General features: G+C 36.4%; 5 protein-coding genes across 14 annotated transcripts; 1 reads left to right on the top strand and 4 right to left on the bottom strand.

Moving 5' to 3' along the window:
- The first annotated feature begins 7,681 nt into the window (after positions 1 to 7,681).
- On the top strand, positions 7,682 to 9,380 carry LOC127165615 (uncharacterized). Its single transcript, XM_051110411.1, has 3 exons — positions 7,682 to 7,933; positions 8,109 to 8,184; positions 8,405 to 9,380. The coding sequence occupies exons 1-3, from the start codon at positions 7,754 to 7,756 to the stop codon at positions 8,842 to 8,844; spliced, it is 696 nt and encodes a 231-aa protein (XP_050966368.1). The 5' UTR covers positions 7,682 to 7,753; the 3' UTR covers positions 8,845 to 9,380.
- A 9,676-nt stretch (positions 9,381 to 19,056) lies between these two features.
- Positions 19,057 to 44,425, bottom strand: sh3glb2b (SH3-domain GRB2-like endophilin B2b). 7 transcript variants are annotated; one of them, XM_051110394.1, is made up of 13 exons: positions 44,247 to 44,424; positions 39,860 to 40,001; positions 37,986 to 38,114; positions 35,895 to 36,028; positions 34,902 to 34,994; positions 32,165 to 32,227; positions 31,775 to 31,819; positions 29,214 to 29,237; positions 26,588 to 26,677; positions 26,118 to 26,218; positions 25,835 to 25,849; positions 25,419 to 25,665; positions 19,057 to 19,918 (listed from the first exon to the last, which is right to left on the bottom strand). In XM_051110394.1, exons 1-13 carry the CDS (start codon positions 44,307 to 44,309, stop codon positions 19,811 to 19,813), a joined length of 1,254 nt encoding a protein of 417 aa, XP_050966351.1. In that variant the 5' UTR covers positions 44,310 to 44,424; the 3' UTR covers positions 19,057 to 19,810. The 7 variants fall into 7 exon arrangements, with proteins under 7 accessions (XP_050966351.1, XP_050966352.1, XP_050966353.1 ...); XM_051110395.1 differs by lacking the exon at positions 25,835 to 25,849 and having other exon boundaries at positions 44,247 to 44,425; XM_051110396.1 differs by lacking the exon at positions 31,775 to 31,819 and having other exon boundaries at positions 44,247 to 44,423.
- Positions 44,426 to 45,965: 1,540 nt separating this feature from the next.
- On the bottom strand, positions 45,966 to 60,304 carry pip5kl1 (phosphatidylinositol-4-phosphate 5-kinase-like 1). Of its 2 annotated transcripts, XM_051110390.1 has the most exons (11): positions 59,299 to 60,304; positions 58,245 to 58,439; positions 55,007 to 55,057; positions 54,668 to 54,822; positions 52,580 to 52,704; positions 52,402 to 52,436; positions 52,253 to 52,308; positions 51,833 to 51,945; positions 51,585 to 51,747; positions 48,104 to 48,142; positions 45,966 to 46,999 (listed from the first exon to the last, which is right to left on the bottom strand). In XM_051110390.1, exons 1-11 carry the CDS (start codon positions 59,311 to 59,313, stop codon positions 46,534 to 46,536), a joined length of 1,413 nt encoding a protein of 470 aa, XP_050966347.1. In that variant the 5' UTR covers positions 59,314 to 60,304; the 3' UTR covers positions 45,966 to 46,533. The 2 variants fall into 2 exon arrangements, with proteins under 2 accessions (XP_050966347.1, XP_050966348.1); XM_051110391.1 differs by lacking the exon at positions 48,104 to 48,142.
- Positions 60,305 to 61,130: 826 nt separating this feature from the next.
- On the bottom strand, positions 61,131 to 62,627 carry dpm2 (dolichyl-phosphate mannosyltransferase subunit 2, regulatory). Its single transcript, XM_051110424.1, has 4 exons — positions 62,566 to 62,627; positions 61,966 to 62,055; positions 61,658 to 61,760; positions 61,131 to 61,246 (listed from the first exon to the last, which is right to left on the bottom strand). The coding sequence occupies exons 1-4, from the start codon at positions 62,566 to 62,568 to the stop codon at positions 61,191 to 61,193; spliced, it is 252 nt and encodes an 83-aa protein (XP_050966381.1). The 5' UTR covers positions 62,569 to 62,627; the 3' UTR covers positions 61,131 to 61,190.
- Positions 62,628 to 63,756: 1,129 nt separating this feature from the next.
- eeig1b (estrogen-induced osteoclastogenesis regulator 1b) lies at positions 63,757 to 106,611 on the bottom strand. Of its 3 annotated transcripts, none has more exons than XM_051110403.1 (13): positions 106,152 to 106,611; positions 105,870 to 105,916; positions 105,469 to 105,772; positions 77,994 to 78,114; positions 76,365 to 76,394; positions 71,789 to 71,905; positions 71,254 to 71,300; positions 70,661 to 70,815; positions 70,097 to 70,237; positions 69,303 to 69,504; positions 69,062 to 69,183; positions 67,556 to 67,625; positions 63,757 to 67,091 (listed from the first exon to the last, which is right to left on the bottom strand). In XM_051110403.1, the coding sequence occupies exons 3-13, from the start codon at positions 105,612 to 105,614 to the stop codon at positions 67,046 to 67,048; spliced, it is 1,197 nt and encodes a 398-aa protein (XP_050966360.1). In that variant the 5' UTR covers positions 105,615 to 105,772; positions 105,870 to 105,916; positions 106,152 to 106,611; the 3' UTR covers positions 63,757 to 67,045. The 3 variants fall into 3 exon arrangements, with proteins under 3 accessions (XP_050966360.1, XP_050966361.1, XP_050966362.1); XM_051110404.1 differs by having other exon boundaries at positions 105,469 to 105,748; XM_051110405.1 differs by having other exon boundaries at positions 70,130 to 70,237; positions 106,152 to 106,610.
- Positions 106,612 to 106,961: the final 350 nt, after the last annotated feature.

Here is a 106,961-nt window from a genome sequence, read left to right as displayed (position 1 = left end):
CATTCCTAGAGTGTTCTGAGAACGAAAAACGTGTAGTTGGGTAATTGTTAATGTAACATCTGGATTCTGAACAGAAAGGCGTATAAATAGCTCCTGAAGTACAGCGTTTGGGAAGGGCTGGTTCAGTTAATATAGGCCTGTATGTACCGGTACGTACTGCCCCCTTGTGGCAGAGATTTAAAATCTGACGAAAAAAACTGAGTCAAGTCTGAAGTTACAGGGTTTCAGTTGAGTCATGTTGTGAATTCAAGCTTCAAAGTGTTGCTAATGAAAAAAATTGTGAATGAATAAATCACGTTTTTCATAAATGCCATACATAACGCGCGGGCCTACCGGGCACTAGATCAGAGGGGGGGCAAGCCGGAATACCGCCGCCTCAGAACGCCTTACACAAAGGCACTTCGGTTCGCTGCCGCGAAATTTAAAACAATAACCTACATTAATTTCCACACATGGTTTCAAATTACAAAGAAAAAAGTACCAAATAATAATAATAAAATACATTTTTAAATAGTTTCTCTATTAAAAGTATATGCATACAAATTTCATCCAGATAACTGGTCATTTATGGTGTGCACAAAGTATGTGTCTTTTTATCAACAGGTACTTCAAGACCAGATTGGTAAGCAAAGTTTTTGTTCACTAATATAAGAGTTGAGGGGCATTCATGACCTGATGGTTAGAGTATCAGATGCGTAACTTGCAAGTCATGGGTTCGAATGTACAGCACTCTCTTCCACCTTCATTACCTCAACTGACATGCCCTCGAGCAAGGTACCGAACCCCCAGCTGGCTGCCCACTGCTCTGGGTGTGTGTGAGCCAAGGTTATTATAGTTTTGGATTTTTAAATTCGTTTTATTTTAATATCGTTTTCAAATTTGCAATAAAATTTAGTTTCGTTTAATTAGTTTCATTAATAATTTTCTTCGTTTTAGTTTATTTATTTATTTATTTATTTTTTTGTGAACACATTTCTATTTAGTTTTTATAGTTTAGTTTCAGTTTTAGTTTTAGTAATCACTTCCAGAGCGCAGACCTAAGAAAGTTTTCTTAGTGATACAAATGTCTAGTGACAAATTTAAAGCATGCTGAGATTGATTAGATGGCAAAAGAATACAAATAAAAACACAAATGAAGCATGCCTTTTTACTCCATAAATCTACACAAGTTGTGCTTACATTATATTTAAAAGCACTAGACTGAATAATAAATGTGTTGTGATATTTCATTTGAAAATAAATATCGTTTGTTTATATTAGGCCTGGATGTATTTTATCTTATTTAACCACAATCATGATACTATAACTGTCGTGTTAACTTTCCCGCGAACATAAGCACATAAATCATAACTCGAGCTAAAGAAATTCAGTAATAATGGCGGAGCCTCAACACTCGATTAGCTGCCGCTGAAATGAATGAGCGCTTAGGGAGTGCGTCTTGCTCGCTTTCTGTAGCCTAGCCTAGCTATATATTTTAGAAGTTCCGCTTTTATTGCTTCTATAAAGGACCAACGTCCACGTGTCAGAGCTCAAGAAGAGACAATGGCATTTAACAGTAAATGGAATGTTTTAAAATGTTCTGCGCGTTCTCTTTTTGTCTATTGCGCTGCTTGTCAAAGCTCCAACTTAGATGGCCTATTTTGATTTGATTGCTTGTGTTACGTGAGAAAATAAACCAAACTGATGCAGTAGCCTAGTTTTAATGCGGGTGCAGTTGTCAAACGGATCAGATGCAGAATTAGTGCTGCGGTCGGATAGCGGGTCGGGTGTTCTGTTAACCAGGCTATTGCGGCTGCTGGTTTACCAAACGGGAACCGTGGAGGTCTGTGCTTTCCGTCTCTCGGTCAGATAACCTTACGTGCATGATGCGCCATTTACAGGTATTTCCCTAAACCGGCCGCCATCCAGCTGATATATTTTTCCGCCACAGGTTGAGCATAATTACAGAAACAATTATTTATTTTTGATAATTATTATTTTATTTTTTTATGGGTTACCATACTTGACAACTCATCACAGCAATGGCAGAACACTTGTAACGTGTTGGTTATTCTTTTTAAATGGAGATCTTGGTACTTGGTAATGGCAAACAATGCAAATGCAGGAAAGACGTGTATTATTCAAGAGTACAACAGACTCCTCTCAAAGACTGAAGAACAAACGCAGTTCATTATGCAGATTGTAAGAAAGTAACAAAATCTCTTTCCAGTTTCTGCAGCTGAAGCACACATCGGATTGTGCTTCTAGATCAGACTGCAATTTTTCTAAGATCGGTTCTTATCAGAACCATTGTAATTGAACTTTTTTTAAGATTTTATTTTTGGTGTTCTACGCCTTTATTTCGATAGGACAGAACATGAAGTGTGAAAGGAAGAGGGTGGGATCGGGAGAGGTCCTTGAGCCAGGACTCGAATTCAGGACAACTGAAACAGCGCTTTATGTCAGTGCGCTGTCCATAAGGCTATCAGCGCCAACGTTGTTTCACATTTTAAGACTAACAACACTGTTTGTACTCTCACTTTTAACCTAATTCACAGTTTACTAATGGCTTTGTATAATTATCAATTATACACTGTTATGGTCATTAAGACAGAATTAAAACTTTATTGAGCACACCCTAAACATAGTCCATTCTCAGTGAAAATTGCTTTGTTTCCATTTCTCATAAAGGAGGGAAGACTGGGAGGGTGAGAGCAGAAGATTTGAAAAGTCCAAAAAAAGGGCCACCCTAATACAGATACACAAACAAACAAATACAATTAATAAATAGATACATAAAGAAGGAGATTGCCAGCAGAGGTCCTCAGACTTCCACCCAACGCAAGTCAAAATTGTTTAGCACAGCACTCCATGTGGACGCAGCAGTACATGATGACTACAGCCCAGCTCTCCCACTATATAAATTTAGCTGATACACACGAAATATACGAAACACACACACAAACAAAACAAAAACAAGCTTAAACTTCAGTGAGTATCATTCATTTTTTTATTCATGTTTTAATATCAAACATACAGTTTGGCTTCACAAAAAGTGCAATGTTTTGTTATATTTGATTGCATTTTAAAAGATAAATGAAAGTAACATTTTGATGTATAATTTCATTAGACCTGATTTTTTAAATTCTAAAATTGTATTAAATCATCAAATACCAAATAAATATAATAAATTGAAAATAATTTAGGGGAAATTAAAATGGGTTTCATGGGGCCCTAAATTAAATGGTGGCTTAAAGGAGTTTATGAAAAATCCAATTATGTTATCATTCGTTCTCAAAAAAAAAAAAAAAAAAACGCATGGAAAACATTTCCTTTCATATTAATGGTAAATATTGTGCTAAATATAAAAAAATGCTGTTGTAATATTTCTGGCCATATCTCCCAGCCCTAATTTTACATTTTATCATGAAAAGTGCTCAAAATGTAAGAAAAGCGGAATAGAAGAAAATAAAATAAAATACAGATTAAATAATTAAATATGCACACAGTACATATAAACAAATCTCTCTCAAATTCAAAACATAGAATGAAAAAAATCAAGATGCATTAATGGAATAAAGCTGCTGTCAAATGTGATTGGTTGGGGGCAAAAACTGAGCTAGTTTTCATTCCTCTTGGGTGGGTTTTGAGTAAGTTTTGGGCTGGAAATTTTTCTGGGACCTGGCAACCCAACTTTGGTGTCAATATGCAGACGGAAAAGGCATTGAGAATTTTATTGTCATGATTAAAATAATATTTTGGGTAATAATATTGCCATTATTACATATACCTGGTGTGATTTTTCAATGTAATAAACATTTTATTTACATTTACTATTTATAAATTTATGAGCATTACCCAACCCCTGCCCTTAAAGGGGTCATCGGATGCCCATTTTCCACAAGTTGATATGATTCTTTAGGGTATTAATTAAAACTCTATAACATACTTTGGTTAAAATTTCTCAGTGGTAGTGTAAAACAACACCCTATTTACCTTGTCAAAAACAGCTCTGCTTACAGTGAGCTGTGTGGTGCATGTCTCTTTAAATGCTAATGAGCTCTGCTCACTGACCCCTCTCTCCCTCTGAGACTGTAAACTTTAGCAAATTTAGCTGCAGAACTTGCTAACTAGCACATTATTAGGAAAGACGATTTGCACAGATTTATTAAAAAAAATAAAAATAAAAACACCTTTTACTCACTTCTTCTGTAGGTGAAGCTGGATCACCAATGGTTCACATGGACACATTTAGGGGTGCATTCCCTTCAAAAACAAAAGTAATCCTCTGCACCTTTAGCGGCTCAGATGTCAGGAGTAAATGATATTTATTCCAAAAATATTAATACTCCAAGTCTTCCGAGGCAAAAGATTGATTTGTGAGAGGAGTAGATGTAATCGCTGTTCCCATCTGCTGTAAAGCTCATCCCCAGGCAGCACAAATTCAAAAATTGCCAGGAAAAGCCTTGCATCAATTTTGGTTTGTGAAATGCCTATGGCTCTTGTGTGTCTTGTGGCTGATTGTGTCATGCTAATGTTCGGGAGTATCTTTTTGAATGAGATGTGAGCGCTCAAGGGATCAGGAACAATTTCAGCAATTAAAACCTTATGATTTACTCTGTTCTTCACATTAAAACGTATGGCCTCGGAATAACTGGTATGCAACACAACTTGCTTGTAGGGCTGTCAACGATTAATCGCGATTAATCGCATACAAAATAAAAGTTGAAGTTTGCCTAATATATGTGTGTGTACTGTGTGTAATTATTATGTATATATAAATACAAACACATTCATGTATATATTTAAGAAATATTTACAAGCATATGTATTTATTATAATTTTTATATAATTTATATTATATATAAATAAATATATATATGCAAACCATTAAATTAAGGCAAACAACTGGAAGCAGTGGAGTACCCTGCAAGTTGAAAAGTGATGCTAAAATGCCCTGTGCTTCAAAAAGAGGCACCAAGGGGTCCTGAACAACTGTCAGTTTGTTACGAGTTGGGAGTGAGAACAAGTTGCCGTCACAGTGGTGGATGTACAGTACATTCCATCCCAAAATAAATCACAGTAACTCTTGGGATCAGTTCTCTATGGAAGCCAGTTTCCGCTACTGAATAAAAAAAAAAAAAAAAAAAAAGATTATTGTGACTTTTTATCTCACAATTCTTTTTTTCTCAGAATTGTGAGATATAAACTTGCAATTGCGAAATATGAAGTCAGAATTGCGAGATATAAACTAACTAAACAAGTTATAAAGTCAGTCACAGCTGTGAGTTTATGTCTCACCTGGTTGTGGCTAGAGGGGATACAGCTCAACCCGGAAACTAACAATGAAATTATTTGTTCTACATATTATATTGTGTTTTATTGTCTACACCTACCCAACCCTAAACTTAGCCCTTACTTTAATACAAAAGCAGTATTATTGTTGTACAGTGTGACAAAAATAATGTTAGATTGATGTATGCATGCCCAGTAGCCAGAACTGTATCCCTTCTAGCTTAAACCAATAAAAAGTCACAATAAACTTTTTAATTTTTTATTCACTGAATAAAAAAAAAAGGTAATTGCAACTTTTTATCTCACAGTTCTGACTTTTTTTTTCTCGGAATTGTAAATTTTAACGCAACTGAGACTTTTTTCTCAGAATTGTGTCATGTAAACTCGCAAATCTGCTTTTTTACCCTCAGAATTGCATGATAAAAACTGATATAAACTGCGAGTTATAAAGTAAGAATTTCAAGATGTAACCTCACAGTTCTGACATTTTTCTCAGAATTGCTACTTTATATCTCTCAATTGTGACTTTATAACACGCAATTGTTAGTTAAGAATTGTGAGATACAAACTTGCAACTGCGAGAAAAAAAGTAAGAATTGTGAGTTATCTCGCAATTCTGACTTTTTTCTTGCAATCACATTTTCTTATATCACATTCTTGAGAAACAAAGTCAGAAATGCAAGTTTATATCTCACAGTTGTGGATTTATAATAAGCAGTTGCGAGTTTATATCTCAAAATGTCAGAATTGCAAGTTTGTATCATGCAATTCTGAGAAAATTTTACTTACCTATTACCTTTTTTTTATTCAGTGGCGGAAACAGGCTTCCAAGTGCTACTATTTATGACTATATATGAACATAGATTACAAACAACAAAATGTCATGTCATGATGATTACAGTAAATTTCTTATTAGCTCATTTTTCCCCCATACCCTCTTGCGAGCACATTTTGTCACCTCTGAGTGACTTTTTTAATGCATCTTCGCATAGTTTCTTTTCCCCATATACAGTGCTGGCCTGTAGGTTTGCTGGGCCCTAGGCAAGATAATGAAAACAGGCCCCCTAGTGTAAAAAAACTGTCACCGAAATTTGACTAGTGAAGATATATATATTTAAGCAAATTAAAAAAAAAAATAGTAGTCCAAGTGAGACTGAGTAAAGTATACACAAAAACTAAACAGAATAAACAGCATAAACAAAATAAACATAAGCCTTAATATTCATAAATGAGAAGAAATGCAGGCTATTCTGCTAGTTTTTAAGGATCGATTGATGATCACATGAGCAAAAAAAAAAAAAAACTTTATTGAATTACATTGGATCCAGGTCTGTAATTATTTAATGTAACATGCTAAATGTGGCTCAATTTTTCCTTATATGACTTACATTATATTTCCTTATAAGTATGTCTGTGATCATGGGCATCATTGCATGTATAAAACAAAACAAAAACAAATACTACAGCAATAAATATTATGTATATAGCAGTCAAAAAATCATTTTTCCAGCCCCGGAAAGATATTGTTTGGATTCCATTTCTACCACAACTTCACTTTAATCTCTCTGTCATTCTTTCATGTCAGATAATTCCAAAAACAGCATTAATGTGCAACAAGACTTCATTTCGAGAGACTATTCTGAGAGGCAATATTAAGTGATTTCCGACATTATTTACCAAAAAATTATGAAGAACACTGAGTTTGTTTTACCTGTGTGTAGGACTGCTAAATTTGGCCAAAACGTTGTTTTTATCAATATGACTAATTCTGGTTATTCTTATTATTAAATAAAAACATTAAACAAAATAATAATGATTATCAATACATTTTACAGAAAACTGCAGCATGACCTGTTAACATACAGGAGGTCAAACTATAAATGTTTAGAAAAGTATAAGAATTTATTATAAAAATTAATTAGGATTTAAAATCTTTGACCAAAAAGTAACTTTTTGTTTCTTACAGAGAAGTATTATTATTCCTATTTTTACCCAAAATAAGGTGTTAATTAATATATGTAATACACGTAATAAAATGTTTAATTCATACAGGAAATTCCTAATATGGACAAAGGTATACGCATCCAAAAATCCAACTGACAACCTCGCGGCCGCGGGGCCCTCCCCTTAAGGCGGGGCCCTAGGCGACCATCTGTATACAAGTGACCCTGCCTCTAAATGGGCATATTTTTCCAAAAAAAAAAAGTTGAAACAAATGACAAAATAACAAAATAAACAGACTCGCTGTGTTGAAGTGTGAGAAGAGCAACCCCTGAGCAATAGCGTTTTCCTCTGGGTGGATGCGTTGGCTCAGTTTTAAGCTGCAGCGCGTCTGGTCGCGCGGACGAGCGATGACGTTGTCCACAAGACGTCACGACAGAGGGCGGTCTGTGCTCAACGTCACATGAAGAGCTTAACTATAAATGTAGGAGCGCCACTGACAGCCTGGCAAAGTAACGTGCTTGCATTATTCGTTAACATGGCTCAAGCTGAGATGTTCGAGTTTGGTGTGGAGCAGGGACAGATGCTGCAGGTCCTGTTGCGGCACTGTCAAACCATGAAGCGTCAGGAAACACGACTGCGCCTGGCCACCGCGATGCTGCTTGCAATGTTCGTCGCGACTTTGGTGTGGCTGCAATTTCACCAACAAAATACTACGGTAAAACACAAGTCAGAATTCCTTGATTTTGATTTTAAACGTACAGACTGATTCATTACTTGTTAACAGCCACACTGTCAAACACTATAATAAGATGAATTAAATATAATAATTAAATACATGGAATTATTAGTCAAATAAAGTTGAAGACTGTCTGTTTTTCTTTACATCTCAGGAGGCATTCTCAGGTGCTCATCCAGGGGCTTTGACAACTGACGAATCAACAATAGGACACACTGTTAATCTTGAACGTATGTGTAATTAATGATAAAATAGTCAAAAAGAACTTAATATATTTATTAAAAGAGTAAGACCCCCTGCATTTTGTTTAAGAGACCTGTCAGAACAATGCTGTTCTGTAATTAGTAGCATTATCAAAGCTCTATGACTTTAGATGTACTGTATGAACATTTTCATTTTTGTGACCTATAGGGATTTGTCTTTTGACTTATTGTCTCTCTCCTAAAACAGCTTTCGGACAGATTGATGCTTGTTCAGAACAACAGCCCATCAAGTGGTTCAACAAGAATCATGGCTCTGACTCCCAACATTTCAAGCTGGAAAACCAAACAGTCCTCTACATTGTCACAAAGGGACTGTACTTGATCAATCTGAGGATCTCTTACCGTATAGCCCATGGTCAGTGTGAGGCTATTACAGATCATTTGACTTTAGTGGTCAATGTCACACAGCAGCATAGAAACTATAAAGGAGAAAGAGAGATCATAAGTGCTAAAGAGTCTATGATTTGTACAGAGTACTGGCTGCAGTCAATCACTTTGAATAAAGCAATCATGCTAGAAGCTGGCACTAGTCTCAGGGTGAGAATTAACCAGAAAAGCTGCAAGTTTGTCAACTGGTTTAGTAATAGTCATTTGGATGTCACGTCTTTAGCGTTGGCTGCTTTTTAACATGAGTTTTACGCCCTGAAGGCAATAATACACAGTTGAGATTTGTTAGAAACCGCATTAAGTGTATTTAATTTTTTTTATAACCTATTATTTAAGTGCTTAAAGATATGAGAATGTTTAACCACTTTAACTGGTTAATATTATCAGGTTTATTGAGAGGTTTACTCTCATTCGTTATGCTGAAATTGTTATTAAATAACATTACTATCCACAAAAAAAGCAGATTTTGAATATAGTTAATCATTAAATGTTGTGACAGCCAAATTGCAACAAAATGTTGGTATATCAGCTGAAATGATGTGCATGTTTTATGTTAAAACTTTTTAAATGTGCATTTACGGACTGATTCATTAGTTTGTCATTTGATTTTAAAAATCAGATTGAGAAATGTTAAGTTAGGAACCCATCTTGTTTATTACATTAACTCTAGGTGGCAATCGTATATGTCTGCGTTTCAAAATGTAATGTTTTAGTGGTTCACTCATAAAACTGAAATTCAAACATATGTTTTTACAATATTTGTTTCAAAGCTTCAATTTATGGTCACTGTCATATACAACGATTTAAAGGTATGCCTAAAACCAGTGCAGAATGCAAGAAACACCTTGTATTTAGTTCAGGTCACTGTAGTTTGTTGATGACTGGATCAGGAAACATGCTGCATTTTCTCTGTACTGCATGAATAAAGAACTTGTGGTATGAGAATCAGTCTTTGTGTCTGCTTTCATTTATTCAAGATCTTCTGACAGACTATTTAGCATTAAAAAGAGGCAGTAAGTAGTCTATATGACAGGCCAAAACCTGTTTGGAATAGTGATTTTGCTGAAGAAAGATCTCATGGAAACCAGGATACAGGGTAAAACCAGATTGGACCGGATGCTTCTGATGGCAATGAAATCCTGACAAGTGAAAGTCTTAAATCGACCACCTGTGCCAGAAAAAACTGCCAGAGGCAGTGTGTGCTAACCACATACGACTGAGAAAAGTAAACATGAATAACTAAGATGATGATGCTCAATAAAAGATAAAAAGTTCATCTGGCACACAGCCCAGGGAAAGAACCCATTCTTACAGCAGGGGAATGTTGATCTTCCCCTGCAGAGTTCAGCTCCAACCATAATTAAACACACCTGAACAAGCTAATCAAGGTCTTGAGGATACAGGTTGGTATTATTTTTTCAGGGTTGGATTAAGGTTTCCCACCCCTTGTTTTAAACAATGTGGTATCTGTGTCTATCACATACCTTTTAACCTTCCAGTGTTTAACGCTCAGCGGTCTTGGGTTTGTGGAATATATTCCTAACGTGCGTGAGCAAACCCACCTGCAAATTATACACTGCATGCAGACTGATAAATGTCAACATTAAGTCCATGATGACTGGACGCCAAAACAAAGAAATTAATTAACTTATTGCGCTTTTCAATTCTTATCGGTCCACTGCAGTTTCAGTGTACTTCTGGATCACTGGCTTTAGGGCTTTCCAAATCTAATATTTCATTGTGTTAGACACAGAGAATGAGCCATTTAATGTATTTGTGATCTACTAACAGTAAGTCCATTAAGCTATTTTCCAGGAGGTGGAAGTTGTTACAGTGAATGAACCACTATCAGTCGGCAATAAAGAGGATGTTGTGTTCTCGTGTTGAGTATGAAGTTGACTTAGTGATGTATAATTGGTGACAGTGATTGTTGACTGAAGGGAAGTAGTATGTTTGCCATTCATTTTCCAATATGAGTAAAACAGAAATGATTGAAAGGTTATTCCTAGAGTTAGGGTACCTGAACTTAGACTTTGACTGCATATTTACTCACACTCCAGGTATCCTAGATGTATGACTTCCTTCTTTTAGATAAATCCAATCGGAGTTTTTACTATGTAAAACAACTGTACAATAATAAAATTTTATTTATTCCTGTGATCACAGCTAAATTTTCAGCATCATTACTCCAGCCTTCAGGGTCACATAATCCTTCAGAAATCATTCTAATATGCTGATTTGCTGTTCAAGAAACATTTATTATTATTAATAATCAATATTTAAAACAGGTACATTTTTTAAGCTTTTGTAACATTATACACTATACCATTCAAAATAATTTTTGTAAGGCTGCTTTAAATTGATCAAAAGTGATGATAAAGACATGTAAAATGTTACAAAAAAATTCTATTTCATATAAATGCTGTTCTTCTGAACTTTCTATTCATCAAAGAAACCGGAAAAAAAAATTTTTTTTAATAAAATCAGAATATTAGAATGATTTCTGAAGGCCCATGTGACTGGAGTAATGATGCTAAAAATGTTCAGCTTTGTCATCACATGAATAAATTACATTTTAAAGTATTTTCAAATAGAAAACAGATATTTTAAAAAGTAAGAAAATTTCAATGTTTTTCTGTACTTTGAACTTGGTGAGCAGACGAGACTTCTTAAAAAAACATGACAAACTTCAAAAACTTTTGACTAGTAGTGTGCACTCGAACTTGACATTTTGGAATTTTTCAGTCAAATCCACATAAAATAACAAGACATTAATAAACAATTAGGAACTTGGGAGTCGACTAGAACTGGACAAAGTGGACTTGAACCTTATTTTAGTTGCCAACAAAGACAAAAGAACAGTGCTGCAAAAGGGACTTCAAAGGTACTCATTTTCCTATATTTATTTTCGTATTCATCTCATATCAAAATTAAAATACAGGTGCAGATTCCTGTTAAAAATCCTCTGCCCTTTCTACACTCTTTGTGGTATTTGTTATCTAACTTTTCCCCGTTTCCGAGGTTTCCTGGTGGTCTTTGTTCTTCTGAGCTTGTTAATTCTCCTTTGGTTTTAATAGGTTTTGAGAGTATGCATTCACATTTACAAAAAATTTGGCATTTATCATCAAAAAAGCCAAAGCTTCAAGAGTCCCAGGCCCAAGTGGTATACCGCACAAGGTATACAAGAAATGCCCAAAATTTCTGGAAGGTTGTGGAAGCTTTTGAGGAAGATCTGGGCCAAAGGATCAATTCCAGCAAGCTGGAAGCTGGCAGAGGGATGTTTTATCCCAAAAAAAGAGGGTTCCTCCACAATTGCTCCGTTTAGGTCAATTTCCCTCCTGAGCATGAAATGCAAAGTTTTCTTCTCTGTGCTAATGAGAAGGTTGACCACTTACATGATGGAGAATAATTATATCAATACGTCCATTCAGAAAGGAGGTATCCCAGGCTTTTCAGGCTGTCTGGAACACACATCAATGATCAGCCAGTTGATGCGAGAGGCTAAACCGAAGAAAGGTAACTTAACAGTGGTCTGGTTAGATCTAGCGAATGCTTACGGATCTATTCCACATGACCTCATCCAGCTTGGACTCGACCATCCTAGCTGCTATTCGCGAACTGATCACCAGCTATATAGGGGGGAACAAACTGAGGTTTACATCAGCCCAGTGGACAACCAATTGGCAAGATCTCCAGAAGGGATGTATAATCTCCCCTATCCTCTTTATCATGGGCATGAACCTACTGATAACAGCAGCAGAAGGCATAACCTGTGGCCCTACTCTGGAGTCTGTCGTTACTCAGCCAGTGCTGCGGGGGTTTATGGATGGTTTAACAATAACAACTATGACACATGTTCAAGCAAGATGAGTACTGGAAACACTGGACAATGTAGCCACTTGGACAAGGTTGTCATTTAAGGCCAGGAAGTCCAGAAGGGCAGAGAGTTTGGCCTCCAAATTCAAGGCGAGGCCATTCCATCCATTGAGGACAGCCCTATATAGTGCTTGGGGAAGTGGTTTAATGCATCACTGAAAGATGATGGCAATGTTGCAGACGCTGCAAGGCAAACAGAAGAGTGGTTGAAGAAGATTGATAGGTCGGGACTCCCTGGAAAGTTTAAATTCTGGCTGTACCAGCATGGCCTTTTGACCAGGCTCATCTGGCTCCTTACAGTCCATGAGTTCTCTCTGACAGCTGCACCTGCAAAGGTGGTTGGGGATTCCCCCAAGCTTCTCTTCAGTGGGCCTCTACATTCGAACAGGACAGCTGTAGCTCCCTCTGTCATCTGTTGTTGAGGAGTTTAAGGTGCCAAAATGCAGAGTCTGAGAGATTTTAAAGACGCCTGGGTAAAGCAAGCAAGTATTACAACAAGATCAGGCCGTAAGTGGGCAGTCAGTGTAGCCACTGAACAGGCAGAAAGCTCATCGAAGGCAGGCAACATTATTGGCAACACCTACACAGGTCGTCAAGGCCTTGGGTCGACACATTTTCAACAGTTTGGGAAAGCAAGTACTACGATCAGGCAAGGCATGGTTCAGGCAGAAATCCAAGCACAAGAGGAGCAGAGGTGTACATCTGCCCAAGCGTAAGATCACATAGGCAGAGCTATGGAGACTGGAGCCCTACCGTTTTTCGTTCCTGTTGCGCTCTGTGTATGACACCCTTCCTTCACCATCTCATCTGCACATGTGGGGGTTGAGGGATGACCCGTACTGCAAGCTTTGTGGTCAAAAAGGAACACTGGCACACATATTGTCAGGGTGCAAATCATCTTTAACCCAAGGTCAACATAGGTGGTGCCACGACAAGGTGCACGTCCCTTGCCGATACACTTGAGCGAGAGAGGTGCAAAAGGAGGTTAGGAGGCACATTTAAGGAAACTTTTACTTTCATCAAGGAGGGAGCCAGGCCTTTCACAGTTGGAGCATTAGCAAAATCAAACTTGCTGCAGGCCTCGGGCTCTTGGAAAATGAGTCAACGTCGGAAGGAAACTGCAGTTCCTGGAAGTGGTTCACACAGCTGTTCGTTCAGACATTGTTTGTGGTCAGCCAAAGACCATAAAATCATTTTTATCGAGCTGATGGTGTCAAGGGAAGGAAGGCTGTGAGGAGGCTCACAAGAGGAAGGCCAACCTTTAATCCAGGAGTGTAAAGAGAATAAAACAGCCTTGACAGCCTAGTAACTTACACATAACTACTTGGAGTCAGACTCTTGTGTGTATCGGTAAAAGGGGAAAGCAGGCAGTGGACCAAACCACTGTGAGGTAAGGAAGGGGGAAATCAAAACATTTAACTTAAAACGATTTTTTGCATTTATATTGTTCTTCAAGTTACACGGTTATTTTAAATATATGTACATTATATTATTTACAATACACAAAGTTGCTTGTAATTATATTTTTAGCGATGATTTACGCCTATGATCAAGGCATTTGGCAGGAAAATAACAGTACAGCAGTTCATGATTCAAAGCACACAAGTAAATCAAGAATTTACTAATTAAGATGCTGTGCAAGCCATAACCTTAAAAAGAGTTATGCTGTCAAGACATCCCAGAAATACTGATAAACTCATTAACCAGTTTGGTCAAAAGTGACCAAATACAAAGCAGATGCCAACCTGCTTCAGTAATGAACTGTAGAAATTCAAGATGCAGAAAGTATTGTGGAGCACCAAATAATCATTTTCAATTTGTCAACAGGGAAACCGATGGATAAGGTTTATCTTAGCATTATATCCGCCAGAGAAATTAGTGGGGAAATGAAAACCAATGTAAAGCAACGTTATCTGTACAAATATTTGAATGAATGACAAAATGGGCTTCCAGTAGATTAGATGGCAAGTGGAAAATGGTGTTTGATCAGTTTATTTTTAAACACTTTATGATGGTTCGTTTTTGGAATCTTAACATTGACATCCCTTATTACCCTGTGTAATTACCTTTATTATCCCTTATTACCCTACACCAGATGCGAGTAGCATGGCGCAATGCAATAAAATACGCTGTCTACACTGGATGCGGTGCGGCGTGACATGACATAAATCCTCAACAGTAAACTGACACCTCATTCTATTTATGACATATTGACACCAAGTTCAAAGGCGACTGTCACATCCAGTATAAACACGGTGTATAATATATGGCTTGTGTTAAAGCCATTGCCAAATCTTATCTTTTTTTCTAGTCATTTTCTCACTTACACCTTTATCTTTAGCACTGCATACAGTGAAGTCCTTCACAACTTCAAAAATTTTTAATTAGTTCACTTCCAGAATAAAAATTTCCTGATAATTTACTCCCCATGTCATCCAAGATGTTCTGAAGTTTTTGAGGAAAACATTGCAGGATTTTTCTTCATATATTGGACTTCAACGAGGGCCAGCGGGTTGAAGGTAGTCACATGTTACCTTTGCAAAATGTATATATAAAAAGTATATATATGTTTGTTTTTTTAAGAAAAAGACTGATTGTGTATAATTGCTCTTGGAAGCTGCACTGAAACTGCAATTTGGACCTTCAACCTGTTGGTCCCCAGTGAAATCGACTGTATGGAGAAAAAGCCTGAAATGTTTTCCTCAAAAACCTTAATTTCTTTTCAACTAAAGAAAGAAAGACTTGAACATCTTGGATGACAATGAGTGTCACGTATCCTTATTGTCATCGTGTGTTTTTGTTGTGATTTCACCATGTGCTCCCTGGACTCAGCCCTCTCGTCACCCTAGTCACGCCCTCCTTGTTTCTTCCTGAGTGTTTCATTGTCCTCACCTGTGTATGTTCTGATTAGTTTGTGTATTTAAGTTCCTCCTTGTGTTTAGTTCCCGGTCGGTCTTTATTGTTGAATATTGTTGATTTGTGTTTCTACGTGTGTGGATTATCGCTCTGTGTTCCTGCCAGTTCCTCTTGGAAGTGATTAAAATAAGATTTGTGTCGTACGTTGTATCCTGTCTTCCATCCAGCACCAGCAACTACGTAACAGAAAAGACCGACCATAAACAGAGGATGACCTGGGCTGATGACCTCCTCCTGGACCTGCAACAAGGTGAGCGTTCGCTGGAGGAATATGTGGAGGAGTTTTTGAGCGTTTACCATCTGGTGAGATGGAGTGACAAGATGGTTAACGCATGTTTCCAGATGGGACTCAAAGATGATAGTTTGTTTCAACTGATTAGTCCTGATGATTGCTACCGTCCTGTAGCAGATTTTATAAATTTTGTTCTTGATTTATGTGGTTCCTCGTTCCAAGTCATGGTGGAGGATGGTAATCCTCCTCCCATCTGGAAACATGCCGTCGCCCCATCTCACCAACAGCCAAAGCCCTCCGCATATCACTCCAGCGACCTCACACCCTCCTTGTCTCCTGCGTGTCCCCAAGTCTACCTTAGTTCCCCAATGGTCCTCAGCCCAGCACCTCAGGCCGCCGCCACACCAGAGCCTGCACGCAAGATGGCCGCCACGCCAGCGTCTGCAGGCAAGATGGCCGCCACGCCAGCGTCTGCAGGCAAGATGGCCGCCACGCCAGCGTCTGCAGGCAAGATGGCCGCCACGCCAGCGCCTGCACGCAAGATGGCCTCCGTTCCTGAGCCCCCGGCCAAGATGGCCTCCGTTCCTGAGCCCCCGGCCAAGATGGCCTCCGTTCCTGAGCCCCCGACCAAGATGGCCTCCGTTCCTGAGCCCCCGGCCAAGATGGCCTCCGTTCCTGAGCCCCCGGCCAAGATGGCCTCCGTTCCTGAGCCCCCGGCCAAGATGGCCTCCGCTCCTGAGCCCCCGGCCAAGATGGCCGCCAAGCCTGAGCCCCCGGCCAAGATGGCCGCCAAGCCTGAGCCCCCAGTCATGATAGCTGGAATGAACATTATGGACCGGGCAATCCCACTGGAGTTCACTGCTCCTATTATCTCCCCTGATTCTCCTGAGCCTCCGCTGGTTCCGCCCAGCCTTCCTGAGCCTCCGCTGGTTCCGCCCAGCCTTCCTGAGCCTCCGCTGGTTCCGCCCAGCCTTCCTGAGCCTCCGCTGGTTCCACCCAGCCTTCCTGAGCCAAGTCAAGCCACGGCTATAGTTCCTGAGTCAAGTCAAGTTGTAGCTGTGTTCCCCGAGTCAAGTCAAGTTGCAGCTACTGAATCAAGTCAAATTGCAGCTGCGTTTCCCGAGGCAAGTCAAGTTTCTGAGTCACGTCAAGTTGCAGCTGCAGCTGCAGCTACTGAGTCAACTCAAGTGGCTGAATCAAGTCAAGCCAAAGCTGTCGTTCCTGAATCAAGTAAAGTCACAGCGGTTCCCCATGAGTCAAGCCAAGTTGTTGCTGGCATTCCTGAGTCAAGTCTCATAACCGTTGTGGTTCCTGAGTCAAGTCACGTCACGGCTGAGTCAAGTCACGTCACGGCTACATCTCCTGAGTCAAGTCAAGTTCCTGGTGCTTCTCATGAGCCAAGACAAAGTCCAGCTCGCCCTCCAGAGCCGGAGCTCTGCCCAGCTCGCCCTCCAGAGCCGGAGCTCTGCCCAGCTCGCCCTCCAGAGCCGGAGCTCTGCCCAGCTCGCCCTCCAGAGCCGGAGCTCTGCCCAGCTAGCCCTCCTGAGTCGGCTCCTCCTTCAGCGCGCCCTCCTGAGCCGGCGCTTCATCCAGCGCTCTCTAGGGCTGGCAGTACTGTAAATTCCCCCAAGAAAATTTTGGGGGGGGGCTACTCCCCTGTTCAGCCATGGCCTCCTGGACTATCTGCCCGGCCATGGCCTCCTGAGCCCCCAGACCCGCCATGGCCACCTGAACTGTTTACCCGGCCATGGCCTCCTGAGCCCCCAGATCCGCCATGGCCTCCTGAACTGTTTGTCCGGCCATGGCCTCCTGAACTCCCAGATCCACCATGGCCACCTGAACTGTTTACCCGGCCATGGCCTCCTGAGCCCCCAGATCCACCATGGCCACCTGAACTGTTTACCCGGCCATGGCCTCCTGAGCCCCCAGATCCACCATGGCCACCTGAACTGTTTACCCGGCCATGGCCTCCTGAGCCCCCAGACCCGCCATGGCCACCTGAACTGTCTGTCCGGCCATGGCCTCCTGAACTCCCTGATCCGCCCTGGAGGTACGCCCCTAAGTACCCGGTGTCTGTCCAGCACGGACCTCCAGGGCGCCCACCCCCCCACCCCAGTGTATGTGTTACGGCGCGAGTCGCGCCTTGTGAGAGGGGGGGGTAATGTCACGTATCCTTATTGTCATCGTGTGTTTTTGTTGTGATTTCACCATGTGCTCCCTGGACTCAGCCCTCTCATCACCCTAGTCACGCACTCCTTGTTTCTTCCTGAGTGTTTCATTGTCCTCACCTGTGTATGTTCTGATTAGTTTGTGTATTTAAGTTCCTCCTTGTGTTTAGTTCCCGGTCGGTCTTTATTGTTGAATATTGTTGATTTGTGTTTCTACGTGTGTGGATTATCGCTCTGTGTTCCTGCCAGTTCCTCTTGGAAGTGATTAAAATAAGATTTGTGTCGTACGTTGTATCCTGTCTTCCATCCAGCACCAGCAACTACGTAACAATGAGGTGATGACAAACCAGATAATAAAAGCCTGTTCAACTTCTCAATCGCCGTGCTAATAATTCAACTGCAAAGTTTTATATTACATGAGAAATCTGCAATACAGAAGCAGTTTCACTTTTGGTCTGAGATTAATTTTCTGCACTTACATGCATTCAATGTAATGATATGAAGACAAAGTTAAGTGATAATACTGCACCAGTATCTGTCACAAAAAAAAGAAAAGAAAAAAAATGCTGAAGTGTCTTGTTCACAAAAATACATAGATGAGTCTGGGAAATCTGTGACGCAATTTACCAGTCTTTGACTGACATTTTGACATTTTGACATCGATTGCAAAATGTGGATCACAACGCTGGCAGCTGAGCTACACAATCCCACGGAAATAGCATTTACGTCAACATGGCTGCAGGAACAAATGTACAAATTGTATATTGTGCAGAACTACAACAACTATTTTTGTGAAGCAATCACTGACTAGAATGACAGCTAACACGCTCCATCTCTAAGACGTGTTTGAATGTAACCAATATAGTTGAGGTCATATATATATATATATATGTTTTGTAAAATTAAGTTTGAAGAAAATTATGGTACAATTGGAATTATGCACAGAGTTAAAATTTTCATCAAGAGCTTTTTTATACAATGCTGTATGCTAAAATCATGTTAGGAATTGTGTAGAGAAGATTCCAAAATTCCTTCTGAGTGACGGTGAGGAAAAATCTTGCACAATCACTGAGTTGTTTTTCCACAACAACCAGTCAGTACATTTGTGTTGTAAAGTTACCTGCGTGACCTTTACAGTGCAATCATAAATCACAACAGTTACCAAACTTACCACAGTCAGACTAAAAACGTGTCACTAATAACACTGCACCACTACTTTAGATGACAGTCCTCATTAGAAAGACAAGATCTAGATCAAGATCAAGTAGATCTCTCTTTATTACATATTTAAACTGTATTCATTCAATATGCATCGCTTTTTGGAACAAGCACAGAACACAAAGACGAAAGGTGCTGACTGAGCAGATGTGAATGTGAATAAGCATCACTGGAGGCAAAGAAAAAAAGGTAAAAGTCTTTTGAATATGAACAGATCACAGATACACAGATACAGATCACATACTGTATATCATAATCACACCTAATTTCATCACAGTCTTGCCAACCACTGACAAAACACACAGATTCCTCATTTGGAATTTACACGCTGATATGAAACCAAGACCACATAAGCATACAAGCATGGTAAGCGGGACAGCACGCAAAGAAGCAAAGCCTAAATGTTTAGGGTCTTCATGATCACACACGTGCGCGCGCACACACACACACACAGAAAAACTCCACCACAAAAGCTTTTCGGTTTACTTTCTTCACTTGGAGGGTAAGAAAGGCTTCAGAAAAATCTAGCAGTCACAGGATCATAAAGAAATGCCTTCTGCAGGATAGTGTTCAAATGAAACAACATACATATCGAACATAACTAGAAAAAAAACAATAATACATATGCACAGTAACACAGACAGACCCAGATGTGAATCCAGGCATTACGGAAAAAAAATAAAACAGAAACAAAACAAAAAGAAACTGGATAAATTCACTGAGTGTTCAGGAGTGCTTGAGTATTTGTTCATGCATAATTGAGTGGGACTCTGTATTTGTGACAAGGACGAGGTGTCTAGCTTAGGAGCTCCAGGTATGTGACAGGCACTTTGCCTTTCTGGTTGCCTCGCTCTCCAATAAGCCAATCCGGGTCCATGCCGGGCACCGTGTACACAGTAATAAGCTACAGGATAACAGAAAGAAACAGAGAGAAAGAAAACATGAAGACATTTTGAGGTAGGCTGACTGTGTTGCAATGGGCCTTTAGAAGCATTCACAATTTTCAGGTTTACTGTAACAGAAGGCATGTATAAACAATAGTTAACAGACGTGTATTAACAAATACATGTTTGCAGACGTCCCTTTGACGTCTTTGGAGGATTAAGTTCTATAGACAACGTGCTTATCAGAGACGGGTCTGTGAGACTGAATCATATGTTACTGTCTGGCACACGTGCATATCGGGACAATAGCGATAGTAATAAATCATTCTGAAACAGGGTTCTGGTTTCCGCAGGTATCATCAAAACTAACTGAATGTATTTTTAAATGTCTTTTTAATGCTATACAAAAACTATATATATATATATATATATTCAATAAAGTGTGTTTTAGATCATTGTCCCGCTGGAAGACCCATGACCTCTGGTGGAGACGCAGCTTTCTGACACTGGCCACTACATTGTACCCCAAAATTGTATTCCCAAAATACAATGACCCCTTTTGGGTCTCCTACCATAGCGTCCCTTTTCATTCAGATGGTGACGGATAGTGCGAGCTGACACTGTTGTACCCGGTGTCTGCAGATCAGCTTGAATTTGTTTGGCAGTTAATCAGGGTTCTTTATCCACCATTCAAACAATACATTGTTGTAATTTTTCATTAATTTTGCTCTTCCGTCCACATACAGGGAGGATAGCTACAGTGCCATGGGCTGTAAACCTCTTGATGATATTGTGCACACAGGAACATTAATATCTCTGGAGATGGACTTGTAGCCTTGAGACTGTCAATTTTTTTCCAAAAATTTTTCTCTCAAATCCACGCTTTACACTTCTTTCTCCATGCTCATTGTGACACACAACACAAAGTTGAGTCAACTTTTCTCCATTTTAACTGGTTGCAAGTGTGAAGGCCTGTCTAAACACAAATTACAGGAGCATCACATGCTTGAAAAGCAATTATTTCTTACAATTTTGGCCATGACTGTAACTTTTAACTGGCCATGACTGTTTTAGACCCTACTCTGAAGTAAGAGCTAATTTAGTTCTCTCAAATGGAGTTCCTAGAACTAAATACGATCCTAGTTCCTGCGGTGTGAATATGCCAAAAAGCGGGAACTTAGTTCTAGGAACTATAAAAAAGGTTCTTACGGTGCGAAAACACCTATTGACTCTTGTGCATTAGGTCAAGTGATTCATTCAGACGGGTGATTCATTCAATAATGAAACAAGTGCCGGATTTTATAAATGGGTTACGGAATCATTATCTCAAATGATTCATTTAAAAACTCTGAATCATTCAGTAACAAAACTCAGCTGCGTGACTGTTGTGCTGTGATCATTTTTGGAGCTATTTTTATATACATTCTATTTTAATGTTAACTACTCATTTATTGAATGAATAAAATCAATGTCAAATCTGTAATCGTGCTTATATTCAGGAAAAAGCACTCTCTTGGTCATCTCATGCTGCTTAATAAATCATGGAAGTATAAAAATTCAATTTTTACTGCCATGTTATTGTTCTGTGAGTTTCTACTGTTGTCATTTGTTTTGATTCCTCCATGAGAGTCTATCTCTCACACACAGACAGCCAGCGTGAGCCTCAACTGGTGCGACGTCATTACTGTCACTAAATTATTTATTATTGAATGTAATAAAAGCAGAATTATTCTCGCTGCAGTTACTCAATAGGACTTTCCCATTTCTTTCCGAATTTACGAAATGTACATTCACTCCTCCATGTCCCAGCCCGCCACTGTCCAAGCATTGCCTGGAGGCAATTACCAAACTGGTTCCACATGTGTGCCGCACCAGTGTGCATATTTTGTGACAGCAAATGAAAGTTATTTTATTATTTTTTTTCTTCAAATCTTCAAAACCATATAGAAATTTTTAAAGCCTGTAGGAATAAAACTTAATGACTTTTAATGTCATCAATGTCAAGAGAAGGGTTAAAAAATGAAATATCTATTTTTTATAGTTATTTTTATGCATTTTTGTCGATAGGACAATTCAGAGATGACAGGAAAGCACTGGGAGGAGAGAGGGGAGCAGGATCCACAAAGGACCTCGAGACAGGATTCGAACTCGGGTCGCGATAAGCGCAGTTGCGCTGTATGTCGACGCACTAACCACAAGGCTATTGCCGCTAACAAATATCTATTTGTTTATAACCATTTCATTATACAGTTGCAATCGAAATTATTCAACCCCCTTGACCTGCAAGACATTTTGCTGCAGAGAACAAAATTTTGTGAAAACAATTCAACAAAGCCATCAGTACACTAGTAGAGAAAGTTTATTCATACACATTTGAGTAATTTTGAGAACGTAAGTTGATGACTAATGAAAGAAAATTAAATTGGCTCTAAACATTCATGTTCAAAATTATTCAACCCTCAAAAGTAAAATCTGGTGCAGAATCTTTTATTCCTTAAAACCACCAATAAACGCTGTTTGGAAGTGCTTAGAAGCTTCTGTCACCTTTCTACTGCAATCTTGGTCCATTCCTCGCCTGAAAAAGCTTTCAGATCACTGATAATCTTTGATTTTCACATTGCCACTGCTTTTTTCAAATTCAACCAAATATTTTCAATGAGAATTAAATCTGGAGACTGAACAGGCCACTTAAGAACATTCTATGACTGATCCCTGAACCAAGCGTAAGTAGATTTGGATGTATACTTTGGGATGGCTGTCCTGCAAGAAAGTCCACTGATCATCAGCTTCAGTCTTTGCATCAAAGGCATCACAATTCTTGCCAAAATGGCCTGATACTTCAAAGAATCCAGGATGTCCTTCATACAGTCATGTTTTCCACTTCCTGCTAAAGTAAAACAACCCCATAACATGACTGATCCACCTTAGTGTTTGACAGTGGAGATGGTGTTCTTCTGCTTATAAGTTTTGCCTTTTTTGCACCAGACATACTGCTGATCCACAGGTCTAAAACGTTCCAGATTGGTTACATCACTCCATAAATCATTCTTCCAGAACTCCACAGGTCTGTCCAGATGAATTTTAGGATGTTCAAGTCTGTCTTTTTGTTCTTCTTGGGCAAGAGTGGTATTCGGCAAGATGCCTCAACATGAAGGCCATACTTGTCTTGTGTTTATCTTATACTCTGCATTGAAATGTTTTTCCTCCTTTTGTTGGGTCATCTTGCAAGTATTTGGCTGTACACTGCAGGTTTTTCTCAGTTACTCTGATCAAACATTTTATGACACTGTGCTTTTTTGTTCAACACCACCAGGTTTTCTGGTACAACACACTTCAAACTAAGGAATAAGGCTGCCAGCTGCGTCTCAAGGAACTTTTAATGTCTTGGAAATCTTAATGTAGCCTTAGACTTTCTAATAAAATAAGACAATTTCTTCTCTATAGTTTTTGTGAGAGCTCTGTTGACTGTCATATTAGCGACTCAACTTCAGCACATGCATGGGCTAACTGTGTGTATGTGTCACACCCCAAGCTAATTCTGTTTTTTAATAAAGTTTATAAAGGCTTAATTGTGTTTTAAGACAATTTTGTTCCCTAACATAAAAAAATAAGTGACTTAAAACAGCAATGTTGAACAGGGGTTGAATAATTATGACATAGCTGTGATATTAAAAAATCCTATAACTCAAAAAACATTACATTCTATACTGACATTATAACTTTTAATACGCCATTAAACTGTTGTAGATGCAATTTTTATAAGGTCCTGGATCTTTAGAAAAGCTTGTATTTGTAAAGTACCATCGTCTCTGGGGGGTTGAATAATTTTGATTGCAACTGTAGTTATAATAAAAACATTTTATTATAATAAAATTAAAATACAGTGCCTTGCGAAAGTATTCACACCCCTTCATTTTTTTTTTTACGTTTTATGTTGCAGACTTATGTTAAATTGCTTTAAATTAATTTTTTTCCACATCAGTCTACACTCCATACACCATAATGACAAAGCAAAAACGGATTTGTAACAACTGCAAATTTATTAGAAATACATAAATAATATGGGACACTTGAAATCTAGCTTTTAGATGTTACTACACTTCGAGTGGAGTCAAACTGTGGCAAATTAATTTGAATGAGTATGATTTGGAAAGGCGCTCACTACTCAGAAAAGGTCTAACAGCTGAAAATGCAAGGCACAGATCTGGGGAAGAGTTCAGAAAAAAATTCTGCTGCACTGAAGGTTCACAGAAGCAAGTAGCCTTTATTATCCATAATGGAAGACACTTGGAACAACTAGGATTCTTCCTAGAGCTGGCCTCCTGGCCAAACTGAGCAACTGATGGAGAAGGGCCTTGGTTAGACTGGTGATCTAGATGCTGATGGTCACTCTAGTTGAGCTCCATGATCATATATGCAGATGGAAGAAACTTACAGAAGGACAAACATTACTGCACTCCACCAATCCCCTCTTTATGGTGGTGTGTCCACACTCAATCCTCTCAACAGTGAAGACACATGAAAACCCACTCCTGAATTTGCAAAAAAGCACCTAAAGGACTCTCAGACTGTGAGAAACAAGATTCTGGTTTGATTCTGGTTCAATTCCAAGCATCATGTTTGGATGAGCACCGCTCATCACCTGCAGACAGAGTACCATCCAGACAGTAAAATGTGCTGGTAGCAGCCTCATGCTGTGGGGCTATTTTTTTAGTGGTAGTGACTGAGGAACTCGTCAAAGTAGAAGAAAAGCTCAATGCACCAAAATATAGAGATAGCCTTAATGAAAACCCAGTCCAGAGCATTCAGAACCTCAGACGGGGCAGAAGAAACACCTTCCAACAGAGCAATGACCCACATACAACAAGAGTGGCTTACAGACAACTCTGTAAATATCCCTCTGAGTGACCCAGCCAGAGCCTTGGCTTGAATCCCAATCAAATATTTCTGGAGAAACCTGAAAATGTCTGCCAGCCCCCATCCAAGCTAACAGAGCTTGAGAGGTGAAGAGGTGAGAAGAATGGCAGATAACTGCCAAATGCAGGATGTGCTAAGCTTGTCGCATCATACCCAAAAAGACTTGTAAAGGCTGTAAAAGGTGCTTCAACTAAGTACCGAGTTAAGAGTATGAATACTTATCCAATGTACTTATTTCAGCGTTTTATTTTTAGTGAATTTGCCAAGTTGTCACAAATCTGTTTTTTGCTTTGTCATTATGGTGTATGGAGTGTAAACTGATGTGGGACAACGAGTAATTTACAGCAGTTTAACATAAGGCTGCAATATAACAAAACATGAAAAAAATTAAGGGGTATGAATACTTTCGCAAAGGCATTGTAGCTACACAGATTCCTTTACTTGTAGTTTACACTACAAGTAAACATTTCCCAATAAAGTAGTTTTTAATAAATGAAATACATTCTGATTACAGTACATACTAAGCTTGCTAAAATCACTAATACCATTATAATGAATTTTGCTGACTGTTAAAGAGGGAAAACAGACTTCCTCATTTCCTACCTCATCAGCGAGAAGTGAAAGTTCACTTGTATCTGCAGCATCATAGTCATACAGCACTTTGGCCTTGCGAGTGCCAGTGGCGGGAGGCTTCACCTCCTCAATCTTCAGCGTGCTAGACTCAAGGGCATTGGAGGGGTTTGGGGGACGACTAGGTGGAGAAGCCCCAGGTAGGGTGGCAGTGGAAAGGGGAGAAGGGCCTGCCGACACCCCTGACGTGGAGGCGTTCACAGCAAAAGCATTAGGAAACCTGAAATACAGATTCAAAACAGTCCAAATATAAATATCTCGCTGTTGCTTAAACCTGACACACATATTACATGAAAAGTGGAAAATCCCTAGTCACATGAATGTAATCACTTAAATTTGGTAGGCAAACTTTCTTCCTTTTTTTAGTGTGATGGACAAAAACTACTCACGTATCTCCGTTTGCACTGAGAAGAGGAAAGAAAAAGCAGAAAAAGAAAATAGTAGCTTAACGCTGATCTCAAGAAGTCTTGTGATTTTACTAGAAAGTCAGCTGCCATAAAGGGGAATTCTTACTCACAACTGATTTTACCACATCTCTCTATATCAAAAACAGATTAAAGTTACTAAACTGTCATGCTTCTATTGAACATAGTTTTATTTGACTACAATCACTCTAGGACAGATAAATTGCTGCTTATGTTGAAATTTGCAGCACCTCACTTAAGTTCTCACCTGCTCAGTTCTTTCTGAAGATCTTGCATGTGCTTGTGACACTGTGTGTAATAAGCAGCCTGGGCCTCCACAAACTCATGCAGACAGCGCAAGTGGTTTACCTGCCATGGAATTGCAGAATTTTAAAGTGTCTTTCCCTATTTCCATAGTTGGACAGAGATATATTCTACTGTTCAATTTGGTGCTGATTTGGTGCTCAAGAAACATTTTTCATTATTATCAATGTTAAGCACTGCTCAATATTTCTGTGATGAGTAGACAGAACAGCATTTGTTTAAAACCAAAATCTTTTGTGACATTATAAATGTCACTTCCGATCAATTGAATGTATAATAAGCAGTATTAATTATTAACTTCTTTACAAAATCATATAGACCCCAAACTTTTGAACGGTTGGGATTGCAACTCATTTTGTTCACGTAATATCCAAAATGAAGGGCAGTGCGAGTGTGAGAGGCACAGGTACTCACGTGTGTGCTGCTGATCCCCTCCAGCAGGAGGCGTGTGACCTCCGCCTGTCTGTCAAACTCGGTCTGAGCCACACGCAGCTCGTGCTCTGCCTGGTTGAGCCACAAAAAAAAATAAAAAATAAACAAAAATACATAAATAAAAAACTTATTCAGTCCCACAGGACACATTATCCACATAGCTCAACTATTTTGTGCATCCAACTTGGATTTATTAACAGTCTCTTTTAACCAAAAAAGACATTCTTGTCAAAGTAAAAGAATACTTTCTTGTTTTATAGGAGAAGAGGTCACTACATTTCACTACACACTACATTTTTCATTTCTCATCATTTCATCTTTATTATGAATCTTATGAATTTTGAATCACATATTACAGGCAGGACTCCTTAACCACAAACCACGTCTTATGACCACGTAGCTCAACATGAGCTCATCACAGGCTCTAACCGCTCACCACTCTCCCACTGAATCACTTTACTATAACTAGTCACTGAAACAGAACTGTTTATAGCAGGGTTGCCCAAACTTGGTCCTGGAGGGCCAGTGTCCTGCAGAGTTTAGATCTAACACACCTGCTGCAAAGTTTCTAATATGCCTAGTAAAAGCTTGATTAGCTGGTTCAGGTGTATTTATTTGGGATTGGAGCTAAACTCTGCAGGACACCAGTTTGGGCACCCCTGATTAATAGCAAATTAGCGGATCTAAAGGTATACACTCATAACATAAATGCCTCAACCTTGTTATTCTTTTCATACCTTTCTTAACATTGTTTTTTTTTACTGCTACTTTATTTCTATGTCTGGACAGACAGATATTATTGATTTGATTCAAAGTACAGCAAAAACAGTAACATCATGAAATATTTTTACTATTTAAAACAAATGCTTTCTATTTGAATATATTTTAAAATGTAATTTATTCCTGTGATCAAAACTAAATTTTCAGCATCATTACTCCAGTCTTCAGTGTCACATGATCCTTCACAAATCATTCTAATATGCTGATTTGCTGTTCAAGAAACATTATTATTATTATTATCAATATTTAAAACAGTTAAGTACATTTTTTCAGGATTCTTTGATGAATAGAAATATCCAAAATCATTATTATCTGAAATTATCTGAAATAAAAAGCTTTTGTAACATTATACACTATTCAAAAGTCAGTATAATTGCAGCAAATCAGAATATTAGAATGTTAAATCACAGGAATAAATTACATTTTTTTTTAAATATACTCAAATAGAAACAGTTATTTTAAAAAGTAAAAATATTTCGAAAATGTTACTGTTTTTTGCTGTACTTTGGATCAAATAAATGTTTTGAATCAAATAAATCTGATTTTCTTCTTAAAGCCTGACAGATGTTTATAGATGAAATTCACATGAATTACATATGTTATTATTAGGGGTGTAACGAGACAGCTCACAAGATGAGACGAGACATGAGATTGGGTTCATGAGAACGAGATTTTTACATAGAAATCATCACTGACAAAATAAACCGGTTAGTCTCCAGGTGCATTTTGAAATGTTTTAACTACAGTGCATGCATAATTATAATGCAAGTTGATATTCTGATCATAAATTTTTCCGAGCACATTTTACTAATTCCAAACCACACCAATCTTAATAACTACAATTAATTTTGTATTTAATCATTTAAAAGTGATATACAATTGTCCATGAAGTGCAATTATTAAGCAGGTTTTCTTTTACAGGTAAAATGAAGCAAAAAAAAAAAAAGAGATCGACCTCAGACTGTAAAGCTAAAAAAAAATTAAGAATTAATGTGAAGAATTAGGTGTGAAACTATCAGGAACCCTTTAGTCTCCAGCACCACCATTTTTGAACCGCAATCTACCTGGAATCTCCAGAAGTGCAAAGTGTCTGGTTCTCAGAGACTTTGCTTGGTTAAAAAAAAAAAAAAAAAAAAAACCACTCTAAATACGCTGAAGTGTTGTAAAATAAATGAAAACTGATTTTTTTTTATAGTCTTTATAGACAGATAAGTTGAGAGTGACCAGCATCACATTCTGTTGCACCACTGTTTGAAGAATTTATCTTCTAGAATCTGGCAGTGAGTTTTAGGTGTTCATTTTCAGTTTGTCTCCTGTCCTGAAAAGTCTATCTTGCAGAGATGTAGTAAAAATGAACTCCCAAAACCTACCTCAAGATTCTGGAAGATAAATTCTTCAAACAGTGGTACAAGAGGATGTGGTGCTGGTTCCTGCTGCCTTGTGTGCAACTGTGGCGCTCATAGTGGATTAGAATTATTTGCGTTTAGAATTGAAGCGACTGTAATCCAACGGAATGCAATGTGTTTTTTGTAATATTAAAAAAGCAAAACGACAGTTGAGGAAATGCTGTGGTGGCACCGTAATGTAATGCAAACGTAGCCGTAGCAACTGCTATGCTAATTTCACCCTCAAACTCCGTCATGGCGATATCACGAGACAGCTTTTCATCTCGACAAGGAAACGCGTCATAACATAGCAAGATATTGATGCAATAGACCTTGTCACCCCCCTAGTTATGCAAACATTTACTGCAAACAAATGTATGTCTAAATTTTTAGATGTGCTCATACAGCAGCAAAGGAAGAAGTGGATCTTTGCCGATACTCACTTTATCCACTTCCTCACTCCACAACTGGAACACGCAGCATAAAGACAAGAGAGGAACAGTGATGACAACGTAACACAAACATCCAACTCCAAATTTCACATGTAAATTTACAGAAGTAACGTTATCAAAATAAATCAATAAAATGTAAGAAAACATGTTGTACTGTTACATTACTCAGGACCTTAAGATTGAAAGAAACATTGTAATGTAATCAGACACAAGCAGCACAGGTTCCTGAAACCTCTAAATGTCAAGACTTGATTAAAACGAACAATGACAAAACAACTACAATGGAAAATAAGGGAGTACACACATCAAAGAATAAAAGCAGTTTTCCACCCCCTGCATTCCACTGCTAATGTTCACCACAGGGGTTTTCATGTTTTGACATATGCAATAACATGATGTCAATTTGATTTCAAAGCACCAAATGCAATTTACATTACTGGACCAGTCAAAAGTTTGGACATGCTTAAACCAATTTGTTTCAGCAGATTAGAATGCTTTCGTGTGACACTGGAGTTACCGCTGCTGAAAATTCAGCTTTGCCATTACAAGAATAAATTACAGTTTAAGATCTGTTCAAATAGAAACAGCTTTTTGAATTGTAATGATTCACAATATTACTGTTTGATGTATCTCACTTTATCTGACAACAATTGATAACTTAAAGGAGAAGTCCACTTCCAGAACAACAATTTACAAATAATTTACTCACCCCCTTGTTATCCAAGATGTTCATGTCTTTCTGTCTTCAGTCATAAAAAATTATGGCTCCTGAGGAAAGCATTTCAGAATTTTTCCTCCATATAATTGACTTCACTGGTGCCCTGATTTTGAACTTCCAAAATGTAGTTTAAATGCAGCTTTAAAGGGCTCTAAATGATCCCAGCTGAGGAAGAAGGGTCTTATCTAGTGAAACAATCTTTTTTTGAAAAATAAAAATTTGTATACTTTTTAAGCACAAAAGCTCGTGTAGCACTAGCTCTGGGATGCGTGTCCACAATGCTACGAATTAGTAATGGGTCGTTTTTGAATGATTCCTTCATTTTGAACAAATCTTTAATGTGACTCAGGAAGAACGAGTCATCTCGGGGAGTGATTCGTTCAGTCGCATATGCGCAACATCCTATTAGGTTCTGTACTGGAATTAGTTCACCTGTTTCGAGCCTTCGGGTTTTTTCGAGTCGTTCGTTCATCTTATGTGGCTGTCACGTGATAAATGAACGAACGACTCAAACCCGAAAACTTGTCAGATAAGGTGTTGAGGTGAGCTAATCATGGACTAAAGACCCAGGTAAACAATGAATTAATCTTTTCTGTTTCTTATAGCATTATAGTTTTGTCTTGTTTGTAGTGTGATCAACATTTGTGTAAGCAGTAGATGTGTTTGGGAAGTAACACGTAACATTTTAATTATATTTTGCTAAAATGAATGAAATGGTGAAAAAAGATTTGTTAATTTTCACTACTACGAATCACGTGTAAGTTTATCGTCTGTGTACAGAGTATGGCGAAAAACTATATCTTATTTTCTCCTACAACTTAAGAGGAGGACATCATTGTACCTTTTTGTTTGTAAACAGCGTTTACAGACTTAATTGCACTTTCTTAGTCTTTTTGTGTTCGCTTTGTAAACACTGGGTCTGTAGTTCCATCTACGTTCTGCGTGACCTTTCGACGTGATTCAACAATACGTACTGTCCTGAACGCGCATCCCAGAGCCTGTGGTACACGAGCTTTTGTGCTTAAAAAGTATAAAAAAAAAATTATTTTCCAAAAAAATGACCGATCATTCCGCTAGATAAGACTAGTTCGGCTGGGATCGTTTAGAGCCCTTTGAAGCTGCATTTAAACTACATTTTGGAAGTTCAAAATCGGGGCACCAATGAAGTCCATTATATGGCGAAAAATCCTGAAATGTTTTCCTCAAAAATCATAATTTTTTCACGACTGAAGACAGAAAGACATGAACATCTTGGATGAGAAGGGGGTGAGTAAATTATTTGTGAATTGTTGTTCTGGAAGTGGAGTTCTCCTTTAAGACGGTGAGAGTTGTGTTTATATGAAACAAGAGTTGCCATGAACGGCGAGAAAAATAATTGGTTAGAGCAAATAACCAATCAGAATCGAGCATTCCTGAGCATTTAAGAATACAGAAGGAGTAGCTGTGTCCAAACTTTTGAGCTTTACTGTATATAACATATCTGTATGAACAAACACAAACAACAAACCATCATTATGTACTACTGGGACTAATCAACTATGCACAGTACATGTTTTGCATCAGCAGTCGCCAAAACATTAATCAAACACACAGGGAAAGGCGCACAGGCACACAACACTGCAAGAAGGGAGACGGAAATAAGACGGTAATAATTGTTACTGTGGTAAACTCACAACACTGACAGAGAGACTAGTTTAAAACAACGGGTCAACAACAAAGGAAATTCTACTGTCCATCACTGAGCTGTGCTGACAAGATGCACATAATAAATACTGCATGTCTATAAGGACACTACTCTATGAGGGGTTTATATTAGGGCTTCACTTCATACAACCTTTTCTCTGTCACTCAGAGATGAATCACCAACTTCACTATCCCACTGCGTGGAATGAAAAAGTAAGAGGGTGGGACGATGGAAAAGTTTTACTATTTCCTGCACATTTCAGCCATCTGAAATTCCAGGTAATGGCAAAGGGTAGAAGATGATACTATGCGCGAAGCTCTTTGGTGTAATAATTGCAACTCATTTATTCATTAAATTGTAACAGTATACTGCTATATCACCCCCATAGAGAACGGACTGTCAGAGGACATCCTGCTTGTCTAAATTTACGAGGGTCGGTGCAAATATTGGTGTGGAAACGTCATGTAGAAAGAGAGAGAGAGAAAAAGAGAGAGTGTGTGGGGCAAGACTTCTAACGCTAAGGGTCTGCAGCCTTCTTACCGCAGATGCACTGGCCGACAGAACATAATTGCGTGGCCTAGTCTCCTGAAAGTCAGGCGCAGCCTACAGGTGGAGGGGGGGAAAACAGAGTTTTACAAAAAAATCACATGTCCACATGACCTGACCCAGCAGACAGCACTATTTTCAGATAAAACAGAAACAGAAACACTTGACAAACCAGCCTATAACCTCTCCCACACACAAAAAACTAATTAGGACAGCAGCTGCAGTTTTATGTATCATTTCATTGCACTCCAAACCAAAATAAATAAATAATTAAATAAATAATAATAATAAAATGATTAAATAAAGTAAAATTAAAAAATAAAATAATATAAAGCATGATCATTAATTGATAATGTTGTTACTCTTAGTCATTTTGCAGTAGTTTTTAGCTACTAATGATCTTGTTTTGGTGCTTAAGGGTTAAAGTGAGATACACATTACATGCCATAAAAAGTCACAATTTAATTGTAATTTGTCACTGTTTTGCAGGAGTATTTTTAAACAGTATTTTTTTTAAATCTTAGTACAGTTGTACTGTATGACACAAAACAAGAACAGTTTGTTTCTTTGTACTATCATGAAGAGCACAATACAATTGTGTCCACACTCTTAAAAAAATGCTGAATTAAATACAACCCAGCAACTGGGTTGTTTTGACCCAGCAGTTAGGTTAAATGTTTAACCCAGCCTTCTGGGTAGTTTTATTTAACTAAAGCATTGCGTAAAAAGTTAGTATACGGCTGTCTTAAAATGTACCCTAAATAGGTTGTAAATTAGAAATCAGATACATAATTACTAGAGGCATCAGCAATAATCAAAAGGTGAACATTTATTTATAAACAATTTAAAAAATGTTTATTACATATTTATCCAACTTACTGAGAAGTGTTCATTTATTTAACATATTATACTATTCTGTGTTCAGTTTAAGCAACAAATATAGTCATTTTTAAGCAATAGTTGAGCTAAATAAAACTAACCAGAAGACTGGGTTAAACATTTAACCAATTCGCTGGGTTTGTCCATATTTCACCCAGCATATTTTGTGAGTGATGCGCTCTATTCTTGTAATATTAAATGCTGTTGAAATCAGCCAAAGTAAACAAGATTCTTGTATAATAGATAACAGAAATACAAAAATTAGTCATTAATATTACATATACACAAACATACATACATTCAATATATAAGCTGGGTAAAATATGGACAAACCCAGCGACTGGGTTGTTTTGACCCAGCGGTTGGGTTAAATGTTTAACCCAGCCTTCTGGGTAGTTTTATTTAACTTAACTATTGCTTAGCAAAATGGTATAGTTCTTGCTTAAAATGAACCCAAAATAGGTTGGAAATGAACATTTATTAATACGTTCAATAAATGAACATTTATCAATAAGCTGAATGAATAATAAAAAATATCAAGTAATAAACATTTTTTAATTGCTTATTAATGAATGTTCACCTTTGTATTATTGCTTTACGCATAGTTATGTGTCTGATTTTTAATTTACAACCTATTTTGGGTTCATTTTAACCAAGCTATACAGTAATTTTTGAAACAATAGTTGAGTTAAATAAAATTACCCAGAAGGCTGGGTCAAAACATCCCAGTCAATGGGTTTGTCGCTATTTCACCCAGTGCTGGATGTGTATGTGTGTGCACTAAAACCATATACACTATTCAATACTATTATGTGTTTTTATCTTTGGCTTTTATATTAGTTTTTCACAAAATCCCTCCACTTTCATCATGGGTTTCTTTAATGGACATTCAGTTGGGAAATTCTGCTCTATAATACACAGTACATCATTATTCTTCTTATTATTATATTATTTTTTTTATTTTTACAAATTACATGCAGCCATTTAATGTGACTGATTTCAAAAAGGACCGCTTTTGAAAGTTTGTTTTTTTAATCAAGGCACTGCAGAAGTGGCTGATACAGATGGTCAGCTATTAAGCCTGTACAAGTAACTGCTTGCAGGAAGCAGCCAAGGACGAAAGGCAGCTGAAAAAAATAAACAATAAAAATTCACACACACACAGATACTCACATCTCCCTCACACTGTGCAAAAGACAACAGAGAGACATGTTAATGAATACATGGAAAGGAAAAGATCCCACACGCGCACACACACACAAATAAAGAATGAGGTTCCTTTCGGAGATTAAAAAAAAAATAGTTTGTTGCGATAGCCTGATTATGCTTTAATGACCTTAGATAACTTTAGGAGGGAAAGCACATTTAAAGTGATATACTGGCAAACAATCTTAACTATGCAGGAAAGGAAAGAAATGAAAACATGATAAAACAGCATGTGACTCAGCCTTCTCCGTAAAACTACAAATTCTTCAATCACTGAATCACTGAAAGGCATAAAATGAAGAAGAAAGAAGCAAGCATGTAAGTGAAAGGAGAAGTCATGTGCAGGGTAATTTGTGAAAGATGTCTGGTTATGTCCCCTGCCCTGACTCACAGCTTCCCAGACAGAACTCTAAGCCTGCTTCACCAATATCTTCCTCATAACAAATAGTTCCTGAAAAACGTCATCTTTTTTTTTTTCAATGATTTGAGCTGCGAGCTAGACAATGTGTATCCGTGCTTATAGGGCATTTGGATTTGAATCCTGGTTAACAGCTCATAAGCGGTTTGTGTTGAGAGGGTGTTGGAGGAGATGAAAGAACATGAGTGTGGTGATGATGATGATGAAATAAGTAAAAATAAGACTCACAGCAGCCTTGGCCTCTGCTAACTTTGCCTTCTTGAGCCGAGCTTTGCAAACATCCAGGTCAAGGCGCCGGTTCTCAAGTAGCCTTCTCTCTTTCTGAAAACAGAACATACAGGAAAAAGGAAGTGTGCTTAATTGTACTTAAATGTGTACTTGTGGCTTACTTCACACATTAAGAGTATGTTTTTAAAAAGATAACGTAATATTATTGAAACAAAAGGCCACTTAAGTGTACGTAAAGAGAGTTCACATTCATGATGATGTTTAAAACATTGACAAATTAATAAGCTGAATAAATGACATTCAAATAAATTCAAATAGAAAGCAATTATTTTAAATAGTAAAAATATTACACAGTATTACTGCTTTTGCTGCGGTTTGGACCAAACAAACGCAGGCTTGGCGAGCAGAAGAGACTTCTTTACGAAACATTAAAAAAAATCGTACTGTTCAAAAACTTTTGATCGGTAGTTTGTGTAAAAAAGAAACCACCAGGAGGTTTTTAGACCCAGAACAAAAAACAGAAAGTTTTTTAAAATATGGGTCTGTTTACCATACAGACCACAGAGAAAAAACAACAACTTTTGACTGGTAAGTGTAAGAGGCAAAAAAACAACAAAAAACTCTAAAGTTCAGCTAAATGCATTTAGGACAAATGTATACTATGTAAATGTGCAAGGCCTCCACTTCCAGCTATTTTAGCTGTACAAAAACAGTCCATTACGCTGCTTATGATTTGTTATAATATTATTTTAATTTATCAGTCATAAACACACTGGTTTGTAGTGCAAATACAGTAGTTTTACCATTTACTGCACTTACTCTTTAAATTAGAGGCTAATGAATTGGAAGTCTCACATATTCACGAACGATAGCTTGCATTCGCATTGAAAAAAAAGGTGGATAATATGTGCAGGAGCTGGCCAATCATTTTATCAGCCATTGTATGTTGGTTTATATATCAGATAAAAGACAACTACAATCAGTTTCACTCACAGATATGGTTTTCCAGTCACCCTCCAGAAAGTTCCTAAGAGGTGTGAGGAAGTTGATGGCTGATGTCTGTAGGAATTCCCGCTCTGCTCCACCCAACCTCCTCTGATACTCACCAACAGTGATTAAAGTACTACCTAAAACCACAGACAAAACATTCACAAAACACAACTTTATATACAACTCAGCACTGCAATGACATTTTCAATCTTTTCCTGTCAAATTCTTTTTTGAACGTATTTAACCAAGATTTACTGACTGCTTAATTAACCATGATTTACTGGCTGCTTCAAGTAATTCGGTTTGTGTACTTTTAACTCACTGAAATGGAATTGGAACATTGTGTGACAGTGAGATTACCAGATCATAGACAAAACACTGAATCATCTCACCTAGTTACTCATGTACTCAATCACAGACCGAAACTCACAAAACTAAACACTCTGCCTTCAAGGCATCTTTAGACAGAGTCTTTGCTTAGGCAACGGTCATGATTTTTGTGTGTGTGTTTATGGGGGTGGGCGTGGGTGGGTGACATGATTATCATATAAATCTATTTTGATTATAATATATAAAGGTCAAATATAAAAAAAACAAGCTAATGTTATGACCTCATAATAATTGAGAAAAAAAATATCACATGATCTAATACTCTTTCCCTCAGTAAATTCCAACCTAAAAGCATTCTTGAACACCTTTTTGTCAACAAACTTTATGCTTCACCAGTTTAAAAAGGGAAAGTGCGCCACCTAGTGACACATGGCATACAGCTAAACATTAACTTGACTTAGAGCAGGGGGTCACCAGAGCTCCAACCCTAGTCAAACACACCTGAACCAGCTAATCAAGGTCTTACTAAGTGTACTTGAAACTTCCAGGCAGGTGTGTTGAGGAAAGTTGGAGATAAACTCTGCAGGACACAGGCCCTCCAGGAACAAGTTTGGTGACCCCTGATTTAGAGACTTATCACACTGCTATAGGAGGAAAAAAAAGGGGGGGAAAGAACATGGACAGCAGCAGTTCTGTCTCATATGTTGCATTAAGTAAATAAATAAACAATAAAAAAAAAAGATATAAATTTGTTGAATTTGTGAATTCAATAAATTGATAGGCACTGGCTTCCAGCATACACTGCCATTCAAAATGTAAGATCAGTAAGAATTATAATGTTTTAATGAAGTTTCAATTTAAAATAAAAGTTTTCTATTTTAATACACTTGAAAATATAATTTATGCCTGTGAAGCAAAGCTTAATTTTCAGCATCATTACTCTAATCTTCAGCGTCACATGATCCTTCAGAAATCATTCAAATGCTGATTTATTATCAATCTTGGAAACTTTTGTCAGGATTCTTTGATAAACAAAAAATTAAAAAGAACAGTGTTTATTCAAAATAGACATTTTGTGTTATAATTTACACTACTATTTAAAAGTTTGGGTCAGTCATCTTTTTTTTAGATTATAGATTATACTTATATTCAGCAAGGATGTGTTAAATGGATAAAAAGTGATAGTAAAGACTTTAAAAAAATAAAGAAATAATATATATATTGAATAAATGCTGTTCTTTTAAACTTTTTATTCATCAAAGAAAAGAAGAAAGAAAAAAAACATCACAGGTTCCAAAAAAAAATATCAAGCAGCACAACAGTTTTAACACTGATAATATAAATCAGCATATTAGAATGATTTCTGAAGGATCATGTGACACTGAAGACTGGAGTAATGGCTGATAAAAAAAAATCCAGAGCTGCGTCACAGGAAACCAATATTAGAAAATTCAATAATATTTCACAGTATCATAGTTTTTTTCTGTATTTCTTAAATCAAATAAATACAGCCTTGATGAGCATAAGAGACTCTATTAAAAAAAATATTACAAATCTTACTGTTCCCAGACTTTTAAACCGCAGTGTAGGTAAAGATATTTTTTGATGTGCAAAGTGCTTATTATTATTCATTATTTATGATTATTTATTTATTTATTATTATTTCTTAGTTAGGAAATACATTGCCACTTTATCTTAGTTTTTTCCCCCCAAAAGCACAAAAGTTGCATCATATTAATTTTGTTTTGTTTTGATTGTACGAACCATATGGAGTTCCTGGCCCAAATTCCTTTGCAGCATCCTGCATATACTGTCCCAGCAGCTCTGCATTGGTGGTTCTGGATGGGATCTTTCTGTCCAATTTCTCATAGAAGAACTCTTCAATACGGGCACCTAAACAAAGATTCACATCAGTAAAAAAGACATCAGGCTTAATTCAGGGTTTTCTCCACTAAACTTAATCAAGCATACCATTTTGCACCATCACGTTTACCAATCCAAACCAAGAGTCCACAGTCAGCAAATTGAAGGTAATAAAATTGCATACATTTACATACAAATAAAAATATCACATTGGAATACATTTATTTATGAACTGAATTGATCCAGATTATAGCTTAAAATGCACGTTGCCACCCTTGCTTCTCAACATCTAATCATACAAGTTCTGATATTTAGAGACCATAAATCAAAAACAGATTCACGAAACACAGGTCTTTGATGTAGACATCACAGATGAAAACATAAAACCCATGTGGGGTTGTAATGCCAGAATGCAATATAATAACAGTCTCTGACCCATGATTCTAGCTCTGAACACAATGCCCTGTGTTGCCTCACAGATTTGATAACCAGATCTGGTCAAGATATTCAGATGATTGAAAACAGGTGTTTAAACCCTCCTTTTGCAAACAAACTCATCTGCAAAAGAATAGCACTACCATGGCAAAAACAAAGTGAGAAGAGTGGGTGCCACACGTTGAGTCTAATACTAAACATCAGTCATTTGGGGAAAGAAAATAAACTGAAGACCTAAAGCACAGGCCACGGGGAGTAGAGACACACTTACCAGTTTGGTCAACTGGAGCATGGAGAGAGTTAGAAAGAACAGGTTAGTGTTCTTACTAGTACACAGTCACTAGGCCATCAGTACCTCGTGCACTTACATTAAACTCTTAAATACATACATGAAAGGTACTGCCATTAAGGATGAGCTCTAAGGCATCTGAAACCTTTGGCCTTATCAATGATTCACAAATTATCACCGAATGAGTATTAATATAAAATGTTTCATGTTGTTTATTCAAAACAAAATGTGAATGCAGATTTTTGACTCAGCAGTTTAGATACACACTACTGTTCAAACATTTGGAGTCAGTAAGATTTTTTTTACTGTTTTGTCTCTTACCCTCACCAAGGCTGCATGTAATTTATTATTATTATTATTATTATTATGACCATTTAAAATAACTGTCACTTTTTCTTATGATGGCAAAGCTAAATATTCAGTAGTCATTACTTCACTCTTCAGTGTCACGTGATCCTTCAGAAATTATTCTAATATAAAATAGTTGAACAGTAGTGTAATTAAGCAAAAGTTTGTAATCAAGTTTAACTTGCTGTACATCTCAGCACCCTTGTAAAACATTTGCTTATTCTTATAATTAGTGAAACTACCGTAGCAAGAAGAAGAGAGAAAATAAAAATCAAGGGTGTAAAGACAATACAGTCCATTCACATAATGTGATACCTGACATAGTGACACCTGAGCACCATTGCTCTTTTAGGATGGTTGTTAGGCATTATATTTCACTGGCTGCCTGTACAGGAAGACATTTAATTTCTCAAATAAAGTTTTTTTTTTACACAGATACAGAGTGGTGTAATCAAGCAAATGGTGACATTAAAGCAGATTGATATCAACAAACAGTCAAGGGATGTTGCTGTTCATCATGTTAATGGTAAATGTCAACAACATGAGACATTTTCAACATACACGACCTCTTGTTGGGCTTAACATTTAGGAGACAAGACCACACATTTCAAACGATATCTAATAACAGAATATTTTCCTGAAGCTAATGTAAATCAGAGGCTTGGACAGATTCAAAACGTGTAACGCCCGTGTAGATTCTTACTTGGGTTGGGTTGAAGCAGCACCTCGGTCTGTCTGAAGATCTTTTCGGTCCAGTTTTTGGTGCAGTCCGCTCGTGCAATCAGGTTCTCCAGGTGGGCATCCAGCTCAGTCTTTTCTGCCTGGCCAAGCTTTTCCTCTGTGTACTAGAGAATATACAAAACAATTCAGTCTGTTTGTAAGAACAACACTCCAAACCAGACGCACAACAACAAAGGAAATATCAGCTTTCTGGGGAACAAGAACATGCATAATTTCCCATAACATACTGTACCAGAATGCTAAACAAGACGTGCAATATTAAACTGTTAATGAATAATGAGCAGTAATCTTGTACTCTTCAGAGACTCAACATTCTCAGCAAGACCATGAGGCGAACTCTTGAAGTTATTCACACGATTTGCTGGCATTATGCCATTCCCTCTTAGGCTATATTTATGTTTAGACAGTGTTTCAAAGTTCACAACAAGCAGCATATAAAGTGCAACAAAATTATCAAGTAATTTTCTGACAAAAGACAATGACAGGACATGGCAGAATTTAATCCAAAAAGCTGATGTGATTAAAAGCACGCTTATTGTATATAGCTGACATGTGCCCTGCAGTAAGATAACCTAAAACCATTAAATCACAGATATTTATATATCATTTTAAACCACTGTTTGTTAAACAGTTGTTATTTATTATAAAACATATGTAAAATATGATAATGTAATAAAATAGAAATAATAAAATACAAATTAATTTGTTACACCACTGTGGTGTAACAATAGTGATTTAAAATAGCCAGAGGAAAAGTAAAAATAGGAGTATTTTTATTGCAATAATATTAGTTAGTTGCTATTTATACTACTTAGTGCAAGTGGCAGATATTTGCATCTCAGTATTGTAGTACATTATAAAACAGTATGCAATAATAACGTATTGTGTGTAAATTATCACTTTTATTAAAATTATTAAATGTATGCCACTATGGATGCCTCCATACACCTACCACAACCCTAACCGATAAACCGCCATGAACATTTTGTGATATATTCAATGTGAATTGTCCTCTGAGTGGCGCTAAAAGAGTGTTCTTTTTTTCGGAACAGATGATAGTACGTTTTATGTATACTGAATATATACTGAGCAAGGTTGTTACACTTGGAAAGCGAAACATATGGAGCTGTAATCATAACTGTGTACAAAAATTATTACATGTGCTCACATGTGCCTCTAGTGTTCATTTCTGTTGGAAACTGTGGTGTTATGTACTAATTGGTACGTATTTCGGGTCTTGCGAAAAAATTCCCACAGGTACAGTTTCATCTTGAGATCAGGTAGTAAAAGGGAGAAGAACAATTCTGCCAAAAGGCGGGTTCGAACTCGGGTCATCACGTTAAAAAGTCACTGCTATGCAATTTACCACCTACATTACTGGAGATATTGTTCAGAAGGCGTCAGAATGTTGTCTAGCACCAAATAAACACGTTTCTTTCTTCAGTCGTAAAGAAATTATGTTTTTTGAGGAAAACATTTCAGAATTTTTCTCCATATAGTGGACACTATGGTGCTAATCCTTTAATGTATATATCTTTGCACTTAGTGTAAATAGACACTCCGTTTAATATACTAATTATAATTATTATTATTATTATTATACAGTACTTTTCAAAGTTTTCGAGTCAGTAAATATTTTTTTCAGGAAGCAATCATACCTTTTTCAGAACGGATATTTATTCTGCATTAAATGGATCAAATGTGACAGTAAAACCTGTAAAGGTGTTACAGAAAATACTTTTGAACTTTCTAATCATTAAATAATCCTGAAAAATTAATCTTGGAATGAATCTTCTTAACAAAGAACAAAATGACTGCTAAAAGACCAATTCCTTGCTTAATATCTGACAATGGGCCCGTGGTATAAGCAGTAATCTACAGCTCATGTGCACTGCCTCTGACTGCAGTAGCTCCATGACAGAACTGTGGCTTTGAGTGATAATGATCTGCTCCCAACGAAATCCCTGAAGGGTGCAGTAGTAGCGATTGGCTGAGCAGGGACGCTTATCTGTGTCTACAAAGGTGATTGGCTGATAGGGGACACCTCTCCATCTGCTCCCTGGTTAATCAGGCTACAGAAAGCAAACAGCCTTCTCAGGGGGAGACATAACAAGAAACAAGATCAGTTAAAGAAACTGGAATTAAACGGAAGAGGAGCAGAAAGGTGGCTAGTTTGTGCTTTTGCAGTTGATATTCATGCAGGATAAAATGTCAGTCATTGCTAAAGATCAAGAGCTAACAGCTGAATAAATGCCCTGTGACTCTCATTGATAAAACAGGAAGCTTCTGGCAGGCCGGCTGCCCTGCAGCAAAAATTTCCTCTGACAAGGTGAAAAAAATATAAAGCTGGTGTTTAATATTTCACTCACACACAGGGAAGACCCCTGCTGACAGTGCATAAAATTCAGGCCTGAGGTGAAAGAGGAAATAAGACATACTGTAAACCACACTCACACATTGTGACTCAGTATGAAGGATTCCCTCTACATCTGCAGCTTTAAATGTTTGTTATCCTTGAGCCGAGAATATACAAACGGTCATAACAGAGGCATCCTCACACCGACAGAGGTGTCTGCACAGTATCTCAGAATATCCAGGGATGTGGCACGAATATGACACGTAATGCTTTGACAATACACTGCATGTCACATTGTGTAAATACTGTAGTATACATACTGAGTATATAGAATGCACTGAAGAAAAATAACAAAACAAATATCAGTATTTCAATGCCACTTATGTATTCTGAACAAATATAAATTTTTGAATTTTTAAATGACAAACCTGATGTACTTGATAAGAATGTTATGTTTCATTGGTTTAACAACTGTATTAATTCTAACTACAAGCAATGTCGTCTTTTTTTCTTGAGGTTGAAAATATAAAATGTTTATCCTTCCTTTTTTTACACTGTATGTGTTATATTTGTAGCAATACCCAAAAATACATTGTATGCGTCAAATGATTGATTTTTTTTTATGCCAAAAATCATTAGGAGATCAAGATCATGTTCCATGAACAACTGTGTAAATATATCAAAACTTAATTTTTGATTAGTAATATGCATTGCAAAGAACTTCACTTGGACAGCTTTAAAGGTCTCAATATTTTGATATTTTTGCACCCTCAGATTCCAGATTTTCAAATAGTCAAATATCTCAGCCAAATATTGTCCTAACAAACCATACATCAATGGAAAGCTTTATTCAGCTTTCAAAAAATGGCCCCTTATGACTGATTTTGTGGTCCAGGGTCACACACAGAAATATCACCTGTCACAAGTTTCAAGGACTAGCCTAGATAATAAATTACAAATATTGTAATTAATAAAAAAGAAACTTTTTATGCTTTAAATGCAAACCAGCCACATGGAAACAGATGGGCATTCACCGTCACACATACACACCAGCTGGCCAGACATCTTTCAGCACTCTGCATACAAGAAGGTCTATTAAAAAGAAAATGCTCACTCTGATGCTGTTCCAAAACCAATTAAATTTACTTCACAGCGATGTTGCGCAGCTTCTTCCCATAAAATGAAAGGGAGTGCTGACCAAGACCTGCCAAGCTCCAAAAATGATCAAAATAAACAATAAAACAGCTTTGTCTGATGTACAAACTGACATATAAGTCATTATCGAATAATGGCTTTTTAAAATTGAATAATTACCATTCACATTCATTCTACGGGTAAAAAGTGTCTTTTCAGTCATACAGGTTCAGAATAACATGACTGGAGATTAGAATGACACTATTTTTATGTTAAGGTGATCTGTCCCTTTAAACTTTGGTCAACGATCATCAGCCTGTTTACTGTCTTACGTCTTTGTTACAGTATACTCAGTATATTTTTATACACAGTTATATTTTAATAAACTGAGCATTTTTGACAAACGATAACATGAGCATCAAAACAAGTATTTTTGAAATAAAAATAATGAACTGTTGTGTAGTAAACAGGGCTTCGTCTGTAAGCGAGAATTCAGCTGGTGACTGTCACATGAACAGCCATTAATAATGGATACGGGCTTGGCTTGCGTCTATCGGCTTACAATGGCGAGGAAAATACAGATCATCCCAACGTGACAAATAGGGATTGTTCGCTTGAACAATAACAGATGAAGATTTTTTTAAGACATTAAGATTTACAGAAAGCGACGTTTCTGGCTGTTCGCGTAAGGACCTGTAAGGCCACCAGAGCGGAGCTGTTCATTCATTCAGTCGAGCCGCTGATGCTGCTGCTGCTGCTGCTGCTGCTGCGTACATCCATCCCACTCGATTCACGCACGTCACTTATGGATGAACGTAACTACCGTAAAGTAACCAGAAAGCACTGGCTCATTTCATACCTGAACAGCACGAGTGAAGAAGACACCTGCATCCGACGCTAGTTTCTTGACATTGAAATCCATCGTGTCAGCGTTTTCACTGTGTACGTTTCAGCAACATCAGCTTGTTGGTTGTCCCTGCAACGGGATCGATTGTGCAGGACGAGGCGGGATCGACAGCGCAGCCTGGGGTTTGATGAGCTTACCATCAGTTACATCAGCCTTCCTCTACTTAGCCTAGTTTAGAGCTGGATGCTCATTTTAACCCCTCTTTTGTAGTGAGCCCTTTTTTGCGCATTGTGACCATTTTCAGTTTTTTAGAAAGTGCATTTAATGAAAAATAGCGATTTTAAAAAGTAGGCTGTCCTCTGTGGTCTGTGCAGGTAAACTGACCCAAATTTTAAGGATGTTAGCTTTCAGTAGGCCTATTTCTTTTTTTTTTTTTACTCCCTTAGTCATACTGTCCTGGGTCTAAAAGCCTCCTGGTGGTTTCTTTTCACACAATTTTTTTTTATTCATTAAATATTCAGTTATATACACTACCAGTCAAAAGTTTTTGGAGAGTAAGAGTCTTAATGTTTTTAAAAAAAGTCTCCTTTGCTCAACAACAATGCACAGCAAAGACATTAAAATTTTAAAATAGTTTTACTATTTAAAATAACTGCTTTCTATTTGAATATCGTTTAAAACGTATTTTATTCCTGTGATTTCATAGCTGATTTTTTAGCATCATTACTCCAGTCACATGATCCTTCAGAAATCATTCTAATATTCTGATTTGCTGCTCAGAAAACATTTATTATTATTTTATGGCGAAAGCCGCTAAGTAGAATTTTTTTCAGGTTTCTTTGATGAATAGAACGTTCAGAAGAACAGCATTTGTCTGAAATGTTTTGAATCATTATGTTTATCGTAACTTTTGATTAATTTAAAATATCCTTGCTAGATAAAAGTATTAATTTCTGTAATTTTTTCCCCAAAAAATAAACAAATGAAGAATAAACATAACAAAAATTATACTAACTCCATTTTGAATGGTATAGTGTGTAATGTTACAAAAGCTTTTTTTTTTTTCAGATAAATGCTGATCTTTGGATCTTTCTATTCATCAAAGAATCCTGAAAAATGTATGTAACTTTTAAATATCGATAATAATAATAATAATAAAAGTTTGCTTAAACAACAAATCAGCATATTAGACTGATTTCTGAAGGATCATGTGACAATAAAAACTGGAGTAATGATACTGAAAATGTAGCTTTGATCACATGAATACATTACATTTTAAAATATATTCAAATAGAAAGCAGTTCTTTTAAATAGTAAAAATATTTCAAAATTTTACTGTTTTGCTGTACTTTGGATCAAATAAATGCAGGCTTGGTGAGCAGAAAACATTAAAAATATAAAAAAATCTTACTGTTCAAAAACTTTTGACTGGTAGTGTGTGTGTGTAATACAATTATTCAAAAGATATGTATTTTCCCTACTAACCCCACAACCTATAAACTGCTCATTTAATGGCTTCCCATAAAAGAATCATTACAGCATCATACAATAAATGGAAAAATCTCCACTCTCATGATTCACGATGTCATTTCCCTTGATTCCTTCCCTTACTTCAATATATATTTTAACCACATTTTTTCATTTTTATGTCAAATGTCAATATAAATTGGTAAATTATTAAGGCAGTTTGAGGCCTTTATCTAACTCATTAAAGACGAAAAGACGCAGATATTAAACATTCTTTTTATTATACCGCTTAAATATTTCTGAAAACATTTCAATGCCCACTTATGTAGTTTCAGATTACAGTTTTTGAACGTGACAGACCGCAGGAAGGAAGTGATCCTGCTTTTGTTGATACTTTGTTATTTCTTAAAAGCTTTTCTGTCTGGGCAGCTGGTAATCAAATGGTAACAATGTACTTTTCAATGAATGGCATATATGTAACCAGTATTACATAATTCATTTATCATTTTAAAACATGCTTAAATCAAAAGTTACACTCTCCTTATTCATGTTTTAATAATGGGTTTTATCTCTATTCACAGTCATTGCACTGTTACATATGTAACCATATTAAATTAATACAACTTTTAACTTGTGCATTTTTCATGAACTACAGTGTTCCAAGAAGTACTTGCATTAGCATCGTCTGTATTCAAACAAAAATCTATAAAAAAAAAAAGTTCAAACGCCCTTAAATGTACATTCAGATCCTTTCCACTGTGTTTACATAATGAGGTATGTAAAAGCCAGGTGTGTGAACAGTGTGTCCATCTGTCATCCAAGCGCTCTTATTTTATTTGGTATGGTCCTGAACCCACTGGCACAGCCTGTGACAATAAGCTGGAGGACTGACTGTGGAGAATGACTGTCGTGGGTGTCTCAGTCTTTTCCACAGATGCTCAAGTCTCTTTTTGAATCCATAAACAGTGAAGATGTCAATTATCCCAATGAAGTAACGCTGCTCTGGTCCATCAATGACATGAAGCGGGTTCCTGAAGTTGGGCAGGAGTCTCCGGTTCTGGGCCTGGAACATTTCTAGATCGGCTGACTCTGCTCCCACCCTACTGGGTTGCTCAACTTTGTCTTCCTCAGGACTTGCGATATCCGTTTCACCATTGCCACTGTGCATTTCTGTTATGTGACACTGTGTTGATGGACAGTTTAATTCTGAGGAGAGGAGTGTGGAGTCTTCCTCTGCCACCACCCCGGGAACAGTTGGCGAAGTGGCATGCGTGGGACTGGATGATGGATTTACTGACCTAACAGCCAGTCAGAGAGGAACACAGAACAGAACAAAGAACATTAACCAACTGAATGATTACCGTCCGATGAAAATGTGTGGCTGTTGCTTGTTTCAGGGTTGAAGCTCTGTTTTTCTGCAGTAGATTATTTTACCTGAACTTTTCATGCTGTTAAATGTATACTTCACCCAAAAAAGAAAAATCTTACATCATGTACTCACCCTCATGTCCATGACTTTTTGTTTTTTGTGTGGAACACAAAAATAGATGCTTTGCAGAATGTTAAAGCTACTCTTCTCCATACAGTGAGAGTGGATGGGGACCAAAGACTATGAGTCTCAAAAAAATGCACCTTAAAGGGGTAGTTCACCCAAAAATGAAAATTCTGTCATTTATTATTCACATCGTGTCGAACCTCGTGTCGCTCCAAACCCTTAAGACCTTTGTTCATCTTTGGAACACAAATTAAGATATTTTTGATGAAATCTGACTGATTTCTGACCCTGCACAAACAGCAATGCAATTGAAACGTTCCCAGTTGAATGTGGTAGTTGCGTTGCTGTCTATGCAGCGGCAGAAAGCTCTCGGATTTCATGAAAAATATCTTAATTTGTGTTCCAAAGATGAGCGAAGGTCTTACGGGTTTGGAACGACATGAGGGTGAGTAATTGATGACAGAATTTTTATTTTTGGGTGAACTGTCCCTTTAAACGTAGCCCATACTGAAGTCATATGTTAACTTTGTGTGAGGAACAGACTAAAATTTCAGTCGTTGTTCACTGAAAGGCACAGAAAAGAACAGTTACTATGCATCTTTTGGAAAAGAGCAGCTTGGACATTCTGCTATATTTCCTTTTGTGTTCTTTAGAAAAGACAAAGTCACACAGGTTTCAAAAGACATGAGAATGCGTAAATGAAAATGATTTCCACCACTTTTTGGGTAATCCTTTAATTTAAATGATGAATAAATGCAGTAAATGAGATGATGTTTAAAGAATAATGGAATGGTAGTAACAAGGACACGAATGGTTATTGTAGTTTAGTTTAGTCTTTTAGTTTTTGTTATTTCTTTGAGACATTACTTTGAAAATGACATTGAAGCTAGATATGATAGCTACATGCCTGCCTGCCAATGGCCGTTTGGAGAAGAAAGAGAAGGATCTGGAAACAGAGGTGAACATGAACATTCACAGTCAGGGTAAAGCCTGTTATCCTTAAATACTGAACTAAACTAGAGATAAAAGAGGCAGCAAAAAGAAAAGTCTTGAAGAAAATATTGTCTCTGAACCATGAGAACAATGAAAGCATGAGCAAACATCAGTATTTTGCATTTAATCATATAAAGCTGAAAACGGTCGTCTATGTGGATCTCAGCAGTCAAGCATGAACAGTTCATTCAAATGACTGTGTGGGACAGTGGTGACCAGCTGAAAGTATCTGTGTGTCATCTGTGTCAAAAATAGAATTTTTAAACAATTATTAATGCCAAATTACATTAACCTTAATACTTCAATAAATGTGTATATTATAGGGGTGTGTGATAATGACAAAAAATGATATTTCAATATTTTCTGGATTTTTGTCGCTAATGATAATTAGATGATATTTTACTGAGCGTGTCATTGTGCTGGTACTCTTGTGGTGGACTCACAAAGCTTTTGATACCTTTCATATTCTGTGCACTGATTAGTGCAGGAGTAACAAAAATTCACTTTTCCAATAAATTTAAATAGATTTTTACCCTTTATGGCCATTGTAAAAGCTCTTGTAAAACTTTGCTCTTGATTGATCATTTGGACGTGTTTGTGCCGTGACTCGACTCTCGATTTATCCATTTAAGTCCTACCTCGACACATAGTGATGGGACCATCTAGACACACTAGTTATTGAGCGGATGCCAACCTTTGTATTTATGTTTGTGAGTCAGAGTAGTTAGCGGCGTTTTACGCTGAAGATGTTATTTTCTTTAATTTTTTTTGTTTAGTTTAGTCTTGATTTGGGGCTAGCTAGAGAATTTATGTTTTATTATTTTCTTTCTTTTAGCACCGCTCTTGTCCCTCACTTTTGTTGTCTTTCTTTTGTATATAATTTGTAAATAGATTATTGTTGGGTTCTGACGGTATCTCGGGTTTATTGTTTATATGGTTAACAAATATTCTTATCAGGAGCTATGTAAAAGTGAATAACAGAGAACCTCACTAAACGTAACATTCTGAATCCGATTGCCTCTGTCTGTTTTTCTTTAGTCACACACATCCACACTTCCAAAGCAGAGAAAAGTAATTAGCTTGTTTGTTTTTTTTTATTAACTATTTAATTTATGATGTTACCTCCCAAAACCCTAGATGCCAAAATTAGGGAGTCGTAACAGCCATTTTTACCTTTATAGGGCCAGTTTTTTCTAACTTAATTAAATGTATGCATCATCTTTTCCCAGATAGCACACGCACGTCTGCAAGATGTCTGTTAAAGATCACTTGATCTGGATGTGCTGTGATGCATCTGCTGTGTACAAACATCTGACAGACGTCTGTAAGATGTCAGTTTTACATATATTCTAAGTCATAAACATCTTGAAGACATTTAATAGATGTCTATTTGACATCTGATAGGAAACATCCTATAGACGTATTGCAGTTGAGCAAACACTCTAAAAAATACATCTTCCAGATGTAAATTCAGAAGTCTCCGTGATGCATATGTGATATCAGGGTTGTGTCAAATTTTTTTATTTAATTAATAAATTCAAATAGTATAATAGACACTGTAGGGCTTCCAATCAAATCCCTGATAGCACACACACATCTGGAAGACGTCTATTTGACGTCTGCATTTACATCTGGAAGATGTATTTTTTAGAGTGTTTGCTCATCTGCAAAGCGTCTATAGGATGTTTCCTATCAGATGTCAAACTGATGTTTGTGATTTAGAATGTATGTAAAACTGACATCTTATAGACATCTGTCAGATTTTTGTACACAGCAGATCAAGCAATCTTTAACAGACATCTTGCAGACGTATGTGTGCTATCTGGGATGAAAATCCATAATGTTTAGATGGTTAAAAAAATCGTCACTAGGTGGCGTCATATTCATTGTCATTGAGTGTTTCTTTTAACCGATTTGTTCAAAGGGCTGATTGATTCAGTAATGAAACACCATAGTGTGTTGCTCAGAGATGCAAAAACAGTTCTGTTGTGGGTTTGTTTGGAGCTATTTTCATTGTCAAAATACAGCAAGAACAAAAACTTGTCTAAAATGTAAATCACTTAATATTAACTTCTTGTTTATTAAGCTGTTCAATGTTGATATTTGGAGAAAATTTGTGTGATAATAACTACAGAGTGTTTTCATGATCTGTCACGAAACATAAACAATGCCAGTGAACTGAATGAAACTCGCATATTTTGCTGATTATTGCTGCTGAAAATGGTCAATTATTGTCATGTTTTGGACTGTACTAATCAGTTGTACTGGGAAAAAACATTTGGAGTACTATAGACTGCCAAAAGTTATAACAAATCAAGGAAAAGAGTGCAAAAAAACTGTCTGAGGAACAAAAGGCTTTTGTGGTTGGTCAAACTGAATCAGGATTTCCAGGGCAAGAATCTTGACAACATCTGTGTTTGTTCTTATAATTTCCGGTCAGGTGAGTAAAATATTAGGCTAATATCTTAATTAATACTGCTCAAACATATCTTTACCACCTATTAACTTAGTTTGTCAAAATATTGCAGCCTTTCCTGCTTACTAAGTTCATTACCTATATGATTCATTAGCTTCCACACATTTTTTTCATGGTTTAGACAGTATAAATTAGCAGAACATATTCAGTAGTATATTAACCGTGCAATCCATGCTGTTGTTTACTGTACATCCGAGTATCTCCAATATGGCCACGCATCCGGGTAACCGACCAAATTGTGATGTAAGTGCAAACCCTCTATATCAGATGATATAAATATAAAAGACATATAAAATTCATACTGCAACATTTTTGCCCCCTTATCTTGTATTTTGAGGGAATTCTAAATGTATTATAATAGATTAAATCATGCAGTAAATACATGAACTCTAAATGTGCTTGTGCGGTAGTCTAACCTATATCTCATAGTGTATGCTTGCACTCTGGACGTGTTTTTGTTCAATTTCTGTGATATACTCAATAATGTCAAGTTACAAATGATCGCACACCCCTAAAGTGTGAAAAGATATTCATCTTCACTCTCCACTTTCTATTCAGCATATTTTCTAAGTACTTATAAACACGTTGAAATAACACTTGAGATAAGAAACACATTTTAGGCCTACATAATACTGGCATCTCCTTTAAGAAAGTTTCCATTCACTATAAATAACTGTCTGAAGCTTTTTAAGAAGTGCTCACACCTGACAGAGAACAGTAGTGTTCCTTTTTTTGTTTAATGACGTAATAACACCAACTTCCCTTAAGTAGTAACAATAAAATGTACTTTTGTAGAGATTTAGGTTATTTTGATCTTATTTAAACAATGTCACCAGCAAACCTTCATTAAAACATATTTGTAAATGTCTGTGTTTGTTTGTGGATGACTATATGCATGATATCCAAAACTTGTTCTCACTTTTTGGCACGCATGATGAGTGTTGCGAAAGAGAGACTCTGGCTGAGTTCATCTTGGTGCAGGGGCTGCTGGGCCAGCAGGAGGCTGTAGTCAAGCACATTGAGCGTCTGAAGAAAGGCAGTGTCAATCTCCACCTGACGCACGAGCCAAGGGCGCTGCTGATCTGTTATACAAACAAGGAGCCGTATTGAATGTGTTGCACGTGGAAGTCTAAATACCCTCATTCACCTACAATGAAGTGAGCTTACCTAACTGAATGAACTGTCCTTCAAAATTAAGATCCTTCAAAACAACAATGATCTGGCTTCCTTCAGGCGCTGGGTCCGTCCACCGGCTCACCTCACAGCCTTTTATATCATACCTTAAACATTAAGAGAAAAGGGTGAATGTAAAACTAGGGGGAAGGGTAATGGAGAAGAAGGTGGGAGTGATGGATTGATCATTATTCTTACCATTAACGCAAGTCAATAGTAACAGCTAAAAGGAAAAGCAATTTAATTCCCAATAATTGCAAGGCTGTGAATTACAGTAAGTCAAGATGTCATCTTCTGTGGCGTACTCTCACATATGTGATGGCGAGATTAGAAACATGAAATATTTATATGATTGATAATGGAAGAATCGATAACACTTTGCTGTTTCCGTTTATAACATGGCATGAGTCTTACCTTGCTGTGATTCTGTCATCAGGGTAAAAGACACTTTGCATCACAATAAAGTACTTCTGCATACAAAAGAAACATGTTCTATAACATGTATTTTCAGGGTTCATAACAAGTTTAACAGGAAATTTTAAAATGTTAAATTAAATAATTACCATTCTCTGATGTGCAATTTTGATCCTGTGAACACCTGCCATGAATAAAGCATGACAATTTCTTACATAGATGCAATAAAGACAAACATTCAGAGTTTTAAGGCTTGTTGTGTAAATTATTATGAGTTACATTTTCAAATTGGTGGATAATTTAATTTAATAGCTTCCTGGTTCTTACCTAAAAATTTGACGAGCAGAGAGTGTGGGTACTTCTCCAAATGTTCTATGTAGATTCTCAAGTTAGACAAGAGAAATCGCACTTCTCTTTTACTCTGTGTCTTTAAGAAGAACCGTTTGTCATTACTAAAAAAGGACAGAGAAATATGTGTTAATAGACCTTTGGTTTGATATCAAACTAACATATTGATATTATAAAGTTTACTTACAGATATGCATCTGATATATACTATATAGTTTAAAAGTTTGGTCAGTGAAATATTTTAAGCTTTTAATAGTTACACTTATAAAAATGACCCCGTTCAAAAGTGTACAGATGCTTGATTCTTAATACTGTGTTGCTACCTGAATGATTCACAGCTGTGTTTTTTTGTTTGTTTGTTTAGTGATAGTTGTTCATGAGTCCCTTGTTTGTCCCGAACAGTTAAACTGCCAGGTCTCACAAATTCTTTGGTTTTTCAGCATGTTTGTGTATTTGAACCCTTTCCAACAATGACTGTATGATTTTGAGATCATCTTTTCACACTGAGGACAACTAAGAGACTCATATGCAACTATTACAGAAGGTTCAAATGCTCACTGATGCTCCAGAAGGAAGCACGATGCAATAAGGACCCGGGGTGTAAACTTTTGAACAGAATGAAGATATGTACATTTTTATCATATATATATTTTTCATTTAGTACTTCAAATACACAAAAATGCTAAAAAAACAAAAAATATGTGGGACCTGAAGGATTTTTCTGAAAAACAGCGGGCAACTGTTCAGGACAAGCAAGAGACTCGTGAACAACTATCACTAAAACAAACACAGCTGTGGATCTTCAGGTAACAACTCAGTATTAGGAATCAAGTGTATGTAAACTTTTGAACAGGGTCATGCATTTTGTATGACCCCTCTTATTTTGGTAAAATAATTAACATTTTGCAGATTCTTCAAGGTGTATGTAAACTTTTGACTTCAACGGTATATAATCATAAATATTTTCACAATTAAAAAAAGGTTTTCTCTCCTAATATACTTCAGAATGTAATGGATTTCTGTACAGCAAGTTGAATTTTCATTAGCCTTTATCCATTTAGCATCAGTCTTCCGTGTCACATGATCCTTCAGAAATCAGTCTAATGTGCTGATTTCCTGCTTAAGAAACATTTCTTGTTATCACCAATGTTGAAAACAGTTGTGTTGCTTAATACTTATGTAGAAATCATGATAGTCTTTTCTTTTGATTATTTAATGAAAAAATCCTAAAGAATTTTGGCAACAATGTACAAAAGCCTTCACTGTCATTTTTGATCAATTTAATCCATCCTTGCTGAATAATATATATATGCCTCATGTGTAGCACTCCAAAATGTAGCGCCGTTGCGCTGCAGGTGTCCCGAGTTCGATCCAAGCTTGTGGACCTTTCCTGATCCCACCCCCTTTTCTCTCTCCCACTTTGCTTCCTGTCCAAATACACTGTCCTATCTAAATAAAGGCATAAAAACCTCAAATATAAACCTTAAAAAAAAAAGGAAGGCTTGTCCCCACCACTTTTTTAGCCAGGGTTGATACTGTCCCCACCATTTTTTTAACATCTCACGACACAGATGTAGTAATGCTGATGAAACATTCATTTCTGTTAAATAAGATTTGATCTGGCGCCTAAATCTACTGTTTCTAAAATCATGCTGAATGTTTGTTGCGATGTTATTAGTGACAGAATGTTGTCAGTGCGGTTCGTCTTCACACGAACGCTTCAATCTATTGCTTAATGAGTTCTATTCATTAAGCAATACCCCCCCCAAACACACACTCCTGTCCCACCCATTTTTTAAAACAAAGTTACACCACTGTATGTAACAGAATTATAAATGTGGCAGAAATCATGCTAAAACTACTATGTTCCAGTTATCATACATGCAGTTTCTATAGTGCAAAAATCTATCAAAAAGGCTATTTAAACTGCAGTACAGTCCTTCTTATACACGTCATATTGAGCTATGTGATTTCCCCTATTTATATTTCTATGAGTGGCCTGCTACTCCTCCTTATGCTGTGTCCGGTGCATATGCTTCTGTATGTGAAGCATTTGTGCTGACTCACGTTAGGAAGAAGTCTGCCTTGCTCTTGGAATTGCTGATGAATTGCAGGTAGCTGCCTTCGGAGGAGAGAGACTGCTGATATTCCTTCTCTGTCATCCCCAGGGAGCGCCGCAGGCTGGCAAAAACCGGCCCAGCGTACGTCTCCATCCTGAAGTCCTTCACACAGTCACAAACAGAACAGAAGTGATTCAGTAGAAATTCTACAGAAATTTCTTATGTATGAATCAAACAAAACAAGCACTTTCTCAACAATTGCTTAGTCATTACGTCACATTTTGTCTGGTACAGTAGAAGATGCTAAAATTATAGTAAGTAGTGTTCACTTTTTCCTTTACCATACCTTATGGATTTGAGTAACCTCAAGACTATAGTCATCCTCAGACAGCTCATCCTAAAAAACAAAATATATGACAGATAATGAAAAGTCCTCATAGTTGATTACATGCTTTTGTAGGTAATGTTTTTCTTTTTGTTGTTAAGTGTGTGAGAGAAACAGTTGCAAAAGAGCTTTGACCCCTAGACAACAGGCGGCACATTCATGCATCATACTGCTGCATAAGCAGACTGGATTCAATAGAATCAGGTGTCTGCAACATCATGTGTGTGTGTGTGTGTGTGTGTGTGTTTGTTAGTGAGCAAGCACATGACCATGAGTGCAAGAACCACACTACAAAATGGGTTGAGTAGTTAATAATCAGGGGATGTGTTTGCCTCATAGACTTTGTGTGAGTTTGTGTGAAAATAGCAATAGAAAGCTATGTTGAAAAAAAGGGGGAAGTGTCAACATCAAAGTCTATCCATGGGTGTTAACACAATTCACATTCTGGTAAAATCAAGTTTATTATATCTGAGTACATTTTTAATGTGTAATGGGTCTTAAAACACTTTAACCTCAACTATACTCTAGGGCTGGGTAAAAAAAAAAAAAAAAAAAAGATTTTAATGAACTGTCATTTTTATAAATTTAAATTTTTTTAAAAAAAATTCTTAAATACCAAGAATCACTTAGTCTAGCCTGTTTCCATAAAATAAATGCAATAAGCTTTTGATATAAAACAAAGTCTCAGATTTCAAACTCTGTCCAATTTATTATAATATTCAAACAATAAATGCCATTTTGATGTGTTTAATGTGGAGCAACAAATCGCTGTATCGACAATTTTAAGTTAAAACCCACCCTTACTATATTCACAAAATAACAGGAGATCGGTTATCTTAGTGCTTTCATAGAACAGTTTACAACATAAAAAGGCATATTTTTTCACAAAAAACTAAAATTCATTAATTACTTAAGTTCCCTGACATATACAGTAAATAAAGCATTGAGTCGCGTTCTAAGCTGTTGTAAATTACTCTGCAAACATACACCTTTGTTTACATCTGTGTGCTGCTCAGCAACCACTTTGCTGCAACCACAACCATTTCTTAGGAACTACATTGTTTGGCGGAAGAATAATGTTTTTTATTAATATCATTACACTTTATTTGCTCTGTTTATTTTGTGAAACCTTACTACGTATATGGAATAACTTTTATAAAAGCAATAAGCCCCATGAAGACGTGGTTTACAGTGAATTTATAACAGCTTCGTGTCATGCCTAACAATGCCCCTTAGCTGTTATAAATTCACTGTAAACCATGGTTTTTTGGGGCTTATTGCTATATTATAAAACTGATAGTTCTGGTTCTTGAATCTGATTGGCTGAGCCGCGTTTGAAGCTGTTGTAAATTACTCTACAAACATACACCTTAGTTCACATTTATGTGTTCCTCTGCAACCACTTTGTTGCAACCACAACTGTTTCTGAGGATCTACATTGTTTGGTGGAAGAATACTGTTTTTTATTAATATCATTACACTTTATTTGCTTTCTATAAAAGCAATAAGCCCTGTGAAGCCGTGGTTTACAGCCATTTTCTGCTTCAATTTATGCCTAACGCACCTTAGCTGTTATAAATTCACTGTTAACCACGGCTTCTTGGGGTTTATTGCTTTTATAATAGTTATATACATGTAATGATATAAATAAAAAACAAGTATTCTTCCACCAAACAATGTAGTTCCTCAGAAACAGTTGTGGTTGCAACAAAGTGGTTGCCGAGCAACACATACGTAAACAAAGGTGTATGTTTGTAGAGTAATTTACAACAGCTCTGAACATGGCTCAACCAATCAGAATCAAGGATCGGAACTATCTGTTTTATAATAGTTATTTTAGCACAGCTTTACCATCTTATTGTCAGCATCCAGGACCAGAACTATTCAATTATATCTTGTATGGTTTTACCATACTAAAAATGTAGTCAGGGATGCCAACTGGGAGACCTCTTGTCTTATCCTGTTTTGCTGGAGGCCCTGTCTTTTTTTTAGGCATCTGCAAATGCCACAGTCACTGCGGTTTATTATCTATTATCATAATAAGAAAATTGATTTATAGAAAGCATTGCAATGCTACATGAATAATCTATGAAACATTGTAAATGTGACAAGCCTATGTGGAAAAAAATGAATCATGCACATACAGTACCACGCTCACTCTATAATACACTAAAGCTTATTTGCTTACAGTAAGTCCTTTCCCCAGCTGCAATCTAAATTGTTTCTTTTCCATGTTTTAAGAAAGCCACTGATTTCTGCTTTAACATTTCTGCCCCTGTGGCACTACCATGCACTGAGGACTACTGCATTGTTTGAATTCTGTCCCTCCTCCCCAATGCGTGCAGTACAATGGTGTTTGTTACCGAAACACTTGGTTATTCTTCCACATCCTCTGCTCTGTTACTCTTGAGCAAATTACCAGGATAAAAACAGCTCTAATCAAGCTAAAACATTGTAATATGGTGCCACTTCAGTGCCACAAACACACAGTCTCCATGGAAAGATCAGACTAAATAAGGTCCTCTCTATGGAGCTTGCCCTCATACTAATTAATGGTAAATGGAACATGACTGTCTCCTTGGAGGTCTTTGATCATGCCAAAGCTATTGCCTCTCACATTTTATTTCAATATGCATTTCAACATTAAAAATGTAATGTGAGCTGAACTATTTATTTCCTTGTGATTCTATTTCGGTTTTGTTTTCATAATTCCAAACCTGTTTGATTGCAATGATCTGTGACTTCTGATACATTTAGACAAATATGTTGATATCAGTATGAGTGGTCAGTATGGGTGGTAGATGAACACTAGCTGATATTAGATTTGCATAACATCTTTCGATAAAACTGATTAAGGAAAAGAAAAATCTAAAAATTAAGAGGCAAAAATCTATAATACCTTCTATTTTATGACTTTATTATATCTGTACTTTATCTGCTCTGGATGCTCCTATTACAAAGACAAATTCTTAGTGTGTGTGTAACTTTCTTGGCAATAAAACTCATTCTGATTCTGATACTGATTCAAGAAAATTGTATATGTTTTATATATCTTGTCCACAGACCCCTAGGAGTCCACAAACTGATCAAAACGCTCTAACTGCACCTTTCCCATTGTAATTTTTTTCTTTAGGTTGGGAGAAGTGATATTCAATAGGGACTGGATGAGGTGTATGTTCATAAACATGGGTATACTCACAGGTAAAGGGTTGTCAATGGTGTTCTGCACAGCGGCACACAGCCCTTCCTTCATCATACAGGTGAGACTGTAAAACTCATGCTGCTGGTCGATCTCAAACAGACCCAGGAGTTTCCATTGCTGCCTCAGTCTTCCCCAACGTCTCCTTTTCACTGTACGACCGTGTCGGTTCACACCTGGCCCTGACATCTCCATCTACAACATACATTAGACATGTACTTATATACAGTACACCAGTTTTACTAGAAACCACATGCATTACCACACATATTTGAGACATGCATATATTTTACTGCACTCTACTCATGTTATAATGACAGAGGGATCTGTCATTATCTTGAAACTGCATAAGGTCTCCCTGACAACACAACAACAGACCAAAATCAGTTTCTGTTCAAGTGTTTTAGAGGTCATTTAGACAGGGAAAAAATATTAGTAATCCTTCATTAGTAGTGAATGCAGCACCAACATGGGAGAGCAGAGCACCTGTCATAGCACAAGTCTGACATGCCATCATCTGCAATAAATGCAGTGTTCCTTTAAGACACTAGTGTGTTTTTTGCAACATGAGGAAATCATATTTGCAAAAAAAAATTTGCCTCACAGTTCAACCAGTGTGCATTTAATTTGTCCTCTCAGGTGTCATGTGCCTAAATGGGTTTTTCAGCCCTGTACACTGAGTGCCAGAGAAATTTCAGACATGACTTTGTTTTCAGTGATGGTAATCAGGTGTTCTGAATAAAGAAATTCAATTTTTCAATATCAGCCTTCAGCCTTTTTCCTCTCTAAATGCAGCCTGGGATTTAAAAAGACCTCTGTCATCAGCTCCTCACATGAAGTGCAGATTTAAGATCAAGCCCAAGTCCAAAATAATGTATATGTTTATTATTCTGAATCGGACAACGAGGCTAGTATTTAATGAAGATTCTAACTAACAAGTATTTAAACAGGAAGAACTAGTCGGACATGTCAAGGGAACTTGGGTTTACCTTCAGTTCGATAAAATATCAAAAACAAGGTCTTTTTGTCTATTAAAAACATGTTGTACACGTACCTCAGTGCGATTCATAGCGGGTCCTCTAGTACATGTCCTCGTCCGTCGGCCGGGTCGTGGATGGGGAGATCAGCGCATTCTTTCTGTCCTCGTGTGACATGACACGGCCAGTGTGTGGATGAGCAGCTCGACTCGAGTCTCCCATCAGAAACAGCGCGACTGCAGCGGCCCATCCCACACCACAAACACCCTCACTGCCGCTCTGTGCTTAGTTACGGAATACACGGACCTCAACCACCAGTAGACAAATACTCGAACACAAACAGCCAAAACAAAGTGTTGATAGTACACTGATATTTTACACATATTTACATATCACAACTTTATATACATACATAGACTACCAGTCAAAAGTTTTTGAACAGTCAGATTTTTAAAGAGGTGTCTTCTGCTCACCAAGCCTGCATTTATTTGATCCAAAATACAGAAAAACATAAACATATTTTTATATATTTTTACTATTTAAAATACCTGTTTGTTTTCTAAAATGTAATTTATTCCTGTGATTTCAATGGCAATTTTTTACCATCATTACTCCACTCACATGATCCTTCAGAAATCATTCTAATACTAATAATAATTCTTGCTGCTTATTATGTTGAGTAGAGTTTTTTTCAGGTTACAGCATTCATCTGAAATCTTTTGTAACATTATAAATGTCTTTATTATCACTTTTGAGCAATTTAAAGCATCCCTGCTAAATAAAAGTAATAATTTCTATCATTTCTTTCCCCCAAAAAACTGACTCCACTATACTGACTATAAGCTTTTAAATGGTGAAGCGTATCATGTAATGGTAAAGCCTTTTATTTCAAATAAATGCTAATCTTTGGATCTTTCTATTCATCAAAGAATCCTGAAACGTGAAATGTACTCAATGTTGTTAATAACAATTATAAATAATATCTCCTGAACAGCAAATCAGCATATTATAATGATTTCTGAAGGATCACGTGACACTGATGACAAGAGTAATGATGCTGAAAATTTAGCTTTGACCACAGGAATAAATTACATTTTAAAATAAATTCAAATAAAAAAAGTTATTTTAAACAGTAAAAATATTTTGCTGTACTTTGAATCATTGAATCATGTTATAAATACACAGTAACATTATCTATCTATGATGATATACACCCTTACAAAGAAAAAAAAAATCAGCCTTAGGAACCTAAACTTTCAAGAGTGTATGAAAAGCATTGTACATGATAAACAGACAGATAGATAGATATGCTATACATATAAAATACCACAAATAAACACAGCATTATAAAAAAGTTAAGCATACTTCTATTCATTTCAGTGCAGAATTGTTTATTTTATTACAGAAACTACAGATTACTCTCTCATTCTTTCTATATTGTTGTCCTGAATTATTTTGCTGCTAGAAGCAAGCACTCCAGCTTATAAATACATCTATTTACAACAAAAGAACAGTTGAAATTCCTCAACTTAAGCATAACTAAATAAAAAGAAAAACTCCGTATTCTATTTAGATGTCATCCAGATACAAACTATACACATATGTGCCCTATCTCTTAGGTGTTGAAATTGTTTTCATTTATTTTTTGCTTTTACCTCCCTGACTACAGGAAGAATTCTCCAAAGCTGAACATGTCACAGACAGTGTGGCCTTCAGTCAAGGTTCTGGCCATTGGATACACAAAGCTCAAACAGACTACTGTGCAGCTACATGTTCAGTACTGCTTTGGCTATTAATGAAATTTATTTTGTTATTTGTTTTAAGGACCACCTAACATGTCTAATAACTGGAATCCAAGAGAGCAGCTTTGGAGTTGATCTTCACGTGGCTGTGTACAGGAAGCGGTACATGAGTGAAATCAACACAGCTCGTTCTTGTGACCAGATGAATCACAACAGCCTGGAGAGTCTTAATCACTTTTCTTAGGTTTTCGATTCTTCCATGTTACCACCCCTATGAAGGTACCTGAACAAACACAAGGGTAAATTTGGTTACTAGAGTAGCCGTAGAAAATGAAAGACCAAGAGAAAACATTTATGCATTTATCAGATGCTTTTTTCCAAAGTGACAAAAGTGGAACAAAAGCAATTTGCCAACAATATTTACAATATACAATGGCAGGTTTATTAGACAAGTAGATCAGGAACCAAGCTAGAGAGCAGGAGAAATGCACAGAAGAAAAAGAAGTGGTTTTTGTGCGCAAGTACATTGGTTTAAAAGTGTGGGGTGGTCAAGTGTTTGCGGAAGATGCGTCTTCTGCTGCTTCTTGAAAGATGTGATCGTCTCTGCAGTTCGGAAGACGTTTTTAATATAATTTATAACATTTTATATGTGACATACTACTAACATATTTATGATGATGGATTGTTTGCTTACCAACAAAAAGTAAGAGGATTAATGCTGCAACCCCAGGAAGTATGACTGAATATTCTCGTGGAAGGAAATAGCTGTGGATCACATGGTCACTGTCTACGAAAGGCTGGAACAAGGGCAGAAGAGTCTGCATCAGTGTTGCATCACTTCAGTATCATATTTTCAGTAGCATATGAAACAGAACATGTTATGGGCGGTGTCATCAGTTTGAAAAACTGCAAAACACATTTCTGTCATTTAAATGTTGTTAAAGTTTAACTAGCGCACGCGCACACACACACACACACACACACACACACACACACACTTACCAAGACTATGACCCAAAGGGTGTAATATGTAAACAGTAACAGGCTAAAACCAACAAGTCCAAAACCAACAGCTTGATCTGCTCCGGTTGCCTGAAAAAAATGTTTTTAAATGCAAAATTACATTTCATATGTGTCATTTAATAAAAAATGTAAACATATTATAACAAACATAAAATATTAAAACAAAATAAATAATTAATCTTTGAGGAATTAATGTTGTCTTTTACCACTGAAAGAAATTTTTTTTATTAAGTTTATTAAGGCACAAATTCACTAGTGGTGTGTTTATGAAAAAAGGGTGTTTACGTCTGGATCTCTTTGGCACGTCAAATTATTCATTAGCTGTCATAAAGCACTGAACAAATATATTTAAATGAACAAATAATAACTATTTTGTATTAGTATATTATTTATTTTGTCTAATTACGGACTGTACAGTGTGAAACTCTTGTGTAGCTAAATAATCATCATATTAACTATAAAGTTAGACAGGTTACAACTAGGAACAACACGACAACCTACAAATAAGCGTAATATTAATACATATACAAACGAACGAAAAAAATATAACATTTCGACGTGTATTTCAGATCATCTTACCATTATGAACGTGTCACTTCCGCATGCAGCCAAAACGTCTGATTTTGAAATCTACTTCCGACTAACACCGGAAGTCGTGGTGGGAATTGTAGTTTTTTGTTTTTGTTTTTTAATCTCTAAATGTTCTGTTCCAGCACACGAGGGCGCTCAAAGACAGATAATTACGGGTTAGAAGACGCGCTAAACGTACATTTCATACTAATATATGATCTTTTTTTGTAGCTGAGACCGGGGATCGGGTGAGTTATAACCAGTTATACCTGTTATAACTGAACTATAATAGTGAAAAAAGCACATCCTCCTACATGATACAGCAGCAGATTAAAGCCTATTAAAAATGTAGGTGATGTTAGATGGCAGATCTGGTATCATGTGGTTATCTTGTTTAATTTGATATATAGCAATGTCAACATGTCAAATATACTACGTTAAACTGTCACAGGAACTAAGACTGAACAAAGTAGGACAGTTTGTAGACCAACTATATTTTGTTTCAGCTTCATTACTACAGATAATGTAATCCTTTATTATTATTATATGCCTAATTGTCCTGTTTCAAACTGTACATTACACATTTATTTTAACTAAAAATAAATATTAGCAAACATGTATTCTGTATAATGGCAATAAAAAATACATTTGTCACAAGTAAATCATTCATCATGCCTGTTTAATAGCTGGATGTTGTTAAATAAATCACACAACAAATGATTTATTATTATACCCAACTTTATCTTTATTTCCCCAAAATAATACATACAGATAACCTCACCTGACAGTTACATTAAAGAAAGAAACATTCACATTTGAGTGTAGAAATATAATTCCGGTCCATTGTTAGAAAGTATCCTCTCCATGCATGAAAGCAAACAAAAGACCAGGAAAACTTTGGAGCAACACCACATTGCTTGTGATCTTAATATATAAATATTTGTCACGATCAGAAAAATAAAATTCATTTCCATAGTACTTTAGTGGTAAATTCTTTTATATATATATGTTCTTTTTAAAGAAATCTCCAGAATATATTTCACTTTATGAATGTCGCTGTCATTAATATGGATGTTATCATGAAAAGCTTTCTGTAAGTGCGTAGCTTTCATCCTTTACAACGGTAAAGGAGAAATCAAGAAATCAACATTCTGGAGAATGTGTGAGTGACATTAGTTAGTCCTCAGTATTTAAGTGCTGTTGTAGTGAACTTTACGTACATATCATCTGAGGTTTCAGTATTCTGGAGCCTGTGCCACTCAGTACAGTTAGATCCTTAGATTTACATATAAATAAGTATATATATATATATATGTGTGTGTGTGTGTGTGTGTGTGTGTATGTATGTATGTGTATATCAAAAGTTTTTGAACAGTAGGATTTTTTATTTTTTTAAAGAAGGCTCTTCTGCTCACCAAGCCTGCATTTATTTGATCCAAAGTACAGCAAAAACAGCTAAATTTAGAAAATTTTATATTTAAATATATTTTAAATTGTATTTAATTCCTGTAATCAAAGCTAAATTTTCTGCATCATTACTCCAGTCTTCAGTGTCACATGATCCTTCAGAAATCATTCTAATATGCTAATTTTATTATTATTTATTATTATTATTGTTGTCAATATTTAAAACAGCTGAGTACATTTTTTTCAGGATTATTTTATGAATAGAAAAATCCAAAGATCAGCATTTATCTGAAATAAAAAGATTTGTAACATTATACACAATACCATTCAAAAGCTTGGAGTTTTTTTTTGTTTTTTTTTTGAAAATGATAGAAATTTTTACTTTTATTTAGCAAGGATGCTTTAAATTGATTAAAAGTGATGATAAAGACATTTATAATGTTACAAAAGATTTCTGTTTCAGATAAATGCTGTTCTCCTGAGCTTTCTATTCATCAAAGAAACCTGAAAAAACTCTGCTCAGCTGTTTTCAACATAATAATAATCAGAATCAGCAAATCAGAATATTAGAATGATTTCTGAAGGATCATGTGACTGGAGTAACAACGCTAAAAATTCAGCTTTGAAATCACAGGAATAAATGACATTTTAAAATATATTCAAATAGAAAACAGTTATTTTAAATAGTAAAAAATATTTCAAAATTTTACTGTTTCTCCTGTACTTTGGATTCAAAAAATGCAGGCTTGGTGAGCAGAAGAGACTTCTTACTGTTTAAAAACTTAAATGTTGGATTTTATTTTGTACTTTTAATTATTTTCTTTAAAATATTAAAATATAAATATAACAGTTTAAATAAATGAATGTGTGCACTGATTAAAAAAAAAATCAGATTTTTTTAAAGTGAACAACAGCTCCAGATTACTGAAATGTACAAAAACTATAAATGACATCATCCCCCTTTACTTCCAACTTTTGCATATAGACCCCAGTCTGCTCCCTGCAACAGCATCTTAAATCAAGTACACATGTATATCTGTACAGTATGCATCTACTCTTCTGCATTAGAAAAATCACAGATTACAGTCAATTATGACTAAAAACATTACAAAAGTGTTTGTAAGAGAAAAAGAAAGAACAACAACCACAGATGGTAATCATTTCACCATAACTGTTAGACATTACAGAATTATTTGACATCAAGGCTGAGGGTAAAAATCCCCCAAAGAGAGATTCCAATGAACCAGCCCGCTGGCTCGAAAAATACAAGACAGGATAGAGTTATTGTTCTTAGTTGCTAATAGCTTTTTTTGAGTGTAAGAGTAGATGACAAGTACAAAGAGTAAACAACGAAAACAATTAGATACGTTTTTCAGTGTCTTCAGAGAATCCCTTTATACTAGCTAAGCAGAAACATCCAGAACACTAGGCTTTATCAGGCCGTATAACTATCATACTATGTATTTTGCCCTTTAAAAGTTAGTGTTACTTTACAATTTCCAGGAGTGAGAATCCTGCATCGAAGCAGCTGAATCATGCCACAGACTCGTTTTTTAGTTATTTAATGAGTTTAAAACACTTAAAACACAAATGTAACTAACCCTCACCTCTCTAGGATGCAAGTCAACAGTGATTCTGTTTAAACGTCACTGGATAGGTGAAATATTTTAGGGCTAAATTCCCTGAAAGAACTTTAAAATGGGCTTCTGCAAAACAAAATGCCCACATTGCACATTTCTCTCAACTGACTGAAAAAAAAAAAAAAAAAAGAGTAAAACTCACAATGTCAGTTTTTAATGCGGTAAATGCTCTCAGATCAACTGAGAAAGATTCATCTCCATGACTAAAATCATGAATAGCTAATTAGATGACAAACAAGCAGTACACGACAGAGACACAGAAAACTGGGCTTTCCGTTCTCCGATTCACTGTCACGCCTATTGTACGCTGTTTCCTATTGCACACCAGGTGCTGGTCAGAAACACGGAGGCGGCCGACTGCCAAGGACAGACGTGTGACTATGAGTCACTGCCTCTGATCTAGCTCTACAAACAATGCAATTATTCAGCGGTGTCTCACAACAAGGATTCTCAGAATCAATTTCTCTTAATATTTTAGCTGCACAATGTAGGATCTCACTGGGCCATGACATTTTGATACTGCCAAGACCCTAGTGAGGTAATAATGCTACACATGGCTTGGCTGTCCTGTTGTGTTGTGTCCACCGCAATGCTGTCAGAGCCAAAACTCATAGTCACATGAATATTCAAAGCTGTGACCAGCAGCAAAGTGAAAGATTTGAATAGTGAAACTGAAATACAGACAAAGTTAGAAATGCACTGGGAATTTTACCGAAAGAGAAAGAAAAAGAGAGGAGGGCAGTATGGTATATTTTCATGTTTCATGTTTACCAGTCCAGCTGGAACATATGTAAGCAAACTACTGTCCATCTCTTAGAAACAAGCACAAGTGTTGAGATACTGAAAGTGGTTATATGGGGGAATGAGCTGTGAAATTTGTATGGCCAGCCATACGTGATTTCTTGTATATTAATCCATGTTTATCACAGGCGAATGGGCTGGTTACTGACTAAACTGTATTATTAGAATGTAGGCCGTGTGGATTTCAGTGGTTTGTATGCAATAGGATTTAATATAAGACTTTAAATAATATCTGAAAAGCTACTAAAATTTTCATATAACATGGAACTTTCTATCTAAATCCTTTGGACTGCTCTCGTATTTCACAGTGTTAGACTGAAGCTCCCATCTTGCCTCATTTTTTAAGGCATTTCAAGTAGTTTGTATTCTTAGAATTCGTTGTAAAATATTTATGATTAATTAGTTCTTAATCACAGAACAACAAACGTTACATGAACGTACCCACCACCGTTTTTCAGCAAATGTAATGCATGATTAGGGTGTTACGGTTGTAGTAGGCGAGTAATATTTCAGATCCATAAGAGGAGCAAGTTGTCATGTCAGGTGCCCATTCTGACATACAGTCCCTGTCTCGCTCTCTCCATCACTTGAAAATAAAGGCAGTGGCTTTGTGAGAGAGTGACTGCTGTGGCCTCAGAGATCTAATGGCTCTCAATCACCACCGGTTCAAAAACACCCGCAGACACCCTGTCAGAGAATAAAAGAAAGATATTATACATGATAACAGTCAATTACAAATATGCTACAGCTTTTTCATTACAGGAATAAATTACGTTTTAAAATGTAACTGTATTAACTGCATTTTTTAACAAATTTAGCTTTGGTGAGCATAAGATGAAAACTTTTTTTTTTGTTTTCAAAACCCCCAAACATTCTGGTAGCATACGTACACTTTAAAAATATTTCTTAGAAGAAGTTGTAAATAAAACAAAGATTACTGGAGTATGTTTTACAAGAAATTACAGTCTTCCTACTTTAAATTTTCATATTTAATTCAGTGTGTGCTGTTTATTTGTAATTGTTTGTGAATTTTACAAACAATTTCTGAGTGATTTTTTTTTCAGTGCAATAAATGAATAATTAAATTCATACTTCTTACATTTATAACCAGAACACTAGCTGAAAAGGTATATAAAATAGCACTACTTTACCTGTTGACAAGCTGGATGCCACTTAATGCTGTGGTACCATCCCTACTGATGAACAGTGTTAAATTGCTGTCTGTGAGAGAAAGAGTGACAAAATGATGAGATTCAGAGTGGGTAAAACCCTCACATATATGTATTAGTAATCAAAAGGTGGAATTAAAATAAGCTTAAAGATATAGTTCATCCAAAAATTTACATTTACGCATGCATCGTGGTACTCTCGTGAACATGCGTCAAAGAGTGACACGGAGGAGAAAAAAATAGTTTTGTTTTCTTTAACACACAACACACTTGTAGCTTCATAAAATTATGTTGTCACATGGACTATTTTAACTATGTCTGTGATGATAACCTTTTTGGGCCTTGAATGTGATTGCACCATTGTAGGGCTGCAATGATTCCTCGATTCTATTTGAGTATTCTATTTAAAAAAATCCTTGACTGCATTTTGCCCGTGACGAGTAATAGGCAAAATAGCGGAAGTGGCAAATTCCACATATTAAACCAATTTAAAAATCATATAAAGCATAATGCTATTAAGAATTCACAAATGCAAAAATAATCGCATCAAAATAAATATATGCGATGCAGGTTTAATATATGCGCTTTAAACAGCTGCTACACAAACTGTTATCTTTTACATGTGTGGAGCATCTCAAACTTTATCTCTGCATGTTTGGGTTTGTTATAACGTTCTTCAGGGAACAAAACATGCTTTTTCATCAGATTTGTAAGGTAAATAATTTATAAACACAGGAGAATACATCATTATCTTTTTCAATATGCTAACTGTTCATCACAATTTCAAAATAAAAATTTAAAACACTCACTCACTTACTTGAAATTACAGTGGCTGTAGCTTTTCTATCATAAAGAAATGGCCAAATACTAAAGATTAACAGGGCATTTCAATTAAATGTTGTTGAGTCAATATTAAACACGGATTAATGGTGCAGTAAAGTGTAAAAACAATCATCAGGCTATTGGCGCCCTCTGCAGGCATTTGTTATAATGCGTAATATACATTAGCTCTATTGTTTATAATGTATTATGTATTTTAACAGTTTTGTTAAAAAAAATCATATGATTACTTGCTTTTGATACTTTATTTGAACTAATTATTATTGCCTCATTGCTATTATATATGTATTTTATAAGTCATTTTAAAGGCCATTGTTCACTTAGGTCTATTTGTATTACTACCAAAAAAAGAATTATAATTATCGGATTACTTGATTAATCTTCAGAATAATCAACAGATTACTCGATTGCCAAAATAACCGTTAGTGACAGCCCTATACCACTGCTGTCCATGCAGGGTAAGAAACTCTCGGATTTCATCAAAAATATATTAATCTGTGTTCTGAAGATGAACAAAGGTCTTACAGGTTTGGAACGACATGAGGGTGAGTAATTAAAAACAGAATTTTCATTTTTGGACGAACTATCCCTTTGTGTGGAACTAACAGTGCTAGACAGTTAACACCACCGATTTTTTTCTCAACACACCTTCATTGTTGCTGACATCCGCAAAGTTCTGACTCTGCACAATCTTCTCCACAATATCATCTGCATCGATGCGTGTATCGTCCACCCATGTGGGATGGTTCTCCACAGAATCCTTCTTTCTCCTGTGTAGATATATAGATATTTGTTATCTTTCAAATGAACTCATTCATGTTATACTTCAAGTTTTATCTACATTCCATTTCTGCTTGTGCAGGTTGACAAAAAGGTGGTGATTTCCCACCTTGAGGGTCTGTTTGGGGGCAGAGCAGGTCGTGGGGGACGTGGGGGTCTCTCTGGTTTTACCACCTCTTTCTCCGGCTCTACGGGGCTCTCGATGGTTGTTGACGTCCCTCCTGATGTGTTGCTGCTGCTGGTGGAGGTGTTCCGCCGGTGCTGGAACAGATCTGTCAAGCTGGAGGAGTGAGAGTGCTCTGTGCTGCAGCCTGCGTGGAGGATAAGCATATCCCACATTACTAAGAGTAAACTTTAACTTTTCAACTTTTTAAGTTTTGATCAATGAAAACAACTACAGTTCAAAGGTTTTTTGAAAGAAATTAATATTCACACAAGGACACATTAAATTGACTAAAAAAGACAATGTTACAAATTATTCTATTTCAAATAAACTGTTCTTTTCACAGGAATAAATTATTATTATTATTATTTTTTTTTTTTCAAATAGTAAGTACAGTAATATTGTGAAATATGTTTGCAATTTTAAAAAACAACAAAAAAACAACAACAAAGAAATACTTTTCCTTAAAACAATAAAAACCTCTTACCAACCCCAAAAATTGAATAATAGTGTATGCAAATGAAAAAGTACACCCACTTTCATTCAGTGAAATTTTCTTTTAATAAATGTTTGTGATTTTTTAAAAACTATTACTCTTGGTTTCGGTATCATACTGTAAATTGCTAACGATTTGATTCAGTTCTAAATCTAAACAATCACATGTAAATCATTTAAAATTAACAGAGAAGTGTAGTTTGAAGTTGTTGTTTTTTTATGCTGTAATCAGCTATAATCTGTACCTGATGCTCTTTTGATCGTGCCCTGAGTCCCACCTGAGATTTTGCTCTGTTGGCTGGCAAAGCTAGAGTTGCGAGAGTGTCCTGTGTGAAACACTTCATCTGGACTCGACAGGTTCTCCTCCAATCCCTCCTGAAGTCCTCCTAAGAACAAACAACCTTATTCATTTAGAAAATACACAGCAAAAACAGTATACAAAGTCATCGTCAAATACTGTGCATTTTTATGCAATTGTAAATGTAAGGCATCTACTTGTTAAAGGATTAGTTCACTTCCAGAAAAAAATTGCATGTCTTTCTTTCTTCAGTCGTAAACAATGTATTCTCTCCTCCAACTTGAAAATCGACTCACATTGCGGGCACCACAGAAGTCCACTAGCTGGAAAAAAATCCTGAACTGTTTTCTTCAAAACTTTTTTTTTTTTTTTTTTTACGAGAAAGAAAGACATGAACATCTTGGATAACAAGGGAGTGAGTAAATTTTTGTTCTGGAAGTGAACTAATCATTTAACATTCTACAAATTTTACAGTTTCAGAGATGGTCTACTGTAGGTGTGTTGGTCATACCAGAGTTGTTCACAGGGGTTCTGTTCTTGACCGATCGGCGAGTGGTGCCACCGAGGACAGGTGCAGAGTGGTCGGCGGTGCCCTCTCCCTTGCGGTCCAGCTGCAGAGAGGGGTCCTGCCCAGCCATGGCAATGGTCTTAGCTGTGCTCACAGGCCTGAGGAAGTGGAGAAAGACAAGTTTAGATGTCATCAGGGAACAATAAGAGCTTGTACGCTCTCTACTGATCAATAATTTATATTCAGACATTACACAGAGGTGCTATACTAAGCATGGATCAAGACAACTAAACAGTTTCTAAACACAGTGCACTTTCTTTCTCCCAAGGCCCCTCTTCATCTACAATATTTATTTTAATTTACAGAAACTAGTAGTGACATTTTTCAGTCACTCATGATTTATTAGATGAGATTTAAAGATAACAATTTTTAAAATTAAACTTTTTTTCTACCTGAAAAAATAGTTAAAAATAAAAAATATATATTTATAAGAATTTATCAATTTACACATACTTTGAGGGGCCCTAGTGGGGTTGAAAACCATTTAAAAATTAAAAAGAATAAATTCAGTAACCTACAATATACAATACACTCACGTTTTAAAGCAGGGATCTCCAGAGAGAAGAGTCATGCCAATGGTAACCTGGGAAGAAAGATGAAAATATTACCAAAAAGAGGTACATTGTAAAACCATATCTATCTCATAACATAATGCATTTTGATAGTAAAATAGACTGATTGTGGGAACCTACACATGAAATCTAGTTTTAAATGAGTCAAAATTACAAAAATATCTATGATTAAACGTTGTCTGTTCTTTTCCCCCCCACCATGTCTACAAGACAGCGAGTCAGTCTGTCATTACAGAGAATGACTGTGGGTTGATGAGAGGGTTTGACTAGTCACATGTTACCCACACAGTGTAGAAACTCTAGATGACAGTGTTTGTATTACGGACAAATAGACTCTGAAGGTGCCGAGATCAACTTGGAGAAAAAGGCTCCTGGGCTTTTAAAGATGAAAAAGTCAGTGTTTGAGCTTTCAAGGCTGTTTAAAGTGGACATGCGTAGTGTCAGACGGACAGGGCCTACCTCCGTAGGCACAAGCATTCACACAGAGACACACACTCACCTTGAGTATGGAGTTGTCCTGCCGAGTGTTCTTGGTGTCGTAGCCCTCCAGTATACAGCAGCGAACAGTGGAGCCTGAACCAGCAAACTCCGCCAAGTTGAGGTCAGCAAAGCCCAGCTGGAGAACAAAATAAAGATTTTATCATTAGTTCAGCCATACAAAAAAAGCTAGCTCTAAACTCTTCCAAACATGTTTTTAATGAGTTCTTCCATTTTTCCAAAATTATACTATTAGCTTTATGAGCACGACACAAGGAATACGTCAGGACATAAATCTAGGGTTTAACAAAAAGATCTTTATTTTCATTATTTTTCCTATTTGGACCACAAAACCAGTGTTAAGTAGCAGGAATATATTTGTAGCAATAGCCAAAAATACACTGTATGGGTCAGAATTATTGATTTTTCTTTTATGCCAAAAAAAAATCAACCAAAAATCTACAAAAATCAAAGATATTAAGTAAAAATCGTGTTCCGTGAAGATATTTTCTATATTTCCTAATGTGAATATATTAAAACTTGCATTGCTAAGAACTTCATTTTGACCATTTTAAAAGCTATCTTCTTAATATTTAGATTTTTTTTGCACCGTCAGATTCCAGATTTTCAAATAGCTGTATTTTGACCAAATATTGTCCTAACAAACCATACATCAATAGAAAAGCTTATTTATTCAGCTTTCATATGATGTATAAATCTCAATTTCAAAAAATGGTTTTCTTTTTTCATATGATCTTTATTTTTAACATCTAGTTTTATTTATTCAAAGTACATTTTATTAAGAGTAAAAAAAAAAAGAAAAAGATAAATATAAAAAAGGCTAGTTTAGGAGGAAAGGAAAGCAAAGGGTTAACTCTTAAGCGCTCTCTTATATAACTACACACATGTGAAGTTGGCAGAGTCAGTCATGCATGAAATCTCACTCTCTTTCTCACTCGATAAAGGTTCCTCCAATACTACTAGCAAGAATTCTTTCTTCATACATTTATCTACAATCTCGCTCTCTCACTCTTCTTTCTCAGCAGCGTGTTCTTGCTGAAAATTCTATTAACCTTGGTTAATGATATAACGGTAACTGATATAATTCTTTCCATTTCCTTTATTGGATGAATACCCTATACAGTCAGCACTGAGGCATGTGACCAGCTGGCCTTTAAAAATCATTGATGTGTGATATTACAGCAAGGGATGAAGGGACAAAGGCACAGACACATAGAAAATTATGTTTTCTTATCACACCTCAGTGAGCGAAAGATGAATACCACCATAAATGTTTTTGATAAAAAATTCTTACTGCCCATGAACAGAATTTTGTATAATATATTTGCACCTATTAGCCTTTAAAAAACATTTATTCATTTGTTTCTACGGTTTAACGTCATCACATACACCTCTAATGGAATGCAAATGCTTTCATATTTAAATGTCAAATATAGAAAGTAAGGGTCAGACTATTCTTCTTGCTATTATGTTAGTTTCTAATAAGCTAAATGACCAAAAGCTTGCCAATTTTACACAATTTAGTGTAGTATTTAGTGCTGGAGGAGAGTGTTATGGGTATAGAGTTTAGCCTCATCTCTAACCTGCAAAATATCCACCTTATTCTTTAAAGTGGAAGTAAGCCTATGGGTTACATATGAGAAATAATGAGAAGAATAACAACGTGCTGTAAACGGTAGAACTGTTTGCACTACAAACCGGTGTGTTCATAATTAAGATAACACATTAAAATAATATGGTAATACACACCAATCTGCATATCAAGCAGCAAAATGAGCTGTTTCATAAAGTTAATAACAACAAGACACAGATGAGAGCGGAAGCCAGAACCATAAAATGTACTAATGGCTGCACCCGTTCTTACAGGAAGAAAGGGTGGATACACCTGCTTAAAAAAGGAGACAATAAAAAGCAGGAGAGACTGAGACATTAGGGTGTTTTCACATCTTTTCATAGATTTGTGCATGTGGCCATCCTTATCTATATTTGCTTTTCCACTGCTGCCTTTAGCACAAACTGTTTCCTCTGTGACTGGCACACTTCTCCTTTCTAGAAATGGCTTCTGTCCTTACAAGATTTATGTGGTTTATTCCAGACAACCTTGGTTTTCTGTGCTCTTTCTGAGACTGACAATTACCATGTGATTCCAGGAATCACAAATATTTTCATTTATCAAATTTATGTTAACTCGTTTCAGTTCAATGACACATTGTATTAACTGATAAGATTACTGTCAATGTACTGTAGCATTCAAAAATCTGCCACAGCAAAGGTTCCCTTTAATTCATCGTAAAGGTCATATCCACCCCCTCCTTCCTGTGTTTCTTGCTTATTCCAGGTTACAGTCCATAGATTTGACCTCCCTCATTCCCTGCTTCTGCTGCGCCAGCACACAGTTTTGACACCGTGCTCCCATTCAGGACGTAAGGGATCAGTAAATGAAGAGAAAAGGACACGGATGTACACTCCCAAACAAAACATCCTCCTGTAACTAATTACACACACAAACATGCTAAACATGTCTTTCTCTGCAGTAATTTGGCCATGATGACCTAAACCAGCAACATTGCATGTCACATGGCAAAACAACCAGCAGCACTGCCGGCTATAATATGAAGAGTTCAGATTTAAAACCAGCTAAAAGCCATCTCGGTCAAAAATGAGATAATTATAGTGAGTGAATGCTCCTGACACATAGTATACGTCCATTACACATAGTATACGTACCAGTACTTTCATAGAAACCTACACAAAGTAGCCAGATCAGATAGATTTAGAGGCTTTTGCATCTGAACTCTTTATATACATTTACGAATATATATATTTACGAATGTATTTTATTATGTATTATCTGTAAAGCAATGGACAGTCTTACAGAAATTAAGCAGCACAATTTTTTTTAAACATCGGTAATAGTAAGAAATGTTTCCTTAGCACAAAATCAGCATATGATGGATCATGCGACACTGAAGACTAAAGTAATGCCTGCTAAAAATTCAGCCAGATTTATATATATATATATATATTACTTTATTATTTTATTGTATGTACATATCTATCTATCTATCTATCTATCTATCTATATAGATGTACATACACTGCCAAGAAAGATTTATAAAGTTTTTTAAAAATGTTTCTTCTGCTCATCTGCTCAGGATGCATTTATTTGACCAAAAAAACAGTAATTATTATTACAATTTAAAATAATAGTTTTCTATTTTAACATTCTGTAAAATATACTTTATTCATGTGATGCAAGCTGAATTTTCATTATTCATTACTCCAGTCTTCAGTGTTACATGATCCTTCAGAAATCATTCTGATTTACTAACAATATGCTGATTTATTATCAATACTGGAAACAGTTTTTGCCACTTAATTTTTTTTGGAACCTGTGATACTTTTTTCAGGACTCTTTAATGAATTAAAAAAATATTTTTTTCTAACAGTATAAGTCTTTACCATCACCTTTTATTAATTTAACACATCCTTGCTAAAAAAAAAAAAAAAAAAAAAAAAAAAAAAAAACTGAAACAATATCCATTTCTTTAAAAAAAAAAAAAAAAAACCCAAACATTTGAACGTAGTATATATTATTACGAAAGATTTGTATTTTAAATAAATGCTGTTCTTTTTAACATTCTATTTATCAAAGAATCCTGAAAAAATATCACAGATTCCAAAAATATAAAAAATAAAATTTAACCAGCAAAAGCCATTTCCAACATTGAAAATAAATCAGAATATTAGTATGATTTCTGAAGGATCATGTGACACTGAAGACTGGAGTAATGATGCTGAAAGTTAAACTTTTCATCACAGGAATAAATTACGTTTTAAAGTATACTAGAATAGTAAACCTTTATTTGAAATCGCAATAATATTTCAGAATATTAATTTTTTTCCCTGTATTTTTGATCAAACAAATGCCTTAAAAGTCTTAAAAAACAATAAAAATCAAACTTTTTGAACAGCAGTGTATATACACACATACATACATATACAGACAACTTTTTATATGTAATGGCCTTTAACTGTTTATGGAATGTCTTACATCTCTTGTTTGTTGATACAGGAGGGATGGACTGTGTCAGGCCTTCCTGTAATTACTAAAAATATGTGTTCAGCTCTTTGTCTGTTATCAGTGATTGACAGTGAATTTATTGTACAATTAACGTAGGGTGGTACAAGCATGATAACTGCGTAGTTCAGAGATTCTCAAGGTGTGGAAACACATGTCTATGACAGGCCCAGACCAGACGACTGAATCCCTAACGCTAACCTCCCACTGCATTACACCCTTTTTATTTGTGCAGTATTTCCTGCACATGTGCTATTCTGCGTGTCATGCAGTACAGTATGTGTGCTTGCGTAAACGCATGTAACTCACAAGAGATTTGTGTTTGTAAACATATAAAGGCCCAAAAAAAAAAAAAAGGATAGACCTTTTGTATAACAGAGCGTGAGAAGAAGTCTGTAATAGAGACAGTACGTGAGGAAGAAACAATCACATAGAGAGAAAGAAAAAAAGAGAGAGTGAGAGAGAGAGAAGAAAGGTATGAGGGGAAAGTTCTTACCTTTGAAAAAGCCTTTCCACCTTTAAGTTCCTGGAAAGACAAAAGAGAAAGAGAGAGATTATTTGTTATGCAATATGTTTGCTATTGGTGTGGTGACACTGTAAGGCAAAAGGAGTGAAGGGTAACGAGAGCAAAGTAAACCATGAGACAGCAAATATCCTGTATGGAGTAAACCAAACAGCTGAACTCCATACTACCATAATGTGACTGTCAAGCAGGATAAGAACGTTTTTTCGACCCCAGAAACTTTTATATCCCAGGGCATTTAGATTTTTATTAAAACTAACAGATTACAGTTTTAACAAGGTCATATTAAAATTGTATCAAAACTATATCCAACAGTTAATGTTTAATTTTAGCTTCAAATGTCTTTTATATCAACAATTTGTTGTTTAACCCTTGTCCTAGACCTAGATTTTATTGAAATTCTAAACAAAGACTAAAGTAAGTGTCTCTGAACATAATGCAAACTATGTGAAAAAAAACAACAACAAGGTAACAGAATGTTTTTATTGTGTCTTAATATTTTGTGCAAAAAGTATAAATGTTATAACTGTGTGTATTTACAATACATAAAATGCTAGCTACAAAATTAACCTTAGCAAGACAAAGTCTGCCATTTTATTTAATAAGTAATTTCCTTCACAGTCCACAGGGTCAAAAGTGTCCACAACTACACACTATTTAAAATCGTATTTATCACTTCAGATTAAAATAAGCTATTAATATTATTTTTACAGAGCTGAAAAGAACAGTTCTTTGATATGTTATAATGGATGTGTTGTTGAGATGTGTGTTACAGGGTTACAATGAGATGTGTGTGTGTGTGTGTGTGTGTGTGTGTGTGTGTACTTGTTTTTGCTACATTGTGGGGACCAAATGTCCCCACAAGGATAGTAAAACCTGAAATTTTTGACATTGTGGGGACCGGCCTGCAGTCCCCACAATGTTAAAAAATTATTAAAAATAGTAAATGATGTTTATCTGAAAATGCAACGATGCAAACATGTTTTCTGTGAGGGGTAGGTTTAGGGTTAGGGGATAGACAATATCGTTTAGTCAGTATAAAAACTATAGAAGTCTATGGAAAGTCCCCACAATTTACAAAAACAAACATGTGTGTGTGTGTTATTATTGCTGGTCTTCAACAATAATGTCAAGTTACTAAAATGTATTTGCACCAAAAAATGATAAGGATTTATGCTGATATCGTCCAAAACCACACTTTGCCAGGGGTGTTTCCAAACTTTTGGAGGGCAGTGTATATGTGACCTTGGATCACAAAACCAGGTATAAGTAGCATGGGTATATTTGTAGCAACAGCCAACAATACACTGTATGGGTCAAAATTATATTTATATTTATAAAATCATTAGAATATTAAGTAAATATCACATTCCATGAAGATTTTTTGTAAATTTCCTACCGTAAATATATCAAAATTTAATTTTTGATCAGTAATATGCATTCCTAAGAACTTCATTTGGACTACTTTAAAGGTGATTTTCTTAATATTTTGATTTTTTTGCACCCTCAGATTCAAGATTTTCAAATAACAATGTGTGTGTGTGTGTGTGTGTGTGTGTGTGTGTGTGTGTGTGTGTGTGTGTGTGAATGAGTAAGACTAACCTTACGCACAGACACTCGGCAAATGCAGGGATCCAGGACCCCTGTGGCAGGACTGGCACTCATCTTGCACACAAAGGAGAACTTCTTTCGCCAGCGAACACAGTTTTCCTGAACCTCCTGCCTGTGGAGAGAAACAGAGAGAGAATCAGTTATAAACATGATTACAAATCTTTATGAGTCGGCCAGTGAAACATTACCGAGGAGATCACAGATAAAACAAACAACACAATGAGCTCTCTGATGATTAACAAATGGACAACATCGTCTGTTTGGATGATTTTTCAGACATTCACGGGGTTGCAGATCATTGCGAAAGTCTGGCCAGAGATGCTGAAAACCTTTGTGCAATCTCTTCACTGGGACTAATCGCTCTTCACCACAACAGTTCATCTTTGTGAAACAACAGGACTTTGCACAGGAAATGAGAGCATTAAAGAATCAGATTAGAACACAGGTCAGCTTCCAGTCACAAATGAAGCTAGACTGTGGCAACAGAAGATGTAAAATGAGACAGTACAGTAAGAAATGCCAAAGGAGCCATTCTCATCCTTTTCATCTCTGCAGACCTCTTTGATGAAAGTGGGTCAGTATGTTCTCCCTTCGCCTTCTGTTATGTTCCTTCTCATCATCCTCCATCCCTGCAGCTCTTATGCACTGCACCGCTCTCTTATATTCCCACCACATTCATAAACTCTTAATTGATGGTAAAAATTCTCTATTTGTTGGTTAACTCAAAATATTCATTTCATTTTATACAGCAATAATATTGCGTTAATTAGCTTCATAAAATTAAGGTTGAACCACTGATGTTACATTGACTATTTTATCGATGTCCTTACTACCTTTCTGGGCTCTGAACATGTTATTTGAGTTGCTGTCTATGCAGGGACAGAAAGCTCTCGGATTTCAACAAAAATACCTTAATATGTGTTCTGTAGATGAGCAAAGATGAGCCTTCATTTTGGGGTGAACTATCTCTTTAAATAAAAACATAGGCCTTTATATAAATCAGACACTAAATTGTCAAAATGCGTACATTTACAGAGATTATATGAAGTTTTTACATTAATTACATGACATTATTTTGCATTCGAATCCATATTGGGCTCATCTACATCTAAATAATTTCTAAAAAATCTGTAGTTTTATCATTAAGATTATCAAAATAAAAGTATTTAATAATTGTTATTATTTTTGTGTTCTGGGTCAGTGTTGAATGGGGTATCAACTGAGTATTAATTAAAATGTAATTAATTAAAAATTCTATTGGGTATATTTTATATATTATACAAAAATGAGAAGATGGTCAACATTCTGTAGATTTATTACGGATGTCCTTTTTTACAGTGATAGGGCCCTTTTCTTGATTTTTTGCATTTTGTGCTATAACAATTAAATGTACTTTTATAATGCACCATCACACTATTAGGGTTCGACCGATTATCAGTACCGATATTAAGCATTCTATCACTGTCGGTCATTATCAAAGCTGATTTAAAAGCATTTAAGAAAGTTTTTGTCAGAGCCCTTGTTATTCTTAATTTTGCCATTTTTTTTTTCATTGTTACACCAGGCATTAATATATATCCCTTCAAAATATTGGTTATTGGTCTACTTGATCTGTAATAATCAGTATCAGCCCTGAAAAGCACATATAAGTCGACCCCTACATTATCAGACATCTCTCCTTGGGTCATAATAAAATTCAAAGCAATTTTTATATCTGGACACAGGTGACAATTCTTTAGGAACATCTGGCTCCTAACACGGAGACTGCAATCACAAAACCAAGTACTGTTGTGTCTGTCTCACTAGATAAAGCTCTCTGATTGTAAGGTTTTGGCTGCCTGTTTCCACACTGTTATCCTTCATATTGTACGGTGCCTGGAGGCAGATTTGATGGCCTCCTCCTGTCCTTTATTTACCCTGGGCTTGTTGCCAAGGCATCTGTCCCTGATATCCGCCGGCGTGCCAGGGAAAATGAGTGCGGATAACGGCACATCCATTACCCGAGTGTGACCCTGAACAGACTGGCCCTCCACCATTACCACACACACATCAACTGCCGATGGGCTACAGGTCACGTTTGACTCAGCTAGATATGTCTGTGAATGACAGACTTAACATCCCAGACTAAACAGTTAGTTATTCAGTTAGCCAACTGAAAATCATTCCCATTTCAAAGCAAATTGTGAACTAAAACTACTCAGGCTCATATTACACAGCTGAAGCTGAGGAAGACTTCCAAACTCACTCCACATGACGCAAACGTACACGTCTGGAGATACAGCCCCTGGCTCACAGTTCTTTCAGATTCTAAGGAACATCCCATTGCTTTGTTCATCTGTGAACAAAGTGTGAGAAAGTGTTTCCTTCCTGTTCTCTGAACGGCAGACATTCACAAGTTCCTCTGAAACACTCAAGCACCTGTCAGCTCACAGCTGTAGGATGACTCATAAAGATCAAATCAAGACTTGGTGGTCTGAAGATCAGACGAAAGCAAAATATAAAAATTCTTCAACCTCACAGGAAAAAGCATGGATAACCAAAAATGACCTTTGTAAGAAAATGTTGTATGGTGAATCACAAATGGTTCACAGATAAACTGAATGTTACAACCTTCTTGACATTTTATATCCTGTTCCTTCAAATTCTGTCTATTGTCACAAGCCCAACTGACAGCCCACAAAACCACAGTGGCGCAGCGTGATGGGACAAACCGAGTTATTCGGTCATTACATTAGGTTGTTGGGAAATGCAGAAGGCCATGGGCTTCCTCAGGCAAGTCCGAATTGCTTTTTAGAAAAGCAGTTTTACATTTATAAGTAACAAAGTCTGTGGTGGTTCTTACTACATAAAAAAAGACTTTGAAGTTTTGTTCGACAACATAAATTACACAGTCATCCCTCAAACATGGATTCTGGAACTGATGTGTACAAACTGAAGTTTCTATCTATATCTATATCTACACTGCCCTCCAAAAGTTTGGAAACGCCCTAGAAAAGTGAGGTTTTGGACAATATTGGCATGAATCCTTTTTAATTTGTGATGATTTTGCGCTGATAAGGGACAACACAAACCACAAAAACATATTTTATTACATAAACAGTTTATACATAGAAAAAACTTAAATTTTTGATTCATCAAAATATCCACCATTAGCAGCTATTACAGCTCTGCATAATCTGGGCCTACATTCATTGTATTCTAAACTTAATTGGCAATCAACTGTCGAAGCTATTAAGGTGTGCTGACCCAAAAAGTATTTAAAACCTGGGCAAAGTTTAAACCAGTAACTAAGCATCACAGCTGGCAAAGGGGCATGTCTGACTTTGACATGTATATACTGCCATTATTATGTAATCAAAATGAAAATTATTATTGCTGGTCTTTAATGATAATGTCAAGTTACTTTAACGTATTTGCACCAAAAAATGATAAGGATTTATGCTGATATCATCCAAAAGAACACTTTGCTAGGGGTGTTTCCAAACTTGGAGGGCAGTGTATATGTGACCATGGACCACAAAACCAGTCATAAGTAGCACGGGTATATTTGTAGCAACAGCCAACAATACACATATGGGTCAAAATTATTGATTTTTCTTTCATAAAATCATTAGAATATCATGTAAATATCACATTCCATGGAGATATTTTGTAAATTTCCTACCGTAATTATATGAAAACTTAATTTTTGATTAGTAATATGCATTGCTAAGAACTTCATTTGGACTACTTTAAAGGCGATTTTCTTAATATTTAGTTTTTTTTGCACCCTCAGATTCGAGATTTTCAAAATAGTTGTATCTCGGCCAAATACTGTATATATTGCATATTTATTCGACTTTTAGATGATGTATAAATCTCAATTTCAAAAAATTGACCCTTGGTCCAGGGTCACATATCTGTATCTATACATATAAAATACAATTTAGTTCAGAATGGCGCACAACTAGTGAACATCAAACAGAAGACAGATGAAAAACAATGCTTCTTAGCATGGGGTCCATTTCAACAAGGGAAAAGACATAACAATCAGCCATTGAGTCGAATGACTCAATGGCAGTAAACTCACACACACACACACACACACACACAAATGAATCCAAAAACACAAAGATATGCACTGTTAAAGTGGTGTCCTACATATTCTCAGTTGATATGTACTCAGGGTGACTCAGAAAACCCCTGATTCACAAAACAAATGCAAACTGGAGCTTGGGTTAACCCTGGTTCCACATAAATCCATTACAAAAAAACAGAGCTCCAACAGCCCTTTTCAAAAGAGCCACTACAAAGCTGTCGTCACTAACCACACATCAGATGGGAAAGATAATCTGTTGTATGAGCAACCTTAAAAAGCAATAAATGCCTGCTAAGTCACTTGTGCCACAATGAAAACATTAAACTTTACTGTAACAACTTCCTTAATTATACCTGTGACGTGAACAACGCTGATAAAACTCCCATTCTTTCATAATTAGATGAGAAAGTAGGTACTTTTCCATTATGACACAATTTTTTTAACAAATTTGAAAAAAGTAAAATATACCAAAAATGAGCCAGCCAACTCAAAAGGGTTAACTAAATAAACACTCCCATTTGCTGTATTAAAACATAATTTGTTATGACATAGTGGTTAAACATCACAACAGGTAGGTTTAAATCACATGAGAGATGACTCATGAGCCATTACCACTGTGCCCTTGAGGAAGGCACTGAATACTGGGATGCTCCACTGGGATTGTCCAAATATATATTCAGAATTCAATGTGGATAAAATGATCTGCTATATGACTGATCTCTGCAACAATATCTGCAACATGTGAGACTTTGGTATAATGATTAACAACTGAATTCATATCATGATAGATGACAGACATAATATAATGACATGTGAAACTTATTAGTCAACTGTAATCAAATGATAGTAAGCTCATTAAAGCGTAAAGCCTCATAGACCTCATTAAAGTTTTAAAAACAAAAATGAGTCCTCTTTGGACTCACATGTTAATATCAAAACAATGATAAGGTAAAATGTAAATCATCAGTGGTGTGTATGTGGTGGTAAAGGTCTGGTGTCACGGCTTTTGTTTAGGTGATGCCCCTTCAAACACTTGGTCATTCAAATGCTCACTGATGCTTCAGACGGAAACAAAATCCATTAAGAGCCAGGTGGTGAACATTTTTGGAATTTGAAGGTCAGGATGAAGATCAGGGTAAATTTAACTTATTTTGTCTTCTGGGAAACATGTAAGTATCTTTTGTAGTTTCTGAAGGGCAATACTAAATGAAAAAAATATGATATGCATGAAAATGTACACATCTTCATTCTGTTCAAAAGTTTTCACCCCCCAGCTCTTAATGCATTGTTTTTCTTTCTGGAGCATCAGTGAGCATTTGAACCTTCTGTAATAGTTGCATATGAGTCCCTCGGTTGTCTTCAGTGTGAAAAGATAATCTCAAAAATCATACAATCATTGTTGGAAAGGGTTCAAATACACAAAAACGCTGAAAAACCAAAGAATTTGTGTGACCAGAATGATTTTTCTGAAGAACAGTGGACAGTTTAACTGTTCAGGACTCACAAACAACTATCACTAAAAAATGGATCATTAAGGTAACAGTACAGTATTAAGAATCAAGCATGTGTCAACGAAATTCAGAAAACATAAAAAATGTGTTCGAAAAAAAACTGTTGCTCCAACAAGACTTTTTGCAACCACTTTCGCTTGTGAACACAAAGGTGCTATTTGCAGCTGACTGGCTAGTTACTGTAAAAGAGCAAACAAATTCTTCAAGATGAAGTGATTTTATGAAATCCCCTATATCTCGCTTCAGTTTTATCTTTATTTGCTCACTCTCTACCACACACACACATACAGTAAATGTCCGGTTAGTCTCCAATGTTATGTAAGGCCCATCCCACAGGTGTGCCGTGTCACTGCAGGAAGAGTCAGGCTTACATAACCTGGACTTCTAGTTTTTCTGTCAAAGCACTCAATTGTTGTTTATGAGGGATTGATTATTACACTAAAGGTTGCTTATGTGAGTGCCAATAAGAGACCTTCAACTCAAAGCAAACAGAAACTGCACAAAAATGCACCATCACTCATCTTCTTTCAGCAGCTTCTCTTGAATTTCAAACTTGTAAAAACTTCAAAGCATGCAGACAGGTGCAAACAAGCTCTGACGACATGACGAGGCACGACAGAGGAAGTCAAAGACACCTGCATGCGAAGAGCACGCAAATGTAAATAAAATGTAAATAATACCTCGCAGCTATTACAGTCTCTAGTACCACAAGGTTTGCATTCTTTTTTTTACATACAAACTTTTGACACCGTTTAGCTGTTTTTGAACACATCATATGTAAAGAAACACATCTGATTTGGGTTAGGTGAACCTGAAACAGTTACACAGGGCTCCCAAAGGAGGATTGTTTGATTAGTCATTCTGGCACAGCAGTTTTGAGTACATGTGGTTTTGTGGATCCTTATTTAGTAAACACTAGACTTTTGTTCTGCTATAACAGAGTAGTTAAATGAGCCATGCACAGTTTCAGCTTTTTGTGTTTCCCTAAAGGTCAATTATAAGCAAAAGTTTTCAGCAGCATAAAGAGTAATCATTTTGTTTTTCCACCCTCTTTCTGTCCACTAGAATTAAACAGGCTGTTTTTGCTGTTGCTCCTATTAGTCCTGAATGATATGCAAATGACCTCTTTTAAGACTGGATGATCTCTTTGCAAAAATAAGAAAAACATTTCTGAATAAAAAATACATTTTAATATGCTAACATGAGCAGTCTCTAATGGGACGTGATGATGGAAAAATTGCTTGCACAACTTTTGAGTTATTTGAAAGCAAATGAAAAGTGTCTCTGAAGAACAAAAAACTTTGAGCAAATGAAGGAATGGAAAACTTTCACAAGCAAACACGAAATTTCAGAGGAACAGAAAACCTTTGTAAGTAAACACAATGTATTTTGAACCAATGCAAACTTTTGCAACCAAATTTTAAGTATTTTAGAGAAACAGAAAACTTTTGCAAGCAAATGCAAAGTACGTATCTCTTAGAAATGCAAAACTTTTTGTAAACAATGATTTCAGGAAAACACAAAACTTATGCATACAAATGCCATTTTCCAGGACAAAAACAAACCCAAAGTACATAGGGTAAAACTAAAAAAAAAGGGGAGCAAACACAAATTCTCTCATTTCTGGGAGCATGCAAAAATTTTCAGAACAAACACACAAGCACCGAAGTATCACTTTTCCTCCTATCTCAATTTTTTCCATCACCATGTCTCTTTAGAGGCTCTGTTGAAAACAAATCCTACTGTGTTCGTGATTACCCTACCATGAAGATTTCAGAACAAGGCTTTAGCTTTCACTGAATCATCTACGTGACTTAGCAGGGAGTTCTAAAAGTTTAATAGTGTACATTGAACACTTTTATATAAAAAAAGCCAGAAGAATACTGCTTTTCATGATATATTCCCTTTAACTGAATGCAAAAGGACGTTCACACTCTTCATGCACATCTGTGTAAAATCTGTAACAGATCAGAGAGGCAGCAGACGCATTCCTCATCTGGATCGGGGAGAACAGGAATGATGAAGGAGGGAATCAAGTTGGAGAGAAGAATGAAAATATGAGTCATAGAGAACATACAGTCACATGCACATGTAGGCACACATGCATCCACCTTCAATGGGAAAGAATTAAAGGGATAGTTCACCTAAAAAAGAAAATTCTGTCATTAATTACTCACCCTTGTGTTGTTTCAAACCTGTAAGATCTTTGTTTATCTTCGGAACACAAATGAAGATATTTTGGATGAAATGTGCAAGCTTTCTGACCCTGCATAAACAACAACGCAACTGACACGTTCAAGGCCCAGAAAGGTAGTACGGACCTTGTTAAAATAGTCCATGTGTAATTAGTGGTTCAACTGTAATTTTATGAAGCTTTTATGAATTTTTGTGCACAAAGAGAACAAAATAATGACTTTATTCAACAATTTCTTCTCTTCCGTGTCAGTCTTCGATACACGTTAACGAAAGTACCACGTGTGGTCCTGCTGATGCAGGAGACGCTGTTCTGACATAGAACCCGGATGCACTGAAATTGTTGAAAATTGAGAAGAAATTTTTGAATAAAGTCATTATTTTTGTTTTCTTTGTGCACAAAAAGTATTCTCGTAGCTTCACAGAATTAAGGTTGAATCACTGATGTCACATGGACTATTTTAATGATGTCATTACTACCTTTCTGGGCCTTGAACGTGTCAGTTGCATTCCTGTCTATGCAAAGTCAGAAAACGCTCAGATTTCATCAAAAAAATAATTTGTGTTCTGAAGATGAACAAAGGTCTTACGGGTTTGGAACGACATTAGGGTGAGCAACTAATAACAGAATTTTCACTTTTGGGTGAACTATCCCTTTAACAAAGAGCATATAGGATAAGAACAATGTAACATGAATTTAAAGGAAAAATAAACAACATGACCCACTTCACTGATATCCACATCATTAAGTTGCACTGAGGTCATGCAGGCTGCTGAAAAGAACAAAAGATGTGACGTGGATGTGTGACGATCATTTGAAACTTGAGCTCACTACTAGAGTCTATACTGAGCACAATAGATGGATGTATTGAGAAGATTATGCTCACACAATCTTCATACATGGAAGCACAGAGCTCTGGGTAATAAAACTAAGAACATGTCTAAGAGCAAAGTGAGTGTTCACACTAAACTTAAACATGAGGTACCATGTAACACTAGCACAACCTAGAAGCTAATGATTAATGTACAGGAGGAATGGAATATGGACCAATGAGATTTCAGAGTTGGCGGAGCTATGTAGTATGTGACTTGCCAGAGCTGGTTAGGAAAAAAAACCCTGGAATTAAATGGAAAAGATGGCACTTTTATCACTTGTCTTTTTATCGAGTCACACCTGGTTAGGACTTGGCTTGAGTTTTAATGAGGTGAAAAGCATTTTTCAGGATGTAGACGTGTCCAGGATGTTTTTGTGTAAAGTTTTCTGGTCACAAGTTGATGATGCCCCGTCCCACTACCTGGTTTATTAGCTGTGGCTGGGGTTCGCTGTCATTGAAACTTCAGCACAACAGTGAGTTTTGTGGCAGCACGTGGGATACGGACACGTGCTGCACCTTAAAACGTGACCGACTCAAGATTATCAGACCTAATGAATTATTCACGGTTCTCTCCATCATGTTGAAAAACTGAAAGAGAAAGCGATGTAAAGGCACTGGAGTGGCTGATATCTATATTTCATCACTCTGCAGAGCTCATTAGCTTAGTGGAGCATCTAGCACAGCAGTGTCAAACACACAGCTGGGATGATTAAAGGGAAAAATTTCAAGTCAAAATTGTTTACTGTAATGTCTTCCTGACAGAGCATAAACCGTGTTTAGATTATTACTTGAAAAGAACCATGAGTTATTGGAAAAAGAAAAAAAGTTTTTTTTTAAACAATACCATTTAAAAGTTTGGGGTCAGTAAGATGATATGTTTTTGAAAAAAGTTTCTTGCGCTCACCATGGCTGCATTTATGTGATCAAAAATACAATAAAAACAATTATAATGTAAAATATTATTACAACTTAAAATAACACTTTTTTAATATAATATACAGTAAAATGTAATTTATTCCTGATGGCAAAGCTGAATTTTTAGCAGCCACATGATCAGTCAGAACTCATTCTAATATGCTGATTTGGTGTTCAAGAAAAAATTATTATTATTATCAATGTTAAAAACAGCTGCGCTGCTTGATATTTAGAAACCATGTGGCAACCTTGATACTTTTTCTCAGAATTCTTTGATTAATATAAAGTTTAATTTGAAATAGAAATCTTCTGTAACTTCAAAGGTGAAACAGAAATCTTTTGATCAGTTTAATGTGTCCTTGCTGAATAGACTTTTGAACCCAGGCCTTTGAATGTTACTGTATCTATGTGTAAATGTATAAAAATCTTTCATAAAGAGCCTTTTGGCACCTGTTCATAATTCCTTACATTTTTCAATATGCCCTCATAAAGTATACACCTCTAATTGTGCATAAGGGTAAGGCATGACGTTGTCTTGGCGTAAACACAATAACAGCATTCCAGCGGTTCCAGCGAGGGCATCAATCTTCTCCCAGAGCAAGGACTGCTATGCTAAGATCATTCCTCACAAACACTGTGACACTTCACCTCTCTCCACAAACACTCTGCTGGGCCAGAAGAGCACTGCTGTTTTTGCGTCTTAAACACAAAGACTATGGCAAAAGGAAAAAAAAAAACACTGATTCAGTGTGACGCATATTCCCGTGTTTAGCCTCATTCAATCAGGTGACAGCAGTGGAATTAGCTTTTTAAACTGAGTGTGCATTCTGCATTTCCCTTTGCCCTTTAAAGTAAACACAGGGCAAACACTTTTGAAATTCATCCAGATAATGTGTATTATTGAATGTGCCCTTTCTGCAGACTCAACTGTAGCATAAATTCCAAACCAAGAGTTAATCTGAGCCCATCTGTTTAGACAGACAGTTAATCCAGGACTGGTGTTAAACCCCATCTCCTGTAGATCCACATAAACATCTGGAGGAGAAACATGTTGCATTATTGCGTGCATGTAGAACAAAGAACACCAGATATGCACATGCTTGTCAGACGTTCCGGAAAGTGATGTGATCAGGATGCATATTGAAATTCAAAACTGCTATTTTGGTTAAAGTATTTGACAAAATTATTGAGAAGCATTGTGGAAGGGATAAAAGCATTTAGCAATCACAGACAGACACCACTACTCAACAGAATTAGATTTCACTGAAGAACCCTGAATTACTTAAAAAAAAAAAAAAAATAGTAGGTAATTTTCTCCATAATACCGAACTTGTGTGAGGAAAAACACAAGCCTTTTTCAATTAGGATGGGATTTAAATCACAAACCATGTTTATGAAACCTAACCTCCTCTGGGAAAACTAGTCTCATCTCAAAAGGGACCTCATCTCTGAACAGGGCTTGTATGTCCACGACCGCTCAAATGTTTGGGGTTGATGATATGTTTTTTATGTTTGAAAGAAGTCACACGACCCTTCAGAAATCATTCTGATATGCTGATTTGGTGCTCAAGAAACATTTTTATTAGGGATGTAACAATATTATCAATATCATGACACTGTGATAGGAAAACTGTCTCAATATTATCGTGGTCACATGACAATATGAAACGACAGGTCTTCCGGGTAAAAAGTGTAGCTTTGAAAATATATTTAAACTTCTTATTCTAACATAAAGGTCTTTAAAGTTGTGTTTTGGGCCATTATGCTTTGGCACAGTATCTGTCAAACAAACTAAAACGGAAAGCGCAATATGGCTTAATCTATTCATCAAATGTTTTCGCTGCGCTTTTCAAAGTGAAGCGCGCACATCGTTCACACGATCAGCTCGTGATCCGGTGTTTTCCGTGCCTCAGAATGGCTCCGTTCAGAGTGAATGAATGCAATGAACTAGTTTATTGCGTGTGCTGTGAGTTTAGTGCACATTTGGGAATGCAACAGCCAGCTGTTATGCTTTATTTTTGCAGCAGATGATTATAGCATTTTACTAGATTTGTAGTGAGATGTTTTTGTAAGTCTGTTTTCACTGAAACTGGAGTTTTTCTTTAAAATAAAAGCTCTACTGTCGTTTCCATCAAAATAAAAGCTTAAAAGTGCAGTATGAATTGCTGAAAGCAAGTTGTTTAAATAGGTAACGTTACTGCAGTCCAAATTCAAAATCTCTCTTTTAAAGAAGTCTACTTCCAAAACAAAGATTCACATATAATGTACTCACCCCCTTGTCATCCAAGACGTTCATGTCTTTCTTTCTTCAGTCGTAAAGAAATTATGCATTTTGTGAAAAATATTTCAGCATTTTTCTCCATATAATGGACTGATATGATGCCCCAATTTTGAACTTCCAAAATGCAGTTTAAATGCGGCTTCAAACGATCCCAAATGCAGTTGTAAACGATCCCAGCCGAGAAAGAAGGGTCTTATCTATCAAAATGAATGGTTATTCTCATGAAAATACTACAATTTATATACTTTTCAACGTCAAATGCTCATCTTGTCTTACTCTGCCTGGACTGCTTTTTTCCGGTTCATGACAGTTAAGGTATGTCGAAAAACTCCCATCTCATGTTCTCCCTCAACTTCAAAATCATCCTATATCACTGTTTTACCGTTTCTGTTAAAGGTGTTTGATCTTCTTTGCGTGTTCACTTTGCAAACACTGTGTCGGCACTTCTGCAGTGATGTAGGATGATTTTGAAATGATTTTTGAACTTGAGGGAGAAAATACGATTGGAGTTTTTCGACATACCCTAACTGTCTTGAGTCAGAATACACAGAGTTCAGGGAGAGCAAGGCAAGACGAGCGTTTGAGATTAAAAAGTATTTAAATTGTATTTTTTATAATGAAAATAACAGATTATTTCGCTAGATAAGACCCTTCTTTCTCGGCTGGGATAATTTACAACCGCATTTGGGATCGTTTGAAGTCACATTTAAACTGCATTTTGGAAGTTCAAAATTAGGGCACCATAGTAGTCCAATATATGGGGAAAAAATGCTGAAATGTTTCCCTCAAAAAACATAATTTCTTTACGACTGAAGAAAGAAAGACATGAACATCTTGGATGACAAGGGGATGAGTACATTATATGTGAATCTTTGTTTTGGAAGTGGACTTCTCCTTTAAGTGTAGAAATTAGGAAAGTACTACTGTAATTTCCCTACTGTCGTATTGTTACATCCCTAATTATTATCAAAGTTGAAAACAGCTGTGCTGCTTAATATTTGATGAAACTGTGATACACAAAAGATACATTCTTTAATAAATAGGAAGTTCAAAAGAACAGCATTTATTTTAAATAGAAATGTCTTGCAACAAGCAGTAACTTTTGATTTATTTAATGCATCCTGGCTGAATTACTTTCAAACAAACTTTTAAATATAAAAAAGCAAAAAAACTGCTTCCTCTCTCTTTCTCTCTCACACACAAGATTAAATCAATCTACTGATTTAGTCATACAGAGGGATCTGCTTGTTTATTGCATTATGTAACGACCTCTCATGCACTGAGATTAGGTTGTACCTGTGGTAAGGGATGGGGGCCAAGAAGAGAAGGGTGGTTTTGTAATGCGATCCAGCTTTCAGAGATTCCTGTGATGTTGACATCTCACAGGTTCAGGCAGTGACACACAGCTACCAGAAACTTCTCTCTCAATGCTGCCATTCAATACCATTTGAGGTTTAGAGAGGGCAACCAAAAACAAATGTACTCTTTCTAAAGGCCCAGTGATCTTAAACAAGTTCCAACTAATGTCTAAGCCTTCAGCTATCCAAAACGGAGGATTAATCGACCTGCCTGAGGATGCAAATATTGTATTAAACGTAAATCGATTGACCTGCCAAGAAAGAAAAAATTTATTGTGGTTGCGTAGGTGGAGGTGAAAAGGAAAGCAGTTCATGGACATTTATGGAGCTCTTTTATAGTTAAGATTTCTGTCACTTCATGCATCATCTGGGATTTAATTCTTTTACTTTTGTAACAAGCTAAATATTAGTAATGCGGAGATCCCACTCACATGTATAGACTACCGATGTAAGACCCTCAAACACGCAACCACAGAAATAGCCACAACGACCCTGACAAACTGAACATTGGATTATAGCCTGGCTCTTTTCCTTTCTGATAAGGTATGCAAATAACAGCCAGGGGCCCTTCTGATATCATCAGCTTTAGCTGCTACATAATATACACAAGAAGGCCTGGAGACCAGTTCTAAATGATTTATACACATGTAACCAAGCTTGCAGCGTGACTCACTCTTCACATCTCTGGAACAAAGGCACTAATCAATTGGCTTTTAGGTCAGAGCCTCTTTAAAACTGTTAGTGGACCCTGTGGACTGCATTTGCCAGCAAAAACCTCACTTTAATTGATTACTGATTGAAAGCGTTCAGAAGGTACAGAGTTGGTGTGGAGGAGGTCGGGTCACAGAGAGACACAAATTGCCTTTAAAGAGCATGATTAAACACTCTCAATCAGTAATCAGTTGAACATTGCTCTCTCAAACAGGATGTCAAAATGGAGAACTGCTTTCTGAAGCTCTCTGCAACTTTACAGTCATCTCTCATTCCACTGGAACAGATCAGAACACATGGGACAGGCCAGACCTTAAAAAAAGAGCCAGAAACACACACACACAGAGCAATGCAGATGAGAAAATCCAGCTCACTCTTTATGAGAGTGACATATTGCCAATAACTATTGCATGGAAACCCAAACGATATGAAACACTGCTGCTGTGAAAGCAAACAAATATAAGATCAACTGAAAACAATAAAGCTATGAAAGCTGATGGAAACAGAATGCTTGAGAAAAAAAATACCACTAAAACCAAAATCTTTGTAACTCTCTGAAATTAAACTACTGATCTACATAGCACCCAGAGAGACCAGCATGTGCGGTGTCTCCTGATGTTAAGTCACATTTTACTGATATCACCCTATACAAGCCTATTTTCTTTTCCCTTCTTTCTTTTTCTTTCCCTCACGTGTTTGTGGTTGGAGGAGCTGTGCAGTTGACAGTCTGACTCAGGCTCTCTCAGCTGACTTATAAGAGGGAGAGACCCAAAAAGAAAACAAGCAAGAAAATGAAGGGGTGGAGAGAATTGACAGAAACAAGCCATTTCGTACTTTAAGCCACTGGTTGATTATTCCCAGCTTCATTTAATAGTTCTGGGAAATTGTGGAGCTTTCTGTAAGTCAGAAGGCATTGTTGTTGTTATTGAGCAGTGTTTCTTCTGCCGCTTGTCAATGCAAGCCTGTTCAGAGTGTAAACTCATGTCGAATGGTCGATCATTGGTGAATAAAGTTACACTTTAGACAGATTTGATGTCATGTGCTGGACATATAATAGCATTAAAGGGATAGTTTATCCAAAAATGAAAATTCAGTCATTAATTACTCACCCTCATGTCGATCATCTTCAGAATACAAATGAAGACATTAGTAATGAAATTGAAAGCTCTTGGATTTAGTCAAAATATCTTAATTTGTGTTCTGAATAGGGATCCAACAATACAGTTCAATACGTACCTTGGTTTTTAACCACGGTTTTCGGTTTGGTTCGGTTCTGATAGCTTGCCACATCAGTGTGTTTTTTCTTTTTTTGCATCTAATTAACAACAAAATACTCCTGTAAACCTCTGTACACTGGAAAAAGCGTGGATCATTATATGTCTGCTTAATATTTCCTTTGAGAGAGGTATTATTTTTCAGATTTTTACGCAAAATAAAATGGGTTTCATTCAAACTGGACACCAGAGGGCGCCCTCGTGCAGAAAATCCACATGTGCGTCAAAAAGATAACACTGATGACGTTCCAGCCCGGAAATCTCTAATATAGATAAAGGCATCGCTATTGCTGTAACTGAATAAAAACAAGATATGAAGAGTTCAGATGCAAAACCAGCTAAAAGCCATCTCAGTCAAAATGAGATAATGATACTGAGTGAATGCTCCTGACACATAGTATACATCCATCAAATACTTTTACTTCAAACTCACTAAATTCCAGCTTCAGCCCAATCAGAAGTACCAGTACTTACATAGAAACCTATACAAAGTTGCCAGATAGAAATGCTCATGTTAAAGAAATACGAGATGGATTTAGAGGCTTTTACATCTGAATTCTTCATATAACGTTAAATGTTTTGAATGATGAAATGTGAGGACAATAAACACTCGCCTGCAATGGTTTATCTGTGTTCTGCAAGCCATGTCGGGTATTTTCATAATGATTAAGTATATTTGTAAACCATTGCTAATCGACGTACAATATAGAATATATTATCTGCCTCATTCTATGATAAGAAGCCACATTAGATCACAAAAGGAAGTTATTTTAAACACTCGACACATGCTGTGAAGTAAAAATAAGTTACACTGTTCTCTTTTGTTGGACAACAAGTTTAGAAAGGCTTACTGCATTTCATTCGAAGGGAAGATGCTCTGCAAGTTTTGCTTTTTCAAATATAAATGGGGAGGCGTTTTCTCATCTCACGCACACACACACAGCAAATTTCTAGAGAAATAAAACAAGGAAATTATTTAAATGCAAACGTGAAAAACCGCAATTCACAAGCACGTATTGAACCGTGGATGCCGATATTATATTGAGTATTGTGACATCCCTAATTCTGAAGATGAGCAAAGGTCTTAAGGGTTTGAAACAACATGAGAGTGAGTAATTAATGACAGAATTTTTATTTTTGGGTGTACTATCCATTTAAATATTTGTCTACACGGTTTTAACCCTATGTGAAAACTGCCAGTTGTGTTTGCCTCATTCAGCTGCTCATCCTTTCTATGTCAGGCATTTCCTACAAAACAGGGAAGACTACACTTACCAATACTCTAAAAATAATGTTCTCCATGTGTGCTTTAGTGATTACAGTAATTTAGAAATCTGTGTGTTATGAGGTAAACAGCATAACGTGTGCAAGGATGCTGAACATTAATGCATGTAAAGCAAGGGAAATTAAAGAGTTACATTACATAAAAAATATGTAACCAATGTGTTGATTTTTTCTTTGCAAACGACATTGATCCAATGGTCCAATAAATTTAGAATGGACAAAGTCAAGTCCCACAATTCTTGTTTGAGAAGTTGTTGGGAAATGGGGAAAATGTATATTTTATATATTTATTTCTAACATATTAAACTATGTTGCACATACATTAAGCACACATGTAATATACAGGTCTACACATGTATACACAAATGCATGCTAGCACATGCGTCTCTTATCTGACAAAGGAATTGAGGAGAGGGCTGGGACAATAACTCAAAGGTAAAGACCATTTTGCCACTGAAGAGCAGCAGCCAATTTTATGCCTTAAAAAGAATTTGACCTTTGATCTAGCAAGCTCTCCAAGCTTGTCCACGAATGAGGATCCAAATTCTGGGATTTACTGCTCTGAGATCACAATCAGAGCACAGACAGCAAATGCATCTGAAGAGGACAGGAACAGATTGAAGACAGAGCAGAAGACAAAGCACAATGATTAGCGTCTTAACGTGCAGAGGCTAAACCACAAAAACGCTGAGAAGAGAAAAAAGACAAGTCTAAACAGACTAAAATTTGCATTAAGAACAAAATGTCAAAACAGCAGGGTGCAAAGTCTCTAAGTAATTCCTTCTCTTGAATGGTTAAATGGGCACTTCAAGCCAACAGAAACAGCAATAATAAAGTACCGGTGGAACATTACAGCCAGCTTAATGTCAGTCATTATTCACCCAAGGAGTTTTCTGTCTTTCTGTGGTAGGTCGTCTCTGAACAAAGGCTTTGATTTAGCCTCAGTGTATGTAATGAAGTATCCAGACGCTAGTGCTGGGCTTTGATGGTGCAAGCGTAGCAAAACATGTGCTCATTTAATATAACCCAAATCAATCAGGCAGTATTAGTCCTACAATGTACCACAACAAAACAGATATGAAAGTACACTGACGCTGAAATGAGTGAAGAATGTACTAGAATCACCAGAATGGTAACAATATCATGTTTCGTCCTGTTTGGGAACTGTACGTATTGTATGAGTTTTGCCCTAAGCTTACAAAAAAACAAAACAGTTGGTTGGTGTGGCTGTGTTTTCATAATAGCAGGCTATACAATATCAAGACTTGTAATTGAAATACGGTTACTTTGTAACAGGTGTGGACATACGCCAGAGATAATGTCTGTTACTTCTGCTGATAATACGGCTTAGTCTACTCTGTTTTTAGAGGATTTTAAACAAGCTGACTGAAGATTTGAGGTGGAGGAGATGTGTTTATTAAAGCTGTCAAGACACACTGTCGTCTGCCCTGAAGTGTTTGCATATAGCGGTGTGAGGAAAGGAGGAACGCGTCAAGGGGAAGGAGGTAAATTAAGTGTACATTCCTAGCTATGTTGTCTATGAAACCCTGCAACACATCCGGCAGCTGAACTTTGACCCCTGGAAACCTGTGACTACGCAAAACCAGGGTGCATAAGACACAGCTGTGAAAGAGCTGTGAAAGAGCTGCGAGAGCGTAACTCTCACATACACTTAAATAGATTTGTAAAGTACTGCAACAGTATACTGAACATGAGAAATAAGGTCTGTCACAAAACAAGCAAAAATGCAAAAAACTACATCTAAATCTATTCCTTGTGACTGAAGGAAAAGGGCCAGTCATGTTTTGAAAAGTAAAGTTTGTCCTCATTCCCTCTGTCCCTCCACCCCTCTGTTCCCCCAGGACTTCATTTAACCTACTTCTGTGTGAAACTCACTTCCAGATGGAGCTCACTTTTTATCCGTCTTCCACTTTCTCCCATATTTTCCCACAATATACCCACAGACTCTTGAATTCATGAGAAAATGAGAGATAGTTCTTGACTTATGTTTCCGTGCACCACTGAGAGCCACAGAAACTCCTTTTTCCCACTACCATTACTCTATGAGAGCATACAGTATTTAATATGTCTGCATTACTGACACTTAAAGGAGTAGTTTACTTCCAGAACAAAAATGTAAACAATGTATTCACCCCTTGTCATCCAAGATGTTCATGTCTTTCTTTCTTCAGTCGTAAAGGAATGATGTTTTTTGAGGAAAACTTTTCCGGATTTCTCTCCATATAGTGGACTTCAGTGGTGCCCCCGAGTTTGAACTTCCAAAATGCAGCTGAAATGCAGCTTCAAACGGCTCTAAACGATCCCAGCCGAGGAACAAGTGTTTTATCTAGCAAAATGATCGGTTATTTTCTAAAAAAAAAAAAAAAAAAAATTGTACAATTACTTTATATACTTTTTAACCTCAAATGCTCATCTTGTCTAGCTCTGCATAAACTTTGAGTATTCCGGTTCATGACAGTTTGGGTATGTCGAAAAATCTCATTTTATTCTCAAACTACAAACTTGTCACATTTCGCTGTTTTAACTTTTTTTGTAAAGGCTGTTTGACCTTCTTCGCATGTTCACTTTGTAAACACTGGGTTGGTACTTCTGCAGCGATGTAGGACGATTAGCAAAATAAAGTGAACTGTGACATATTATACCCAAAATAATTTCATACAGTGAACTACCAGTAAAACTGATAAAAAATTTGGGACCAAAAATTATTCAGACACTTTGACCTGACCATGTTTTGCTTAAATGTTTTTTTCTTTAATTGTTAATGTGACCTTTTTACACCACAGACTGAACAAAATTAAGCATTGCTTGGTAATTGGTCAACACAGTATTGATAGTTGTGTAAATATTGGCATACAGTTGTCTGAATTTTTGGTTTATCTTTCTATAAAAGTTATCTGACATTATAAAGATGAATTTGCTCTGACACAGCTTCAGCTGAGTTCTTGTCATATGTTATTACCATTTTCTAAAGTACAGTGAATAAACCGTGATAATGTGAGAAATGTTGAAGGTGTCTGAATAAATTTTGGTTTGATTGTATTTTATTGAATGACTATATTATATAATACTGTTAAAAAAATCTGTATTTCTTTTTTTTTTTTTGATAGAAATTAATACATTTATTTAGCAAAGATGTAATAAAATGACCAAAACTGACAGTAAAGACCTTTAATGCTACAAAAGAGTTCTATTTCAACTTTCTTTTTTGAAGAAAGTTTAGAAGTAAGAACTGTTCTGAAAATGTTCCTTGAGCACAAAATCAACATATTCAAATGATTTATGAAGGATCATGGCGCTGAAGACTGGAGTAATGGCTGCTGAAAATTTAGCTTTGCCATTACAGAAATAAATTCCATTTTAAAATGCATTAAAATAGAAAACAGTTATTTTAAATTATAATAATTTTTCTCACAATATTAATGATTAGTGAGCATAAAAGACTTCATAAAAATCCAATCAGCCCCCAAAATTTGAGCAGTGGTGTATACAGGTTTTGAACTTAAATTTACATGGGTGCATTTGGTTGATATTTTTACCCAAAGTGACTTGCATTGCACAAACACATTTTATCAGGTTCATGCATTCTCCCAAAAAAAAAAAAAAAAACTCAAGGGCAAACTCATGCTGTCACTAGCTTCATGCTCTACTTTTTGAGCTACAGGAACAATAAAGTACTGCTACTCTAACACAGAAATGTACCTGTGGTACTAATACAATCAGTTTCTTATCTTATCTTAAAAACATGAAAACAGAAGTGGAATTTTTATAGATTGCAAGGATTACTGATATGGCAGGAGGGATCTCGTTTTGCTTTTATGGTACACTTATGCACCTAGTGTTCTTTCATTTTTAAAATAAGCATATTTGACAGTTATCAGTGTATTGTTGTGCATGTAAACACAATGCAGACTGGGGGGATTTTTCATCCTCCAAGAAAACTAAGTCCAATTGCTTAAAAAAAAGCAATCAAGTTATAGCACATCTCTCCTCAACAAAACACACAATTTTAGAAGATAAAATTGTAATTTAATTTAGAAGCAGATGAGATTAGGGATGACTCTTGTGCCAAAGATTAGACACGTAATATCAAGCACCACTAATAATTGACTAATGGATCTCTGTAAAACAGTAGCTGATGTCACAAGAAGGTCAGACGATGCAAAGTCCAGTTGTTTACAGTACATGCAAGACACCCCAACTGTTTACCTACATCTGTTTGCTTCACAGCAATCGGTCTCACAAAGTGTTTACAGGAGGCGGTTTAGGAGCCTCAGTCTGTCCCCGCTGAGAGCAGGTGCACCGCCGAGACTCAGCTGCTAATCTCATTGAGCAGTTGTAGCCCGATAACGTGGCGGCCAGCACGGGATGAGACCCTTGTCCTTCTGCCTGCTTGTGCTGTGTAAGCAAACGGCGGCACATGCCTTGAACTGAACTGAACAACCTTATGGTGTGCACAGTCACCAGAAGAACTGAACTCCTGAACTCTGAGACACACTGATACTGATCTTATGGACCGCGTTATGTCCGTGAAAAAAAGAAAATAAGACCACCATTTGTGTTTGCAATGAACCCAGGGAGCGCATATTAACATTATGCCTTCAGTGTATGAATGGACTGCATCTGGAGTTTCGGATAAGACGTATAATATATGACATAAATATAAACTTGACATGAATGTGTCTCTGAGTGTATGAGAAAGCCAGAAAAACAGCCAGAGAATAATAACCATATTACAGCTTATATCCTGTCTATTATGGCTCTAGTTTTAATCTAACCATAAAAGAGTATCTTTCATCTTAACTTACATGCTTATTACAGGAGTGCATGGGCGTTATAATCATTGTGGACGTGTGTTTGTGTGTGTGTGTGAGTGTTGTATACCTTAACTGGCACATTTTCAAAGGTTTCGTTTGATACCCTGTTGCTAAGATACCAAACACAAACAGCGGTGAATGCACATGAATGGGTTGTAGGCAATGAAAAAGAGAATGATTTATTTTCATAATCTCACATTGTCCTTCAGCACATTAGTCTGTGTGTCTGTTCCGGGGTGTAATTCTTCCAGTGGAATCTCAAGAATGAGGTTCTGCTCGATTTGTCAAAGCCAACATGGTCCCAATAACACACAGTGAGTAGAGTGAAACTAGATCTTCTTTCTTTCTTCAGCTTTCTCTTTCTTCATTTAAGAACATCATTCAACACCAAGAGATTAAATATGAAACCAAACGGCTTAATAATGAAGTGGGCAATGACATTTATTTTTTCAGTGGATGATGCCAATATCTATACAATAAGATCAATGTCTACATATATCCAGCATGTGCATCCACCTGAGGAAAGAAAGCCGTTTTTGTGAATGTGAGATTGACGTGAATTAAGAAAATACAATAAAATAATATGGTAAGTTACACCATTTTGCAATATCAAGCAGCAAAACCAGCTGTTTTACACAGCTAAAGATGACTGGAAGCAAATGACTCCAGAAACCAGACCCATAAAATTTACAAATGGCCACTTAAAAAGCTTAGGGTCAGTAGGATTTTTAAAGCTGAATTTTCAGCAGCCACTGAAAATTCAACCAATTCAGTCTTCAGTCTAACGTGAACCTTCAAAAATCATTCTGATATGTTATGTTGATTTGGTGCGCAAGAAAAATTCTTATCAGTGTTGAAAACTGTTTAGCATTTTTGTGGATTTTTTTCCCCAAGGACTTTTTAAAATAACATTTTCTTTCAAATCTTTTGCAACGTTTTACAAATAGAGAGTTTTGATGGACACAATTTGTGTAATTTAGTTTGTGGATAATGAATAATGCAGATTTTATTTTATTAGATTTTGAGTGCAATTTTATACAACACTTAATTTCAGAATTTCAGCATTATTATGTATAATATTTACTCACAATTATTTGAAAATGTGCATTATCTGTTATCCACTAAGGAAACAACCTCAAGCTCTAAACTAAAACTAAAAAACCTCTGTAAATTGGTCAGACAGGTGTGGTTATTGACTAATGCTAATAATCCCAAAATGGCCTGACTGAACGGTCTGGTGCAGACATCCCCATTCTCACAGAATTAGAATAATTACTAAAACTTTGTAATTACAGTTATCATTATCATTTTTATCTTTGATCTGAACAGGCCTTTGTTAGTTAGTTCACCTTTGGAACTTAAATTAAGGTATTTTTGATGGTACTTTTTCTTAACGCAATGCAACTATACCACGTTCAGACCCAGAAAGGTAGCAAAGACATCATTAAAATAGTCCATGTGACATCAGTAGTTCAACCTTAATTTTCTGAAGCTATGAAAATACTTTTTTTTTCCCGCAAAGAAAATTCAATTAACGATTGTGTGGTGGTACGAAGACTGACACAGAAGAGAAGAAATTGGTGTTATTTTTGTTTTCTTTGTGCACAAAAAGTATTAAGGTTGAACCACTGATGTTCACAAAAGTCGTTTTTTTTTTTTTTACATATTCTCAATCATTTAACAAACAATTTGATTGACAGTAGTGGTTCTAAAGGCAAAGCTGTCTTGAATGAGTAGCTCTATTGTATGATATGAATATCGTGAGCATGTGCGAAAAGCCACGTTACATACAATCATTTATGCCCTTGAAAAAAAATGTAATATAATAATTTTGCCGTCCCTTTGCGATGGTGAGTCGAAAGTTCAACTTTTTTTTTTGATAATTATTGATATTCACTCTCCAGAGAATCTTTCTGCACTGGTTCCGTTCCGTTTGGGCAAAAAAACCTAGGACTTGTTTGCAAAAGTAGGTTTTTTAAAAAAAAATGCAAAATACCCAAAAAATTCACCATGATTGCAACTGAATCCGAGGCATGCATTTGGGCCAAGGATTCCAACAACACAATACACTTGAGCCTGGGACTGACAGTTTGTGGGTTATGAGCAATTTCGCACTTTTGTTTGCTGTAGCAACCCCATCAGACCGATTGGGGCAAGGCTTGGTCAGTTCAGCTCAGTTTTACATAGAGATTGCTGATCTGTGACCATTCTAACAGTTACAATCGGGTTTCAGCACTACGTATGCTTAAACCCATAATTTTCATTTTTGTGTGAACTATCCCTTTAAACCTGTGTGAATCAAAGGCACGTGGCTGCTGTATTTATCATCTGTGGAAGGCAGAGGAACAGAACAGGAAGGAAGAGAGATGAGCATCCCTGTAATGATTACAATTACAGAGCAATTTCATCGAAAACTGACATCAATGAAGAGAATAGTGTTTACACACACACACATACACACACAGTTTCCTTAGCAACCACTGCTTCTTTATAACCCTCCAACACACTAATGATACACCTTAGGAAAACCTGCGACAAGAAAGATATATAACTCAGTCTACAATCTTCCAGCAAGATCCTTTAGAGTGCTTTGCATGCTAATCACAAATAGGAAGCACCAAAAAAAGAAAAGATGGCCATCCAGCAACGGTGATAACTGTTTACGTAAGTTGATGTATTTCAGGTATCATGACTGTGAACGTCTAAATGAGACCTATAACTGCAAGCGCCCACCTCTACGCAGGCCAACCATTAAAAAGCAGCCCTATCAGCACTCTCTCCTCCTTCAAGCTTCAGTGCCCTCCGTCCGCTCAGCAAGCCTGGACAGCCCCTGGAAACTAATGACTTCTGTCTACATCCTCATGTACCACCTCAGAGAAAGTTTTATCATCACATTGATCCAATTTCTCCCATACGTTATGCAAAAATGAACCGTGGAAAAGCTGCAGAACGAGTCTGAGATCAGCTTAAAGATGCAAGATCTTAATGATACTGATGCTCTACTGATTCCAATAATAATAATATGGGGCATTCTTGGTCTGTCATGGCTCCGAGAGCTCACTCTTGTCAATCAAGCACTGCATGAACTCAATCCACACTGATAAAGAGGATAGAAGGATGAAGAAACGTGAGAGAAAGAATGAGCGAGGGGAGGAGGGCAGAGGGAAACAGGACCGTGGCTTAGTCAGACAAACGGCTCACTGTTCGGACTATCACTGAAGTCTCTGTGCAGTTTTTCACTTTCTCTCTCTCACTTTCTTTTTCTCCTTCGTGCATTTCTCCTCTATCAATCTTGCATTCCAGTTCTAGTTCCTATCTTTCTCTTGTCTTGTTTTTTCACTTTTCTTCCTTTGAAATTACCATACACTCTGTTCCTGCTATCTATGCAATCGAATCTCTCTATCGGACCACGCTGAGGAATGGTGGTGTTGAGACATTCATGACATAACCCTCTTCTGCCTCCTCATGTCAGATACACAAGGCATTGTGCAGAATGAATGCGGAGGTCATCTCAGTGCAACAGAACGAGGGCACTCTCTGTGCCTGGCACCGCTAGCAAGTCATTGCGCCCACATAATACACCACCCCCAGTCATATGCCACTAAAAACAACTTCACAACACAAGAGTACTTCAAATAGACTGACACATTTTTGGCCTCTGTGGAGGAAATTGTAATAGTTTTTCATGTTCAGCTACACTACAAGTCAAAAGTTTTTGAACACAAGCTTTTTTATGTTTTTTTAAGTCTCTTCAGCTCACCAAGCCTGCATTTATTTAATCCAAAGTGCACAAAAATAGTAAAATTTTGAAATATTTGTACCATTTAAAAAAAAAAATTCTATGAAAGAATGAAATTTCATTTCAGGAATGAAATTGATTCCTGTGATCAAAGCTAAATTTTCAGCATCATTACTCCAGTCCTCAGTGTCACGTGATCCTTCAGAAATCATTCTAATATGCTGATTTGCTGTTCAAGAAACATTTTTATTATTATCATCAATAGTTAAAACAGTTGAGTACATTTTTTTCAGGATTCTTTGATGAATAGAAACAATAGAGCAACATTTATCTAAAATAAAAAGCTTTTGTAACATTATACACTATACCCATTTGAAAGCTTGGAGTCAGTATTTTTTTTTTTTTTTTTGGGGGGGGTAGAAATAGAAATTAATAGATATATTAATACTTTTCTTTAGCAAGGGTGTTTTAAATTGATCAAAAGTGATGATGAAGACATTTATGCTGTTCTTCTGAACTTTCTCTTCATTAAAGAAACCTGAAAAAATTCTACTCAGCTGTTTTCAACATAATAAATGTTTTTGAGCAGCAAATCAGAATATTAGTATGATTTCTGAAGGATTGTGTGACTGGAGTAATGATGCTAAAAATTCAACTTTGAAATCACAGGAATAAATTACATTTTAAAAAATATTTTCAAATAGAAATGATTTTAAATAGTAAAAAAGTAAAAAAAAATAAGTGAAGACTTGAGCAGAAGAGACTTCTTGAAAAAACACATTACAAATCTTACTGTTCAAAAGCTTTTGACTGGTAGTGTATGTTGAAATCAATGGATTATCTGATCCAAATAACTAATCGACTAAACGCTGTCATTTAGTGCCATTTTAAAAAATCAAATATTTAAAAATACTTATTTTATTTTTTAATATCAAGTTTTATTTTATTTTAATATTATTTAAATAATATAAATAAATAATATTTTATTATTTAATATTATTGTTTTAGTATTATTATAGTTTAATATTAGAATTATTTTAATATATTCATAAAGGCTGAATTTATTTTGATAAATAAATGAATGTCTTTTTATTTAAATCTAGTTATAAAACTGTAATACTGTAAAATATGATTACGCTACAATTTTTTTTTTTCCATTTTAATCTATTTTAAAAGTAATATATTCCTGTGTGGCAAAGCTGAATTTTCAGTAGCCATTACTCTAGTTTTCAGTGTCACATTATTCTTTAGAAACCATTCTAATATGCTGATTTGGTGCTCAGTTCTTTTTATTATCAATTTTGAAAACAGTTGTGCCACTTAATATTTTTGTAGAAACTGTTATATATTCTGTGATAGAAATAGAAAACTTTTCTACTATTCTAAATGTTTTTACTGTCAGTTTTGATCAATACAATCCATCCTTGACTGTAAATACATATGCATACATACATATACATATATATATACACACACACAGCTTGGCAGAATATCCAATATTAAAAACAAATACAAACATCAGACAGATTATCTCTAATTGCGACCCACCCTTATTCAATATCACATGGCTGTCCAGCATATGGTAAAACATTTTAAAAATGACAACAAACAATGAATAATGAACTCATCAGGTGCGAGATTCATACCATCGTAGTGCATTTGGAATTCATATGTTGGAATCATAACCCACCAGTCAACATATACATCTGCTGACTCGCTCAAATTTACTAATGCACCTTCATTTTTCTAACTGGGCTGAGTCTGATCAGACTTGCCCGACTGGGAGTCTAACCTACTAAGGGCTTAAGCCTCTATTTATAAACAATCATACCGCTGACATCTGTGCGCTATCATCTAAAACCACAGTCAAAGAACAGAAATGTGTTCAGAATTAGTCGCGAACAAAAGAAAGCATGAGAAAGGACATGATTGCACAATTCAGGCTGTCTATGCGCAATGATTAAAAGAGCAAAACCTTTACCTGGGTAAACAACGTAAAGAATGGCAGTGGTTTGACCCTGACCCTTAAAAAATGTCTTTTGATGTGAGACCCCTAAAGCAACCCGTGTGGTCTTCTAAGTGCACTTTAAATGGATTGTTCAGGGCTGGAGGGCGGGCTGAGCAAAAACTGAAGGTCTGAACAAGTGCTCTTAATGAAACCTGTGCCAAAATCTAGAATAATATACACAAAAATAATGTCTTTCCACCCATCCCAGAGCTCTAAAGAACTTTTTCAATACTTACCATAATTCATCAAAAATCATATTTTTTTTATTCACAGTAAATCCCAAATTATACCAGTTATCACGGCTAGTGAAATGAGTGCAAATTCAGAATTAAACAGTGGTCCACAGTTATATTTGGCAGAAAACATGGAAACCCAATACAGTCAGAGAGAATCCCAAATCTTACCTGGATGAAGAAATGGAAAAGTCTCCACCATCCAACAGTCTGATTTTGCAGAAGATCATCCCGTTCACAAACGGCACAGCCGTGAGCTCCTCCAGGGTGAACTGTATTTGAAACTTGAACTTCTTCTTTTTCATTAAAAACGCCATACTCTTTTGAGACTGGACTTTGGATGTTTGAAGACAGAGGTAGATGAAGACAGGGAGATGTTTGCAGTTTTTTTAATCTGGTGCTTGGAAGTCCTTCTCAATGCATGTGCTTTGGTTCAGCATCTCTGAGAGGACTGAGGTTGAAAAACAGTCAGAACCTGAGGTGTAAAACAGTCAGGGGTGAAAAGAAAAATCACACTAGACTGGTCAGACACACTATACCAAGTAAATACGAGAAAGTATATCATAACTTACCTTAAAACCAACACAGGGGCACCACTGTGAGAAGGCTACAGTCTCTACTGAAAAGCAAACACATTCCCTGGAGAGTTAGTTTACCTTGAAGAAGTTCATTATATCCTGGTACTCCACTGGCACCATTCATATAATAAGGAAAAACTGTCGTATGCTTTGTAAGAGTTACTGATAATATCTAACGAAATGACTATCATATTTTTACTTTAATAATCGAAAGCAGTCGCCTGTCGTTTCCAGTGTCGTAACTGAAAATTTGAATAGAGACAGTTGAATACTTACGTCGATGAACAGTTTTCATATGGCAGCCCGAGAGAAGTCACTGGACGGAACGATTTAGAAAACGACACATAGTAGAGTTACTAACTAGATTTTAATCGTATCGAAATCGACTGTTTAGCGTTGAGTCAATGGTAGACTGACTGCTCTGGACTGAAACTGTCTAGCTCTTTAGTGAACTCCGGTAAGCACCGCCTCCATGGACGCGTGGATTTCCCTAAATACAGCCGAGCAGTTTACGGAGAGCGTTCTGAACTCCCGTTACATCCACAAGAACGCAGCAGTACTACTCCAGACTTTACTATAAAAAAGCAAGACAGTCAGAGTTCAGACGCGTTGTTTAGCTTTGCTGTTGTTTAGGTTGTGATACTGGCTTTGGAGATTCAGCAAAACCATAAGTACCATCAGCGGTTTCTAGGGAGGCAGAAAACAAACGTTCGCGTTGTCAAGGTGAACCACAAACGTACAGAATAAAGAGGATTTCGCGCCTATGTGTTAAAGCAGAAAATCGTTGCTTGAGATTTGTTCTACAGTGAATGTAGCGCCATCTCGTGGCCGGATACTTGCTAGCATAATTATTCCAAAATGCTTGTGTTCAGAGGTAGAATAGAATGTACACTACAAAAGTTTTTGAACAGAAAGACTTTTAATGTTTTTTTTTTAAGTCTCTTCTGCTTATCAAGCCTGCATTTATTTGATCGAAAGTACAGCAAAAATAGTAACATTTTGAAATATTTTTACTATTTAAAATAATTGCTTTCTATTTGAATATATTTTAAAATGTCATTTATTCCTGTGATTTCAAAGCTGAAT

The sequence above is a fragment of the Labeo rohita genome, chromosome 5, assembly GCF_022985175.1.
Source record: "Labeo rohita strain BAU-BD-2019 chromosome 5, IGBB_LRoh.1.0, whole genome shotgun sequence".
Taxonomy (NCBI): Eukaryota; Metazoa; Chordata; class Actinopteri; order Cypriniformes; family Cyprinidae; genus Labeo; species Labeo rohita.
The sequence above is the reverse complement of the archived record's forward strand: the minus strand, read 5'-3'. Positions and strand labels throughout refer to the sequence as shown.

Bases quoted from the DNA above. Each gene is read 5' to 3' on its own strand.
- eeig1b (XM_051110403.1), bottom strand. From the start codon at position 105,614: ATGGCGTTTTTAATGAAAAAGAAGAAGTTCAAGTTTCAAATACAGTTC. The intron at 76,395-77,993 runs GTTAGTCTTACT...TTGTCTTTCCAG, and splicing joins GCCGAGTGTCTGTGCGTAAG to GAACTTAAAGGTGGAAAGGC. The intron at 67,626-69,061 runs GTGTGTTGAGAA...TTTCTCTCACAG, and splicing joins GGATGTCAGCAACAATGAAG to ACAGCAATTTAACACTGTTC.
- LOC127165615 (XM_051110411.1), top strand. From the start codon at position 7,754: ATGGCTCAAGCTGAGATGTTCGAGTTTGGTGTGGAGCAGGGACAGATG. The intron at 7,934-8,108 runs GTAAAACACAAG...TTTACATCTCAG, and splicing joins TTCACCAACAAAATACTACG to GAGGCATTCTCAGGTGCTCA. The intron at 8,185-8,404 runs GTATGTGTAATT...CTCCTAAAACAG, and splicing joins ACACACTGTTAATCTTGAAC to CTTTCGGACAGATTGATGCT.
- pip5kl1 (XM_051110390.1), bottom strand. The intron at 52,309-52,401 runs GTAATTATTTAA...TTTTGTATGCAG, and splicing joins AAATTGCACATCAGAGAATG to AAGTACTTTATTGTGATGCA. The intron at 51,946-52,252 runs GTAAGACTCATG...TTAATGTTTAAG, and splicing joins GATGACAGAATCACAGCAAG to GTATGATATAAAAGGCTGTG.
- sh3glb2b (XM_051110394.1), bottom strand. From the start codon at position 44,309: ATGGATTTCAATGTCAAGAAACTAGCGTCGGATGCAGGTGTCTTCTTC. The intron at 38,115-39,859 runs GTAAGAATCTAC...ATCTTTGTTTAG, and splicing joins GCTGCTTCAACCCAACCCAA to GTGCCCGTATTGAAGAGTTC. The intron at 29,238-31,774 runs GTTGTATGAAGT...TGCGTGTTCCAG, and splicing joins CTCTGAGTGACAGAGAAAAG to TTGTGGAGTGAGGAAGTGGA.
- dpm2 (XM_051110424.1), bottom strand. The intron at 61,761-61,965 runs GTAAGTGTGTGT...CCCTTGTTCCAG, and splicing joins CCCTTTGGGTCATAGTCTTG to CCTTTCGTAGACAGTGACCA. The intron at 61,247-61,657 runs GTAAGCAAACAA...GTGTTTGTTCAG, and splicing joins AATCCTCTTACTTTTTGTTG to GTACCTTCATAGGGGTGGTA.